General features: G+C 43.7%; 1 protein-coding gene across 2 annotated transcripts; it reads left to right on the top strand.

Moving 5' to 3' along the window:
* Nucleotides 1–244: 244 nt before the first annotated feature.
* On the top strand, nucleotides 245–92161 carry LOC147750646 (serine racemase-like). 2 transcript variants are annotated; one of them, XM_086967258.1, is made up of 7 exons: nucleotides 245–353; nucleotides 32463–32644; nucleotides 35257–35435; nucleotides 62380–62510; nucleotides 88571–88716; nucleotides 89351–89440; nucleotides 89557–92161. In XM_086967258.1, exons 1-7 carry the CDS (start codon nucleotides 349–351, stop codon nucleotides 89796–89798), a joined length of 975 nt encoding a protein of 324 aa, XP_086823384.1. In that variant the 5' UTR covers nucleotides 245–348; the 3' UTR covers nucleotides 89799–92161. The 2 variants fall into 2 exon arrangements, with proteins under 2 accessions (XP_086823384.1, XP_086823385.1); XM_086967259.1 differs by lacking the exon at nucleotides 245–353 and adding an exon at nucleotides 360–612.
* The last annotated feature ends 29735 nt before the right edge of the window (nucleotides 92162–121896 follow it).

The following is a 121896-nucleotide window of genomic DNA, read 5'->3' as shown; positions in this document are numbered from 1 at the left end:
TTGGCATTGTAAATGACAAAGCTATTCATTTCGCTATTTTCAAAACCAACACATAAATAACAAAATTGTCATTTACAATACCATTAGCTCAAACTTTCCTAATGCGAGACCTATTGCATTGCAAATGCTTGTTGGAAAAGAATCTCTTGCATGAACCGGGGACGCCATAACTCTGACAGTATCTAGAAAACTTGATATCTGTTCAGTGGACTTTCCCCGAGAGGTCAGAGAGCACGTAAGGGGGCGGAGTCTTGGCAGCGTGGGCGGGAAGATGCACTCTGCTGCAGGAAGAGAGGCTCCACTGAAGAACCGTGCAAAGCTTGTTCTAAAACCAACAGCAAAGCAAACATGCAGTAAGTCTGTTTTTAAAATGGCATAAACGGGTTCTGTTCCGTACAGAGCACGCGCTGTTCTCTTAGTTTATTGCCATGAAGAAGCTAGTCAGTTTGGACTGGTGCCCCCCCCTCACACCCCTGCTGTAATGAAGGTACCTCTGCTGTGTGCTCAGAGAGAGACCAGCGTTTGCAAACGCCCCACCTACAGATATTGCAGACCGCAGAAAAGGTTACCGTAATCAAGTGTATTTCATGTTCCTGCTTAAACCTATGGACTGTAAGAAGAAAATAACAAAATAATCATGATTGAAACAAATCTATATGTACTGCATTTTTATTTTTAAAAAAATACCGGCTCAAGAAAGTAAAATATTATAAATACTTGTTTGGAAGTGCTAAAAGACAACACGTTTTCATGGGATTGCTGCAGTTATATAGAACCGGAAAACTGTCTGATTTTAAAGAACCTGACTGAAGTCAAATTGAGAAAAGGCCTGACTTCTCAAGCAGTTAGTTTACCCAGTGACGAGCAGTCCATGTACCCACTCATGAAACGGTGCAAGTGTTCCGCAGTGAGATGAACGTCGTTTTTTGCACTATCACCAAAATAGCAGCTGGACAGGGTTCCACCCCAGTCAGATGATCCTGGTGGAAAATATTGTGCAAGAGTTGCAAATGGTTTCTAATGGATCCAGCATCCAAGGTGCGGTTGTGTGCCCGGGTCTCTGGTACATGGAACATTTTACTGGTTACATAAAAGCACCCCCTGAAATCAATGGGCATCATTAAACACCATCAGCAGCCGGGCTTAATCAGTTCTAAGATGCAGCAGAAAATCAAAAATCCAGCAGATGTCCAAAGCGCATATTAGGGGACTTCTTTCTTCAAGATCAATTCCCTTCGCTGAGCCTGCACTTTTTGAATCCACCCTTGATCTTGCCTCTGCCTGTCCCGTCTTTTTTTTCCCCGCCATCATCATCATCAACATCTCATGTGTCCTTATTCTACCTTTGTCGTATACTCAAGCATGGACACCATTTGGACATTCCAAAGCAACAGAATAGCCAGCAAGGGGCCCTGTTTCAAACTCTCACATATGCTGCATTACCCCAGGCTTTTCTCTGCTCCATATCTTGGCCCTGTAGTCACTCATCGCCTTGCTGGTCCCTTCTCCTGGCCATGGTTCCTGATGTGCTCAGCATACCCACACAGCCTCCACCTACATGCAGGAAAAGAACACTCTATATGATGACAATGTTCCCCTCCCATTTATTCACACTTCCTCCCATCAGTACATTGTCTTGGGCTCTCCCCTCACTATACTCCATTGTTTCTCAGACCTGTGTCTGTCTGCTGATAAATCTCTTGACTGATTTGTTGAGCACTAATCCCTATGGTAGAAGGAACCTCCCCCATTCACTGGTACCTGAAACTGCACGAGTCACACCTTGTTGCACACCTCTCCTTCCTCCTCACCATCTTCACCCAGCCCTGGGATATTCTTATGTTGGGCTCCGTCCTAGTTCCAGACTCACCAGCTCCCTGAATGCCCCACTGCCATTTGTCAAGGCCATCCCTGCTGCATCATCTCATTTGGCGGCCTTCACAGCCCATTGGTCCTACAAGCACGACCATGTCATACTTCACCTCATCCTGGCCCCCTACAGGAGCCTTCCTGTTCTTCCAGGAAGCAGGCACATTGGTCCCCTTTTCTAGTCCACACCTATTATGGCAGCACTATGCCACAAATGTCACCATGGCAGGTTGTTGCTGTTTCTAACTATGACTTTCCTTGACCTGTTAGTGTTCACCCCCACAGTACTGCTGCCATCGTCTCTGTGGTTTATCATCACCCCTCCACGTACGCTGCTCATAACTTCCACTTATCCCATTCAAACTGCCTGTTTTGGCCCTACAGATCTACTCCAGTTCCCCTCACTGGAACTTTACTGTGCACTTCCCTTCTCTGTCCCATACTGCACCTTTCAAGTCTGCTCCCATGCCTCACATTTCCTCCTTTTTGGCTACTCTGCACCTGACTCCTCCCTGGCTTCTCTTTCCCCTCTCACGTAGATGAGAAGCAGCATGCTACAGAGGTGATCAGCATCCCCACATGACGCCTCAATTTGGGCTAATGCTGCTGCTTTCACTGCCGCTGTAACCACTGCGCATTAATTCTTGCAAATTGCACACATTACACATGCATCTTGGTGTGGAGATGAAGGTGGATCTACCCTGGCACGTTCCGACCAATGAAAGCTCCCCATATAACCTCCTTGCCTGATCACTGTGGCCTAGTGGTAAAAGGGGAGCAGGCGAACTCCTTTCTCCTCTGAATACTAATAGATTTTTGGTTACTCTCAAATTTGTGACCATTCATTGATTATCGCCTCTCATTGTTTACTGCTATCGAAACGTTTTGCCAGACCCACTCTTTGATCACCCAATTTGTCATGACATACTATGGCCAGATATCCTGCATACAGCTTACGCCCTCATTACAGGTGATCCGAGTAATTGACTGGTATATCTCCAGCCCCAGAATTATTTATACTGGAAGCACTGGTAATAACCAGAGGCGGAGAAAATCAAGCCCATTAGGAGCTGGACCCCAAGGGCACACTGAGGAATGAGTACTTACGAGGGAATCAGTAATTCTCTTTTTTTTTGTGTAAATTATTTTTATTGCAGAAAAGACCAGCATGGTATGCGATTCCTCTGCCGTCCCAGATGCGGGAGAGGCAATATGCATAAAAAGCACTTCGTCACACAGCCGTTCAGCCCACACCCCGGAGGTTGGGCGGCGTTTGTAAGATGTATATTGAAGGCAAACCAATTTAGCCGGTGGGGATAGTCTATATCACAGTAAATATCTGCTTTTGTGGTTTGGGCTTGAATCCCATTGAACCCTCAACTTCCCCTCCCTCCCCCCTTCAACTTGTCAACTGTACAGCCACTTGATACACCTTGGGTTGTTTTCAAGAGTCGTTGTTCACGTACTTAGACCAATCTATCTACAACCATTCCCACTCCATCCCCTTCCTCCCCCCCCGCAACCGCTAATTTCAGCATTTCTGTTACCCCACGGGGTCTCATGTACAAGAGGTACCTCATTGTTGGGTGGCACAGTCAACACATGTCTTGGTACTTCACAGTTCACATTCCAGTCCTCCTTTTCCCTTCGACTCTCTCCCTCATTGCCCTCCCTCCAGACGGTGATACTGCCTCCACTTGGCCCACACCCTTCAGAACTTTTTGGGACATCCCCTCGCTTCATAGGTCACCCTCTCCGCTGCCATGTAAAGGTCTAGCCCCCGTCTCCATTCCTCAAGGGTCGGCGATTCTGCTGCTCCCCAATATTTTGCTATGTCTCGCTTGGCGACTACTAGCACTAGAACCAGAAAAATGAGCAGGGGTCGTGGCAGGTCCACTTCAGTGGTCAAGCCCAGTAGGGCTAGCTCAGGCTCCTGAGTGAGTTCTGCCCCCAAAACCTCCCCCAGCTCTGTAAAGATGTCTGTCCAGTAGTTTTGTATGGTTGTACATTGCCATAGGATGTGGTAGAAGTCCCCCTGCTGACTACCGCACCTTAAGCATGTGGAGTCTATTTTCCCCATCCTGAGCAGTCTCACTCTATCAAAATATGTCCTGTGTAGCACGTTTAACTGGATGAGGCGGAGCCTGGACTTGATCGCCACCTCCCGGGGGTGCATAAGGACCATCTCCCAGTCAATATCTTCCATCTCACCCACCTCTGCCTCCCACACTCCCCTCAGTCTCACTAGGTCGCCCAGCATATTATTAGTCAAGGTTTTATAGGTGAGGGAGACCGCTTTACCCAATATGTGTTCCTGGAGTAGTCTACCCTCTAGTGGCGCATACTCAGGTATGTCTGCGAGTTGTATCTTTTGTGCCCTCCAAACGTGTCTCAATTGCATGTATTTGAACAATTGTGAGTGGTGGAGCCCAAATTCCGTCTTGAGAGCCTGGAATGCCTTCAATTCCCCCCTATAGATCATGTCGCCAATGTGGGACATACCAATGCCGTCCCATCGTTGGAAGCCCCTGAGCTTACCAAGTTCCGGGAGCCACTGGCAGTGCCACAACGGTGTTTGTCTGGTGAGCTTTCCCTCCCAGCCCAAACGTTTGGTTGCTTGCCGCCATGCCTTTAATGTGATTGACGTCGCCGGTAGCAGCGATTTCCCAATCCTTCCACCATACAAATAATATAGAATGTTTCTGTTTGATAGCGTGTGTCTTTCAAGTATATATGTTGGGTGGTCCGCCGGGACATGGATCCAATCGTTTATGGGCGTCAGGTGTTCCGCCCAGTAGTAGGCCTCCAGATTCGGTAGAGATATGCCCCCACTGTATTGGTGTCGTTGGAGTGTCTGTAGGGCTATTCGCGGCTGCTTTCCCAGCCATAGGAAGGTACGAAGATCTGCATGTATCTTCCGTATCATATCGGTCGGGAGTGGGTAGTATTCATTCTGGAGTGCATAGAGGAACTTAGGCAGGGTGATCATTTTGTACATCGCTGCCTGGCCCAGGAGCGTGAGCGGTAACCGTTTCCATCTGTCCATGTCACGTACCGCGTCTCCCATGATTCTTTCAATATTTTTGGAGAAGGAAAGTTTCTCGTCCCGGGTGATATATATCCCCAAGTATAGAAAACCCGTGGAGGTCGTGATCAGGCGTTCTGGGACGTTTCCCCATTGCTCCCTCCCCTGCGGATCATATAGGACCGACTTGTGCCAATTGATGGTGTGGCCAGCCCGTGCACCAAAGCTGCCCAGTTCCCGAAATAATTCTGGCACTGTTATGTCGGGGTTGGTGATGTACAGGAGCACATCATCTGCGTAGAGTGATATCTTTTCCTGTATCGCCCCTGGGGTGTCTAGTGAAAAGCTGTGGATGTTTGGGTTCTGTCTGATGTTAATTGCCAAGATTTCGATGGTAAGTGTGAACAGTAGGGGGGATAGCGGCACCCCTGCCGTGTGCCCCGTGCGACCTTAAATTCGCGGGATAGTTTCCCGTTCACCCTCACTCGAGCTCTCGGGGCATGATATAGGAGCCGTATCCAGCCGCAGATTGCCGGACCGAAGCCAAACCGCTGGAGCACCGCCATAAGGAAGGGCCAGTGCACCGCTTCAAATGCTTTTTCTGCGTCAAGGGAGAGGAACCAGTGTGGTTCGCTCCTTCCCTTGACCGCCTGCAGCCAGTTGTGAGTGCGTCGAAGGTTTAGTTTTGTCGCTGGAATCAGTAATTCTAGGTCTCATGGGGATTCAGCTGCTTACAGCTGAAAGCCATGGATGAATTCAAACAGATCCACATTGTTCTTGCAGATGGCTGTCATATCAACCTACAGAAATACATTGACCTGCAATAATATCGAGGTCAAAATATTGACAACATAAATAGTATGAACCTACACTTTTGATTAAAATTACAAATGTTGATTCCAAAATATTGTGCAGCAAAAATATTTAAAGTTAAACATATCTACTACCAATATGAAGAGTATAATAAAATTGGCAGACACATGTACTAATCAAACTCTAATTGAACCAACATTAGGAAAAGAGCATACCTAAAGGAGGGGTCAGATTTATTGTTGTAACTTCAGTCCATCAAAAAGTTGGAAAAGTGACTATATCACCGGACAGGCAGATTTACTATTCTGTCTCCAGTCTAACAAACAATGGGGAATGAGCATCTATTTAGGGAGTCAGGTTTGCTATTATAACTAAAGTCAAACTAAAATAGAGATATTGCATATGTTAGTAAGGTTCAGATTTACTATTCTACCTGCAGTCCAAATAACATAGAAGAAAGTGCATATAGTTTGCAGGCTCTAATATACTACTCTAACTCCAGCGCTACAACCTTTGGGGGGCTAGTATATCATTGTAAGTGTACAGGCATATTTACTTTTCTAATTTAATGCAATCAATATTGAGATAATTGCATATAATTTGAAGTGGAGGGAGAACGCATAACTACTATTCTAACTTCAGGCCAACAGGCATTAGAATAAATGCATATGCTCCTCTAACTTCATCCTAACAACAATTGGTGTAAGTACATGTAATTGTGGGTTACTATTCTAACTTCAGTGCTACACACATTGAGGTAGATAGTTCATGGTGAGCATTATTAATATAATAATATTCAACCTCTACACACAATTGTGTATATGCTTATACTCCGTAGGGTGGGGGGTGGGGGTGATGGTGCAAATGTACTATTCTAACTCCAGTCCTCCAAACACTAAGGTAAATTGGGGAGGGGGTATGTTTACAAATCTGACTGCAGTCCTACAAACATTAGGGTAGTAGCCTGAAATTCTGTGGATTTCACACTTACCACTGTAACAGCAAAAAAACTTTGAGTTATGTTTATATATTTTTGGGCATCACAATTTTTGAAAACATGACATAGGCAAAACATTATTTTTATATTTATTTAAACATAACCTTTAAGCTATAAATTGATAGTTCAATCCTACACACTTTAAACATCTTAGTTTGAAAGAATATGAACATATAAATAATGTATTTAAAAATATGACATATTAATATTATCTAAATACATACAGCATTTAAAAAAAAATTATAATATGTATTACATAAAATAAATAGAATTATATAAAAAATATTGTCTTGGAAAATAACAATGAATACAATAATTAAATACTTAAAAAAATATTTATCGAATAATAGATTCAAATAAAACATCCAAATTCAAACATAGCAAAAAAATTAATGTTGTGAAACACTACCCATCCAATATTCAATTAAAAGTAACCTAGAAACACAAATAAAATTTACATAATTTAAAACAGTCTAACTTCAAAAAACAAAAGAGGAAACACTATACCAACACCTATATTAAATACCACAATATTTAAGTTCTTCGATATTTGAAACTTCAATCTTAATGTTGAAAAAAACTCAACATATCCTCAACATTTCTGTCTCTGATATTTTTGTACTAGTGATATTTTTATCCTCAATATTTAGTACTATTGATCTTTTGGAATTGATAGTCAGGACCTGCACCTTACTGATCTCATAATTCTGATGGTGTTGTTAACTCCTATTACCAGAACAATCAAAATTAAGTGGCCACATATTGAAGGCCTGAGTCAGAAAGACTTATTGAAGTTCCACAATCATTATAACCACTTAACTTGGCAATAGAAAGGTAAAGAAAACCTAGTGCTCTTTGACATATGGTATTCGAACCTTTTGAGTGCCTGGGGTTAAACACAATCATCTATTGCTAGCCTTTGGCGAATCGCAGAATCTGCACTTTTGAGATAATTAGACCGGATATGCAATTTTCCAATTACCAGGAAGGCAGTTATTGTTTTGCTTAACAAGTAACTATCCGGAAAATCACGTGGGGAAATTTAGAGGCCAATATAAAGCTGCAGTACATGAATGAGCAGTGCTTGATTTGTGCCAGGCCTGGGGACTGTGCGGTTGGTTAGTAATTGCCATAACATAGAGTTTGGTGGACTAAGTGAGCAAATGCAAATCAGTACAAATCCCTCATTACCTACGTCCCGACACAGACACAAACACTTGCAGACTTAACTATACTCCCCATGCGAAATTACAGCACCCTCCAATCGGTAAGCGCAATTCAGCGTACCCTAAGAACAATATTTTTCTTACTGCCGTTTTAATTATTTCACAACGGGATCTAGTGGTGTACTTCCGAGCACAGTGAGAACATTTGACAGATCTTGATAAACACACCTTTCCTCACATTTACTCAGGCTAGCCAACCGGTCGGGTTAGCCTTCCACTCTTTGGTTTGGTGCACTGTTCTGAGCTAAATCGACAATTTTTTATCATAGGGTTAGATTTTCCCTTCCTCATACTGCTTCAAACCTAAACTCCCATACCGGCTGTTATACAGCATTGGTTTCTATACTTACTCTCTGAAGGATTCTCTTCCCTCAGGTATACACTAACCATTTTCTTTCCTGTGCCTTTCCACCCCAAGCATTTTAGATAAATGTCACCTTTATCCTACACTTAATAATTGGTAACTTTTGGTTTTTAAATATGTATATATATATCTATATATCGAAGAAACACACGGATGGCGTGCTTCTGCCGCTTTTACAGCGGGCATTCGACAGGCTCGCCAAACCTTAAATATGTCAAGTTCCTGGCGCAATCTTCCTTTTTGAAACACCAGAGTCGAAGCCCAAGTAAAGTTTTAAAGTGCTATAGGTTTATTTGGCAGAAAAACAACCCCTACGCGTTTCGAGGTAAGCCTACCTCTTGCTCACGGGTGGAGTGCAAGTCAACGCGCCAAACTTTTAAAGTGAAAGGTACAGTGTTTACACAAACCACGTGATAGTAAACAATGAAGACATACTAGTCGTGCTACAATGTTGCAGCTACACCGCATTTAAATCAAACACATACTGATAAATGATGCATAATGTATCCAGCATTACAGTGTGGCAAGAAATTATATAAACAAAGTTATAAACAATGAATTTCTTGAAAATTGCAGTGTAGCTCATTTGAGACCGATCAATTGTGGGTCAGGAATGAAAAAGTTTCACATTGTGTTACAGAAATGAAAAGCGTTGAACCCACGTATGTTATAAAGTAATAGTTGTGATCAATATAGCACACAACATAGAGAAAGTCACACAATATTGAATCCATATTGCGCGTGTTTCCAATAGAAGATAATGCCCCAGTGGGCATACACCATCTGATGTGTAGAATACGTATTTGACAGTATCATCATTACGCCCCAGTGGGCAGGGGTCCAACATCTGCAAAAAGAGACAACAGTATATTTTTTTAGCACTTATGTCCCCAACATCAACATCTATTATACTGTGCATGTGCATATAAAATATTTGAACTCTGTTAAAAGTTAGCAGTGAACACCAAGGAGGCGGTGTCAGAATAAAAACAATTATTTAGTCAATGAAAGCACTATACACGGTTACAATCAAATCAATACCGGATTCAATCTCGAAGGTGGATTGCCAATTCTTCCCCGAGGTTGTGACCAACAGGTTGAATTGTGTTGTATTTGATTATATATCTGGACTCTAACTTTCTCAAATCCAGCCACCTATTGCCGCCTCTCTCCTTATTTTCAACACAGTCCAGTACCACAAAGTTTAACAGATTAGGATTCTGATTATGTTCTAGGGCAAAATGCCTGGCTACTGGGTACTGTTGGTTAAGATTTTTTATAGCCCTGAGGTGTTCCAGGACCCTGAGTTTGGCTTGTTTGGTGGTACACCCGATGTAGAATTTGTCACAGGGACATTGTAGTGCATAAATGGCATATTCGGTAGAGCAGCTGAGGTGTTTGGTGATTTTGTGTTCCTCCTGATCTAGCGAAAGTTTGATGGACTTGCAGTTCTTGCTAAATTTACATGCTTTACACCTTTTACAAGGAAAAAATCCTTGTATCGCATTATGTTTAAGGCGATCTTTGATAAGTGTAGTGCTTAACATGTCTTTAAGTGATTTAGCTTTTTTATATGTACAGGTTGGCTGTGCATCTATGAAAACCATGCATATCTGTATTAAAGACACACCAAGGCTACAAACAGCAACGTGGACTCATTTCTTTCTCTAAACACAGACTTTGTGATTTAATTTGTATATATATATTGCCTCTAATACCCCTTGAATGAATGTTTAACTTTGTGGTCAAGTGGCAGCTGGCCATCTGAGGTGGGCAATATTTTGGAACCTACATGACTTGACTGGGCAGTGCAATCCTCCAGAACCTGGCTGCCTTCATCTACGATTACCGGTTTATATATATTCTGGACCGAGGGTGAGATCCTAGACACAGCACTTCAGTTTTAGCACCTTTACATTGTAATTCCACTTAAATTCATCCAGTCAGCCACTTTAACCAAACCTTAAATTCAAGTCAAGTCAAGTCAAAGTAAGCTTTATTCGAAAACACATTGTGTACCATAAAAGCTGCATAAAACAATATCTCTAATTACAAATATTTTGTTAAAATACTTTAAATAAATTGCACAGCCCCTGGTCTAGTGTTGCGAGAAATATTTGAAGGTGGTGAGACTAAGGAGAGTTTTTGCTACAGTAGATAGTCCAATCTCAATATTCTAAGACATGGTGTATTTGAAATATTTGCAAGTGACAGTGGTCACCAGTTATTCTCTGGTGAAATCGTCCAAGATTTCAGAATAATGCATGTGCCAGCCCAGTACTCCGGTGGCAACCACGAAAAAACTGTCTAGTAATAGTGGCAATAGTTAAGTTCATTCTTCTAAAGGCACAATCCTTAGGGGAAGATGCATTTTGAGGCTTTACAGCTACCACACGGCACAACATGAAAGTCATGTATCTTCCTCTCAGCTTATGTCATCTGCCAGTGGTAGACGATGCAGAGAATGCAATATTTTTGTATGTTGATATTGTCGACATGAATATGGTGAAATATAACTATTACATTTTCGCATTGGTCTGTCAGTTACACATATGGAATTATCTGCGGATTCACCTTTGAGGGACAGAGGTAACAGATGACATAAGCTGAGAGGAAGATACATGACTTTCATGGGGAGACAGCCTTTACAACGAAACTATTACAACGCATGCCATTACATCGCATGTTGTTGCTACGCAAAAAGTGTGCAGCAGTGGGTAGAAGGTGTTGGATTTAACTCCAACACCTTCCCTACTGTTGCACACACTGGAGTTGGAATAGAAAATTAATCTATACCAACTTCCAGCGCCCCCGACAGAAAGTTGGAGTAAAAGTTTGCGTTGCAACGGCATGTGATGTAATGACATGCATTGTAAAGTCACCTATTCTCTACCACTACATCGTCAAGGTCTTAATATATATATATTTCATAATTACTACTTTACAAAAACTTTTAACTCCACGCCTGCATACCTAGACTTACCTTCCAATGTTATGGCTTAGTCAAATTAGTCAGTACAAGATTGTTGTAATGCGATACACTGCATGCAATATCGTAAGGATATACCAGTGTGTCAGAATCTATAAGCATCAATACGAAAAGTCACAAATGCATTTATAAGCATCCCTTTTGTCAGTAATCAAGCAAAGGCCTAGAGGCCCTTCTAGGCACATTATCACTTTTAAAAGGCATAGTAACATAACAGGATCAATGGAAGATACAGAGAATCAGTCAAAAGCATTAGTCTGGCTTAGTCTGCATGGTCAACCCTAATTCCCAAACATCAGCTTTCAATCTTCCAGTGCAGCAGACCCCACTAGCATCCTGACATTTCACATTATTCTGATTTAGACATTTACACAACTGGAGTCATAACAGTGCTTAGGCTCTAAAGGGCTTGAGTTAGAAGTGGCCTGTATTGTAAATTCTGCCCATTCCTGCCAGGTGTAAAAAAGATATTGGTGGGATGCCAGCTAGTGGAATTATGACCAACGTGTTTTAATATGATGCAGTGATACCACTGGTGGCAGTTCGGAAAGCCAGTGAACATTTAGGCAATGGTTGATTTTCATAATCTGCTAGGATTCTGCAACCCTTACCTGACCCTATAAGGTTATATAAAGCCACAAGATGATTGCAGTCTGTTGAGACACATGATGATGATGTGCTGACTCCATTTTTATAACTTATATCAAGGAGCTAGACCTCAAAGCACACCTGTTACCTCTAATGAGAAAGAATGTTACACTCATTCTGGTACTATAACCAAATCACAGTTGTGGAAAGATGGAAAGACATTGTAGCGGATTCACAACAGCAGTTGAATATGGAAGGTAGTACTACACAAGAACTCTTACATCCCTTTGTGAATCGGACCTAAGGCTTCCAACGTCCAGCTAGGAAAAGTGCAAACATGGCACAGTCCTTTCTGTTTGTACTAACTGTATATGAATATTCCCTAAATATTCCAATTTTGTTCCTATATACCAATTGTGTTCCTATTTTAGATGTTTGGGAGAGCATGCAAAGGACCATGTCCCACATGGAGCTCTGGTTTGCACGTCTGTTTTCAACTGCATGCCGCCTCTAACAGAACATACTGCATCATGAATTTTTGTTGACCACACCCAGACACACCCATATATCTTCCAATCGAATACAAGGACCACTAGAGTCCTTGTGTACATAAGTACACAACACTACATCTCGTTCTTTGTTAAATAAAAAATACAGACATATATATATATATATATATATATATATATATATATATATATATATATATATATATATATATATATATATATATATATATATATATATATAGCTAAAGAGTTGCCCCCTTGAAGCCATCACACACGGGGGAGTTTAGCACACAGCTGCCACAGGCGGTTGCAGGCACAGCGCTCCTGTCACGCTTCATCTTTTCATGCCAAACGCGTTTCGAGTAAAAAACCCTTGATCACTGGCAGGCAATTCAATAATAACAGTGCGTGGATTCAGCAGATCGTATTCAGGACACCATTTTATTTGAAATAGCACGCCCCGCCCATGTGGGCGTTACGAAGTAAACACCTCGGCTTTATGGTTAAGGTAGTCCAACGATGTTAGCCAGGCTTGGAGAGATATATATATATATATATATATATATATATATATATATATATATATATATATATATATATATATATATATATATATATATATATATATATATATATATATATATATATATATATATATATATATATATATATATATATATATATATATATATATATATATATATATATATATATATATATATATATATATATATATATATATATATATATATATATATATATATATATATATATATATATATATATATATATATATATTCATTCACACACAAGGTTGCCCATAAGAATGAAGCCGCTCAGCCAGAGATTCCACATAGGTGCTTTATTAGGGAAGAAAGCTGCAGTTTGCAAGTCAGGTCAGGGTCCTCCTTCATACACTTGCCCTACGTGTTTCGTGCTGCTTGAACACTTGTTCACGGGCTGTTCTTATAGGCAGTCCCAAACTCAATAGCTAGCACCTGTGTTTCTTTGCATTCGCCTCACAGGGCGTGGCAGCCCGAACTGCCTCCTGGTATATGTGGTGCTTAGCAGTGTTGCTCCAGTGAGTGACTCGTGGGGTGCCCCATAAAAGAAAAGAAAATCCCCAGTGGGTTGAAAAGCACAGTCCTGTACTTGAAACGGCGTTGTGACGCTTGCTTCAGCGCTTCTCCGGCCCTTAAACTGCTGTCGTTGTAAGCGCCAGCAAAAGATGCGCTTGCGCAGCGGGGCTCCATTCGAGATATATTCACACACAAGCTTGCCCATAAGAATGAAGCCGCTCAGCCAGAGATTCCACATAGGCGCTTCATTAGGGAAGAAAGCTGCAGTTTGCAAGTCAGGTCAGGGTCCTCCTTCATACACTTGCCCTACGCGTCTCGTGCTGCTTGAGCACTTGTTCACGGGCTGTTCTATATATATATATATATATATATATATATATATATATATATATATATATATGTATTATATATATATATATATATATATATATGTATTATATATATATATATATTATATATATATCCAAGCTCCTAGTTTGCCCAAAGCAATGAGAACGCACTCTAACTCCGTCACAGAGCACAGCTTTCATTCAGGTATGAAAAGCTTGGATATTTGGCGGCGTGCCCCGCTGCCGAGCACCACTACCCCGGGAAGCAGGGGGCCCTGGGGCCGATATCTATCGAGCTGCTACATGGGAAACACCGCCAAGGATTAAGGACAGCATTTACCTGCAGAGGCCCATCTGTGGGCTTTGAATGTTACCAGAAGTAAATTGGTGCACAGACTATTTCTGGACTTCAGCGCCCATAATGCCCCGCAGTTTCCCGACGGAGCAGCCCATCAGTAGGCGTGGAATTTGGCATCGATTAAATGGGGACTGAACCGGATATAGCACACACTGTGCTTGAGAGCCTCTGAGGAAGAAGGGGAGACCTTTGAAACGCGTCAGGCTATATCTCTACGACACAGCTGCGAATGGAATCTGCAGGCTAATTGCTTTTCATACCTGAATAAAAGCTGTGCTTTGTGACGGAGTTAGAGTGCATTCTCATTGCTTTGGGCAAACTAGGAGCTTGGATATATATATATATATATATATATATATATATATATATATATATATATATATATATATATTCCTAGCGCTTGGACGCCTCCGGCCAGCAATAGCAATTTGCGCTCTACAAATTCACATCCTATCCTATCATCCTATCATATATATATATATATATATATATATATATATATATATTTTATTAGAACAACAAAGTCAGTAAAGTACGCTCTTAGGGCACGAACAAGGCAGACACCGGTATATTTGTAGTGCTGTTTATTCCACAACGCGTTTCGCCGTGAAGACGGCTTGATCACGTGGAAAACATGTTTGAAAGACATTGGTTATATCTATTTGCATCATAGACATGAAAACAGGACTTGTCAACGTCACTCAGTAACAAAGTAAAAATTGATTTTAAACCATGTACTGATAACTGTAAATCAAGCGAAAAATAATGGAATACATGTAGACACACTGTGTGTATAAAATACCACAAAGCCAATACATTAAATCAGTAAATCAGTTGGAGTACCTAAAATGGTAAAACATTGCATACGATGGATGTAAAGATGGATGTAAAGATTGAGCCTCCGATTGAGACTCAGCCTGTTTAATTTAAAGTCCTTCCTACGCCGATCGTAAGGGGAACACTCTCCCCCACGCAGACCCAGTTCATTGTAGGGGCGGTGCGTTGCTTCCACGTCCCTGTAAAAGAACACGAGCAACGAACCCATTGGAGGGTTAAAATGTGCAAGAATGGAAAACTGCAGGTCCCACAACACATTGCGCAAGTAAATCAATTAAACACGGCACACCTGAGGCCAACTTGTAATTGTTTGATCTACCCTGCGGTCACAAGTACATAGGGAGTACGGTCAATGGGGTAAAAATGCGAATTCTAGAACACCAACGTGCCATAATGAACAAAGATGTTTCCTATCCGGTGGCCAAACATTTTGCCCAAGTCCATCAGAGTAATCGGGATTTACTCCAGTTCTTTGGTTTGGACCATGTACCGCTTAACCCTAGGGGAGGGGATAGGTTGACACGTCTTCGCAGACTTGAGTCGCGATACATTATAGACATGCAGACGAAACAGCCGGGTGGGCTAAACATCGGAGAAGAATTGGGAGTACACCTGGGGAAATGAATATCCAACTTTCACCAGGTGTATCATGATTATATCTATGGAATGTTATAAGCAGATTTGATGAAATAAGAACTGTATTTCTTGTAAATAGGTTAGCCTCATGCATGCTCGAATCAAGATGGCCTCAAAGATGAAATTGGAAATTTGAATTTTGAATTTATTCCATTTTTATGGATCTGTGCCTTTAACTTTCTCTGAAATTTTCCAGGCTCTTTTCTTAACTTCTTGTAATCCTCTTCAATTTCTTTCATTCTCATCTTCTTTTTAGAATCCTACAAATAAAAGAAGGTTTCCTTCTTGTTTCTATCTTCCTTTTCACCTTCACAGTATATCATTTTCTTTGCTATTATACTTTCCCTTTCTTCTTTCCCTTTGAATATGGTTTACCTTTGGATGGGATATATGAACCCGTATGTACTGAACCTTGGATTAGTTTGACGTAGATGTATAGTCCTGGGGTTGAGCCGATACACGGCTCAATTATTAAGTGTATTAGGTATATTGATCTAATATGACCTTTTCTCTTTATTGTGGGACTCTTGGGATGCATACCCATATTAGTCTTAAGTGAAATCATTATTCACTGAGTTGATTGATCAGGGGAAGATATTTGGAATGTAAATATGTAATTGTCAAAGTCAGTTGATGATAATGTGATTTGTTGCCTTGTGATTTGGCCGTTAGATCATATCGGTGACACGCCGATACACGGCGAGATTAGTTTAACTTTCACCGACTTGGGTTACAACTTTATGCTAATATAGCATTAGAATAACATCTTAACCCTGAGTGCAACTGTACGAGGATTAAAATGTACAGAAAGGTGTTCAAAATGTTTAGAATGTATTTAGTGTAAATATTTGAGAATACGGGGTCATAATGCCATGATATGCTGATACACAGCAAGATTGTTTTTGTTTTTATTCATTTAACACGATGAAAAGAGGCATTAGTACATCATGAGGGTTAAAACACACTGTAAATATGCCATTGTGTCTGATAATTGAACCCACTTAATAATGGCCGCCAGTATGTCAATATTTGCACGCTTGTCCTTTTTCCTTCTCACTTAACAGGAAGTGAAATGTATATATGGTGCCGGGTAGAATGGCACACACTAACACTGACGAAGGACTAGAGGTCCGAAACGCGTCTGTTTGTTTTGGTCAGAACGCCGTATTAAATTCTTTTGCAACATACCCCCGTGAGTGCGTTTTTCGTCTCTGGAGAATGGGTCGAATGGAGCTACAATATATATATATATATATATATATATATATATATATATATTGTTGAGTCCGATGTTACGCAGCACAGCGCAGCCACGCCACGCCATACAGCAAAAGTCGGAAAGATCAAGTAAAGCCACAGACTCCGTGCTCCTGTTGTTTAGTGCATTTATTCGTGGAGAATAAACAGCCCACCAGTCGCCATGACGCGTTTCGCCTCAGCCGAGGCTTGATCACATGTCATGAGAAGGAGGAAGGAGGTACTTTTAAATAGCAAAATTGAATCACATGACTGATAGAACATCCTGTTAGTCTTAAAGGGGCATACATCCAAAGGATAATACTGGGCGCAGTGCCCGAATTAGCATCCCCAAAGCGACTATACAACAAAAGCTCATTCCAAGATTCTACAGTTAATTGTAGTACCAGTCAATCAACATAGCTGGAGTTAGTTTGTAGCATGAGGCAATTCAAGAAATCTATATCATCATTACACGTAGAAAATTTCTTAAAAATAAATTCAATTTCAAGAAAAATATATCTCAGTTTGTGTATATAAATGTATAAAAATATATCTCTAATTTCATATATTTACATTTTGTGCAAAGACTGCGTAACTATTTACATCAGTTCTACTTATACACATTCAATTCACATGTTGCCTCTTTTGCTCCATGTCCACCATGTCAATTCATAATGGCCCTTCATCATTGCATTGGGATTTTTGACTGGTAATACACATTCTTATAAATGCAATTATAGCCATGAGCACAGTATAACATAGGATACCCAAGTGGGTGAATATTGCATACACTATCAGTCCAATATCATGAAAATGTAATACACTAAATACCTCCTCGTGGGTTGCTAAATGTAAAATGAAAATAAAGTGCTTGTGCAGAAATAATAATAAAAAGGTTATTCAATAACGTTTCATCAATTAAAACATGCAGGCTGCTGGAACAGAGCACATACAGTATAGATGTTATATCAGTATACTATCCAATCAAATGGGAAAAAAACTGTAAACCTTGTTATAAACAGGTATATAAGTCCTCTGTGCTGTTAAGCCCCCCAGGCTGTTTGCTGTTTAACTCAAGGATGTAGCGGGTTTCCAAAAGACGTAACTTACTGTCTCTGTCACCCCCCTCCTCAAAGGTAGGACTGAATCCACCAAATAATATTGCAGCTTTTCGGGGTTGCTATTATGACATTTCTCGAAATGTCGAGCTACTGGATAGGCTGGGTCTTTTCCTGATATAGCCCTCCAATGCTGAAGAATGCGTTTGTGTGCTGGGAGGCGGGTACTGCCCACATACTGCAGATTACAGGGGCAGACTAGTATATAGACCACAAACTCCGTCTTGCATCCCAGCTTTTGGCTTATCATGGAAGGGACTTGTGTAGTGGGTTTTGTTTATGGCGTGCTTACAGGCTTTACAGCTCTGACATTTTTTAAAACCCGTAATGCGTTCCCACCACTTCTTTGGAACGTCTAATGTGTTGTTAACAATGGCACTGCCTAAGGAAGGAGATTTTCTGAATGTGATCTCTGGTTGACTCTTTACTAGATCACCAATTATTTGGTCTCCTTGCACGAGATTCCAATTTCTAGAGAATATTTTGCGGATCTCAGCATGTTGTTGACTATAGGTAACTATAGCCCTGCACTGAATTTTTTCTGTTGGTAGAGTTTCAACAGTATTGCTAATTTCTGGACATTTCTGTAATAGATGTTCTCTTACTAATTTTGTGGTCTTTAAAATAGCATCATCTATCATTTTAGCACTGTACCCTCTCTCTAGAAAACGCTCTTTACATTGCAGCTGAGCTGTTTTGCACTCTTCATCATTACTGCAGATGCGTTTTATTCTTAGCATCTCCCCGTAGGGGATGCTATGAATAAGGTGACGAGGGTGACTGCTAGAGGCATGCAGTACCGTGTTCCCTGCGGTACCTTTCCTGTGTAACTTTGTTTCTATTCTTTTGTTGGCAACATATACTTCAACGTCCAGGAAATTGACTGAGACATCACTGATAGTTGAAGTAAACTGAAGATTTAAATCATTAACATTTAACTTGTTAACAAAATCAGTAGCACTGTCAATGGAACCTCTCCAGATAAAAAATAAATCGTCAATATATCTGAGATACAGAATAGCATGTTGTTCCATCAGGTGTCTGTGCTGTCCCATCAGGGTTTGCTCCTCCCACAGTCCCATGTGAAGGCACGCGAAACTGGGGGAGAAGCAAGACCCCATGGCCACCCCCCTGAGTTGCTGGTAGGTCTGGCCCCCGAACATGAAGAAATTTTGTTGTAAGCATATGTTGAGCATCCCCATTAACATCTTGTTGTGCTGTGCATTATGAATGGGGCGTTTGTCCAAAAAGAATTGGGTAGCTTTTAAGCCATCTACATGCCTGATGGATGTATAGAGTGAACAGATGTCCAGTGTCATTAACAGATAATCCTCATTCCAATCCTGTTGAGATAACTTACTCAGAAAATCGCTCGTGTCTCTGATGTATGAGTTCAGCCCCTTGACCCATTCTTGTAGAAAAAAGTCGATGTACCTGGACAGGTTTTCCGTCGCACTGTCAATTGCATATATTATGGGTCTCCCTGGAGGCATAAGAGGGTCCTTATGGATCTTGGGTAGGAGGTAGAATACCGGAATCATCGGGAATTCCTTTTTGAGGAACTTAAATTCTTCCATGGAGATCAAACCACAGCTGCGCCAACCCATTAATTTAGCATTGAGATCATTCCAAGCCATTCTGACGACTGTGATGTTGGTTTTGCGATAGCAGGCAGTGTCGCTGAGTTGTCTTTCAGCTTTGGCTACATAGTTGTCTCTTGCCCATAGGACAATATTGCCCCCCTTATCTGCTTGCTTCACGATTAAATTGTCCTCAGATTTCAATTTTTTCACCAATAGATTGTAGTTTTGGTTTTGGCGTGCAATGGCTTGGCTCTTTTTGTTTGTGTTGGTGTACAGGTTTTTGAGATCTTCCACCATAAGATCCTGATAAGTGTCCAGGTTGTCATGTGCCGAAATGGGGTTGAATGTAGATTTCGGCCTGAAAGGTGTTGTCACTTTCTCTCTGCTAGTGTTGGTGATGGCAGCCGTTGGCGGCATATCTGTATTTGATGCACTTTGCTCCGTTTGGAGTTCCCAAATTTCCTCAAGGGCGGAGGTGTCCCCAACTGTGAGTAAATTAGGACTCAATATCACAGTATTATCCTCTTTGTTAGGTTTTGGTCGCAAACTGTGAAATTTAGTCAATTTTAATTTCCTCACAAACCTATATATATCCATACGTGTGCCGGCGTAATCAAAAGTCTGTGGTGCACAGTAGGAAAGCCCCAGGCTCAGTATCTTTGTTTCTTTGGGGCTTAAGGTTATGCTTGTCAAATTAATTATTGAGGGGCTCCCTGTTGGTTTCTTCGTTTTTTGTTGGACCACTTCCGGTTTGTTCTTTTCTTGGTTGCTCCACCTTTCTTTGTGGCACTTTCGTCGCTCTGCTCTCTTTCTGTTTGCGCTTTTTCTGTTTGAGCAAATGCAACTCTCGGTCTTAGGGTATCCCTTCTGGCCTCGCACAGGCGACTCACTTCCTGTGCGGGTGTTAGTGCTGTAAACCCCACCGCTGCATTCCGTGATTCACCTTCAAGTTCACTCCCTTCAGTTGAACTTAAACTCACTGAGGAGGCTGAGCTCACATTGCCCTTCGAGTAGTTGGCACGTTTGTTGTTCCCCTGTGAGTTTTGAAAGTTGCCACTCTTTTCAAATTTTCGTGCAAACGTAAAGATGCGACCGTTAAGGTAATCCAACCGGTCCCTCTCGAATTTGAACGCTTTGCGTTTTTTTATGATGTCTTCCTCCTTTTGTAACCGGGATTCCATTTCTTCTCTTAACCTCTTCATATTCGCCTCGTCATCACCCAATTTCTCCAATTCCGCCTCCACTAAGACAATTTCGTCTTGGATTTTCATCCTATCACTTTCGGCATACTTGATTAGAATTTGCATCAATTTTGCCGAGGATTCCAAATTAGACGCTGCCCACTCCTCGAGCATACGTGGGTCCGGAGCTTCGTAACTATGGGCCAGGGTGATACGGAGACCACGAGGTACTCGACCGACCTCCAAGTACATTGATAGGGATTTGTTCTCCCACCATTTAGAGGTCTCTTTTTTCATTAGCTTCTCCAGCTTGCGGAACAAGTCGCGCGCCGTTGGATTTATCGCGCTGGCAGAATTTCCCATTGATGTTGATGCTGTTGCCCCCCCAGCCGGGGTGACAAACACAAGTTCCGCAGCCTGCTCCCTACTCCTTAACACGGCGGCTGACATGGTGATTTTAGGCTGGTAAACTACGCTACTAACAACAGACGTGTTCAGTCAATGTGGGAAGCTTCCCGACGACTGAAAACGTGCACACTCCCCACTGCGTTAATTTTCGCCACCGTACCTTAACCTGGATGTCAGAGTGTCCCCGTAATGTTCAGACACTGGACTCCTTCAGTCAAAGTTCGGCGTGTGCTTCCTTCGCAGGGGCTTCTCGCGGCTTCCTCCAACCAGAGTGTTGAGTCCGGTTCCGGGTCACGGAACCAATTACTTCCTGCCGCTTCTTGCCACTCGCCGAGGAGGGGCTTTACTCGGTGTCTCTGAAGTTGTAAGACACACAATATTTCGTTGAGTCCGATGCTACGCAGCACAGCGCAGCCACGCCACGCCACACAGCAAAAGTCGGAAAGATCAAGTAAAGCCACAGACTCCGTGCTCTTGTTGTTTAGTGCATTTATTCATGGAGAATAAACAGCCCACCAGTCGCCATGACGCGTTTCGCCTCAGCCGAGGCTTGATCACATGTCATGAGAAGGAGGAAGGAGGTACTTTTAAATAGCAAAATTGAATCACATGACTGATAGAACATCCTGTTATATATATATATATATATATATATATATATATATATATTTTATTAGAACAACAAAGTCAGTAAAGTACGCTCTCAGGGCACGAACAAGGCAGACACCGGTATATTTGTAGTGCTGTTTATTCCACAACGCGTTTCGCCGTGAAGACGGCTTGATCACGTGGAAAACATGTTTGAAAGACATTGGTTATATCTATTTGCATCATAGACATGAAAACAGGACTTGTCAACGTCACTCAGTAACAAAGTAAAAATTGATTTTAAACCATGTACTGATAACTGTAAATCAAGCGAAAAATAATGGAATACATGTAGACACACTGTGTGTATAAAATACCACAAAGCCAATACATTAAATCAGTAAATCAGTTGGAGTACCTAAAATGGTAAAACATTGCATACGATGGATGTAAAGATGGATGTAAAGATTGAGCCTCCGATTGAGACTCAGCCTGTTTAATTTAAAGTCCTTCCTACGCCGATCGTAAGGGGAACACTCTCCCCCACGCAGACCCAGTTCATTGTAGGGGCGGTGCGTTGCTTCCACGTCCCTGTAAAAGAACACGAGCAACGAACCCATTGGAGGGTTAAAATGTGCAAGAATGGAAAACTGCAGGTCCCACAACACATTGCGCAAGTAAATCAATTAAACACGGCACACCTGAGGCCAACTTGTAGTGCATTTGTGTGTAGAGGACAGTGCAGGCGCACGCAATGCAGGCTGCTCGTGTTGGTCTCGGAAGAAAGGGAAGGAATCCCTGAAACGCGTCAGACCAAGGGACAAAATTACGGATTGTGAAGCAGCCTGTTTCTGAAATAAAGGTTGTGACCTTACCTAACCACGGAGTGCGGCTTCATATCTGGGCGAACTTTTGGTAACATATACATATATATATATATATAATCTCTTCAATGAGGCGTCAAGGTGCTCGCACCAGTCTTTCATAGCGAGTTGTATGAGGGAGAGGAGGGAGACCTCATCTGGCATCTCAGGTGAAGAACCAGATGCTTGACTTGGGCACTCAATTGGAACATTTGTGAGGCCTGTAGGCATACAAACATCAAGGCAGTGCGACAAGTCTGTCGATATGGTCTATCCAGGCCGATGAGCAGTCAAAATGTGTCCTTTACTGGCCACAACTTTCAGTGGCTCAGTGTCAAACAGAGAATCAATTTTACAGATCCCTTTTTGCTTGAAAATGACCCAGTTTCCTTGTCAAAGACCATGTCCCAAGCGCATCAGTGCTTATCGGCATAAGCCTGCATCTTGCTCTTGTTAGAAGTGTCAGTGAAATTAACTTCGTCCAGGTCGATTGACCAGCTAGTGGTCCACTGTGAAAGCTTTGTTCCAAGGGCTCTCCCGAACAACAAGGTGTCAGGAATTCCTCCGGTTGTAGAATGGGAATTAGATCTGTAAGCACGGAAGATTGGACACAACGCTGAGTTGAGATCAATCCCTTCTAGTGCAGTGCGCTGAATCACTCTCTTTAAGGCACTCATAAATGGTTCGACCACGCCATTTCCTGGGGCCACAAAGGTATGCTTTTCTGATGCTTAATGTTCTAACGACCAAGAAAGTCCTTAAACTCTCTATTTAAGGGTGGGCAATTGTCAGAATTAAGAACACAAGGAACACCCCATGCTGCAAAAATATCATCCAGCCCTTCAGTAACTCTGTCATGGGTGGCTGACGATAAATCTTCCACTAGGAGAAAACGTCAGTACTCATCTATAACTACCATGAGATGATGTACCCATTACTGAAGGGCTCAAAGAAGTCAATCGCAAGTCTCACCATTGCCTGTTTAGGAAGGTCAGACATATTTAGTGAATACTGGGTCATCTTGGGCGAAAGGCAGTTACAGAGATGACATGCTTTCAGTTCCTTTTCAACTCGTTCTTCAAGGCACACAAACCACAGTCGATCCCAGAGGGCTCTCTTGGTAGCAGCAAAACCACATGTACTTAGTTCAATAAATTGTTGCCTCAGCCTCTCAGGTATGACAAATCACAATCCTCTCAGTACGATACCATCTTGCGTGATGGAAAGTTTTTCCTGACCATTCGTAAACTTTTGATAATCAACATCATCTGTGAGAGGTCGAGTATGCTTTCTTAATGACTGAATTACAGTAATGTCTTTGAGCGTGAGCATGTTTCAATCAGCACTGGTGGCTAGGGTGACCAACTGGCAATGGTGCAAATTCAAGACGGTGAGTGTAAAAATTCAGTACAAAGGGTCAAAATTCAGGACACAAATTCAGGACAGGAGGTCAAAATTCAGGACAAAACTTTAGGACAATAGGTACGTTTTACAGACACATCAGAGGTCGCGCAATAGTATATAAGTAAGCCCAGCCATTTCCAAACATATTCAACCATTTGCAAACCTATCCATCATGTATCCTTCCATCTATCATTTCACTCATCCATCCCTTCATCCATCCCCTCATCTATCCTTTCACTCATCCTCCATTATCCATCCATCCATCCACCCTTTCACCCTATCCATCTGTACACTTATCCATTCACTCTTCATCCCATCCATTCATTCACTCATCCATTCAGCCATTTACCCTTTCACCAATCCAGCCATCCTTTCACTTACTAATCCTTCCACCCATCCACTCTTTTAGTCATCCATCCATCCTCCCTTTCTCTCTCCATCGACCCTTTCACTTTGCCTTCCTTCCATCCATCCATCCACCCACCCATACATCCATCTACTCATCCACTCATGAATCCATCCATTGCCCCTATCACTCATCCATCTATCATTTCACTCCTTCACACATCTATTCATCCTTTTGTCCATCTACCCTCCCTTTCACTCACTCATCCATCCTTACACCCACCTTTTCACTCATATGTCCATTCATTCACCCTTGTACTTATCAATCCATCCATCATTTCACTCATCCACCTACCCCCATCATCCACTCACCCACCATCCACCCACCCACTCATCCATCCTTTCACCCACCCACCATCCAATCCACTGATCCATCCTTTCACCCACCCACCATCCACCCACCACTCATCCATCCATCCTTTCACCCACCCACTCATCATCCATCCATCCATCCATCCATCCTTTCACCCACCCACTCATCATCCATCCATCCTTTCACCCACCCACTTATCCATCCATCCATCCTTTCACCCACTCTCCATCCATCCATCCTTTCACCCACTCATCATCCATCCATCCATCCATCCATCGATCTGTCCTTCCCCTCATCATCCATCCATCCATCCCCTCATCATCCATCTATCCTTCCCCTCATCATCCATCCATCCTTTTCCCTCATCATCCATCCATCCTTTTCCCTCATCATCCATCCATCCTTCCCCTCATCATCCATCCATCCTTTTCCCTCATCATCCATCCATCCATCCTTCCCCTCATCATCCATCCTTCCCCTCAACATCCATCCATCCTTCCCCTCATCATCCATCCATTCCCTCATCATCCATCCATCCATCCTTTCACCCACCCCCTCATCATCCATCCATCCACCCTTCCCCTCATCATCCATCCTTTCATCCATCCATCCATCCTTCCCCTCATCATCCATCCATCCATCCTTTCCCGTCATCATCCATCCTTTCCCGTCATCCATCCATCCATCCTTCCCCTCATCCATCCTTCCTTTCATCCATCCTTCCCCTCACCCATCCATCCATCCCATCCATTTATCCTGCCCCTCATCCATCCATCCTTCCCCTCCATCCATCCATCCATCCTTCTCCTCATCCATCATCCTTCCCCTCACCCATCCATCCATCCCATCCATTCATCCTGCCCCTCATCCATCCATCCGTCCCCTCCATCCATCCATCATCCTTCCACTCATCCATCCTTCCTTTCATCCATCCTTCCCCTCCCAAGTGTGGCTCAGGGGTTAGAGGCGGCAGACCCGGAAGCTAAGATCGGCCCTGAACCAGGGCTCAATTCCCCGCCTCGGCGGGTCTTGGGCTCAAAAATTCCACGGACTTGATAATTCTCGCTCCGGTGCCTTCTCAACTCACGGGTTCACACTCTGCGACTCTGGGCAATAGCTTGCTTAATCTCCACAAGGGCCCCTTGCGGCGGGATGCCTGGCTTTCACCTTGTGGATACCCTGCCGGGGTTATCTCACAGGGGAATACCAGGACGGGTTCCCTAAGCAAGCGCCGGGAAACCCTTTGTGGGTAGCTGTGCGCTATATAAGCTCAAATACATTTACATTTACATCCATCCCATCCATTTATCCTGCCCCTCATCCATCCATCCTTCCCCTCTATCCATCATCCTTCCACTCATCCATCCTTCCTTTCATCCATCCTTCCCCTCACCCATCCATCCATCCCATCCATTTATCCTGCCCCTCATCCATCCTTCCCCTCCACCCATCATCCTTCCACTCATCCATCCTTCCTTTCATCCATTCTTCCCCTCACCCATCCATCCATCCCATCCATTTATCCTGCCCCTCATCCATCCTTCCCCTCCATCCATCCATCCATCCATCCTTCCCCTCATCCATGTATCCTTCCCCTCATCCATCCATCCTTCCCCTCCATCCAGCATCCTTCCCCTCATCCATCTTTCCCCTCATCAATTATCCAGCTACCCTTCCACCCATACATCCAGCTATTTACATTTTCTCTCCATCCTTCCCCTCACTCATCAATCCATCTATCCTCTCTCATTATCCATTTATTCAATCTTTCATTCATCCATTCACCCTTTCACTAATTCATCCAGCCATTCACACATCCCTTCACTTACTTACTCGCCCACCTTTCCATAATAATTTTGAGCTGAGCCCTTTTGAGAAGAGGCCCATCAAGAACTTCACCCTCGCTGCAGGGGCCGTTCCAGGACTGGGACAGAAGCCACCCAGGGCGGAGACAGGATCCACCACATGGGGGACAGGAGCCCTCACAGGCGGGGGTGGACTGGAGCCACAACATGGGGGACAGGAGCCATCACAGGCGGGGGGGGGGGGTGGACTGGAGCCACCACATGGGGGGACAGGAGCAGGAGTCATCACAGGAGAGGGAACGTGATCCACCAGGTTGGGCACAGGGGTGGGCATGCAGTATTCTAGTGTCATCTTGGGCTTCTCGCCCCCTCCTGCACAAGACAACGAGAAGACAGGCTCTCTGTCCAAAATGCCATCCCCCACTGTGATATACAGTACTTACAGGAGATACTCTAAGAGAACTGATTGAACTGATTGTCCTCCATACTTTGTTAATCAGTGTGGGTGCGATTGTGCCATTTCTTTATTGTATTATATTATGCATGTTTGAAGAACCGAGGTTTGCTTACAAATTAGTGACAGTAATTAAGCTCGGTGAAGAGAAGCAGGTGCTGGCCGAGTCTAGGATGTTTGGGGCCCTGGGTAGAAATGGAATGTGTGAGCTCCCTCTAAATAGCAGATACAAGACGCATTCAGGGCTGTTTGCATGTGAATGGATGCCCCCTGCTCCTGAACCTGCAGCCCCTCCCTCTGTCACCTTCAAGCACCTCTTAACAGCTCATCAAGGGCTGGGGGTGTGAGGGTTGCCATCCCGCTGTGCCTCTACAGTGCTGCTGGGGGTCTGACCTTTCATACAGCATCGGAGTCAAGAAGGGAGGTGGGGGCAAGCTGTGCCCGGTTAAAATTACGGACAAATGGCGTCCGTTAAAGAATCCTTCACGGACAACGGACAGACAGCCAAAATTACGGACTGTCCGTGAAATTTACGGACGGTTGGTCACCCTACTGGTGGCAGCACTGATTTGTTCAATAGATGAAACTGTAGGTGTGCTAGTCATCACTATTAAGCTAATGTACGCTTCTGCTGCCTTAGATGTTGTGCTGTGACATTGAAATGGCACTTGTAAAAAGTAGTATGCAGGGTTGATCATCCCTGGTTTATGCACAATGTTGTAGTCATACACCACCAGTCACAACTTCCACCTCTCAATGTTAGGAGGCATCTTGTTCTTCCGATTCGAAAAAACAGTGAGCAACCCCTGGTGGTTCGTGATAAAGGTAAAATACTTTCTAAACAGAAACACAGGGAAGTGTTCACAAGCACATACTACTGCTAAGCTTTACTTTTTGGGTTGAGAGTAACCATGTTCATTTTGAGATAGACTCCTACTAGCATAGGCCACAATGTATCTCTGTGCATCCAGCTGTCCCTTGTGTTGGGCAAGGATTTTGCCCAATCCCACCGGACTGGCAACTACTACAATCTCAGTATGTAGTTTAGGATCAAAATAAGCCACTTCAGTCACATTTTTGATGGTGTGCATCATTTTCTTGAAGCTTTGGTCACACTCAGAAAACCACTTAAATGAAACATACCTTGCTAAGTCTCTCAACAGGGCACTCATGGAGGAAAAATCCTGACTGTATCTGGAACAGAAACTGGCCATGCCTAAAAAGGATCACAGCCTGGACACAGCTTCTGGGGGACAAGTGGAGAACAATGCTCATACTTTTTCAGGGTCAGGAGTCATTCCTTTCTTAGAAATGACGTGTCTGTTTTTGTAGAACTCAAACTTCTGAATTCAGAGTAAGATCTGCATCAGCCAGCAGATTGCAGACTTGTGTGAGTGCATTGTCATATGCCTTTTGTGTAGCCCCAAATACCAGGATATCGTCACTGTATCATGTGTGACAGGTTGAATTACTCGACAAATCACAGTCTGAAAGATTTCTGCAGCTGATGACACACCAAAACTGAGTCTTTTATATCTGAACAAATCAATATGAGTTGAAAAACTAGTAATGCACCTACAGTTTTCTTCTAGCTCGAGTTGGTAGCATCCTTTGTTCAAATCAAGACGAGAAAAGACTTTGACACCATTCAGTTGTGTGCTCATGTCTGCGATATATGAACCTGGGTGTCCTTCTCTCTCGATTGCTTGTTTGCCTGGTGCATATCGACACAGATGCACACTGAACCACCACTGTCCTTTATTGGCACTGCTACAATGGGTGAGACCCATGGCGCAGGACCAGTCGAGCGTTCGATTATGTCATGCTTGAACAGTGCTTTCAGCTCCTTCTCAATGGCTTCCTACTAGTGTAAAGCAGTTTGATGGTTTCGCTGGCCAACAGGGTGCATGTCTTCATCGATGTGAAGCTGCACCTTCATTATTCTAAGTTTCCCAAGTCCATGAAACAGTGATTGTCTCACTATCTCAGAATGTGCACTTAAGTTGTAGTTAATAGAGATCAGTCCCATTTCAGCAGCAGTGCTGAAACTGAGGAAGCATGCACTCAACGGAGTACTTTGTAGGACATGAATTGGTACTTGTACTGTCGTTTTCTTATGTTGCACGGTCGCGACTAATGATCGTTGACTCTATAGTGTAGCAGAAGCTTCCCATGTGAACACCTTTGTTTTCGACGGTGTAAGACGTCATGTCAGGAGCAGTATGTTGTATTTTTCAGCTGACATGATGTTTAGCAAAGCATCACTGTCTATAATAAATGTTGTAGGGCACCCATTTACCTTGAGCATGATCTCAGGGCAATACCCAAATGGACTTCTTTGCCTCACATGGGAAATCCTTTTGGATTTGTGTTCTTCTCTGCATGCGGCTAATCCTATACGTGCACGCTGTTCGGTGACTGACATAATCATCACACAGCCATCTTCATTGCTATCACTGACTATTGATGTTGAGTAGTCTTTGGACGAAGACAGTGATCTACTTCATTTTGTTTCCATTTGCCTGAGTTGATGTTGCCGGGTGGCCTTGTGGGAGTGGCTAGAATATTTCTGGAAACTTTCTGGCGTACATTTTTTTTATCTCAGCTTCTTTCACTTGGCAAACTGTTACAAAATGGTTTTATTTTTTGCAGCCTTTGCACTTGTGTCCGGTGGCTAGGCATTTATCTCAAGTGGAAAGAAGATTCCACAGCGGAAACACAGCTTCTTCTTCTGAAACATCACCTTATAAGCTTCTTCTTTTGGTTTCTGACTACTGTTCATGCTCAATGCTGTTTCACTCTGGGTCATTCCTACCTCCATGTCAGCAGATTGTTTATCTGCACATCCTCCACTCTCACAGCCATGAGCACTTTCTCCAGACTGAGAAGACAGGCAGCAATCAATGACTCTAATAGGCATGGCTTTAAACCATTGAATTCACAACGCTTGCAATGCTTAATGAGGGTATCGAGTCTTTCTACAAACTCATCCATCATTTCACCAGGTTGCTGTCTCGCTTGGTTGAAAAGTACCTTTCATAATCGAAATTTGGCATTGGATTAAATCTGGCTTCTAACGTCTTCTTGACTTGACGGTATGATACGTCACCATCTTGTGATGCTTTCTTAATCACTTCTTTTATTCCATCACCTGCTAGGTTCTTTAAGTATTTGAGGATCTTTTTGTCATCTGCTTCTTCTAGCGTGTCTATGAAGTCATTGAACGTTTCAATCCAGGCAGTCTGTCTGGTGCCAATATTCCGCTTTTTGGCTGTTTTGAATGGAGACAGTGGTTTAAAAAAACACAGCAGTGTTTGGCACTTTCCACAGCCGTGATTTGAAAAACTTTAATTTCATGAGGACCTTTTGAGTTGTACTGAGTGCCTCTAGCAGCCTCTGTGGTCATTTCTGCAGGGACCAATGGCTTCATGAGAACAACCCCTGCGGAGACACTCTATTGTGGATGCTACTCGCTACATTAAAGATGCCGGCCCCTGGCCAAGGCCCAATTCAGGATTAGGTGAAGCTTTGCTTGTTTGTTCTTTTAAGTGCACTTGTATTCTGTGTACCTTGTTGTCTTCGCCTTTAGCACTTCTGCTTCGAATGAATGATGGCTCTGTGTTACTCTATGGTGCAGTATCTCTACTTTCAGCCTTGCTATTGAGTTTCTGGCAGGCCTTCCACTGTGCTCCTTTGCATGGTCTTCATCTCCTTCAAGGGCCTCGTAAGTGTCACCCTAGTGCTGCTTCTTTAGGCACACATGGCACTTACAAGCAGTTTGCTGGACTACAGCATACTCTCAGGCAGAAGAGTCTGGTATTTCAGGACAGGTATCTCCTATTTTGTCACCAGTTGTATTTATTTATTTTATTTTTACCATTTATAGAGCGCACTGCAACCCTGCGGGCATCCTGGCGCTAAGACAGCAAAAATATGGACCGGAATACTAGACAGATAAACTGGATGGGCGCCACTGATATCAAGTTAATGACTCAGGGAATAGACTTTAGGAAAGAGCCAGGTCTTTACTTTCCTGCGAAATGGCATTAGGTTCTGCGTGCTGCTAATTTCCTAGGGAAGGCTGTTCCAAAGGCGGGCAGCCGCCACACTAAAGGCTCTTCCCCCCATGGTTGCTCTCCTAGTCCTTGGTATCCTGACCAAATAGGCAGAAGCAGAGCGGAGGTTACGAGTGGGCACATACCATTGAAATGTGGCTTGGATCGGCTTTGGTTTTTGTCCATGAAGTGCTTTAAACGTTACACACAGGGATTTAAACAAAATCCTTTGCGCTACTGGGAGCCAGTGAAGCTCCGCTACGGCCTGTGTTGTCGAGGAGCGACGTGGGCGGCTCAGCACAAGGTTGGCTGCAGTTGTCTGGACACTCTGGAGTCTGGCAATCAGATAAACCGGGATTCCAGAAGCAGGGCATTACAATAATCGAAACGGCCTAAAATAATGCTCCTGACTACTGTAGTTCTTGCCTGAACAGGCAGCAAAGGTAACATTTTACGCAGTCCTCGAATAAGAGTAAAACAAGCTCCTACTACTTTTTAGACATGCAGGCATGAAAGCTTTCCAGTGAATCTGCTTGGTCACCGTCCAGGGACACAATGACCTGGGTGTCATCGGCATAGTTAATCACACTGATACTATACATTTTAATGATTCCCAGCAATGGTCGCAACTACACATTAAACAGAATGGGGCTCATGGAGGAACCCTGTGGAACTCCATATTCATTTTTTACAAACTGCGATTAGTAAGGAGGGAGCGCTACTGCTTGCCACCTGTCAGATTAGCGTACTCCTTAGCCAGGGAGAATGCAAAGGATCACGTCACACACTGAGCTTTGGTTTGCACACCTTTATTCAACTGTATGCAACTGTTAATTGAACATAGTGCATCATGAACTTTATTGACCTCACCTAGACACACCCAGATACCTCCCAATCGATTACGTAATGCTTGTAATTAGTCCACCAAGGACCACTAGAGCCCTCATGCACATAAGCACACGACACAACCGGGCCAATTCACAAACCACGTTAAGAGTATGTAAAAGAGTACTACAGAATTTTCTTAAAAGGCTTAATGTCAAACAGGTTCCTCTGGTTGTTATTCATTTTGATTAACATTTAGACACTGTAGTCTTCTTGTTGGTAAACAGGGACCTCAAATGGACTTGTGTTATTGCTTAGTGTGTGATGGGGATTAATGATTACGTGTAAAGTAGGAGACTGGGAAAAGAATTGAAACAGGAGTTAAAATATGAAAGTAGGTGTGGAGCAGTGTCTGAGTCAAAGTAGAGAAGCTCTTTGTATAGGAACCTGAGTTAGACGTTTCTTCATACATACACAATACCGCTTCAGTACACTCACTACAGAATTCTGTCTTCCGAAAAAGTTTGGATTGGAAGAAATTGAATATTAATTATACGTTCACGAGGCATGATTTCCAACATGTAAGCTTTTTTTGTTTCCAGAAGTTTTGCTTTCAATGATAAACCTCTAATTTCGAGAGAAATGTTGGAAGAGGGGAGGCAGCGAGTCCGAGAGAGCCCTTTGCAAATCATCAGAACTCCACTGATCAACATAGAAGAAACAACATTGGCTTTGGAAACAAAATGTAACTTGTTTTTAAAACTTGAAAACATGCAGAATACAGGTGAGGAAACTACTGGCTTCTGATGCCAACCAATGTCGACATGTATGATTTGTACATGCAGCAAACGATTATTGGGGTGCTCCCTTACGCTAGGCCTTGTCAGCTACTGAGGGAAGGTGTGAACCTTGAGTGAGCAAGTATAGCAATCGATCTACTCATTTTTGAAGGCTCCTCTTTCTTTGTCTAAGAGTTGTGGCACAGCCAAGACACTTTTTATACATGGCCTTGGTGCTTCAAGTGATTATTGGCCATTGCCTTCATCTATGCAAGGGTGGACCAGCTGGTTGCAATGACCGCCTTTCGGTCGACCTACTGCTGGTTTAAACATTTAGACTGCTGTCTTAGGGCTAGTTTCTTCCTCATGTCAGGTGTTCATGTGCCTTTTTATTAGTACTACTAAAGGCAAACGTGTTTCTGAAGTTCCTGATTTAAAGACCAGAAGATGTCAGCTTCCTCCTGCTTACAGATTTATGGAACTGTGCTACATGTAACTTTCTGTAGACCTCCACAGATGTTCCTGTCTCTTGTTGTTTTGAAAGGATTGTGAGTGGTGTTCCTTCATCTCAATCGTGGGTTGTAGCCAACCTGTCCACTGTTATAGCCATTTTCAAGAACTTTCTTAAGCCTGGCATACTGATCAGCCCCTGGACTTCAGTTTCCGGGGAATTAATTTAGCCATCCACCGCTGAAGAGAGGATGCCTCTCACATACTTATTCAAGGCAGACTTTACCCATGGAATTGTGCCAAAGTCATATCCTAAACCTGCTTGGCCAATATGTGCTCAACCCTGAGCGGCTCCTTTACACCACTTTCTTTTTTCAGCTTTTTGCTTCCCTACTTGAGATGGTCAAGTTCCTATTTGCCCTTTTGGTCCTGTCCATATTGCAGTTCTATGAATATAGGTACCTCAAGGCCTGACAACCATCCCTGTCGCTGGCTATCCTGTGACAAGCAAGCTCCACCTGATTTTTAATTTGGGTTATGCTCTGAACTTTAGGTGTTCAAATTAAAGTGTTATGACGATCCTGTGATTTCAGTCAAATGGCCTAAAAAAGATCATGTGGAATAGAGACAAGAAAATGAGAAACAAATGCAAGCCCACTGCCCTGCAGCAATGTACAAAACCAAAACTGTGTCTCACATCCATTCTTGCATCTTCCCACATTAAGTTAGTGATTTCTTCGCAATAGCTTCCTAACAGTCAAACCTACCTCCTTCATATATTTCTTCTCCCAATTCAGTAACCAGTGCTGTTTAAGAGGACTCAGTTACCTGATTTTTTTTAATTGGGTGAAGGGTACCCCCGCCCCTCAGAGGCAAAGCGTAAACCGGAGACCCAGTGAATCCCAAAAAGTTTTTTTCATCTTCCACCACCTTTTTGCAAATGTATTTGTACTTATCCCCTTGTTATTTTCCACCAATCCATAATATTATACACAGATATTTGGTGCACGAAAGCCCACTTGGTCAAAAGCATCAAATTAAACATGGAGCCGACTGCTTTGTTAAGTATGTTTTTTAAGCTTCTACGTTGATTTTAATAAGGGTAGCACTCTTGGGTTCTTATCAACAGTTTTAAAGATTTCCACACTGTGATTGTGTTCTACCTGTTACAGTTCCTCTGTCTGTCCATGTCTCCCAAAAGCAGCAATAATTCAATTTTTTCCTTCTAAATCGCGAAGCTGCCAAGTCTTCCCATTGCTTATATGTGATATATCATTTGTTTTAATGTATTTATGAGTGACATTCTACTGCTAAAAGTGTGGCACTTCCAGTAGCACTTCTTCACGAGTAAATCCAAGCAGTAGGGCTCAAGACAGTATGCGGCCACCTAACACTATTTAATAACCACCCTGGCCCGTGACCCTTAGGTGAGCATGCACCACGAGTCAAAGGTTCTTACTTTTCAGGTGTATAACTGACTCACACGTGCCAAGAGCCACCCAGTGGCTGTCTGCCAGGCTGAGCTATAGCTTCGTTAGATATGCTGGGACAGAGAGGCCAGGCCTGATCTGTCAAAACTGGTCTCGGGCAGTGCTTCAATAGTATATGCAGGTGCATTTCCACCCGCTAGGGCTCACTTTTAACATAGAGGTATTCTATGAGCAAATTAGTGAGGCCCAGGTTATCCACCAGAGCAACTAATCAACTCTACAAGACCCGAGCCTAGCTCATTATTGCCAGAAGCTGCTTTTTTAAAATAAATAACAATATCATATAGAGCTGCCTCTGTCGCTTCACTATACTGCTAGGAGCTAGAAAAGTATGGCTAAGCATTATAGTGTGTTAATAGGGACAGCAGTATTAAAATGCTTTAGTTTGACCCCTTATGCGCGATACTTGGCAGGTTGAAATTGCAAGATCCCTAGATATTCTAGGAGAGGATGATGTGTTTCTCAGCTATGCTATAATTCTGAAAATATATGGGCATATGTGTAAAATGCATTTGTGTGCTTACCTGAAACAAAAAGCATTGGCATGTGGGGAGCTTGCACAAATTGAAAAACGACAAAGAGCAAACAAAATTCACACTTCTCTCTATGTAGGTGCTGAATTATGCGTTATAGAAAGTATCAAGTGCATATTTACAGTGTTCTTTGTTTGTGGACAGGTTCCTTTAAAATCAGAGGCGTGGCAAGTCAGTTTGCCCGTGCACAGGAGGGACCATTTGTTACAATGTCTGCTGGAAACCATGGGATCTCCTTTGCTTATGCAGTAAACTGGTACGGTAAAAAAGGGAGAGTGTTAATGCCAAATACAGCCCCAGCGTCGAAAGCCAGCGTCATTTCTGTAAGATTTTCTTACCTTACACAAAATGTTGTGTTACTCAGTGTCTACCTGTTTCGAAAGAAAGTGTAAACCAATTAACAGAATTGTTGGTTATCTGTGAGTCAAACAGGCATTTGTGTGTTTACTTTTAAATCCAAGATGGCCTGTGCCCATGGAAACATAGTTTCAAAATAGCCACTTTTCTGTGGTTCAAAATAAATTCGCCTTTTAAATACATAAATCCAAAATAACTAATAATACTTATTACATCTTATCTTCTCCCCACTTATACATGAAGCGATTCTTAAACATCCCATTTTCTGAAATTCAATTTGATTGGTGCCATGCCCTGTGCAAAGATTTTTTTCCTGAACTTTAGTAGCATTTCATCATTCATCGTCCCTGACAATCAGGATACCCTTGCTGCTGCCTCTTATCAGGCAATTCATATATTATGCTGGTGGTACCCTATGCAGCCCCCTTGTGCCTCACAACCAGCACTATAATTTTAGGTTTTGAAAACTTTATTTACATAATTCTGTGGCCTTAATTACAGGTTGCACGGTACTGGGGTCGGAATAAAATTATGTGCATATTTACAGTTACTGACCAGTAAATGCACACCATTTGCGTGTGGGATTGATTTTTCTTATCCTAAATGTGTAAGTATTTCACTGTTCCATGGGAGTTTACCACAAACATTTGTCAGCTTCTGTGAGCAGGCGGTAAACGTATGCGAAGGACTGTTGGTGAGGGGGGCGGTAAGGTGGGGAGTAGGAGGAGTAGTAGAGGGAAGAGGAAGGTTTTTTTTTTTAATGAGGGAGAAGCATTGTATGCTCTCACATTACAAAACAAATGAAACTGCAGAAGTGATGAAAGCAGAACACTTAAAGAGAAGAAGCAGGCCAACAAAAAAAGAGTGCTCTCAAAGCTCCTTAAACAACCTGATGAGTAAGAGCACATGTAGCAGGGACAGTCCCCATGGGAGGATACAAAAGTCCAAAAGGAAGGACTACTAAGCGTATTCACCTAACACAAGTTAGCATTTCCAAAGGACAGAAAGAGGAACCAATTAAAATGATGGGTCTTGCTCCAAGCCCATATTCTAGATACATTATGTCTTGAAGAGACAGCTCATGCACGGCCTAGGCAAGACCTATAACATGAAGAATGAGGCTGTGATTTTTGCAGCCAATGAATCGGGTCAAGTTTTTCCACAAACCTAAAAAATCATAATCTGCCCGAGCGAAATTACCATATGTGTTAATTTCACTCCACCTAACATGTAATCAGGTTCTTTGTTTGTTAGGAACTGCATCACGTCCCACTTTGAGGATGCTTGGTGGGAGGGACAAATCACAAAGCCACTTTACACGTCTCACTGTTGGAGGCTTCTCCCCCAGGCATCATGGCTGCAGCAACAGAATCAAAAGAATCGATGGTTGCCCAGCTCGGTGAATTCAAGCCTGCCTTAAATCATGAGAAGTAAAGAAGCAACGCCAAAGAGAAGGGGAATAGCTGCATAGGCAGGAGCTGCCCCTAGTACTGTAGATCCCCGGCCATGGCATAGACAAAGAGTGGAGGATGAGGCAGCAAAAATACTGTTAAACTGGCGCAACAAACACCATTGTTTGTACCGAGGGCTCATGAGCCATCGGGGGCTGAGTACTAGGAGCCATGAGCCGAAAGCTGGTGAGATCAAATATCCTACCAGATGGGGTGTGGCATGACTCTGTTTTTATGGAAGTTTCCCTCAGGCCCCTTCACCTAGTTTCCATAAAGAGGCATCAACTCTCCTGCTACCGAGGAGAGTAATACGTTACTGCTCTCCAGGAAACTAGCGGGCATGGTTCAAGCTCCAGGTAAGCTAAGGATTGGAAAGGGGAGGTAGTAGCTGGGCTTGCTGCCGGGTAGAATGGACAGTGAATGGAAACTTTTGAAATGCCAGTTTCTGAATCATTAAGCACAAGAATGTGTGGGATGGGCAGCAACATCAGTGGGACATTAAGGTATTGACAGTTTTCTTTCTAACATCATTAAATATCGTCAAATAAGATACTAAATAAGCAGAGAGAATCAGTAAACCACAAATTTGATAAATAGATCGGCTAAGCATTCTGTTTGCTGACTATAAAGTATAAATGCCAAAAGTCAAACAAAACCTGCCTCTCTTAAGGAAAGGCCCTGGCCACTCACAGATAAGTAAGACTTAAAGACATCTCTGCTTTAGGAAAACCTCTGTGAGCATGTCTAAGAAAGCGAAGGCACTCTTCTTTGGGAGGCTGGAGGAGGATAACTTTGATATGGCTGAAATGTTATCTGCACTGGAGAGCAAGGATCCCCATGCTCTTTGCACTCCCTCAGCTCCTGGAGCCCAATATACTTACTTTATCAGCTCAAAAGAGCCCTTATAGTAAATGGTACCACCGAAATGGGTGATCAAACTTTTGAAGGAGACAGCGAGCCCTAAGAGAAAGCAACAGCAGAAGTGAAATCAGAAGAACAGACAGTAGAGGGCCGACCGCTGATCTAGCAAACGGTCTCATGACAGATTTGTCTGGCACGTCTCCCATCCTCCTCGAAGACCGAGACTGGGGCAGCCTGACCCAACTCCCTAATAAAGACCCTGGCTCTATAGGAGACTGGGGAACAATGTACCCCATTTGCTGTGCTAAGGGGAATAACACTGTACTGACCTCTATCCGAAATGTGTTACTGGATCAGCATCTCAAAGGAGTAAAAGCCAGAAAACCACTCATAAATAGAAAAACTGATAGTCTTGATCTGGATAAAGGCGAGAAAAGAAACACAACCAAACTACAGCAGAGCGATATAAGGCAGAATAGGTAGCTACCAAGCAGGATCTAGAAATTATATTTGAGGTAAGAAAGGGAAACTTATCTACCAAAGAGAATTGTAGAAAGTTGATTGAGGAGCCACCTTCGGCAGTTACTCAGGCATGGCTTATTACTATTTGAGGGGAGATACAGGAAATTACATCTGTCCAAACCTTTCTTGAGTCCTCCTAGAAAAATGGAAGAAATTGAAAAGAATATTGATTCCTACTCTTATCAACTTGATGAAGTCAGGGCATGTGCTCTATTTTGGAAGATACCCAGGGAGGGCTAGTATTGGAGAGTGACCTCCATATGAAAGAACTAACTAATATTAAGCTGAAAGTGGAGGATTAGAAAAACTATCCAAGGTGAGCTAATTTAGGATTTGTGGGCATATCAGAACAAAAGGAATCAGCAACTTCCCATGTAGAGCTAATGAAGGACCTTATTCACACTCAGAGAGGATTTAAAGGCGATCTGGCAGTAATGAGAGCAAACCGGGTGCTGTTCACAGAGTATTCAAATGCTTCAGGACCTCTCACAATACTAGTGAACTTTGAAGATACTAGGATTTGAGAGAGGATACTCTCCCAAGCAGTGAAACAGAAAAGCTTCAAATCTTCAGAACACAATAATTTCCAGGTTTTTCCACAAATGACGTTTAAGACATAAAAACGCCGGAGAGAGTTCTGGCTATTTATATCCTCTTTCTAGGCTGAAGGGATTCAAGTTATTTTATACAGCCGGCCAAACTCAAAGTTTTAATTAATGTACCTTTCAAGATTTTTCAAGAGATAGAGACTGCAAAGACAGTCCTACTGGACATTCAGCACAAATTAGGGCTGGTAGACTGATAGAGGCTTCAAAATTACACTTTAGAATGTCCTAGGTCAGCGAATCGTAATTCAGTTAGATGTAGATATCGAAGTAGGACTAAAAAGTGTCTGGGGCCAACAGATGAAGGGCCTCATTTATGAGGCTGTGCGTCACTTTTACACCGCCGGTGCGTCACTTTTTGTGACGCACCAGTGGCGTAAAAAATGCGCCATGTTGCGCCATATTTACAAAGTGACGCATCTAGGTAGATGCGTCACTTTGTAAACCCCTGCGCCACATTATACCTGCACCAGGTATAATGTATGCAAGGGGGCGTTTTGACGCAAGAAAGGGTCATGGAAGTGACGCAGTGAAATCTATAGGATTTCACTGCGCCACTTCTACGGACACAAATGCGTCAATTTCGCGTAAGACTGACACAGGCCCTTTCACATGGGGCTTGCCCCATGTGAAAGGGCACATTGCTGGAGTTGCGCCACTTTTGTGACACTCCAGCAATGCGTCACTTTTGCGCCATACAGATACGTCAGAAATACTGACGTATCTGTAACTCCTTGCGCCATGATGCGTCATACTGTAAATATGACGCATCATTGGTGTCGCAAGGAGGGCGCAGTGAAAAGTGATGCATCGATGTTTTCACGCAGCGATGCGTCACTTTTCATAAATGAGGCCCGAAGAGTTTCTAAAAAGCCTACCCTCTACATTGTTTCTACGTTTGTTATTTCTACCTCGTATTTCCATGGTTGGGTGCAGGCTCCCATTGCCTCAGCAGGGGGTTGGGAGACACGACTGTCAGGGCAATTGGCAGTCTGAGGCAGAAATGACAGATTCCTGGAGAGACAATTACATATTTTTTTAGAAGAGTTTGCTTTTGAAAAAGTTGTGGGCGGGGGGGATACACATACTCAAAGAATTACTCTCTTAAGCCTTTAATTTAAGTTTATCTCTATAAATGTGACTGTCTAGATAACAACTCAAAGAAGTGGAAGGCAATTTTTTTTTAGTTTAGAAAGCTTTATTGAGCAAGATAAACCAAGTAAAACATCATTACAGAATCACAATCAATAAAGGGAAAAGGCATTATATAATAAGAAAGTGAAATATAAAAGGAGCAAAAACCCCAAAGGGGGAATATAAACAATATACTAAGGGAAAGAGCATTTTTTGAAATTTTATGGAAATGGAACAGGAAAGAGAAAGGGGAAAAGGAAAGAAAAGGAAAAAGGAGTGAAAGAAAGGCGAGAAGAAAAGGGGAAAGAAAGTGGGAGGATAGAAAGAAGGGAGGAAAAGTAGAAAAAGGAGAAGAGGCATATTAGGGTAAGCGTCTGGAAAGAAAGTCAGTTAAGGGTAACCATAACAGATCTCTTTTGATTAAAAGGGGGGTAGTTGTAGCATATGCACGATCAAGTCTGTGATGATGACATAATAAATTCCACCAGGCAGTTGAAGAGATATTTGAAGTGTCTTTCCAGTTAGATGTGATAATCTGCAAAGAAATAGCTATAAACAAATCTATAAAGTTGCAAACATTGCGTGGAACACTCCAAATGGGAGAGGAACCACCTAGAACAATATATGAACAATATCAAATGTATGATTTGAGTTAAGAATTTCATTCAGCTTGCACCATATATGTTGCCAAAGGGAAGCTACCAAGGGACATTGAAATAACATATGAAACAAGGTGCCATCAGGGTGAGAGCAGGACCAACAATAACTAGACTCTAGGTCCTTGAACTTAAAAAGGTCATGTGGAGTAAAAAAAAGTCTATTATAAAAGAAAAAAGGGTCTGAGTGGTGCTAGCGGAACGAGAAACTGTGTGGATTTTAGACCAGATAGACTCCCAAATAGGAAAGGAACAATCTTGTGCTAGATCCTTTTCCCATGCAAGTTCAGATTTGGATTTGGGGCGATCAGGAATAGTTGGGAGAGGATCTTATAAATGGCAGCCGCTTTGAGTGGGGAAGTGAAAACTAAAGGAGTGGAGTCAGTTGGAACAACATCAGATAAGGTGGTATGAAATGAGGAGAGTGTAGTTAAAGCTATGGTGAGGTCAGAAAATTGAGAAGAATGAGCGTTTGAAATATGAGATGAGGTGCAAAGAGTGGGTAAATCCTGTACTGAACCATTGACAAGGAGATCGCCCAGATACATAATGCCCTTGTCAATCCATTCCTTCCAGAAGAGAGCCTTGTTATTAATCTTTAGGGAAGAATTATACCATAACGGGGTAAGGGAATGTAAGTGCGCCTGAGAAAATGTAGAGCGAAACAATGAAAGAGAAAGTGCCCTAGAGAGCTTGAAGATGGGAGAAAGAAAACGTTTAGGGGGCTGAGACAAATGAATAGCAGCAGAAAAAGGGAAAGGCGATAATTGGGCTTTCTCTAAGCACTCCAGGCAGTGGGAAAAAGGGGAGGCGAATCTGCGAGAAAAGGCCAGATTTGTTTGAAAGTGAAGGAAGAATGAAAGCGAACAATGTTGGGAAAATTTACACCACCTAGATGCTTTGGCTGTTGAAGGCGGGAGAGGGATAACCTGGGTTTACGGTTATTCCAAAGGAAACGAGTGAGAACACAATTAATCTGAGTGAAAAAATAAGCCGGAAGAGAAATAGGCAACATAGAAAGGTAAAAATTGATTATAGGGAGAAGCATCATTTTAGCAGTCGCCAAACGACCCCACCACAATAGCAATAAAGGGGACCATCTCTCTATTAGAGTACCAAGCTTGGAGATGATATCTTTAAGATTAATCTTAACAGAATCTTTAATGGACGAGGAATATAAAATACCTAAACATTTAATACTAATAGGGCTCCATGCAAAGCCGGAGCCATGAAACATATGAGGAAGACAGAACTTATTTAGGGGTAATACTTCAGATTTATCTATATTTAATTTATAACCGGAGACAGAAGAATATTCCGCGAGTAAAGAAAAGAGCGCTGGTAGAGAAGTAGCAGGATTGGACATATAAAGTAAAATATCATCAGCATAGGCTGTGAACTTGATGTCTAATGATTTATAAACAAAACCGGTATAAGAGGTAGAAAGACGAATCTTCTCAAGGAGGGGTTCTAATGCTAAAATGAAAAGAAGGGGAGACAAGGGACAGCCTTGTCGAGTGCCCCTGTGTGAAGGAAAATAAGACGACTGAGAACCATTGACCCAAATGGACCTGGAAGGGGAGGAATATAATAATTGTATGAGTTTAATGATATGAGGGCTAAATCCATGCCAACGAAGGGCCCCAAACATAAAGTCCCAATTAACCCTATCAAAAGCTTTCTCAGCATCAAGAGTGATAACTGCAAGAGGAGTTGTCATTTTAGAAGCAAGATGAATAATATTAAGGAGAGCTCTAGAGTTATCTGTGATTGATCTACCCTTAACAAAACCTGACTGGTACACATTAATGAGATCTGGGACAAAAGTAGATAGACAAGAAGCTTACATTTTGGCATAGATTTTACAATCAGTATTGATTAGGGAAATGGGTCGATTATTCTTATAGAGGGAAGGATTTTTATCTTTTTTGGGAAGTAAACATAGCATGGCCTGGGTAAAGGAGCCTTTAGATTCGCCAGCAGTAAGAAAAGAAGAGATCAAAGAGGAGAGGTGAGGTATCAAACAAGTCTTGAACTGAAAATAAAAACGGACAGTAAAACCATCAGGACTGGGAGATTTGTCTTTGGGTAAGAGAGTAATTGCTTGTAATATCTCTTTCTCTGAGATGGGAGCATCCAGAGAAGAGAGGTCAAGAGTAGAGGAAGAGGATTTGGGTATGTTGAGAAAAAAGGAACGAATTTGAGAAGGGGTCGGGGTAGATTCAGGTGTATATAAAGTAGAATAATATTGAACAAAGCAATTGAGGATCTTGTCATCAGTACAATGACGAATCCCAGCAGCATCTGAGATAACAGCTATTTTAGATTTTTTTTTAAATTTTAAGGTAATTGGCAAGCGACCTGCCCGCTTTATTGCGACCGCCATACATTTTGGAATTACATTTGAAAAGATGATTACAGGCAGAGTCACAAGAAAATTTATTGACTTGGAGTTTAGCTTTAATAAGAGAAGAAAGAGCCTCAGGGGAGTTAGACGTACAGAAAAGGTGTTCAAGGTCTTTGATTTGTTTAAGGATAAGAGACGATTTAGATAAGGCCAATTTCTTTTTACGCAAAACAAAATCAATAATGAAGCCCCTGGCCGAAGCCTTAAAAGCATCCCAACAAAGTGGAATTGAGAGGTGGAATCTAGATTAGTATGAAAAAAATTGTTCCATAAAAAGGGTGAATTGTTCAACAAACTGAGGGTCCAAAAGAAGAGAGATATTGAAGCGCCAACGGCCAGAGCTAGGAAGAGGGGAGGGTAAATCGATGCCTAGAATGACTGGGGCATGATCAGAAATCAGAATGGAGCCAATTTCAACATTTGTCATGAATTGAAACATGTGTTGGGTGAGAAAGATATAGTCAATGCGAGAATGTGAAGCATGAACAGGGGAAAAAAGGAAAATTCCAAGGTATCGGGGTGAGAGAGCCTCCAGGAATCAATTAAGCCTCTAGAGGAAATTGCACGATAAAAGGACTTTTGCATTTGGTTAGGAATATACCTGGTCTGGGATTTGCGGTCCAAAAAGGGGTCCATTAACTGGTTACATTCACCTCCAACAATTAACTAAACATTAGTGTGTGAGGAGAGGAACTTGGAGAAATCATTCAAAAAAACAGGATCAATACCATTTGGATCATAAACATTGCAAAAGAATAAATCAGCATCATTAACTTTGACATCTAAATACAACAATCTACAATTTGAATCAGAGATCTCATTTTTTAACTGAACAGACAGCGATTTATGAATCAAAAAGAGAACACCATTCTTATTATCAACTGACGGTGAACAGAAAACATCACCCACCCACTGTCTGCGTAAAGAGGAAATTTCTTTTTGTGATAGGTGGGTTTCTTGCAATAGAGCAACTTGGCATTTCAGTCTGGCTAAATGTGATAAAACCCGTTGTTTTTTAATCGGGTTACGAAGGCCTTTCACATTCCAAGAAATGACTCGAAGACCATTCATTTAAAAATAAAAAGGAGAGATAAGAATGAATAACATAATACCAGGAAGGACACAAAAACCCATTGCGCAATGTGAAGAGAGAAGAAAACAATAGAGAATGGAGACAATGAAGAATGAGCAAAAAAAAGATGCCTTGAAGAAAAGGAAAGAGAGAGGAGAAGAGACAGTAGAGGAGAAAAGAAGTGGGAGTGGGAGAACACGGCTCCCCTAAGAAAAAAAGAGAAGAGAAGGATGGCGGGAAACCAGAAGGGCTTCAGCCATACAGAATAGATAACGTGAAGAGCAATAGAGTGAGAGCGGGAGCAACAGGAAATGACGACCGCACAATAAAATAAGACGCCAGAGGCATGGTCTCAAGAACACTTAATAAGGAAATAAAAAAAGAAATAATACAATCAGAGAGGGAGACCAAACATGACGGAAAAAAAAACAAATGAAGGAAAACTTACCAAACATCTGAAGGGAGGGGCAGCAAACTGGAACGAATAAGACTAACAGTAGCACAGTACAGTGGGGGATGCGAACAAATGGAAACACTTGGAAAAGAGACCTGAAAAACAGGATGGGAGAACAAAAGCACATTATATTGAGGAACAAAAAGACCAAAAGTCATACATCAACAGGAAAAGACATTAAAACATTAAGAACTGCTATGTTCCATGGAATCTTCTTTGTGGGTATCAATGAATTTCCGAAGGTCCGCTGGGTCGTCGAAGCTAAAAGTTCTTTCTTTATAAGTAACCTTGAAAAAGCACGGATGTATGAGGCCATATCTTGCATTCATGGAACGAAGCGTGGGTCTCAGATGCAGAAACTTCTTGCGTCGAGCAGCGGTCAGTTTGGAAACATCCTGAGTGAAAAAAAGTTTGTGACCGGACCAAAGAAGCTGCTTATGTTGCTTAGCAGAGTGAAGGATGGTCATGAGGTCAGAGTAAAGGAGAAAATACGCAATGATACCCCTAGGTTTCGAAGAGTTGGAAGACGATTTAGGACCAAGACGATGCGCCCTCTGAATGTTCACATCAAGGTGTTTTGGCAGTCCAGTGATAGGCAGCAGTTGTGTTTTCAAAAATTGGATAATGTCGGACCCCTCCGAATTCTCTTGAACAGCATAAATGCGTAGGTTATTGCGCCTATTTCGATTTTCCAAATCCTCAGAGGTTTTCTTGAGAAATTCGACTTCCTTGGTAAGGCTAACAACCTTGGCAGCAACATCTTGAACATCACTAATCTGTTGTTCAACGTCTGGTACCCTCTTATCCAGATTGGACCATTTATCATCCAGTCGCTGAAGAGTGATAGTGGTGTCAGCCATAAAGGGGCGTATAAGGCGTAATTCCTCCATGATATCCTCAAGAGTGACAGGAAGTGGAGATTTAGTTGGTGAGGGAGGATCCTTTTTAAGGCGCTTACCAGGGGCAGCAGAGTCCTTGCGCGTATTAGAAGCTGAGTTAGATGCCTTTGGGTGCTCCATCTTGACAGATGTTGAGAGAAGCAATGGAAAACAAGAAAGGAGGCAACACGCAAAATATAAAGTTGAAGAAATGCCTCAAAAAGTCACAGCGTTGAAGCAGAAAGATTCGTAATGAGAGATATGAGGCTGAAAAAGGCAGGCACCAACAGCGAATAAAGTGCGCACAATGCTGAGTGAAAAGATAAACCTCAAAATTCAGCAACGCACATGAGAAGTGAAACTGAGGTAAAAAAAAAGGCAAATTCAGGAATACTCCATGTCACAGGCGCAGAAAAACCTCAAGGATCCATCAAAAGAGGCAAATCACAGAAAAAAGAAGTCCAATGGACCAAAGTCAGGCATGAAAGATCGAGTTTGATGAAAAAACGAGTCAAATGAAAAAACAAAATGGCGTCCGTAATGAGGAAGTCAGCTTATTCGCATTTTTCAGGAGAAAAAAAGCTGCGCAAATGAAGAGAAGCATACCCAAGCTGGGAGCAGCATTTCCGCCGCCGGAATCAGCCGTTGGCAGCCAAATTCGCTGCCTGGAAACGGGACCTTCGTGAGAGAAGCGCCGCAGAAATCGCGGAGCTCAGGGGGGAGCGGCCATCTTGTCCGCCGCGTCGCGTACCCTCATCAGTGGAAGGCAATTTTGAGTTGGGTTGATGAACAAAAACCTTTTATAGTGCTACTTCAGGAGGCTCATATTAGTAAGAACATAAGAAAGTTGCTTAAATGGGCCCCTTTCCAACTACTACAGCAGTCTTGTGCCTCGGTGGCTGTTAGAAAGGCGGCACACGTTTTGGCACAGTATACTTTAAACACCCTCAGATAAAGCTTGGAGATAGGCTATGGTGGAAACTTTAATAGAGCAGGTAGCTAATACTCGTGTCTCATTTTATGGCTTAATCTAGGATGATCCATGCCCTATTGAAGAATTACTACTTCAGTTAGCCCATTTTCTCCAAACAGTTTGAATTGTGGTGATTTCAATTTCATCCATTCTTTGAGTTAGATTTAAGCCACACAAAGAGTACTCAACATAAACTGGTCATTTGCATATTAAAAGAAGACTTGGCTTAAAACAGGCGCTGTGCTTTCTTAATCAGAAGAAGAAACAAAATACTTTCTTCTCGGCCCATTTTCGAGCTGCCTTTTGGATTGACTTCTTTCTCATGTATAAAAAAAGTCTTAAAATCTAGGCCGTACATCACACATGCTTAACTGTTATTCTGATCGTTTACTAAATTATTGATTTCAAGGGAAATATTTCTGGAAGAAATGGGGCACAGGTCTCAGGTATTTTATGAAGAAAACAAATACATCTTCTTGGTGAAGCTTTGGGAGGCTTATAAAATAACAATGAGAGGCAAGTTTACATCTTTTCAAAACATCCATAAATCGATCAAGTGTAACCAGATTTAGAATTTTACAGCAGCCCTCCAGCTAGCTGAGGCCAGACTACACTGATTAAATGGGATCCATTGATAACCTAAAGATCCACTATGTCACTTACCCTTTGGTGGTCAATAAATCGAGATATTACGGAACTGAGTAATGGTGAACAAATGTTATCCCACCTAGAAAACAGATAATTAAAACTATCATTTATTATTATTTTTGTAGTTGTTGCTTTGTTGTTGTTATTGATGTCATTGTTGTTATTGCTAATATTATCACTGTCATCATCCCACTTTCATTTTTCTTCTTGCTAGTGGTATTATATTGCAGAGACAAATATGTCTTTGCACAGTCAAGTTTTTGAATTATTGAGTGCTTTGGCACTTCTGACATGCATCAAGCACCAATCCCAAGATGGCCGCCCAGTGAGGAGTTCTGGCTGGGAGCTCCTGGTCAGTGTTTCCTGTTTTGGCCGTTAACCGCGGCGGAAATTCCGCTGCTGTTAAGCGGAGTGGGCGGGGCCGCGTCGCCAACGGATGTGCGCGGCACTACGGAGGTAGTGCTTGAGACAGCCGTTGGCCGACGAACACATGGAAGGGGTTAAACCCCTTTTTCCCCAGAACTTTCTACGGTATCTGGACAGCGGACACAGAGACGACTTTGGCCGATGCCCGGTGGAGATGCTTGGTTTGGCTATCGGGGAGTCTGGCCCGGGTCTCTCCCGAGGCCTTCTCCTACCCAGCCGGACATCGGGCATAGCTTAGCTCTCCATGCTGATACTCCTCTTTTCCACTCTACCGCCTCCCTCAGAGCTTTTCGCCCTCATGATGACTGACCAGCCTCGGCGCAGCTCAGCCTCCTTTGGAAGGCTCCGGATGGTGTCGGATTGCTCGGGGCCCGTCACCACTCTTTACGGGACTTCGTGACGACTTGGTCGATGTGGAGCCGCTTGGTTTGGCTATCGAGGAGTCTGGCCCGAGGTCTCCCGAGGCCGTCACCTACCCAGCTAAACATCGGGGAAAGTATTCTTCGTCCCTGCTGCTACTGCTGTTTATTCTCACTCTGCTCACTTCCTCTGAGTTAGTCGCCGCGAAAGACCGATGATGCCGCTATCCAACACTTTCCCTACTGTTACACTCACTGGAGTGGGAATAGTAATTTTTACCCCAACGCTATCCCGCGCTTTCCCTACTGTTGCACTCTCTGGAGTGGGAATAGTAATTTTTACCCCTATGTATCCAAATCTTGCCCTACTGTTGCACTCACTAGAGTGGGAATAGTAATTTTGACCCCTACGCTATCCAACGCTTTCCCTACTGTTGCACTCTCTGAAGTGGGAATAGTAATTTTTTCTCTGACGCTATCCAACGCTTTCCCTAATGTTGCAATATGTGAAGTAAGCGTATACATAAATGTATATGTATATGTTTAATTAATTTTAACATTATATGAATGTTATTATTTTTAAATATGGCTTAATATTTTTAACTATATTTCTTTTAATTATATGTATTATTTACTTAGTGTTACATTATTATTAAAACATTTAAAAAACAATATTTGTAACAACAATATTTTTGACGATATTTTTTTCTCAATATTTTTGTACTTACCTTTATGTAGATTGGACTTTGAAATTTCTGTGTCGATATTTTGTAGGTCGATTTTCTGTCTGTCGATATTTTGTCAGACATTCGAATGATGTATGCTGCTGTGTATCTTAATTCAGATGATGATAGTTAGGCTAGAACTGAAACTATTAGCACTCACTTCTAGAGTTGGCAGCTAAACTTAGAATTTATTATGTTAGAAAATATGTTTCTCTCTACACTATGCATTTATTTTTCCAAAAATGACTATGCACTAACAATGGATTATCCACCTAATGAAATTTGATAATGCACTTTCCTTGTGAAAGCACGGATTACGGATTTTAACTGAATGAAGTATGATCAGAAAACGGGAATATTGATGCTGCAATAGAACAGATGGCTATATAAATTATATGTATTAGGATTTGGGGGCAAAGGGGATGTTAATGCTATGGTGTATATTGTCACATAAATTACACACATCAGGATTTATAGAAGAGATTGAGATTTGTAAAGCATTTTATTCTTTTGAGTGGGGAAAATTCGGGTTACTGTGTATATTTGACCATATTTGGCTGCCTTCTTTTTTTTATTTTTTTATTTTTTTATTAGCGACACAGGAAACAAAAAATAAACAGACAAATCAAAGCAAGCAGCATAAGGAAAGAGACAATGAATAGAAAAAGGAATAGTTTCATCATATACAGTATTGACATTAACTCATTTGACATGTTCTGATTGTATCCAGGCAAATTAAATACAAATGTCGTTGCTGGCAAACAACAAAAAAAGACAAAACGTAACAGATAACTAAATGAAAAAAATAATAATAATAATTTTCACCTAAAATAGGAAGGACCCCCAAATCTTATCAAATTTGGCAAGAGATTTAGTGCCCCTGAGCCTGGCCAACGCTAGTTCCATACTATGAATTTCATTAAGTAGTAACCACCATTCCATAATATGTGGGGGGTTAGGGGAGATCCAGGCGCGTGCAATTATAAGTTTGGCACATGACACCGAAATGAGAGAGATCTTTGTAGAATACTCCTACCATTACTATCTAACAATACTTGAGCAGAATCTAAAGAAAATAAGACCGCTAGCTTCAATGACATTATGTTCTCAAATGATGCCCAAAATTCTGATAACTTTGGGCAAGTGTATAGCATGTGCACAAGATCTGCTGCAACTAACGCACATTTAGGACATTTAGTTCGTTCACTGTAAGTACTGTTAGAAGCCCATTTAGATATTCTTTCTGGAGTGTGGTAGAGCATACAGGTTGTTTTAAATTGCAACAATCTTAAACTTGACGAAGAGACCACATTGTTAATATTGCGTAAAGATGAGTTAATCATAGCCGGAGTTATATTAATCCCTAACACCCTACTCCACTTTTCTGCAAGAATACTGCAGTCTGTATTCTTGTAAGTATTGAAACACTTATAGCAGCCACTGATTAATGCCTTGTGTTTCTGCGAATAAAAGCAATCCCATATACTAGAATCAGTAATATTCTTTAATTTCATCTTACGAATAAAGAAATCATACATCTGCACGTACTTAAACCTCGTAGAGTCAGGAATGTTATAGAGTGTCCTAAGTGTTTCAAAGTTCATGAAACCTTGTGCGTCATACAGATCCCCAAGACTTTTTATTCCATGCGTCAACCATATATTAATGAATCCATCACTAAATATACCCGGTAGACCAGGATTTCCCCATAAAATCAATTTGGGATGGAAGAAGGTCAACTTAGAAAAAGCCTGAATATTACGCCAAATTTTAACTAAGACTCTAGCTATCTTAAAACGCACCCTTTTGTAGTAATTGGGATCGTTAATCCTGCACAAAAACATATTCACATCAGACTTAAATATAAATGTAAGATAATAAGGTCGATTATCTACATCCTCAGAATTGATTAAATGGCGTAAGCGTCCCACAAATGTTGCCCAAAAATATAACTTAAAATCTGGGAAGTTCAGCCCTCCTGAGTCGAAGGCCCCTTTTAAAAGAGTGATAGATCTACGAACTTTACGATACCCCCAAATAAAACTACTAAAGACCCCATCCAATTTTTTAAAGAAAGAATTACAGAATACCAAGGGGATAGAGTGAAAAAGATAAAGAAATTTAGGTAGAATTATCATACGGATCAAATTAATTCTACCAATAATATTTAAAGGGAGTTTATGCCACTCTTTTAAGAGGGGTATAGTGTTTTTAACTAACTCATCATAATTTATTTTAATTAAGTCCTTAATATTTGCAGATAGCTTTACCCCTAGATATGTTGCTGATTGACAGAATCCAACGAGGCCCCCTGGTATGTAATTCGCAATTATTTGTGTTTTGTTTAGATTTAATTTGTAGCCAGAGACGTCCCCGAATCTACTGGCTTCTACTGTAATGCCCTGCATCGCCATAACAATATCAGTTGAGAAAATGGCGATATCGTCAGCGTATGCTGTGAACTTCATTAAATGAGGACCAGATTTAAAAGGAGCAATGGCAGATTGTAATTGTAATGCATGCAGAAATGGTTCTATTGATAGTGCAAATAAAAGAGGTGATAGAGGGCACCCCTGACGAGTTCCTCGGGCTAGGGTGAAAGAGGTGGATAGTAGACCAGCATAACTGATTTTGGCCTCTGGGTTGTCATATAATGACTGTATCCAATTCAAAAAGTTTTCCTTAAAACCCAGGCCAATCATAACTCGCCACAAGTAATCCCACCCCACTCGGTCAAAAGCTTTTTCTGCATCAAGCATCAAGCATCAAGCATGATCATACCGAGTGGGGTGGATTCCTTTTCTGCAATGTCAAAGGCTGTCACGGCCATATTAATATGTGCTGTGGTATCCCTACCTATTACGAACCCGTGTTGATTTGGGCTGACTATTTTCGGTAAGATAGGTGCTAAGCGGTTTGCTAACACTTTTGCAAATATTTTAGCATCCGCATTAATTAGCGAGATGGGGCGGTAAGAACCGCACTCATCTGGTGATTTACCCTTTTTCAAAAAGAAAACCAATTTAACCTTATTCCAAGACCTCGGGGCTTCCTTACTTTCCCCAACGAATTTAATAACCTGATGAAGAAGAGGTGTAAGCTCATAGACACATAACTTGTATATTTCTAATGGAATCGCATCTTCTCCCGATGCTTTCCCAGATGGCAAAAGGGAGCTTGCCTCTTTAATTTCAGGTAAGCTAATAGAATCGGATAGTTGTTCCATCTCAGGAAGGTCAGGCTTTTCTAGAAGATTATCCAAATAGTTCTGGACAGCCGCTACTGTAGGGTAATTTTCTGGAGTATATAGTTTTTTGTAAAATGTAACAAAGTGTTCTAAAATTTGAGTTGGTTGGTCAATTATAGTATTATTAGGGCCCCTTAAATTTTTGATCAAAGTATTAGCTCGATCATCAGCTATTTTATAAGCTAATAGCTTACCAACTTTATCTCCGCTCTCATACTGTGTCACTTGAAATTTATGTAATTTTATTCTGCTCTTGTCCCAGAAGGTAGTTTTTAGGGCAGACTTCAGCCGTCCTAATTGTAATTCCAATTCTATTGTATTCGTGGAATGTCGACCCAAAGCCTCTGCCAGTAGTAATTCAACCGAGAGTATATTATTAACCAAGGCTTTGTTTTTTTTACGGCGTTCGGAGTTTTGGTGATATAGAAATTGTTGGGTAAAGCCCCGAATACTTGCTTTGCAAGAGTCCCATACCATAAGGCATGTCGTAGAATTAAGATTAAGCTTGATGAAGTCTACAATGTGTAACTTAAATTGTGAAATAAATAATGTGTTGGTAAATAAATGCCTGGGAAAAGAGAAAATACGGGGTGTTATATGGTTCTTTTCAGTGTTAAAAGTTAATAATATGGGGTTATGATCGGAGTTGATTCTAGGGCAGAGTTCGAAAATACTAGTGCTCAGTACCCTGTCAGATGCCCAAACCATATCAATACGTGAACAGAGCCGATGAGGGGGAGAGTAATATGTGTAGCCAGGCATAGTAGGAAAAATGAATCGCCAAACATCTTTAACATTGTGAATACGCCCTAGCTCTAAAATGGCTGCCCTGGTTCTCTGCATTCGATAAAGGGCGTTTCTCCTTGTAGTCCATTATGCAGTTGAAATCACCCAATATAATTAATTCGCCTACCCACTGCAACAGTTCTACATTCAACTCATCAAAAATGTAGGCATCATCAAAATTAGATCCATAAACTACACAAAAAACATATTTACTTTTTTCAATCAATAATTGAACAATGACCCACCTCCCTTTCTTATCGCATTTGCTCTTTCCAACTTTAGCCTTAAAACGTTCATCTTTTAGAATGGCAACCCCCCTTATTGATGCATTAAATGTCGAGCAAATTATTACCTCATACCCCAAGCGAGCCAACATTTTTCTGTCTGCATAGGCAACATGTGTCTCGGATAAAAAAACAAAGTTGGGCAAATACAAAGCTTTTTCTTCCTGAACCAAACATCTTTTCTTCTTACTATTCAAACCAGCAACGTTCCAAGCTAGACATTTAATTCGAGACATTTGAGATAAAAAATGATTGCATGTGTTCTGTCAATCCTATCAATCTGTAATATTATAATACCTGGTGCTTTTCTCTCCAGCTGCTCTGGTTTTTCATTTTCCTGTGAAGCTTTTTTCAAACAAACCCCCCTCCACCTACCCTCCCCACCCTTCATCCCCAGCACTCCTGCCCCCTCCCTCCTCAGGCGAGAGGGCAACCCCCCCCCCCCCCCGAAAACATCTTTCTGCCGCTGTAATGGCAGCTACCCCAAGAAGCAGCCTGTGGCTTCACCCACTCCTTGCCAAACCAGAAAGAAAAACAAAGTTTTACTTCGAATAGTATCTCTCTGAATTACGAGAATGAGGCTAATAAATCCTCGGCTTCCCTTACATCTGTGAAGAAATGAGTATGGCCTCCCTTAATAACTTTTAGCCTAGCCGGTTCCTGCAGATATGCTTGTCCCCCTAGGGCCTTAAATGGATCAATTAACTTGCGTAATTGCCATCTTCTGTCCATTGTGGCCTTACTAAGGTCCGATTTAATGAAAAAGGAAAGTTCTCCTACCGTGACTGGTAGATTAGGCCTTGCTTTTAAGGAAACGGCCTGCCTTAACAAATGGTTCCCGAAGTGGATTAGGAATGTGCGAGGGAATTTATTTTGTTTATTTCTCTGGGTTATTGGTAACCTATGGACTCTCTGCAACTGAGAGTCCCAATCCCAGTCCGCTGCCTTCTACTACAATCCGTTTCCTGTTATTGTGTACTCTCATTTTCTTTTTTTAGTATCATTTGGTAAACAACTTTGGGGCCGATTACGAAGATGGCGGTCCCACCGCTTTCGGAACCATGTTCTCCGCCCGCATATTACAATGGCAGGCCGATGGTTGGCGGTCGGAAAGACTGACCGCCTCACATCCAACGGGCTCTTTGATCCTGACGGTGTGGCAGAGGGGCTTATATTCCCTACAATGGCGGCAGTGCCTGCCAGGCACCGCGGTAGGCATTACAATGTTCCTTTCCGCCTGCCTTTCCTGCCTTTTCATGGTGGTTAACCCACCATGAAAAGGCAGGCAGAAACGGACTTTGGAGGGCCATAACGGGCCTCCTCTCCCACCTGGCCCTTAGCTGTGGGTTCCCCCTACATATCCCTGCACCATGAGGCAGGCACTGCAAGGTGCATAGCACAAAGTGCAGGGATATGGTAGGTGTCCAGCAGCACCTGCCGCAATGCAAAACATAGGCATTGCTACCGCCGTGGTGGCGGTCGTATCATAATGCCTCTGGCAGGACCACTGACAGCCTGTCGTGCGGTCCCGTTTAGGATAGGGTTTTGTCGGCCCGCCATCCTAATCAGCCCCTTTCTCTGGAAAATGTAAAATATAAATAAAAAAAGAAGTTGCTCCATCAGTTGTTAGTGCATAAGCGGGCCATCTTCAATCTTCACTTTGCCAGAATGGGAGGCTGTGCGCTTTCTTATCTGGCACTCCACCACTGGAATTCAATTCTGTAGAATCTCCGGTTAACATCCTGCTTTCCAAGTTTAAGAAGCTTTAAAAAAGATGGATGTTCAAATCCTCTTTATTTTTTTAGGATATCCAATTGTGCACTTTGTTGGTAATTAGTCTGGATCTGTGCAATCATACCCCATCAGTAGTGAGTTTAGTGCCCTATAGATATTTTCACACACCAGGAGCATTTCAGTCTCCTGATTTTTTTTTTTAGATGCCATGTATTCTTCGAATGCTGATGTCAGAGCATGCCCTGCAGTGCATGTGAGTGACCATTTTCTCTTCCTCTAGCTGTACCTCCCTGCTATCCCTTCTCTACCCAACCCCTTTCTCAAGTAACCTCAAACCACCCACCAACCCAACAGACACTTGCCTCTCCACCTTTCTCACATACTAAGTGCTGCTTGTTATTGGCGGCAGCTGTCTTAAAAAATGTTTTACCAGTACCAAATGACTGTCTGCATGTGCTAATGAGCATGCATCTGCAGTGGGCATTGTTGAATGAATTCACTTATATCTAAAAAATAACCCATTCAAAGTTGGCTGGTGTGGATGCAAGCGCATCTGCAGCAGGCATCTTTGTATGGCTTTTCTTATACTTTAAACAATTCCATTCACTGATGACAACCACAGATGCATGCACATCTGCGGTGGACATTTTTTTATGTATTTCTCTAAACCACTTGACTGCTTGTGTTTTCCCCTATGGTGTGGAGACTTTTTTTTAGATGTTTGAGGCAGTTTGCAGTTGAGCCTTCCTAAATGTTTTCCCCAATTAATGAAAACAGACCAAATGTGCGACCCTTTTTCCCACATCTCGGGGATTCCATAGGTATCCAGGATTTCCCTGGATTAAACCAACAAAATAGCCAAAATAAAGCAAAATTTTGTTTTTTGTTGGAAAAATAGGAAAAAAGTTCTGTGCAAGAAAGGGTACAAAGAACACCATGTTTTTTTTTTTACCACTGTTTAGGAGTTTTCTAATTAGCAAACCATTTTTCATAATTTTTGGCAGTTTCAACCGCCTTGCAGTTTGTGGTGGAACTAGGTGTGAAACGCATGGGAGAACCCGCCAAGCTATACATTTGTGCTTATATGGCTCCAAAAGAAAAATTAATTGAAATAAAAGCATAATGAAAATAAGGAGGGAAAAATAGCAATTGGTGACAATGTTTTCATCTGTAATTCTTTGCCCTGATAGCCAATTTTCAAAATTAACATACTGTTATGTCTGTCAGATATTCTGGTCGCAGGGCGATATACAGTTTGTTGATTGTTCAAAAACATGTTACCCAGAGCCAACAATTGAGCTGCAGTTTGCAATGATTTTCCATTTTCTACCAACCATGCAGCAATTCATATTGTAAAACATAATAAATGAAAAATGGGTATGAAAAACCATGTGTTTTTTAAATGTGTGCAAGATAATGAGTTTTGGGATAGTGGGTATTTGTACATCTCTGAATTTTGGGTTACACATACTCTCCTGTGATCTAGTAGCCAATTTTCTTAATAACAAATGTTAGAGTATTCTGTGCTCATCACACTTCTTCTGATAAAAGCACTACCCTGCTTGTGTGGTCAGCGTAGTTCTTACGGTACAAAAAGCCCCAAAATCCAATGAAGAGACATCAATATTTCCTGTCAAAAAATGGCCCGGTTTGGCGATGGGGGTAGCTGTAGCATTTGTGCCCAGGTTTGGCTGCTACCCACGAAAACCTACCCAAACCCAGACATTTGTAAAAGCTACACACCCCGGGGGATTCCAGGGTGGTGTGCTATACATGAATCCCATGACGTTTTCTTATACACAATGCCCTGCATACCTCAAACTTTCCTTAAAATTACACATGTTCCTCACATTTCTATGACGGTAACTTTTAGGACCTTTGAGGAACCACAACATTCCTAATACCTAGCGTCCCCAAAGGGCTTCTGAATCAATATAGTGAGAGCCAAAATGCAAGGTGGAGATGCCAACATTTCCTGTCACAAAATATCCTGTTTGGCCAAGGGGTTGCAGCGGCATTTTGACCCAGGCTTGGCTGTCACCCAGGGAAATGTACAAAGCCCAGCCATTTTTTAAAAATAGACCCCCAGGGGAGTCTAGCGGGTTGTGCTTTTCATAAATCCCACAACATTTTATTACTTACAATGCCCTGCAAACCTCAAACGTTGCCTAGAATTATACATTTACTTCAAATTTCAGTAATGGGAACTTCCTGAATCTACGGTGTTCCACACAATTTCTACCACCTATCATTTCCACACTTCTCCCAATAAAATAACGAACTCACTTATGTGGCTGAGCCTAGCACCTGTGACATGAAAGGTCCCAAAATGCAGCAGCTTAGGGACATCAGATTTTCTCAATCAAAATCCTCCCTTTTCTTGCGGTACGGCGAGCTGTGGATTTTGAGCCTGGGCTTGGCTGCTACCCCAGGAGACCTACCAAACCCAGTTAATTATGAAAAGTAGTCAGCCAGGGGAGTCCAGAGTGGTCTGGCTTGCTTGGATCCTCTTACCTTTTCTTACCCATAATGCCCTCCATACCTCAAACTTTGGCTACAAACATGCCTTTTCTTCATGTCCCTTTGAGAGGAATTTCCAGAATCTGCGGGGATTCACCTACCACTTAGTGTTCCCACTCTTCTACTGATAAAAACGGTACTCAAATGGGTAGCTCAACTTGGCTACTATGATTGGAACGGATCAAAGGGTGTACCATGCCAAGGCAATATTGTCTTCACATAGTCCCAGAATTGAAATGTTCCGGTTGCAGGCACTATGCCTGGTCACACAAATGGGGTACCGTTTTTATCAAGAGAAGTGTGGAAATACTAAGGGATAGGACTTTTAATGAACCCAGCAGCTCAAAGAACTTAAAATATAAGGAAATCGTGTGATTTTAGACGAAGTGTGAAGTTTGCAGGGTATTATGGGTAAGAAAACATTGTGGTATCAATGAAAGTCACAACACTCTAGACTCCCTGGGTGTTTAGTGTTTAAAACTGACTGGCTTTGCTATGTTTCCCTATATGCTGGCTGTCCCCCTCCCTGAATAATGCATCCATTCAGCATGCCAGGAGAGAGAAAATTGAGAATTATCCCCAATGCCAGAGCAATTTCAACCACATGTTCTAAGTATATTGCAACATATCTTCTCAGTAAGGTAGTGCAAGGCATTTATGTGCTCGATTTAGAGATGTAGAAAGCAAGAAGACTTGAATTCTGGTTGCAGTGATTCAGCCTCTATTGCGACTATAACGGGATGACCATCAAATAGGGACAACACCAGCCTACAACTATCTTGGGGTCTTGCTATCAGAGCGGCCACCCCAGTGATTCATATAAAACATCTAAGCTCAAAGACCAACCGAGTAATTTTCACACTGAGGCGGTTAAGCCAACGCCTGACAAGTCCAACAGCAGAGCCAATGCTGACATTCCTCAAGGCAAACATAATTCCAGCCATCATCTACTGCCACCTGGCTTTTCTAGAAGCTCTGGATCCATTTTGTAGTGGCAGCCCAGATAAATACCTCTAAGGCAGTGATGCAGATGCCCAGACAAGCAGGAATGCCAGGCTAAGTCTGGAACTTGGCCTTTGCATACCCAGTCTGGCATTACAGGGGGATTTAATTAAGTTCTACATCAGGGTCCTTAAAGCCTTGGACAACACCCACAAACATCAATTAGGATCGATCTTCAGGGAAGTGGACTCCCCTCGGCAGTTCAAGCTGAACCAAGCAATTGGGAACCTGAAGATCGAAGCAGAGAGTCTGCCCTTACTCGAGATTCCGCTATCTGCCTGAACAAATGCAGTGAAGCGGCAGGTCCAAGCCATTTTGTATGAAAAGGATTGGGCTTCACTCCGTTACTGGGTATACAACCTTTAGAACAAATCTTTTACCACGCACTACCATTACAACGCAGACATTACAACGCAAACCATTCCAACGCATTGCGCTGGGGGGCGCTCTAGGATAGGGAATACGTTTAATTTACTATCCAACACCTTCCCTAGTGTCCACGGGGACTGGAGTTGGAATAGTAAATTAAACTATTCACTATCCAGCACCCCAAAGCGCTATGCGTTGTAATGGTATGCGTTGTAAATACCGCGTTGTAATGGTATGCGTGGTAAAAGTATGCGTTGTAACGTCATACATCCCCGTTACTGCCTTAATACAATGGCACTGGATGCGTCCTATATCCCGGGGAAATCACAACAATACCTACGTTAGGCGCTCTCAGCCCAGGCATGCAGGAAAATTCTGTTCATTCGGTGCATTGCACTCAGGATCTTGGACTTCAACTTAACATGGGCCCAAATGGATGGAGCACCATTTTGTCGGTTCTGTTGTTATTATAAGGAATCCTGGTTACATCTACTATGCTGCCACCCCAAATTGGCCAGTGAGCATCATCGGCTGCTACGCCCCATTTTCAGGAACAAGGGCACAAGGACCAGCAAGGAGGCCTCAGACAGGTGCTTTTCTGAAATAAAAACCTGCATCCTTGCGAGAGTGGCGCAGTTCACACACCTAATTATTATTATTTTTATTATAAACATTATTTGTACATTTTCACTGTAAACTGAGCAGTCATATACAGACTCCTTCGAGACAATGTCCATTGACTTATTTATGCTACACAGTAGAGCCCCAAACACATAGCACCGCTGGATACACTTTTACATTTTTCATGGCATACAGCAGTCACAGCATCATACACAGTTAGAGAGGTACACGCACCCGTATCATCGCTGTCAGTCTCAGCAGTCTGACCACTTTCTGTTCCTATGGAGTTCAAAAATTCTCTACATAGGTCTCTCCGGGTTGCTATGTCCTCATCCAACCTTTCATCCCTGCGGCATGCTTTCATGTGTAGTTCCTCCACCAGGGACCACTCCCCTACATCTCTCAACCAATTTACAAGAGAGGGAGCCCACTCACCCATCCAGCAAATGACAACTCTCCGTTTAGCTAATACCAATGCTAGTTGCAACTGCTTGTTCGCCATTTCCTTCTTCTTGGGGTGTGGCGCCAGCCCTAGGAGGCACTGCTCAGGCTTAGCCTCCAACGCAATTCCCACCCTTCCACTGAGCCGTGCTACTACCTCAATCCAATACTGATGCACTTCCGGGCATTCCCAAACCAAATACATGAACCCAGCATGGGCTCCATTACATCTAGGATAGTCATGCGGACGGGTGGCATCAATACGAAGGAGCATCGCCGGGGTCATGTACATCTGCTGCAAGAAGTGCAGCAACTTTAGCCGGGCATTAGACGACACCTTACGTGTTAGTATACATACTCTGACCCACTCCCTCTCCTTTAACGGTGTCTGCAAATCTTCATTCCAAGCCTCCCATGCCCTATGCGCCAAAGACCCTGAGTCCGCCCTCAAGCCTTATACAATAAAGACACCAAAGTATGCCCTCCTCCACACGTTAACAAAATATCCAAGGTCTCGGTGGTCTTGGGCATACCCGGGTGCGTGGGTCATGTCATCTTGGCCACTCCCATTAGACCAGCATATTGTAGGTATTGCCCCTGTCCCAGGTTGAACCCTTCACATGATTGCTCAAATGTAAGATAGGTGTCATTTATATATAGATCAGCCAGCACCCTGCAGCCACACTTGGCCCACACATGCCTGGAAAGACATAGTTTCCGCCATCCTGCGCACAGGGACCAACTGCCAAACTGACAGCTCCGGGTGGAAGGAAGCCCACACCAACCAGCACTCGTTCCACAACGGTTTGCCATATATAGGCTGTTTGTCTCATAATATATGGCAACTCCACACTCACCCCCGCACCCTCCATCAAGAGCCTAGGGAGATCCTATGACTGCGTTCACACACCTAATTAGATTGGCACTCGCAGCCCTGCCACAGTCACCAGAACCCGCGGCATGCTATAAACTCAACCAGAAAAATAGCTTGGGCTCCCTGCAGTAAGAGTTCAAAACCAAACGGATGGATTCTGGCAACAAAGAGCCACTAACGAGAGCCGTAGCTCGGCCCAGCAGCTGAAAAGTTCACACCTTCAAAATTCTAGCCAAGGCCTCATAACAGCAACGAGGTGCTAGGAAGCAATACTTTATTCCTGACTTCCGGCACTTCAATACTCCATGGGCTGTGCCGAAGGCTGCAAACCAGAGCAGAGCGTCCTTATATCCAATGGCAACCATAAGTGATTTATTCTCAGGTCCCCCGCGTTTAACTATAAGAGCTTTTAACTCATAGATTTTTAACAGGTTTTTATGAAATGCTGCGCAGCACAAAAAATGCCTGCTCACTTGAAAGGAAGGAATTATTAACAAAATGTGAAATTGCACGCATAGCGAGAATTACCCTGTTAAGAGACTCAAGGATTCAAGAGGGTGTGGACGGGGCCGAGGGGTGCCAATTTTTAAGATCATTTTACTGTAAAGATTTTAAATAATTGAACGGGTAATAAATCTACTTAATTACTTACTACTGAAGTTTGTAGTCACTGTTCTTACAGCACCAAAAAAGCAGTAGAACTGTGGAAACAAACAAATGACATAAATCATGTTCTTATAAATATACACAATGTGCATGTTTTAAACCTAGTGTGAACTTTACCTCCTGTAAGGAAATGCCTCTTTTTACATGGTCACCCCAAAGTTTTGAACTGATGCTGCTTGTAAGTCCCTAGTATATGGTACCAGGGGTACCAGGGCCTGTAAGTTAAGTTGTCCATCAGGGCTGCAGAACTTGCTGTTTCCTGAGTGTGGAAAGAAAAGCCGCACCGACTGCTGAATTGTAACTGCCGCTCCTTGGGCTGGCAAAGGTCAGTGGAGGAGGAATGGGTAGTCGGGTAGTTTTTCGGGCTCAGGGGTTGAACGGGTAGTCAGGGTAGTTTTTAGCTGTGAGGGTCGGGGTAGGTCTCAGGGCAGTGGAAGGGGTTGGTGTAGTTTAAGGGACAATGAAGGGGTGGGGGGTCGGGGTTGTGTTTGTAAAGGGGCAGGGTTTTAGGGACAGCGCTGGGTGTGGGGCCCTTCAGGGTAGTGGCGACCTTAGCCAAGCATACCCGTTTACCATTCATGCCTATACCACAAAATTGCATGATAAAGGAATGCGTGATTAAGATGCATTTGTGGTTCGGGCTGTGTGATAGCAGCATGAGTGGTTTAACCATGCGTGCCTCTATCATACAACCGACAGACAGTCCTAGATTTAAGATTATTAGTTTGTCTTTGGGACCGCTGCAAAGCGTTTAAGGCAAAAAAGCTGGTGATGGGTGATAAGCTATTAATTATTAATTGGTGTTTATTTTTAATTAAGAAATACAATTTAGGTTACTTGAGTTATTATGCTTTCTGGTTTGTGCAAGAGGTATGTTTCACTGACTGTTCAGTGCAACTTGGAGCTTATGGTCTTGAAGTTACAAGACCTTTAATTGGACTAGGTTCTTGTAGTATCTAACATACACTTAAAAAAATTCATAGGCTGTTTTGCCAACAAATTCCTTGACTCAGTTTATGTGATTTCCATGAACAAAAATTAATTTTTTAAACAGTAAATTTCAAATCGAATTTTTCTTTCTTTTTTAAGTCTTTCCTGTATGATCTCAATTTTTTGAGCTTGGTAATATATAGGTAAAAATCCAAGTGGTGAATGTTGAACGTAACCTCAACAGTGATATATGTTATTGTTGTAGAGTTATGGTGTGGATGTAGAAATGCTGCCTTCCGAATGTGTGAAAGTAGAACTGGATCGATACATCAAAGAACACAATATGACATATTTGCATTCCTTCGATGATCTAGACTCGATTGCCGGTTATGGAAGGTAAGTGGATGTTACCCCCACAGAGGCAAACATTTCTTAGAAATGATTCATGTTTAGCAGCTTCTTTATAAGCCATGGTCAATTTATGTACAGATTGATGATGCCCTTTTCTACATATTACTTTATTACATCCATAAGTTTCACGGGAGGGTGTAGATGAGCTGATTAGACAGCACCAACGTCGTATAGTAGTGGTGTGAGATTGCGTATTTAGCAAAGCTCACATTCACAAAAACCTTCTTCGTGATGTAGGAATTAGTATTCGATCTTCAAGATGGCCAATCGTAGATTAGTAGGGAAAATGATTTTTTAAATGTCATTTTCTGAATTTACTCAAAGAGCCTTCACGCTGCACTTCAAGAGGTAGTGAATTCCAGAATTTGCCTGCAGGCAAAGAAGAGGATCTGTCTCACTCTTGGAGATGGCTAGACGAAAACAGTGTTGAGAAGAGAGCGCTTTGCTAGGCTTATACCAAGAGAATTTACTAGCCAAGAAGTCAGGAACTTTTTATTAGGCAACGCTATGGAAAATCACCTTTGCCTGAAATATCACCCTGCTGCAAATTGGAAGCCAATGTAGTTGCCTCTATAAATGGTCATGTATAAACACTAAATTAACGAGATGGACAGCTGCATTTTGCACCAACTGTGATTGGTGAATATGTTTATCTGGAACGAACAGATACATAGAATTACCATGGTCCAGTCTATACCATGATACAAGGGGGATCTTATCGCCCAGTCCTTCGACTCACATAAACACTGCCGCTTCACATGCCATTTCTTCTTTTTATTGCATTTACCAAGTATGACTAATTAATACTTTTATTTTTTAAAGGATTATGGCCGTAATTCAGAGTTTGGTGGGTAGGGTACTCCATTAACACTTTGGTCGATGTAGGAGGCATTTAGGAATGCAGACATTTTGCGAATGCATTGAAAGTTCTCCACATGAAAAAGTGCTGTATGCTTGCTTTAGAAATTTCTGAGTTTGTGAATCATCATTAGGGCACATGTGCAAGTTATGACTTTCTACATGATTAGATTATTTATTTATATTTTTTATACTTTGTTTTATTGATAATCCATGAGTACACTGAAAGGCACATATGTTACGAAAAAAGAAAGAAACAGAGCCAGAAAATCAAAACATCATAGCAGAGAATAATACATCAAACCATTGTATCAATAGAATTAAAAACATAGGGCTGATAAATATACACACAGAGCACCAAATCTTAAAAAAAAAACATTCTAAGAAGAAAACAGCATAACCTAGACAGCACCTTTATGCCTCCATATAGGCCACGACTGAACCCCAAATCTGACGACCTAATTTCATTTTTCCATCTACCTTTCAAAGCATAGGGGAAACATCCTTTACAACGAAACTTTTACCACGTAGTGCTGTTACAACGCAAGTATTACAACAAAAACCTTTGTAACGCATTACACTGGGGGGGGCTCTAGGATAGGGAATAGTTTTAATTTACTATCCAACACCTTCCCTGGTGTCCACGGGGACTGGAGTTGGAATAGTAAATTAAACTATTCACTATCCAGCCCCCCCAAGTATAATGCGTTGTAAATGTTTGCGTTGTAATACTTGCGTTGTAACAGCATGCGTGGTAAAAGCATGCGTTGTAACGTCATACATCCAAAGCAAAGAGGCTATATTCCATATTAAATATCTTGCCCTCCATGACTCAAAAGAAGGCTTGTCCTTTTGCAGCCACATTGATGCAATATATAGTCTAGCTACAGCTGTGGCAAGAAAGACCAGATATAGAAATTTACAGGATAATTTATCCGCTCCTGATCCCATCTCCACCCCCAGCAAGACCTGAGTGGCAGACAATCGTACAGGCCCACCCAGAATCTCAGCGAAACATTTCTCCATATGTCCAAACAACGTACTTAAGTGCCCGCACATGTAGAAGACATGGACCACATCAGCTGCATCAGTCCCACAGCGAAAGCACTTTCCGTCATTGACTCCTCTCCACTTAGATATTTTGGCTGGTGTATAATATAAATTAAAAACTGTCTTATAATGTTGGGCGTAGAGATTTGCAGACATAAACAATCGCCCTGCCAAGTCTATAGAAGTCTCCACCTGTATACCCTGACACCCAAATCGATTATTCCATTTGCGATTTTGGTCTTCCAGATCATTGTCAAAAGTGCCCAGCATTAAAGTATAAAGTGTGCCAATCCGTGCATCTTTCCTCACCGCCTCAATAAGGGGATTAGCTTGGATTTTCCATCCGGCTTTCAGCAAATAATCACACATTTGTAAATATTTACAAAAATCAGCCCGGGACAAATGAAATTGATCCCTTAGCTGCTCAAAGGACTTCAGTCCCTCATCATCAAATAGATCTCCAACAATGCGCACCCCTTTAGCCCGCCAATTGTCTACCACCCGGTCCCAAAATACCGATGGGAGAAGGGTGGTTGCCGTAAACGGATTGTACCAAGATACCCTTTCCACCTCATACTTCTTTTTAACCACTGTCCATACTTTATAAGCCGCACTAAGAACTTTAAACCTAGTTTGCTTGTAATTGCTCCAGTCCACATTAATAAACAATCAATTTTTTGCATCGCTGCCCAGCAGCATTTGACAAATAGAGGGAGATTCAGCCATAGCGGTTGGTGCTGCCTCAGTTAACAGTATATTCGTATGCTGCAGCATACAAACGTAGTATAACGTAAAATCTGGGACGGCCCAGCCCCTTTGCTCCCGCGGCAGAATCATATACTGCATAGCTCTGCGTGCTTTGCCCTAAGCCCACAAAAATCTGGCGCATACAGATTGTAATAAAGCAAGATTGATTCGCGAAATCTCCAAAGGAACCGATCTAAAAAAAATATAGTATTTTCTGCAAAATCAACATCTTAAGAACTTTACATCTTCCAACCATGGACAGATGTAAACACTCACATCGGTCCAATTGTTTGCGAACTCCCGCCACCAGCCGCCCACAATTAGACTCAACATTTGCACTCAGGCAGACCCGAATCCTAATCCCTAAATAAACCACCTCCTGCAAGACCCTTTGATCTGCAAATGCCCCTATATTGGCACAAGAATTTGTGTCTTAGATGAATTCAGTTTATAGCCAGACACCGCCCCATACTGTGCCGCCAATTGTTCTATTTCTGGCATAGCAGTTGCTGGGTTAGTTGTTACTACGCAACGTCATCTGCGTATGCAAAGGCACGGTATTGATCTTGCTGCACCATTACTGATTCAATCATGGAGCTGGTTCCTAACATTTTTTAAAACGGGTCTATATACAAGGAGAACAATAATGGGGAACAGGGACATCCCTGTCTTGTCCCACGTGTAATTGACACAAGCTTAGACTCAAGACCCATTATACAAATTCTAGCGACTGGCTGGCGGTATAGCGTTTGCAAAGCAGATAAAAACTGTTGCCTGAACTCACGGCGCGGCATCACCGCCCACAAAATTCCCCATGTAACGCAATCAAAAGCCTTCTCGCCGTCTGTTAGAACTGGCTATTTCTGGTAGGCTAAGGCTGAGGCCAAAGCCAGGCAGAAACCACCATTCTAGCCAGGGCAAGGAAGTCACACTCCAAGATAACCCCTGCTCACCCCCTTGGTAGCTTGGCACAAGCAGTAAGGCTTAACTCGGAGGCAATGTGTAAAGTATTTGCGCCAGCACACAACAGCAACAACATACTAGGCACACCACAAAAAAGACTCCACACAAGGTTATTATAAAATAACTTTTGTATTGTAAAAACACATCAGATAAAATCACACATGTACATTGTGCCACAAGACAGGGCCACATGGGCCACTGTCATAATCAGCACTTAGTAGAAATGAAATACTGTCAGAAATTAGAATAAAAGAATATAAAATCACTGTAGCACAAAGTAACAGTTATAAAATACATCCAGTAACTACTGGGAACAGGTACCAGGCCTCACTAGGTCCACCTGTACTAAAAGAACAACCACCTAAGTATCACACAGCGTTTAGGGGTCTAGGAAAGAACACATTACCCATGATGCATAAATATACATTCAGAGGAGTAGTAAAGAGAAACACATGATGCCTAAAACATTCAGAGGTGTAAGGACAACCACCTAAGTATCACACAGCGTTTAGGGGTCTACGAAAGAACACATTACCCATGATGCATAGAAAACACATTCAGAGGTGCAATATCCATACAATTGCGCAAAACTCACATAAGCCACTACCTGTGGCAGTCCCTAGGCCAACTGGCCTTGTTGGGGCTCAGACGCCCTGTGTCCAAATGTCAGGGCGCACTGCCAAGCAGCGCCAGTCCAAGCACAAGCCTAAACGTAGCAGGTGCCCACTACTTGCTGGGCACCAGTGAACATCCCAAAACCTAAACGGTGCAGCTGCCCACTAATTGCTGGGCAGCTGGGGAACTTCAAAACTGCGCCAGGGCCCTCACTGACCCTTAGGCGCAAACTGCCCCACTGCTGGAGCCACACAGGCTCTGAACTGCGCACTTGGAGCCACACAGGCTCTTAAACAATTACAGGGCCCTGGAGCCCTCGAGGCTCTTAACAAATCCCTCGCAGGCAGGAGGGGGCGGGCACCGGCAATGTGCCCCGATGCCCCCTCTTAACTAAAATGGCCCCCAAGAGCCTCTCATGGCTCTAAATAACTACGGGCCCCCTAGAGCCTCCGTGGCTCTAAACACAAAGTTGGCCCTGGAGCCTCGCTGGGCTCGTAAATCAAAATACCCCTTCAGAGCCTCTCTGGGCTCTACTTCAACGTTGGGGCGACCCACTGCCAACCGGGGCCGCCTTGCTGCGCCAACTATGCCTCCCCTAGACAGAGGGCAGGACACGGGCCATCGGGAGAGCCTACGGGCTCTACAACATGCAATGCCCCCGAGCCCTCGTGGGGCTTTAAACCATAAATATGCCGCCTTGAGCCTCACGGGCTCACATCCACTCGGGCCCTGCACTGAAGGGGAGGGGCGGGCACCGGCAATGTGCCCCGGCTGCCCCCTCCCCTTTGAAGGCACTCACCGTGCTTCCTCAGGCAGCGAGGGGCTCCTCTGGGCAGCGCGGGGCTCTCCTTCCTCCAACGGGGCCCCGTCTGCGCCTTCCGCCGCCTCAGCTCTTCTTCCCGGGGCTCCCTCCAGATCACGGGAGCCCCGGGCAGCCATCACTCCTCTTCGCCTCCTCTCATCGGACGGGCACCCAATCAGTGCTCGGTGGCCGGCGGGACTTCCTTTTTCAAACCGGAAGTCTCGCCCGGAGTCAGGCGCGATGCCGCCTGACTTCCTGTTTTCGGCCCGGCCGCGGCGGTGATTCCAAGTGGCAAAACGAGGGGTGGGCACCCTCGAAATCCAAAATAAAAGTAGAAACGGGGTGAGTACCCGTTAGGCAATGAAATAAATGGGGTGGCACCCATCTATAAAAATAATTAAATAAAGGTGCCGGGTGGGCACTGGCACTCGCACATAAAGCGCTAAAGGCCAATCCACAGCGCTCCTAGCGCTATAACAGCAACCAAAGCGCTCCCAGGCGCTTTAGGCTATAAGAAGCCCTGGCAAAAGCAAGACAAAGTTATCTGAAAGGAAATGCAGCTTCTCCATGCTGCAAAGGTCCCAGAGATTCCCAGGGGGCAAAGCCAAGTCCCCCCCATCAGCCCAAGCAAGGCAGAGGGGTCCCCCAAGAGTCCAGGAAAGTCCATCAGGTGTCCAGGGGCTGGGCAGCGCCCGCCCCTGGTAGACTCAAGTCAGAAACAAGAACAAATTGGAAGGGGACACAGCCCCTTCTTATACACAGAAAAGGCTTTGAAGTCTTTGTGTAGGCAGTGTGAGAACCAGCTAGAACTGGTTATAGGGAAGTCCTGTCAGTATTAGGGACAGAGGTGACCGTCGCCCAGCGGGGGGTGGAGCCAGCATTGTGGTTTGGCAGGCACAACCCTTCACTATCAGGTGCCATCTCCTCCCACTTCCCTGGCAGCAGATGCTGCCTTTCATCCATGGGCTGACTCAGACAACCTCCTGGGCTCTCCAGCCCCTGTCACCCTCAAACCAGACAGTCAGTCCACAAGCAGGCCCAGGCACTCCTGACCCAGGCTCACCAGCCAATCACACGCCAGACACAAATTACACAAATATGCCAACTTCTAAAAGTGGCACTTCTAGACTAGACACACTCATGACGCATATACCATTACACAGCATTCAATCTCACGAGTTCGCACATATCAAACTCGCCCCTGCACTCCCCACACATCAGGAACTACCATGGGCATACATATTCCCCATTCATTCCTATGGGAGGGCAGGTCACTCACCACACATACACAGAGAGCTCAAGCACTTTACGCTGTACCACAGTGAAAAAGTGCGCAGAGGCCTAAAATCACCCCCACCAGGTTCCAGAAACAGGCTAGGAAAAAGCAAAAAAGTCTAGGGGTGAACCTGCCTAAAGGGCCGGGTCCAACACAACCCCCTTCCAGCCAAAACGCAGGGTAGACCAATCACTCCACTGATGGGCTTCCTTGCTTTGGGCGACAAAACACGGACACGGACCTGTACAGCAGGGACACCTTCCGGTTCCACGCCACTCTGAACCCACCTGGTTACCTCCAAACAATAACTCTCTGACACAACTAGGATACCCCACTGGTACTCCCTAGTCATCCACGGCCAAGACCAGGCCATAGGCCATCCAAATCACAGGTCCTAACCAATCCACAGAGTGGGGGGCATTAACCCCTGGCACACAATAGCCATTCTCCACTCTTCCTCAGTGTAGCTACAACTACCACTGATCCTTCAACCTAAGGACCACACCCTCAGGCTGACCAAAGGTCACGGGCAAGAATGGCCCACCCTACCTCTACTTCTGGGTTTCCGCACCCTCACATAGAAGCACTCACCAGAACATAATTCTCCTACCAGATCAGGACCTCACTCCATCACTGGTCTACCACCTGGAAACTATTTCACTTCTGAGGTACAAAGCACACAGCACAGTTCCTCTTCAAGCAGGTGGGGGGACACAGCACACAGCAAAGTCCCCTTTCCTCTACCTTAGTGGAAACAACAAACTGCAGGTGGGCCCCAGATCACACAGCAAGGGCATCCCCCTCAGTCTCTTCAGCTGATCCACTTTGGCAGAGATTCCTCTTGACCTAGAAGTTTCCTAATCTCCTAACCTAAGATCTAAACCCTCAGGCTGCACCGGATTCAGAAGTAAGGACACCGTCCCTCTGCACCCCCTTCCAGTTCCATGACTACAGGCCCAGTATGTCTCAGGCTAGACAGAGCACACGCCAGCGGCGTATCAGCGACACACTCTCCTCCAGTACTCCCTATCACAGGGTAATTCTCAGTATGTCCCAGGCTAGACAGAGCACACGCCAGCGGCGTATCAGTGATACACTTTCCTTCAGTACTCCTTCCAGGTCAGGCCAACACCCCAACCTGGCTTTCCCCCCTCCTCGGGGAACGACCTCCAGAGGCCCCACAAATGGTCAAGCACTCTAGACGGTCAAATGCTCAGCGAGCCAGGACTTCTGCACCCTCCACTTAGGAGCGGTACTGCCCAACACCAGGATCGCCGGAGTTCTGGTTACAGACACCCCCGTCCTCTAGACACAGGAAGATCCTCCTCAAATGACCTGTAAGTACAGCGTAGGCCCCTGACCTGGCGCTCCCTTAGAGAACCCTCCAGGCCCTCAGGCAGGGTTTCGGGCCAACGTAGGACACACCGTCCCACACTCACTCCGCCTCCACTGAGACCGGACGTGAGCCCCTACACCCTACCCTTTCTACTGGGATCTAGCTGGGCTACACAGTAACCTCTTCTCCTACACAGGATCATCAGATACTCAAGCCACTCCTTTTGGAACCACTCCCTAATGCCTCTGCAAGACATCTAGCACACTGCCAGACATCCACCTTCTTGTCCAGTGCCTCTGCAGGACCTCCTGCACACCACCAGAGGTACACCTCACGTGCAAGCTCCTTAAACAAAACTCACACCAACTCCTCCAGTTCAAGACACCACTCATCCACATACTCCCCCTCCAGACTGGTGAGACAGTTCCTTACTGCCTCTGACTCACAACCTGTACCCCTCTTACTGAGCACCAGGCACCATACTCTGGGAACTGGGAATGGAACTTCACACGCACTGGACACATTTAAGCTGCCACCACTGGATCCTACCATACTGGGGAATCCAGACACACACACTACACTCAGGCGATAACCACCCTCCTGAGCTAGTCATTTCTCCTCCACACTCCCTCTCTTCCATCTACCCACACAGGAACAGGAATTGGGATTGGGCACTGGACCCAGCAAGGGATTCCTAATCTATGGGAACCTCCCCCTCTACTGGCGTCCTGCCCTGTCACTTTCTCTCATCTGCCACTAAACATAAAGCGCAGAAACACATTTGAAAATGACTCTCTTTGAGGAAAAAAATAAAAAACAATAATCCCAAACATGTGACTATCTGAAAAAAAATTGCAGAGTTTTGTAATGTAGCCAGCTGTCGCTGTGGCACTGCGCAAACACAAGTCCAAATCCGCACCGCTGACCAACAATGTTAGAACTGGCTATTTCTGGTAGGCTAAGGCTGACGCCAAAGCCAGGCAGAAACCACCATTCTAGCCAGGGCAAGGAAGTCACACACCAAGATAACCCCTGCTCACCCCCTTGGTAGCTTGGCACAAGCAGTAAGGCTAAACTCGGAGGCAATGTGTAAAGTATTTGCGCCAGCACACAACAGCAACAACATACTAGGCACACCACAAAAGAGACTCCACACAAGGTTATTATAAAATAACTTTTGTATTGTAAAAACACATCAGATAAAATCACACATGTACATTGTGCCAACTGGCACGGGCAATATTCACAAGGGATTATTCACAAGACAGGGCCACATGGGCCACTGTCATAATCAGCACTTAGTAGAAATGAAATACTGTCAGAAATTAGAACAAAAGAATATAAAATCACTGTAGCACAAAGTAACAGTTATAAAATACATCCAGTAACTACTGGGAACAGGTACCAGGACCTCACTAGGTCCACCTGTACTAAAAGAACAACCACCTAAGTATCACACAGCGTTTAGGGGTCTAGGAAAGAACACATTACCCATGATGCATAAATATACATTCAGAGGAGTAGTAAAGAGAAACACATGATGCCTAAAACATTCAGAGGTGTAAGGACAACCACCTAAGTATCACACAGCGTTTAGGGGTCTAAGAAAGAACACATTACCATGATGCATAGAAAACACATTCAGAGGTGCAATATCCATACAATTGCGCAAAACTCACATAAGCCACTACCTGTGGCAGTCCCTAGGCCAACTGGCCTTGTTGGGGCTCAGACGCCCTGTGTCCAAATGTCAGGGGGCACTGCCAAGCAGCGCCAGTCCAAGCACAAGCCTAAACGTAGCAGGTGCCCACTACTTGCTGGGCACCTGTGAACATCCCAAAACCTAAACGGTGCAGCTGCCCACTAATTGCTGGGCAGCTGGGGAACTTCAAAACTGCGCCAGGGCCCTCACTGGCCCTTAGGCGCAAACTGCCCCACTGCTGGAGCCACACAGGCTCTGAACTGCGCACTTGGAGCCACACAGGCTCTTAAACAATTATAGGCCCCTGGAGCCCTCGAGGCTCTTAACAAATCCCTCGTAGGCAGGATGGGGCGGGCCCCGGCAATGTGCCCCGATGCCCCCTCTTAACTAAAATGGCCCCCAAGAGCCTCTCTGGGCTCTACTTCAATGTTGGGGTGACCCACTGCCAACTGGGGCCGCCCTGCTGCACCAACTATGCCCCCCTAGACAGAGGGCAGGACACAGGCGCCATCGGGAGAGCCTAAGGGCTCTACAACACGCAATGCCCCCGAGCCCTCGTGGGGCTTTAAACCATAAATATGCCTCCTTGAGCCTCACAGGCTCACATCCACTCGGGCCCTGCACTGGAGGGAAGGGGCGGGCACCGGCAATGTGCCCCGGCTGCCCCCTCCCCTTTGAAGGCACTCACCGTGCTTCCTCAGGCAGCGAGGGGGTCCTCTGGGCAGCGCGGGGCTCTCCTTCCTCCAACAGGGGCCCGCCTGCGCCTTCCGCCACCTCAGCTCTTCTTCCCGGGGCTCCCTTCAGATCACGGGAGCCCCGGGCAGCCATCACTCCTCTTCGCCTCCTCTCATCGGACGGGCACCCAATCAGTGCTCGGCGGCCGGCGGGACTTCCTTTTTCAAACCGGAAGTCCCGCCCGGAGTCAGGCGCGATGCCGCCTGACTTCCTGTTTTCGGCCCGGCCGCGGCGGTGATTCAAAGTGGCAAAACGAGGGGTGGGCACCCTCGAAATCCAAAATAAAAGTAGAAACGGGGTGAGCACCCGTTAGGCAATGAAATAAATGGGGTGGCACCCATCTATCAAAATAATTAAATAAAGGTGCCGGGTGGGCACCAGCACTCGCACATAAAGCGCTAAAGGCCAATCCACAGCGCTCCTAGCGCTATAACAGCAACCAAAGCGCTTCCAGGCGCTTTAGGCTATAAGAAGCCCTGGCAAAAGCAAGACAAAGTTATCTGAAAGGAAATGCAGCTTCTCCATGCTGCAAAGGTCCCAGAGATTCCCAGGGGGCAAAGCCAAGTCCCCCCCATCAGCCCAAGCAAGGCAGAGGGGTCCCCCAAGAGTCCAGGAAAGTCCATCAGGTGTCCAGGGGCTGGGCAGCGCCCGCCCCTGGTAGATTCAAGTCAGAAACAAGAACAAATTGGAAGGGGACACAGCCCCTTCTTATACACAGAAAAGTCTTTGAAGTCTTTGTGTAGGCAGTGTGAGAACCAGCTAGAACTGGTTATAGGGAAGTCCTGTCAGTATCAGGACAGAGGTGACTGTCGCCCAGCGGGGGGTGGAGCCATCATTGTGGTTTGGCAGGCACAGCCCTTCACTATCAGGTGCCATCTCCTCCCACTTCCCTAGCAGCTGATGCTGCCTTTCATCCATGGGCTGACTCAGACAACCTCCTGGGCTCTCCAGCCCCTGTCACCCTCAAACCAGACAGTCAATCCACAAGCAGGCCCAGGCACTCCTGACCCAGGCTCACCAGCCAATCACACGCCAGACACAAATTACACAAATATGCCAACTTCTAAAAGTGGCACTTCTATACTAGACACACTCATGCCGCATATACCATTACGCAGCATTCAATCTCACGAGTTCGCACATATCAAACTCGCCCCTGCACTCCCCACACATCAGGAACTACCATGGGCATACATATTCCCCATTCATTCCTATGGGAGGGCAGGTCACTCACCACACATACACAGAGAGCTCAAGCACTTTACGCTGTACCACAGTGAAAAAGTGCGCAGAGGCCTAAAATCACCACCACCAGGTTCCAGAAACAGGCTAGGAAAAAGCAAAAAAGTCTAGGGGTGAACCTGCCTAAAGGGCCGGGTCCAACAGCGTCTAATAAAATAAGACTAAACGCATCCCCTCTACAATTGGCATTATCCAAGAATGTTATTACTCTATTAACATGATTAGTTTTTGGTGTGGGCAAGAATAGAAGGTGTACCCCGGCTCGTCCCCCCTCAGGGTAGCCCAAGCATCAGCCAAGCCGTGCGCTTCTACGAGAGATTGAAGCGCCTTGAATACTTTTGGCTTTCTCCCGCTATACCTATAGCTCACATCCCATACAAATTTAGGGGCCAGGTGAATAGATCTCCACACACTATCCCTGGAGTTGGCAATAAAGCCAATTCGATATTAAGCAACTCTAAAACTAATGCCTCATGAAGATTTTAGCCATATATAGAACATATCGTAAATTTCAACGTCCCACTGACACATTCAGCTATGGCCCATCTCCCATGTTTGTCCGTCAATGTTCTACTTGTACTAGCAATATGTTTTTTCGCTAGAATTGCAACACCCCTTGATGTAATAGCTTGTTCAGTGCTAGTCAATACCATATACCCCAACTCCAATAGTAGTTTTCTCTTGGCCCATGCTATGTGTGTTTCCTGTAGACATATCAAATCACACTGAAGCATCTGCCGCTCACTCGCCACCCGCTGTCTTTTATTAAGGTGATTTAAGCCCCTAACATTCAGAGAACCTAGTTGAATACCTTTATCGGCCATCTGTATCACCTGTACATTTAACCCTATAACACATGTGCCAAAGACCCCTTTTTATCACACATCGCAAGATAGTGTCCTCATGGATTATTTTCCCCCTCCAGCCCCATACCAACCCCCACCCCACCTACACCCCCTCCCCAACCACTACCCTCCCCCCTCCACCCAAAACGGGGCTTAAGGACCATGTCCTCAGTGATGGGGAGCGTTTGTGAACCGCAGCCCCCACCCGTGCACCACCCATCTCAATCAGGTTCGTCCTTTATGGTAAACACCCTTTCGGTTACCAGTGTGCTAGATTGTTATTCACAAGATAATAGTTACGACAATTACAAAATTTTATATTCACTAAGACTGAAACTCACATCATGTCTTATACAACACAAACTGAATAGTGCACACCACTTTGTATCCTAATATTATTAACATATCAGTAATATACAGAAAGGGGAAAACAGAAAAAGAAGTACTAGCAAAACGAAGAAAAACAAGCAACATATGCATATTGACTGCCCATTATCTTCAGGAAATCTTGTGCGGCAATCTCTGATGTAAAATACTGGATTAGATTAATTATACTTATACATAAAAGAGGCCTCACACTACCTTTACACAAGCCTTAATATTTAACGTTTTTCTATTTCTACTTTCTTGCACCTTTTCTTACACAAATACAGTTATTTGAGTAAAACCGTGGGAGTGGAGATCATGTTTCCTTACATTACATTTTAGTACCATAAGACACAAAGAACCTAAATTCTGATATTAAAACCAAAGCAATCCTTAAATCTCAGTGACCTTTGAAATGAATAAAGATGTAATTAAAGTATAAAATTCAGCTTATGAAACGAGCAACAGAATCATATATTTTACAAAAAACGCAGACAATTCACATTCTCTGTGTGTTTTCAATGCAGGAGGTTTTGTAAGTAGAATTTGAAGTTGCTTAGCTCTTAATTAGTGTAAATAGAATTTTCAATCCCCTTTCAAAATGTGTTAATCTGCCTATAATTGCTTAGATTCAACTAAGTCAGTACAATAGTGTGTCCCTTTAGACACTGGGCCTGAATGCGAACGAAAGTCTGAAAATGACAAGTGGTGATCTCCTTCTTTGCCTGGAGAATTTTTTTTTTTACTTTCTGGACTACACAAATATTCACAAAAGTGCACCTAGGACAGTGTGCCAATAATCGGTTTACTCGGGAGTCCCTTTTTGAACACTTGGAAGGCATAATACAGGTGAATTTTTTGTAAACTTATATTTACCAGCAAATATACATTTGTGAATGGGGCCCATGTGTCTCTTAAAAAAGTAGGAAATTGTTAAATAGTAATGATAAACTTCTAAAAATATTTCCCATATGCCAAAACAACATATGTTCAGTCCCAATGGTATATCCTGAAATCTTAGGTAAATTATCTTTGCACGTGGGAAGCCTCATAGCTGCTCCTTTTTTCTGCAAGAAGTTTTAATATATTTTAAGCAATTTAATAGAATTTAAAAACACCACTTATTCTGGATTCTATTTTATTCACAATCTTACAATGAAAAGGTATACAAAATTGTCATTTCTACCAAACTTTAAAGCGTGATTCAGATTTGAACACAAGGCGAGTGAAACTTGAAGTAAAAACTTTACTGGGTTCAGAGAGTATAACATTTCCAATATTGCCCAACATTTTCTTTTGCTAAGGCTTCTTTTGTGACTATGAATGTGAAGGAGAAATGTTGCTTTGAGGGACGTGGCAGAAAGCTGATCTCCATTTGGATACACTGCTTCTAATGTACTCTCACCAAAACCCTGAAAGTTAAGTTTTAGTCAATGGATGCAACTGTAGCCTTACTGGCTTACTTAGGGATTGAGCCAAACACTGTTCATACCACAATCCTAAAGATCTTTTGTTGTTAGTGGCCTTTTGCATTACCTATGTGGCTTTTTAAAGTTTAACAAGATCTTGTTCTTGAAAGAGTTCCTTTAGTCTGTATCAGCCCATGAAGGCATAGACCCCTACTCATGTGTTTGACTGCTCTAACACAAGGTTTGTGTCCTCAACCCTATACAGTCAAGATGGGCCGACGACAGTACATGCCCCACCTGCTTTAGGTGAACTCAAGCAAATGTTGTGACACGGGGTCTTTGTCTTTAGGCATAAGAGGGTGAGGTGAGTTCTGAGAGATCAATAGAGATTCCAACACAGAACAGACAGAAGGTTTGAAGATTCACATGGTTCAGCCATAGACAGGATGCTTATGTATCCGGTGGTAAACTGCATTAAAGTTATGAGGAAAAGACAGAGGCAGGTTGTTTGAAGCAAAATTAAAATAGTTTCCAGAAATGTTCTTCAGGATTGGTATCATACATAAATTCAAACACTTTGAATATCATCCTATGAGGAACCATCTTTGCAGCCAAAATACATATTTGCCATGTGGAATGTTGTGATCTTACTCAACCTACAAAACTGTTATATTTCTTGAACCAAAGTAAGTATATAAAGCAATCACTAAGATTATCGTTTGCCTACTCTTTTCTAACTACACCTCTTCCGGGAGGCAGTTGAGTCAAATGTGTATCCATAATTAATAATCATTATTGACAAATAAGTTACTTTCTTCGCTGACAATCTGAATTTTACATATTTCTTAAAACAGGCGTAAACAATACTCTTAAAGTAATGCCTGTACTGTATATATAATATTACTAAGACAACTACTACTGCTACTTCTATTAGTAATTATAATTATGTGTACAAATACATCTATTCATTCAAACCGTTTTTTTTGTTGCTACATAGTTTATGCCAGCAACAACAAAAACATACCCAGATAGGGGCTTCAGATCAGGTTCCTTCACCCATTTGTTTATTTGGGCCAGCAGCCATTGCTTGTTGAAACTCTTATTTACATTTTGGATCAGGCCGGATGAGTTGCTCAGTTTTAACAATAGCTCCCGACTAATAAGTGTGTTGGTCCATCTGCCTAAACACTGCTTCGCACCACAGTGCATGAACGGTTATTAAAGGTCGACCTCGAAGCTGGGGAACCGGGTTAGGGTCTCGGCAACGACGCTCAACTTCCTGTGATTCTGGGCAAATCACTTAATGGCCCCGTGCCTAACAAAAACAAGCATTTACAATGCAATGGTCTCGGCATTGTTAAAGTTAGAGCTATTGGCATTGCTCATGACATTATTTTTATTTATGTTTTTGTTTTTAAAACATATAAATAAATGGCATTGTCATTTACAATGCCAATAGCTTAATCTCTCGCAAATGCGAGACCTATTGCCTTTGCACCCACACACAGAGCCACACACACAAAGCCACCCACACACACATACAGAGCCACCCACACAGAGCCACCCACACAGAGTCATACACATAGAGCCACCCACACACACACAGAGCCACCTACACACCCACACAGAGCCACCTACAAAAAAAGCTACCCACATAGAGCCACACACACACACAGACAAAGCCACACACACAGAGCCACACACAGACACACAGAGCAACACACACAGACACACAGAGCCACACACACACAGACACACAGAGCCACACACACACAGACACACAGAGCCACACCCACAGACACACAGAGCCACAGACACACAGAGCCACACACACAGACACACAGAGCCACACACACAGACACACAGAGCCACAGACACACAGACACAGAGCCCAACACATACACAGAGCGCAACACACACACAGAGCCCAACATACACATAGAGGCCAACACAAACACAAATAGCGCAACACCCACACACAGATCCTAACACACAGAGCCCAACACACACAGCCCAACACACACACAGACATCCCTCAGTCTAGGTCAGCCAAACGCCCATCTCTGCCCAGTAACGCCCCAGGGAACAGAGGCAAGAAAAAAACGATGACAAGCAGGGAATGATCAGAAGCAGGGAACAGAGGCAAGAAAAAAACGATCAGAAAGCAGGGAACAGAGGCAAGAAAAAAACGAGCAGAAGCAGGGAACAGAGGCAAGAAAATCGAGAACAAGCATGGAACAGAGGCAAGAAAATCGAGCAAAAGCAGGGAACAGAGGCCACAGAGCCACAAACACAGAGCCACACACACAGAGCCCCACATACACACAGAACCCCCCCACACACAGAGCCCCCCCACACACAGAGCCCCCCCACACACACACAGAGGCCCCCTGACACACACACACAGCCCCACACACAGAGCCCCCCCACACACACACACAGAGCCCCCCACATACACAGAGCCCCACACACACACAGAGCCCCACACACACACAAAGCCCAACATACACACACAGAACCAAACACACACAGACATCCCTCAGTCTAGGTCAGCCACACGCCCATCTCTACCCAGTAACGCCCCAGGGAACAGAGGCAAGAAAAAAACGATGACAAGCAGGGAACGATCAGAAGCAGGGAACCGCAGCAGGGAACAGAGGCAAGAAAAAAATACAGCAGCAGGGAATGGAGGCAAGAAAAAAAAACAGCAGCAGGGAACAGAGGCAAGAAAAAAACGATTAGCAGCAGGGAACAGAGGCAAGAAAAAAAGTTTTCTATAAGGAATATTTGGGTAATTATCAGTAATGGCTGCAACCCTTCTCTCCTATCTATACGTATAAATTGAATCATCAATGGGATGAATTAAAGCGTTTTCTTATTTGTATATCAAGTTGCCATTAATCCACAGGTCAGACCTCTCCCGAGATGTCCAATACTGAATTTTAATCATTGCACTTTACCTGCATGTAAAGTGGCGTCATTTTCCATGCGACACATTTAGCTAACCATTATTTAACACTTACTCAATTCTGGAACATGTAGTTTCACTATTAACAATGTAAGCACAAGCCACATTAGAGTTCCAATGAAGCACTGTTGGCTAAAAGCAGGACTGAGTGAATTTATCTTGCATGGCAAGGGTTCACTTGGCTCTGTTCGTCTGACACCTTCCTAAGCACTTCAGTGAGCTGCATACCCGAGACAAAATGGACAGCTCTGTGAGTTGATGCCCTCTCGCTACAATCTCTCGAATTTTAGAGCAATCTCTAGCTCACAGATTATATTCATGGCAGAACAAATTTGTCACTTCTTTTCGACAGCAAAGACGTGCTCACCGGCCGCGGGCAGCTCCATTGCTGCGGAGCCCGTTACCCGGCTGGAGTCGCTCGGGCCAAGGAATGTCGCCGCCGCAGTCCTCCTACGCGTGCCGGGGGCAACGCCTCGTGCAGTGTCTCTTGGCTCGCGCCCCCTCGGAGGCTGAGAGGGAAGGGGGAGGCAAGAGCGGGACACAGGAGGGCTGCGGGCAGAGGGGGGGGGAGGCGAGCGGAGTCGAGCAGCGGCAGAAAGAGCCGAAGTACAGCAGGGGAAGACTGGGGGCCACCATGTTTCTCCGAGGTCCTCTGGCACTTGACCGTTTACAGCAACCTACTTTGTAGAACCAGTTGAAAGACGTATTTTTACCATCTGCCTTTCTGGTCTACGACCACATGCTGATGCCACCCGATTTCATCTAGCGCCTAGAGCTGTCCTCTATTCCACTAGGTGCTTCAGAAGGCTATCTATACAACTGGATGGAAGGCAGCGTGGCCCTTCGACTCAGACTCGTTATGGAAGATCAGTTTGACCGTTCACCTCCATGCATTAAGTACGAGGGGCTTGCAGGGCGCGCCGTTTGTCTTCATATAGCATAGGAAAATGTTTGCACAACCAGGATTGGGTAACGTCTGGGCTCGGGTGACCGGCCGCACCGGCTGCGCTCGTGGTTTGGATCATCGCAGTGGGAGGGACCACCGTGGTGTGCATGTGCCTCCACAGTGGGCCTGGATAGGCTGCAGGGAGCTGCGGGCATGTACCGCACAAGCTAGTCACTGGAGCCGTGGTCTTTAGGAGCTATGTACAAAGGACGCTTTTAACCTGCGACTGACACTTCTGCAAATGAGTGAGTTTAAGCAGTTTTTGAACGTTTCTAAATGTTGCAAGTGCGTGAAATGAGCGCCGTACCTAAACGGCACTCTAAAGTTCTCTTCTGATTAATTTGTGGCTGTTCACCAGGGATGTGGCCAGTTACGGGCGACGTGCCGTTTTAGAAAGAGAAGAAAGACAGTAACTAGAGAAGGATTTAGCGGCCCTCTTCGATTGGGATACTATTGTCTTTAAAGCTTAAATGCTGGTGCCATTTTGTATACTAGGGTCATATGTGCAGTGAAGATGGGCCTTAATTATTCCGATTTTCCCTATCCGTGAGTTGTAGGTGGGTGACCCAGATTTTGGTGTCTTACATACCACATCTGGTGTCCGTGTCACTGAATGTAGCCGCTATGGTGGATTCATGCTTCAGGCTTCAGGCAAGAGAATCGCGAGCACGAGTTATTCCTTTAAACAACTGAATGGGTGCCAGTTCATTTTATTAGGACACAGTTATAGTGGCCTGCAAATACACCCAGTGGACCTTGCAAATCGCTGGGTCCGAGCAGGCAACCGGGAGAAAGGATCCGAGGGGGTGGAAACACCACCATGTTTTACCGAGGCGAAGTAGAAATGCCTCGGAGAAACGCACGGTCATTTTGGGATTTGGGGGCGTGGTTTTGTTTCTCTCCTCTTCCCATTGCCTGGAATGTAAAATTCCAGCCAATGGGAAGAGGAGAAAATAACCTAAAAAAACACGCCCCTCAATCCCAAAAACACGGGGCTTAAACAGACAGACGCCCCTCCCCTCCAATGGCTGGCCACCATTTAGGAAGCCAGCCAATGGAGAAGAGGAGCGGGTTCAAGCCCTCACTGAAAAACATAAGATCTCGCCGGCGAGACTGCGCAAGCGCAGCCTACGCAGGCCGAGACCTAATGAGTGTGTCCTTCTGTAACAAAACTGGTGCTCATGTAAAGCACTCTGATACCTGATGCCTCGGGTCTAGTTTATGCTATATAAAACTCTGAAAAAAAATTAAAACAGCGTGCTTGCAGTGGAGGTGCATTTGTGTTTTTAAAAGTATGTCCGCACTTGTTTTAGTACTGTACCAACAGAGATTTTGCACTAAATGTGTTCTGCTCCTAAACGTAATATGTGCGCATAAAAGTGTTTTCGCATTCCTGCTGATGTTGCACCAAAAGTGATTTCGTACAGTAATGTGATTTTGTATTTAAAAATATTTTTTTTCATAAATCTGATACCACGGTGGCGCCTAATCTGCACCAACAGTAATATCATGACTTTAAGTAATTTTGCACATACATGGAATTTGTGTGCCTAAATCATTTTTGGGCTACATCCCTAAGCTGACGTAGCATGCTGAGTAATTTTTTATTCTCAATATATTGTCAACCAACTGTGAGAGACACATTTAAAATCTAAAATGACATTTTACTAATGCATATTCTCTTAATACTGAGTGATTTTGCATCTAAATGTGACCCCTCGCTCTACCCAGTGAGCCTAACTGTGTTTGTACTTAAATGGGAAAATTGGGGCACATGCATCAATCAATTTGCTATTGCAAACAGTAAGAAAGGGCCTTTTGCTATGCATGAAGGTTTTTGGATTCCCAATTTAGGTAATCGCAATATGTTGCGATTACCTAAATTGCAAATGCAAATAGGAAATCACAATTTGCGATTACCTAATGCTTTGCTAATGCAATGCAAGAAGCCTTTCCTAAATGCGAACTGTGCATTTAGGAAACGTTAATTAACATCAATTTGAAGTTGATGTTAACCAGGTGCATACTTTGTCAATTTCACAAAAATGCATTTTTCAAAGTGCCATGTGCACATTTTTTGTTAGGGACGCCTCAGGGGGACCTTGCCTCTGCATTACCTAATTTGCGATTGCCAATTAGGTAATCGCAATTTAGGCAATGCAAGACCATTCTCACCTATGGGCCTTGAGGTCCAAAGGAAAGAATGGAGTAAAAAATGCAAATAGAGATTCCCTAATTGCGTTTGCGATTCTTAAGGTATTACAATTAGGGAATCACTATTTGTTCTCTGTTTTCACACTTTGGCTAGCTGATGTTGCATAAAGGGTCCTTTTGTACCTAAATTAGTTTTTGCTCTAAATAGTAATTTCTTTCCTAACCTTGTTTCCATACACCTGTGATTTTGCTCCTAAATATGGTGTGACAGTTGATGTACTTTGCCTGTCTTTCCACTTCTGTTTTTTTTTTGCACCTACGTAGACATAAATGTGATGTGTGCTTTTAAATGTTTTTACCATCATTTTGATGTTGCACCTGGGGTGATTTTCCAGTCAAATCTGAGGTCTTATTGATACTACGATTTACATGTAATGGGACTTAGTTTTGCCGCAAGTTTGGGGAGCTTGGGAAAACAAGCATTTGCAATGCAACAGGTCTACAAGAGTTTAAGCTATTGTCATTGTAAAAGACACTGCCTTTTATTTATGTTTTTAAAAACGAAAAAACATAAATAAAAGGTATTGTCATTTACAATGCCAATAGCTCAAACTCACGTAAATGCGAGACCTATTGCATTGCAAATGCTTGCTCACTATTGCAAGGCTGAAAGCTGCACACAGTTACATTATCTATACCTTATGTCCACTGTAATAGCACCGAGTACATGAGGTGTCTGTGGAAAGAGCTGTGTGGCGATGGGAGGCAGCTGCCTCATTAACTGTGTGATTAAGGTGGGCAAAGAGTTCTGATCTACCCTTATCCGCGAGCTGAAATTGTCCCAGGACCAGGAGCCTCTAACCAGTGAATAGCATTTGCGGGGGAGGGCTTGCGCGAACCACACACATATGCACTCCTTCCTGTGCCTCACGCCCTATCGTGTGGAATCGGCATGGAGGGGGGTTTTGAGGCAGCGCCTGCTGCCCTGAAAAGACCAGGATCCTCGTGTGTGTGCGAAATACAAGCCTAAAAAAAGCAGGGTGCAGGACGCTATTATTAAAGCGTCCCACGTTGCAAACATAAATATATATATTTTTGTTGTTGTTAAATTAACCAGCATTACCTGCATTTTAAAAATAAGACGTGCTGGCACCATTATTGATGTGCCGCGTTGTAAGAAAATAAAAACATACAATGTTAACACAAACAGCATGTCGTGCATGCTTCTGCAGCTAAACAAAGAACCCATTAATTAAGTAAAAAGTCCTCACCAACTGATGATAAAAGGTGCTAAGTACCAACACAAGTAAAAGGTCCAGTTCTCATGGGAGGTAACAAATGCAGACATGGCGGTACCATGGAGGGACTAACATGCCTATTTACGAATCAGAAGCCGGCATTTATGAAGGACAATGACACAAGCCAATTCGATATATGAGCGGAGAGTGGGCGGGGCTTCAAAGCCATACTCCACTACTGCATGCCTTGCAACAGCAATACCACTGCCCAGGCTCGACCTAAAAATGGGCACAGACATAGGAAGCACAGAAATAGGCAAATTGAGACATGGCACAAATAGGCTGCACACGTTTATGGATGCCTGTGTTGCTATGTTTTGGCATAGTAAAGCCAGACATATCGGCTTTGCCAATGTTTGTTTAACCTTATTTAGAAACAAATGAAGTTTGCCAGCACTGCGAGACCCAAAGACAAAAATACATTTATTTTTGATAGTTCTGAAAACAAAACATGAAATCAGTTATTAAATACAACAAGCATTTGAAATGCACTGAGTTCCCCATTACCTAAAGTATGAGCTATTTGTGTTGCATTATTATTTGCAATGCTAATACCTCAAACTATCAGTAATGCGAAACCTATTGCATTGCAAATGCTTGTTTCTTTTGCAGTTTGTCCATAAGGATGGTGGTATACTTCTCTATTTCTTGCTGATTGAAGAGCATTCCAACCTATATTAAATAAAGCTTGCTGCTTACTGTTACTTGCACTATCCTTTAAATATGTCTTTATTTTGAATTGTGAAACCACATGCATGCAACGATAAAAAGTGAAGCTGTATGTCCCGCATATCTATGTGCTGTTCTTGTTGCTAAAACTCTAGCACAGGCTGAAGGTAGTACACATGATGGGGCCACCTGGCAGCTATTCAGGATAACTCACTGACCTTGTCAAAAAGTATTAATGTTATACATGCCGACGTCATCAATGTTTCACTACTACCATATATAATAATATATATGGAAATATTGTACATTTTTTGCATCTAATTTTTTTCTGGATTAAACTACTTAAGTGAAATATTTCTATTTTTATTGTTTAGAATGGGAAACATCATCCTACCGTTCACCATAATGCAACACATGCGTCACTCCCCCTCAATCAGCACATGTCACTGTGTGTGGGAAGGGAGAGGTTTTGAAAGTGGCAAGCTGTCTTTTGGTACTGTCTTGGGAAACCAGCCCCCTCGGTATTTCTAGTTGTTAGCAAAGACCACTACATTAACATATCAGGGATGCTGTGTCTGTTTTAAGGCCATTTCTATCCAGCTACGCTACAAATAAATAGGGTCACTACTTACATCATTGCTGCTTTAGTCAACCGGTAATAAAGTATCACACTGCATAGAAATGTCATATATAACCTCAGAAAGACCTGGAAATGTCACACATAAACAAACTGAAAACTTGGCAGCTATACTAATCTAAGGTCGATGCATTTCAGTGAGGCATGAGAGTCGCTGGGGCTTGTGGGGGCACTTGCATTTTACATTACGCCACTGCAAGGCATGAAGCAACAGCAACATGATGGTTCTCTGGTGCAACTCCCCAGCCTGCAAGGAGACGGCAAACCGTTTTCTTTCACCACAAAACATGATTAATTACACAAGCCAATGGGTTGTGAAAAGAATTTAAATTAAATGTGAACAAAAAATGTGGCTTCGTTGGAGGCATCCACAGTGAATAAGAACAGATGTGGAGCGCACACAGAAGATTCTGATAGTCTATCGGGATTTAAACATTTGAAGACCGCTCCCTGCTTGAGCCAAGGAGCTTGTTGATGAACCAGCGGATCGAGGTCGTGGAGAAAAGGCAACCGGACAGAAAACAGAGAAGACAAAAAGAAAATAGCGGAGCACGTAGCCGAGCAACTGAAAAAATGTATTATAAAACAAGCACTAGACACCGAACCTGACCCCGTCGCAACCAGCAGCTGCAAGCAGATGCCTTCTTCCGGTTCCGAGGGGGGGGCGGGGCATTGTTGAACAAGCGAGGCCACGCGGGCGCGAAAGTGAAAGGGACCATGCTACAGAACAGATGGCACCCTGCGTGCCCCTGCTCACTCCCGCAAGTTGCAGGCCGCCACACACACTTGTGAAGGTCTGGAGTGATTGTAAGAGGCCCTCTACTAGAGCAACGCCTGCACGCTGCGCTAGGCGAGACCTAAAAATTTAATTTATTCTGATAGTGACACAGAATGTTTTGCTCAACCTCAATACTTGTGGCAAATGTTTTAAATTAGTTTAAAACAGACGCAATACAATTTATATGGATAAAGTGAAAATAACATAGCCTACTGAGTTTATAACCCTGATGATTGGAAAATCAACCTACTTTTCTTCAGTGATTCATTTCCCACCAAACTTTAGATTTCACTATGAGGTACAAGGAAAACTGATAGCCCCTTTCTAGGGCTTTCCAGACAGATGTCAAAGATCTTCTGTGCATGAGTACCCTCCAGTGAATAGAACTTGGAGAGTCATACTTGCAGTATACAAATCCTTTCAGCGGCATGGAACATCTCTGTCCTGTTTATTTTTGTGGATTAACCTCTTTTACCAACAGCAGCCACAAATTTAATCAAGCACAGTATATAACTCACATCTGCAATTAAAATCTACCCTCTCTTCTCATACAAACGTAATCTCCGTAGCCAAAACCACCTATAACAAATAAATGATTATGCTGAATCTGAAAAGCCATCAAGGCCATCAGGCTTTACCTGAGTTTGATCCCAAAATGCACTTATCTGGCAATTGCAATGCCAGCAATCAGTTATTCACCCAAACTAGGCAAGATCTAGAACCACCTCAATAGCTCAAATCACTTTAGTGCTACATCTTCCATCCCTCTATGCTATACCCTGATGTGGACACCTTTGAATTGCATCCTATTAAACTTACCATCCTTAGATTCAATACAAAAGGGAACAACATTCTCCCTTACAACATCATTAAACATCTCGCCAGAGAAGCACTCACACCAATCAACATACCGAATGCATTCTCATGTAAGACATCTTTTCCATTGCAATCAAAACAGAAAACCTCTCCCTGCTCCTGAAAAGAGCAGCCCTTAATCATGAATAACCTGACAGCTGACAATCTTTCACAAACCTTCCATTCTTTGAAAACGTAATTAATTGGACACTCGGTATTCAACCAAAGACTTAGGGCCTCATTACGATGGCATTGGGACTGCCACCACCGTCAGTGGCGGTCCCATCCCCATCAGACCCTGTAGGACCACCCGCCACCTTATGATGGCTGGTGGATAGAGGGCGGGCGAAGAGACTCGCTGTCACGCATCCAATGGGCGCAGGGAGCACATCAGACAGTTAGAGGGACTGCAATCTTTACAACAGTGGTGGTGCCTGCTCAGACACCACCGTAGGGATCACAATGTCCCTTTCCACCGGCTCCATATGACGGTACCGTCCGTCACACCTTTATCATGTTTGAGTTTTTTCAACAACCAAATCCCAAAACAGAATTTTGTTTTTCACAAAAAACGAATAGTCTTCTTACTATGAGAGTTCCTTCATAATGTGGATGTAATTTAAACATTTTTACTGTACCTTACCGCCACGTTTTTCAGGACAGTCAGGGAGAGTAAAAACTGGCCATTTGAAGCCCCATTCTAATTTGGGCAGGCGGTCGAATGGCTAAGTCTCCAAAAGCCCTTATTCCATTGGGCCATTTTACACGTTTGCCAGTGATGGAGACAGAGTAGCTGACATACATATATCTGGTAGGAGGACCTTTAGTATGGTGGAGATGATCCTCTGGCACTGTTGTGATGAAGGGCCCTCTCTGACAACCTCTAAATCAGCCCCTATGGTGGCCACGGAATATTTGCCATTGTTGACATACTTAAGGTCCGCACATCTGTAAATCAGGCAGGCAGCTGTACAGTTTGAGAGAGAACAAACCCTCTCTGCCAAACTCTAATCGGGCCCTTTTTCATTCCAGATAGAATGTTAGACTTCCGTCATCATCGAGTTAGTGCAGCAACTATATTGCTGTTTTTGTGCTGCTTTGGATCTATACAGACACCACATCTGCTAAATATAATTTGCATGCAAAATACTACTTTATCCTCACGGAACATTGTGTATGGGGCATCTGCAGGTGAAACAGGGGGCTATCCCACCCTCCAAGCTTAATCTTCTATGTTAAAAACTTGCCAGGTGATCTGTGCACAGGATCAAAGGATTCTCCAATAAAACAGGTAAAACATTGACATCTGATTTTATTTTTTTTATTTATTTATTGAACAGTTTTCTATGGCGCGAACAAGACTCTTGGGTATCAGAGCGCTTAACAAAACAAGAAATATATTGGAGACACGTCTAATATAATATACGATATGACAGTAGAGAAATTAGTTGGTTTTACTTCCTCCAAGGCTAGATGAAAGGAAGATAGAGTAGGCTCAAAATAAATAGAAGTACTGTACGAGGTTAAAAAATGAATATACAATGTTCTGAAGTAGGTTAGGTATTAATTATATTATATATGACCCACCCCTGTGCTGAATGTGTTCACTTTTCGTACGGCTGCCACTGCTATCATCATAGGAGTATTGCTTATTTTGCCTGTAAACCCTCTAGCCCCGCTTTAATACAATAAATAAAATAAATATCACTTGTCGAACATGAAGAATAAATCCTGCATTGTACACTTCATAAAGTAGCTTACTAATGTACCTTAACTGTTGGTTTTCTCATTCAGTTTAGCGTTTGAAGTATTGGAGGAGGTTCCAAACCCAGATGTGATGGTTGTTTGCTGCGGTGGAGGTGGATTGCTTTCTGGTGTAGCGTCTGTTGTCAAACTTTCATCCCCTTCAACAAAAGTGTATGGTGTGGAGCCAGAAGGAGGTAATTTGCTTCCGCTTATAATCAGGCAACTACTGGACCAGGCCAAGGCCACTTTAAAATCAACGAAGCAACAGTGTAGTGACATTTATGAGGATGCTGCTTTCTCCATGAGTATGGCAAGGGCCAATAGGTTGCTAGTAGTGCCTGATTTGGCCACGAAGCCAGTCTGATTAAATGGCAACCGCTGAGTTTTTAATGCCCAGGACGTCAGATCTTCCAACAGGAGGCTGGCGTAGTATTTGGAGTCTACATCCAGGAGTGCTATCATCCTATAGTTTTTAGGCTCAGCTCTTCTGCCTCCTTTAAAAATAGAGTGAATTATAGCTCCTTTCCATGATTTTGGTATGTTATAAGTGTATCAGCAGTGCAAAAATAAGGGTGCCAGATGTTCAGTCCAAAGCATGGGATCGGCTATGAACAGTGCCTGCGGAAGCCCGTTGGAACCTGGAGCCCCATCCAACTGGGCGTTACTGATACAGCGAGCAATATTCTGTCTCATGTATGTATGAGTGGTTGCGTGGATTGTATGGGCCCAATCGCATTGCAGAGAGTTTTAAACTTGCATTCTTCACAATCAAGCTTATTTATTTGGGCACAACAAAAACCCTGAATTGTACCATTTTTGTTTCGACAGCGTGCACCATGTATAGAAGTTTTATTGATGGGAAACCTGCATCAATGGATGCAAAAAGCATTGCAGCAGGATTAGCCCCACCATTTGCAGGTAAGATTGGTTGCATCACCCAGACCACTGGGATAACACCTATTCAACACCAACCCTGAAATTGCACTGCTGTCACAGTATCTGTTGTTATAACTTTTTCCTATGTTTTTTCCTAGGCACCATCGCTTTTGGCATCTGCAAAGAACTTGTAGAGAAGGTGATTCTGGTCTCCGATGAGGACATAGTAGAGGCGATGTCTGTTCTGTACCGTGCAGGGTTGGTTGTCGAGCCATCTGGGTCAGCAGCATTTGCTGCAGTTTTAAAAAATAAAATTCCTGACATTAGTGAGAAAACAGTGGTAGTTGTGATATCGGGGGGCAATATTTCACCAGAAGAACTCAGTAATATTTTTATATAAATTATTATATTTTACCCATTTATTCATCCAAAATGTGTTAATTCATTAAATAGTTATGGACGCTTCTGAGAGATTGTATGATTTGATATACGGACGGTACAAAAGGGGGTGGTGATGGACGGAGCATCTGAATCAATCAAACACTCACACCCAGTCAAAAGATCTGGGTTTAATCCATCACCGTTCTTTAGCCCACTCTGCCACCCCAGTTCAGACATGGCCATATGCAAATCAGTCTGACCCTGTGCCTCATGGGAACAGTACAGCCCAAACTGCCAAGCCATGTCTTCCCTGGACCGGAAACAAGCTTCCGAGGACCGGTTTCTGGCATTCCAGCCGTCTTCAGCCCGGCTTGCTTGAATCCAGTGGCAAAGTGAGCAAGGGACTCACGTCTGAGCATACCCTGCCACACTTATGGCGGCCTAAAGCGGTACAAAAGGGGGTGGTGATGGACGGAGCATCTGAATCAATCAAACACTCACACCCAGTCAAAAGATCTGGGTTTAATCCATCACCGTTCTTTAGCCCACTCTGCCACCCCAGTTCAGACTTGGCCATATGCAAATCAGTCTGACCCTGTGCCTCATGGGAACAGTCCAGCCCGAACTGCCAAGCCATGTCTTCCCTGGACCGGAAACAAGCTTCCGAGGACCGGTTTCTGGCATTCCAGCCGTCTTCAGCCCGACTTGCTTGAATCCAGTGGCAAAGTGAGCAAGGGACTCACGTCTGAGCATACCCTGCCACACTTATGGCGGCTAAAAGCGGTACAAAAGGGGGTGGAGATGGACGGAGCATCTGAATCAATCAAACACTCACACCCAGTCAAAAGATCTGGGTTTAATCCATCACTGTTCTTTAGCCCACTCTGCCACCCCAGTTCAGACATGGCCATATGCAAATCAGTCTGACCCTGTGCCTCATGAGAACAGTCCAGCCCGAACTGCCAAGCCATGTCTTCCCTGGACCGGAAACAAGCTTCCGGCACACTATACATCTACAGCATTTTACAGCCAGAACTATTGGGTTTGACAATAATAGGGTGAAAGTGCCAAAAATGCTTTGGTTTCACTGTTAAGGCACATAAGCACTGTGAAATCTCTTTTGAGTAGAATTGATGTTTTACACTGTTACCTAGATTCCCCAAACATTATCTCTTCTCTTAGTATAATCATTGAATATAGTTTGCGTTAGAAGAACGTTGCACATAATTCTTTTTACTTTCCATTTACCTCGTTTTTTTTAGCATTCTCTTTTATATGTCATTCTATCTCGTCACTCATGTCAGACCAGTTATCTGAGGCATGTGTGACTCCAGGGCAGTTACGCAGTCATTGTAACAAGTATTGTCATTGTCCTTTAAAACAACGAAATGGGGTAATGCTGCGAACTCACTGAAGCATTAAGTGCCTCATGTTTAACTACAGGAGGTAGCAAGGTCGAACAGCTAAGGCTTATTCTTAGAATGCTCAATTTAGGAAGCACGTATATCGTTCTAAAAACTAGAATGTTCCTTCTCTGTAGGAAAGTATACAATACCTATTTACATTGAGGTAATATGCTTCGTTACTTCGGGAGTCTTGTGAGACATTTGCTGTCTTTGAATGATCTCCCAGGTGTCTTGCATGTGCTGCTTGTGCTGGCAGCAGCTGCTTTCATTTCCCTTGCAGTTTTTTTTGCTGTTGCAATCCAATGAACGAAGTAGTAAGTTCAATGGCGGTGACAGAGGTACACTCGTCTCCTTGGTCTGGTCTCGCCGTACTAAGGTGGCAGCAGAGAGGCACTGGTGTCAGCTGGAGGCTCAAGAACCCTGAAGCCATGCTGTATCCTCACAGATGGACCCCGGCATAGAAATGATTTAGGACACAGTCTTATCTTTGGCATTGCAGTCGCGTGCAACCTCCCTGAGGGTGGTGCACAAGGTTGCTTGGGCATGGTTAAGCTTTTGGTGCACTCATTTTATATCTGCACTTAGAGAAGCAGGCAGAGGCCTTTGAAGGATGCCACACACCCTGGTCAGCTTGCAGCTCTTTAATTGGGTCTTCTCAGTTCAGTTCATTTTAAGAATACTTTTTTCGGTTTGCTAAAACCATAAAAGCGACAAGAATACATTACACAAGAGAGAATAAATACATGCCATCCAATGAAAAATAATATCAATGCATCTATAAAATTAAAATAACAGTAATGATCACCTTCTCTCCAGTTACAGTAAATCATCATCCACTCCCCAGTGATAACAAAGTAAACTGAAACACTATGTGTGGCAGCTACAGTTAGAACAAATGCACGTCACTACCTTAACATACTTTTTATTTATATAATAAATTCTAAATCGTGAAACCGAAAAAACAGTGAATCCTAATAAAGACATATATATATATATATATATATATATATATATATATATATATATATATATATATATATATATATATATATATATATATATATACGCTCCACAGTCAATAAGACGAAACCAGCACTCGCAGTAGGTTAAACCTTCTCAGGGTTTATTGCACAAAAAGAAATTTGAACAGACACGTTTCAGCACTTGCCTTCGTCAGTGTCAGCTGGCGACGGCGAGGCGGAAGTTAATAAAGACAATAATACTCAAAATAAAAAGCGGACTGAAGTCCAAATCATAAGCGCCATCTTACAATGGTAAAATTAAATCAAATCAAATCACATCAATGCAATTAAAGCAATACGGATTACTGTTGGAAAGAATACATATGATGTTGAACATTACAATACATTTAGTAAGTAATTGTGTATTTCGTCTTCCGCCCTGGATGGGCAATCATATCAAGACTATTGATTTCATATCTATGAAACAATGTTCATCGAACCAACGTTCTCCAAATTGCGCTTAAATTCATTATATCCTGTGGTAATGAGTTTAGGAAAACCAAAGGTTATCAGAACCCATAACAACAATGAAGCCCTTGATGGGAAAACAGTGAAAATTAAATTAATCATAATTCATTCTTAATCCACTGTAGTTTCTAAATACGGGTATATTCATCTAAAATTGTCTAAGAGAATACATTAACCCATTACCAACCTGGTTTCTTCAATACATTTAAAAAATATATATATTCAGGCATTGACACAGCTCCCCAATTCTCTTTTGTATCATAAGTTACAGATGTGATATCAACTCTTCCCCCTCATTTAGACCTCCTGGAGATTTTGTTTGGAGTTCTATAATGTACCTCGACTCCAATCGTCTTAGCATCCGCTTGTAATCTCCACCTCTCACATCCTGTGGGATACAGTCTAAGCTAAAGAAGCTAAGCAAGGTTCTGTCGCTATTGTGATGGGTGGCGAAATGTCGGGCCATCGGGTAGTTCTCATCCTTATTAGCGATGGCCCGCTGGTGTTCTAATATTCTCAACTTGACCGCTTTCATAGTGCTCCCTATGTAACGGAGTCTGCAGGGACACTTGAGGCAGTACACTACAAATGTGGTGGAACAAGTTATACATTTGGGGATCCTAATCTTAACATTCTTATGTGGTACCTGATATGAGAGCACCCTCTGACTAGTACTGCAGGCCTTGCATTTCCCACATGGGTATGACTCATGCATGGAGTGCAGTTCTCCTTTAGATCTTTCTTAGGACAGGTGACTTTGAACCAACCTGTCCTTCAATGACCTAGTCTTCCTGAACGTCTAATAAATCACTTAAGCCGACAATTACTTTTTAAGAATACATGGTGAAACAATGTGCTCCTGAATCTATCACCACTGAGCTGTCTGTCCCAAACCTTTAAGCATCTTCGGGTCTCTATTTTGCTAAAGGATCCAGGCAACTTTTTTGAACCATGCGTTTGATTAAAGGGCAAGAAGAAATCTAGAGCGAGGCAAAACCCTTGGTTGGGTCATCAGCGCGACAGAAATGGAGGAGACAATACCCTTAGGACTTAAGAATTATTGATTTGAGACCTATGCAAGTCTTTTAAGGAGCAGATCATGGCAGCCAAGAAGAAATACTAGTCAAAGTACCCACCCTTGTAAAGGAGTACTATGGAGTAATTGCTCACCTGGGTTTATCCAAAACAGCAGCTGGGTGACAGCAGAAGTTGCTCTTCATTCATTCATGGGTCATGGTCTCCCACTGATGTCTAATGGCTGGTTGGAGAGGTACCTCTTGTATTGCTATCTTTATGGCTGGAAAGCGGCACCGGGAATGATTAAATTGTAGAAAACAAGTCCCACGGTCCCAAAATCTATTTTAGGAGATAACCACCGTCACAGCGGTACAGAGCTGTCAAAACTGTATTGCTTTTCTGTGCAATGTCAACTGTGTTTCAATCAGTGTTCACTTTTATCTGCTTTCTCCATCAATAAAACCTTTTACATGCACTTCTGAAGCATTCTCTGTCATGTAATAACTCTGATGTATTGATTGAGGTGAAAAATGTATCATATTCTTTAAACTTAATAAAGTTTAGATAAATGTTTAGATGTTTTTGGAGGGTGACCTCATCCTTTGTTGTGTTTAGACTTTTTATAGGCAGGAAATTACAAGGGTCAAAACATAGGTACAAATGGTGGTCATGTTGGCCAAATCTTTATTGGCTTGCCAGGCTAACATACATGTGCAAAAAAGGTAAGGAAAGTCAGCATGGGCGCACATTGCGGTTGAGCATCCTGGTTTCAGTCAAAAAACATCTGATATAAAACATATTTCTCGAAACTGTAAGTGTATTAAGGACCATTGCATGCCATGAACGTCAAAATGTTATAATTCTTGAAACTGAGCCAGAGGTAGGATTTTTTCTTCTTTTGGGGATGGGGCGGTAGAGAAGAGATCGAAGTAACGAAGAAGAGTGATTCATCTGAATACAGACAGCTTTTTAAAGCATTTGATTCTCAATTGATTAGAATTAAGACAACTCTTTAGGCAGAGAATTTGAAATATTGGCAAACAGGTAGGTGAAAGAGCAACCTCCTACCCAAATGGCAGGAAGAAGCAGGGCACAAATTGCATGTAGGCTGGTAAACAGAAATAAGCTTTTGAATAAGGATGGGATTTTTACCCTTGATGACTGGAAGCAGAAGCAGGGAATCTTAAAACTCACCCTTTTTCAGTAGGGATTCATCCATGGAAGCAGACAAGGCATGGAGCAGAACAAAAGGAAGGCACCAATCAAGGCCCAAACACCTTGTAGGTAGACATGTTGCAGCAAGAACAAGATTAGGCTGATCTTGCCAAATATAGGTTGATCATTTACTCCAGTTTAAAACTCACATGTGATACCGTGAGCAAAACACGAGGGTGGCAAGGAAGTGTGTTGAAGATAGTTTGCAATTGAGAACTGATAAGATCTCCAAGTCTGGTGTCTCTGAAATCACAATTTTAAGTTGCAACCTATGGTGAAGTCGAAATTTAAATTGCAATTCTGAAAATGACACTTTTTGAAAGTTGCCGTTTTCTTCCTTTCGCCATTTGTCTCAAATCACTTGTTGTCTGGGCTGGGTGACAGCTGAGCTTTGTGTATTCCATCTAGAAAGCAGCACACAGTGGGAGCTTAGATGTGACATAATGGGACTTCCTGGGTGGATGGGATGGAGGAGCTGGGCACATCCTCACACTTACACCTGAATGGGCTGGGCCCTGTCCCCACACAAAGGACTGCATACCCCCTTGTAGTCAGTCTGGAGGCTGGGCAGGAATGGAGAACCTCTGTGCACTTCAAATACCCTTCTCTGAAGTCTCCACCAGTTCAAAGGCACCACTAGGTGTAAGAATTGGACCACAGACCCTACCACCTTAGTGCACTTCTGGACCTGAAGATACCCTGCCAAAAAGAAGGACTGCTGTGCTGCTGAAGGGGTGCTGCTCAGCTGGACTGCTGCTCGGTAAGAACTGCTTTCTTGCTATGCTTACCTGCTGCTTTCTTTGCCTCGGGAGGAAGATTGGGAAACATCCTTTACGACGCAACTTTCACCACACAGTACCTTTACAACGCAGGTTTAACAACGAAAGTCATTACAACGAATTGCGCTGGGGGGCGCTGCAGGATAGGGAATAGTTTAATTTACTATCCAAAACCTTCCCTACTATCCACAGGGACTGGAGTTGGAATAGTAAATTAAACTATTCCACTATCCAGCGCCCCCCCAACGCATGTTGTTGTAACGACTTGCATTGTAAAGGCATGCGTAGTAAAAGCATGTGTTATGATGACATACATCCGGAAGATTGAACCTGCATCCGTTGCTCCTAGACCCCATAGTGACTCCAATGGCTAGCTGGTTGGCCTCCTGTTCTGAAGTCTCAGGGACACCCATAGTGCTCCTACACCTGGACCATTGGAAGTGGGCCTAAGGTGTTTGCTTCATCAGAACCCACGTATCTTCTGCTGCGAGAGCAGATTCGATGCATTGCTGCTGTTGCAGGAGAAGACCCGGCACATTGCTTTCAGAACCAGCACATCTTCTGCTGCAGGAACAGAACTGATGTATCGCCTTTGGAACCAGCACATCATCCTCAGAAACGATGCATCGCCACTTCAGTTTTACCCTGCATCTTTGTTGACACAACCATGATTAAGGAACTTTCATTCTGCGGGCCTCAGTTTCTCCATGTATACAGCTTGTGCTCCATCGCAATTGGCCTAAACCTTTCACTTTGTCCTGGTCTGGCACGACCAGATATTCCAGGTAAGTGCTTATTGCTTTTAATCGCTAATTCACAGTTTGTTCTTCATAAATTCATGTCTCATATTCTACTTATTGGATTTTGTGTTATTTTGGTCTCGTTTTATTTATCAAATTATGTTTTTTTCTAACATGGTGTGTAGTTTTGTGTGTGTGGTGTTTTCAATGTTTTACTGTTTGAAGTGTTGCACAAATACTTTAAACACTGCCTCTTAAGTTAAGCCTGATCAGAAAGTGAGCACAGGTTACTTTAGGGTGTGTTTGTGACTTACCCTAATTCGGATTGTGGTTACTGCTTTACTAGGGCTTCTAACCCAGTCAACCAGGAACCCAATTTCTAACACACCACAGTATTCATTCTCTGCAACCTATTACTGTTTTGATTTATTAACATAACCACTGAGTAATAGGTGAAGAATAATGTCCACCTGTGTACCACTGGTGAAACCCTGGTCCTATGGTCAGCCAGTTCTGCACACAGAATAAGGCTGTATGTAGCTATTGTTGGCTATCCACTGATTTGGGCACCACGCCTATCTTCTATTCTGTGGCAAGCCCACTACCTAACAAATAGATTACAACCCATCATACATGGCCTTGAGCTGCGTAGAGCATGGGTTGATCTTAAGACTAGGTCCTACAGCCAAACAACTCTGCACTCATCCCTGTATTGGTGCACATAGAGCGTTGGGCACATGGCCTGGCCACAGGGCATAACTTGCTACTCACCCTTGCTTTGCATGGCAAATGGCCTCACAGGTGGATTGCCCACCTGTGAGGCAATCCACCAGTTTTAGGTGAAGGACCTGCCTCATGGCCGCGAACTGTGGCCAACCCCATTTGTCCACAGTCAAAGGATGGGGCAGTCTGGGTTACATTCATAGAAGATGAATGTAGAATATCATTGAAAACCCCAAACATTTACTGAAAAAATTCAGAAGAGGGATCTTGAGGTTATTTCTGCTCATAACATGTTAATGTGTTTATAAAAATGTTGTAGTTTCCTTAACCCCTTACGTGACAAGGCTTCTCTAAGTGACAGTGAGCCCTATCGTGATGTTAGGGACAGTTTGTGATCAGACCTTAACAACGTTTTTTTGCAGAAGTTATCCAAGTCTGATATGTATCCTTTTGTCCTCTTATTATGGATTCTAAAAGTACATATGCTTATGGATATCCCAAGAGGGAACTGAGAAAATAGCAAAATTGCCCGAGGTAACCCAGGGAAAACTACCACCCCCAGACATGTCTGAAAACTAGACACCCAGGGAAGTTCAAGTTGGTGTAACTTACCTGGAACCTACTATATTTCCTTACCCAGAATGGAATACAGATATCAAATTTTGACGATCGTCTCATATTTCCTCATGTTTGTGTGAAAGAAAATTCCTAAATCTGTAGAGAACTACAACATTTCTACCACAGATAGTTCTCACACTTTTTGCTATAAAAACAGTTCCCCACTTGTGCGGGTTGGTCTATAGCCTGCAGCAGGAAGTGCTCCAAAATACAATGTAGCAACATCAAGATTCTTCCTTTGAAATTTGCTCTACCGTGTAATGCAGATAGCTGCAGATTTGTGACTGGGTGACAGCTGAATGACTATTGGGTCTTTTTGTGTGGCGGTATGGCTGGATGCCAGGATTTGCCAGCTCTCGTCCCATTTTGTAAAGAAATTATGTTCGCCAGGCATCCAGCTAGCTTTCAGCTCCAGAGAGTGCAATGTATGCATTCATTTTCTATTTTACACCCCACCCCAGTTGTAAAAGGCTATTGGGCTTTAGTTGTTGAGGTTAGAGGACTGACAATGGCTCCAGTGCTCCCACCCCATTTTTTTTTAATAATGATATAAAGTTCCTTGAGTCTAGTGGACTTTATGCCCCGCCTTCCCCTCAGATGGACAGATCACCCAATCTGCTCCATGGGGGGGCAAAAAGACTGTTGAGGTATTTCGCTGTGGAAGTCCACCACGTGCAGGGAAGGACCAGCCTCATCCCATTCTTTTTTTAAATACATTTTCTGTCATCTAGTGGACTGTCTGCCCCCTGGTGTGGAAGATCGGGGATGAACCCCCTACCACTTTTCCAAGGTCAGAAAGGCTGACTTTGGCGGGCGCCGGCCCTTCAAGTTACCTTTACTGGCTAGAGAGTGTATCCTTGCTCCCGAGATCACCTTTTTGGAAAGGGGATGTAGTGACCCAGAGTCACAGTCAGCAGTCTAGTGCTTTGTATGCCCTACACTAAACACCCAACCACCACTGATGTCACTGGTCAGGTGACACAGCTTAAATAAAAGTGGCCAAGCGCACGTGCTCGGGTCAGTTGTACCTTGTAGCTGATGGTGTCTGTGTCAGTCCTTTACAGCATGAGGGCCCAGGGCCCCCAACCTTACATTGGCGACGAGGAGGGCGGACGCTAGCCACGCATGCCGCAGATCAAAGAAAAACCCAAGAAAGAAGAAGGGAAGTGCCCATGTGCAGGACACCCCTTCGGGAAATCGAGCCGGCCGCCGAGAGGCCCGTGGGGCGTGTGTCGAGCCCCAGGCCTGGAGAAGAATGAGAAGGTAACCGGGAGCTCACCCCGCACCTCTCAAGCCTGCTGTATGCCGCCTGCCGTGGCGGTGCCCCGAAGCAAACGCGGACCGGCCAGAGCCCACCTGTACCGGCCGCCACTAACCCCGTTACGAGGAAGACCATCGCAATGCCCGCCCGCGTGGTCGAAAAGGCCCGTCGGCCGAAGGTGAGCCCGGATGCATGTGCAAACCAAAAGCGGAGCCCACCCGCTATGAACCACGAACATTTACGGTGCCCCCAGCAGTGCGAGCGACGCCAGCGATTGGCCTTTGATAACACAGGACTCACGGAGCCCACCCGCGGCCTGCCTGCAGCGTCCCCCGCCGCGTGTGTGAGGTGCAGCGGCGAGGGAATAAACTGTACATGGAAGCAGGACCAGCGGAGCCCACCCGCGGCCTGCCTGCAGCTGCTTCTGACCCCTGCCGTGCAGCGTGTGACTAAAGCTGCCGCGGCGGTGGGGTAAGTAAGCTCGGACGCTGCGAGAGGCGGGAAGGGCCGCGCGAGCCTGAAGCGACCCCTCCTTGTGACTACAGAGCAAGCGGTGCCCACCCGCGATTGCACCGAATACCGCCACCGTGATGTTATGAGAGGTAAACAAGGAGCACGGCTGCCGTAGCGCACAGCCCCTGTTGAAGTGACAAAGCGGAGCCTACCCGCACTCACCAAAAGGCCCCTCGCACCACCAAGCATAGCGACGGCCAACGCGTGTGCCCGGCACAACCACAACACTAAGTGAACAACTAAAGCGGAGCCCACCTGCTGAAGAATCTCGAGCCCCGGTGTCTAGGTTGCCCCTCCCCTTTTGCCAGAGATCCGACAGAGGAGGAGAAGGTGAAGACAGCGTCTGGCCCGCGGGTGACGGGAATGGCACCGGCACCCTCCTGCACAGCCCGCAAAGTTGACACACTGCAGAGCACCCCCGCATCCGCTGCACAGCCCGAGAGAGGAGCCCCCCTCCCAAATAAACACTAAGGCACTTTAAACCCTCGCATGGCCTGAGGTAACGTGGTGAATTCAAAAGACTCACCGCAGTTTGGGGTAAATATTGCAGAGGGGTGGGCGTCGAGCCCGCCCAGGGGCAGTGAATATTGGACCCCCCAGGAGCCCAGGGACAAGCCTGGATAGGCCCATTACACGGCATCAGTTCGGAACGTGCACCACTGCCACCTAGTGGCGAAATCGCAGCACTGCACCCGCTGCACAAAATACATCGCACACAGTGTCTGCACCCTGTGATGTCCCCAACACGAGACTCTGCCTCTAACAATAGACAGGGTCACAAGGGAAGCACCTTAACCAAGCCTGATTACCAGCAGTCACCCAGGACTGTAGCTATGCACAGTGTCAAGTGGCACCAGCATTCTGCCATAGAAGCAAGTAGCTGCTTGACAAATGAGGAAAGTACAGCACACTGATGTGGAAACCAAACTGGCGCAGGGACGCCGCCACGTCCAAGGAAGCATACAAGCCATCACCCAGCCTAGTAAGATAAAAGGCAACGGCGTAGGGACGCGCCAGAAGAACAGGAACATGCCAGGGGACAGCGCAGCAATGCGCCAGGAATCAGGAGCGCCAGAGTGACGCTGCACAGCGACACGCCAACGCCACAGAACAGCACTGCGCAGGAACGCGCAAGGAGTGAAGGAAGTCCACACCTCAGGACCGAACAGCACTGCGCTGGAACGCGCAAGGAGTGAAGGAACTCCACACCTCAGGACCGAACAGCACTGCGCAGGAATGCGCACGGAGTGAAGGAACTCCATGCCACCACGACTGAGTGACGCAGGGAACGCATCCTCGGAGACCTGTCAGTAGGTCACAGCGAAGATGACTTGCCAGAAAGTCACCGCCAAGCGCGGACCAGTCGGATGGTCGCCCGAAAAGAAAGGAAGAAGATGACCAGTCAGATGGTCGCCCGGAAAGAAAAGGAGAAGATGACCAGTCAGATGGTCGCACGGAAAGAAAAGGAGAAGATGACCAGTCAGATGGTCGCCCGGAAAGAAAAGGAGAAGATGACCAGTCAGATGGTCGCCTGGAAAGAAAAGGAGAAGATGACCAGTCAGATGGTCGCCTGGAAAGAAAAGGAGAAGATGACCAGTCAGATGGTTGCCCAGAAAGAAAAGGAGAAGATGACCAGTCAGATGGTCGCCCAGAAAGAAAAGGAGAAGACGACCAGTCAGATGGTCGCCCGGAAAGAAAAGGAGATGACTTGCCAGAAGGTCACGACTGCGAAGACATGCCAGAAGGTCAAAGCTAAAGTAACTGAATATTCTGACATGAAGGCCGACGTGAAGTTCAAGAAGAGGTCCATGGACGGGACCCAGAAGAGGTCTGATAACACCAACCTGAAGTAAAGGAGGAGCGGCAGGAAGAAAGGTGCGATGCCTGGTTTTGGTCATCGGAAGAAGAGAAGGCGTGTCCTAAGGGTAGGACGCAACCAGGGAGACACGTGTGGAGTGCACGCCACACGGAGATGGCCTGGGTGGTTGATGAAAAGAAAAAGGACCGACCACGTCGTGAAAGGAAAGGAGGAGAAGAAGGGAAGCGAGGGCCACGGTGCCACTAGAAGACCACAAGAAGAGAAGAGATGTGACCAGCCAACTCACACAAACATCAGGAGAAGATGGCGACATGCACCAGAACACCGGAGTGCAGTGGAGAATAAGGCCTGGCAGGAACACCGGCGGCACAAGTCAAAGATATCCACCTACAAGCCATCCATCCATGTGGCAATCGCAGAAGAGGGCAAGTTTGGACTGTTGACAACAATCTACCTATGGGATTGAGCGGAAGATTGGATGGCGAGAGCGCTCACACATCCGGCTGAGGAACTGACCACTCCACACCAACCCGTGGCAGCCCAAGAAGCAAAGGCCTCAAGGGACTCTGGTGGCAGCAAGTCCCGCAAGAGAGACAGATCCACAACGGTGCGTCTGCAAGACCCACTGAGAGGAAAGCTTCGCGTGCAAGAAAAGAGTCAACAGTATAACCTTCAGGTGGAACTAGGACACAACGGTGAAGATTGTGGAGCGCCCCGCTCATGGCCCGAAGGCTATGGTGGAGCAACATGACCGAAAACACCAGTCCAGTGGAAACCTGGCAAAGAGGTCCTCCGGGACATCTCGTGAGAGACGAATAACGGCGAGAGCGGCATCCTAGTGAGAGGGATGTATGCACCTACTCCTTTCATCTGCCCAGAAATACTTTGAAGCCTGCCCCGAGAAATCACCAAGGACCAGGACTGAAGAGGAGAACCGAGAAGACAAACAATACTCAGATCACGTCACCTTCTATCTAGCTACCAACTGTCACCAGTGGTGTGAAGCAAAGACAAGACAAAGAACAACGTCCAGGCGGCACAGACAGAAGATAGGACCCGCTGAACAACTGCAAACCATGCCACGGTGACTCATGAGTCCTGGATGCAGTAACTACACCATCTGCGACCTGCAATCAACCAAAGAGACTCACTTTAAATTATAGAATCCAGTGTTATATTGTATGTACATTTTCTTTCCCACAGGTTGAACTTTGTCGTGGGGTTTGGGAACTGCACTTTTTCTCCCACAGGTTGGACTTTCGTTTGTTTTCATTTCCCCCCAAGTTTGGGAGGGATGTACTGTAGTGACCCAGAGTCACAGTCAGCAGTCTAGTGTTTTGTATGCCCTACACTAAACACCCACCCACCACTGATGTCACTGGTAAGGTGACACAGCTTAAATAAAAGTGGCCGAGCGCACGTGCTCGGGCCAGTTGTACCTTGTAGCTGATGGTGTCTGTGTCAGTCCTTTACAGCATGAGGGCCCAGGGCCCCCAACATTATAGGGAACATTCCCCTTTTTCTAGCTGTATTGACTAGTCGTAATGGGGTACCTTGGGGCAGAGTTATGCAGTCGAACAGTGATCACAGTAAAAGCAGCAGGACCTTAAAAAAATCTCTGGCTGTGAGAGAAGTTCTTATATCATTGCTCGGGTTTCATTTAAAAAAAAAAGAAATATCTCTGGTAAAAGCAAAAGAGTGGTTTACTCTATTTACGTGGAGGTCAAGATGTTGCTATCCTCTGCAATGGGGACGTAATGTGGACTGTATATGTCTCGTCCCATGCACTTAAATAACTAAAAAAAACACATTTAAATTTAAGTTACCGTTACAAAATGTATAAAAATGTAAAACAGAAATTGATGGTTAATTCCGTAAACCACATTATCAGCCCCTCAACAGGAAAAATATTTCTCATTCACTGCTCACAACCTCAAACATAATATGACAGATGATATTACATTTGGCACAGATGACATCTTTGGTTACTAGGGGTGGGTTAAATATTTGGGCATACTCAGGGTTGCTTCGCTGATCCATGGGGACAAAAAAAACAACATAACTGCTTTTAGGAGCACTGTGAGGGATCAGGCAGTATATTTGCATGAAGGAGAATAGATTGCTCAGAACTCTGGCAGTGCTATTGCAAGCTACCACACTAGCATTGATGCCTGTGTGCTGCATCTGCCGAAGGGTTCTCTTGGCACTTTGGCTGCTTACAGTGCTGGGTGGTACAGGAATCCCTCATTCTGTGCAATCATCACTACAGGTAACGAGGACTTATTGTGCTGCAGGGTATTCTGCCTGTTTCTTTTGGTGGATGCAAAATCAGCAGAAACAGGTAAACATTGCCCAAAGATTCACATCTACTTATTGTGGACTGAACAAGTGGATTTTGCCCACCCTTATTGTTGACATTACATGTCACTTTTCTATTGACGTTAGGGTGGCATGCCTATGGAACAGGCTCCCTTGTTTGCAAATGTGTTATTTAATGGTTTGGATTATGTATTTGAAGGTCATGAGCAGTCTCCATTCCAAAATGATACTTTTAGGGAGACAAGATGTGTGCCAGGGATAATTCACTGTAAAAGATAACAAATAGATCTCGTGTATTCTAAAATGTGTCACAGAATGTCATAAACATTAAGGCAGCAGCAGCTTTTGTGCAAACAATATACATTTGAAGTTCACACAACCATTAATATTCTGTGTGATTAATTTTTCTAACAACCATGGATAATCGTATGGGTTTGCCCGCTAAACTACTCTCCTACTGAAGAGAGCAGAAGTTTATTTTAGTATCCTGCATATTACATTGTAAGGTGTTTTACCAGCCCTGCTCTGCCAGTGCCTGTGCTCTGTCTCATTAGAATGTTGGAGTCTACATTTATCTTCTAAAAGAGTGGACACCAGGTACATTTCTAAGTAGACTGATTTCTAGTTAATGGCAGTATTATACATAAATCAGTCACTCATATTAAATGACTTTCAACACCTGTCTCTGAGCCGGCCTGCAAGTTGACTCAAGCTTGTAAAGATTTTTTTATTTGCATTATACAAGTAAGATGGTAATTATACTTGTATTGCTATCTCAGGTGGACATTTTAACAATAACATGAGTCAAAAGCATTCAAAGATTTCCACCCATGTATGGATATATATGGGCATCCATCTTTGAATAATTTTTAAACACTCTGAGATTGTTTACTCTTAAGAGAAGTTTGACACATTGAAAGAATGCCATACTGGAACGGTAATTGACAATAAAGTATCGAAAATACAGATGTGCGTGCATTGATAGACTGATTGAAATTATTGTTGTTGTTTTATGGCAAAAACACACCAACATGGTCGTCAGTATGTCCATATGCTTGTTCATGCATGTGACTGCACAGGCAGCCAACATGCAATCATTTTATATATCATACTTATATAATATTATAGTTATATAAAGAAACTCAACAATGGCCGGTTATGCTTGTGCATGCATGTGCAAGTAAACTATAAGAAATTGGGTTATTAGTTGAGGGAGGTAAGTGCCCATCCCAAGGAATAATCACACTTCATGTCGGGGTGAACCCTCAAAGTCATTAAATTAACCTGAGCTCAACCTCCTGGTAGCCATGGCCCACATCAAACAGGCTCGACTTAGAGTAATGTGTAAAGTATGTATGCAGTACTAACTCAGTAATAAAGCAGAAGTGCAAAACAAAAATCCCAAAGCAAATTACAAAATAGTGTAAAAAATTATGCCAAAATAGCAAAAAATCTAATTAGGATAACTGGTGATATGGGAGCACAAAGAGCCAGTGATAGTCTATGTTCGCATAAGAACAGGGCCTAGAGGCAATTTAAAGTGAACTATGATGCAGTGTGGATCGGAAACACCAACCAGGTTTGTACTGAGCAAGAGGTTTTACCATTTGACTTTGTCTTTCAAGTCCTACTCCAGCAGCGAGTACACTTCTGAAGCCCCCTGGGACCCTAGGAGAGGCACTTAGAGACTCAGTGGGTGTCAGGAAGAAGCCAACAGCAGGGTCCAGTCCAGGTCCAGCTTTACAGTGTGTTATATATAAAACCCCAGCACACCTAAGTAGGTTTGAACACTCCAGCAGGATTTGGCACTGTAATGTCAAAATGAGGCTGGCTGTGATTGGACCCTTCCTGGCTTGGGGGGATAAGGAAGGGGACAGTCCTGGTTGTTAGCTACATCTGCTTGTAAGAAAGTAGACCTCTTTAAAGTTAATCAAGTTTCTCGGCCCAGCCCACAGGCCACCTTGTCAAGGACACAACAGCACCTGCCCTCACCCATGGCTTTTGTCTCAACTCTGGGAGCAAGTTTATACCTCATCAATGAAGCTATTCAAATGCTAATTATTGGATGACAAGAGAACAAAATGCAGATTAGCCTCCAGGAACTTTAGGCAGGGAAAAGGTAACTTTCTAAAAGTTCTCTTTCCTTGAAATGTAATAAGAATACAACCTCATAACTGAATTGGATTTTTAATAACAATTAAAATAGATACAGTAATATTATTTAATATTCCATCCCAGTGTTTTCCTATATGAAACAGCCATCCTTGCCGGAGTGAATATAGCTTTCGGTACCTTTTCACTGTAAGGACATTAAACATTTACTTGTCCTACATTTAAATACGATGCACCCTACCTTATGGACCAGAAGGCCTACTTAGGGTAGGCCTGTAGTCACGTTTACACTGTCAGCCTAGTGGACGGCAAATGTGTGCTGCTTTCCACTTGCGACATTTAAGTTGCAAGTTGTGTGTACTCTATGTATCATATACTAGGGACGTCTATAAGTCATATGCCAATTAGGAGCACGCCAATTTTACTGTGTTCAAAGAAGGAGCAAAATATCTTTGTCTCTGGGTGTCAGGGTTAAAGTGCACAGAGTTGTACAGCCAGCAAAAATGTAGGGTCCAGCAAAAAAGTGAAAAATATATGTATATTAGTGTATTACAGGCTGTATATTACAGGCTGTGTGATGAGGTAGAATAGGTAGAGCATAAGCGGCTGGGAATTCGATAATAATATGTCTTTGAGATCTATCATACATTATTGCCCTAAAGTAAGCTGCTGAGGGCTATACCTGATGTTAAGGGCTCTGCACCTGAGCTATAATGAGAGTGGGGGGTCTTTAACAACTGTAATAGCCTGAGGCAGAAGGGGTATAGGCTATTAGGACATTCCACCCACTGAGTAGAAAATGTTCTAAATTAAAGAGTGTAAAACACAAAGACAAACATTAGAATGTTGAAGCAGATGGCATGTACCAGCCATTATTAGCCCAGGCCCCAGGGCCATTTCATTGCCTTCATTAGAGCTCTCAATATTACAGTGTTCAAATTTCCAATAATGTTCAAATGTATCTAATGTATAGACTCTATATATCCAGTCTTAGTGTTATGTTTATCTTACCTCATGGATCACCTTCTGCTCACTAATTACTAACCTATCCATTTGCTGTAACAAGTTCACTTTCATACGCATTTGCCACAGAAGGTTCCCTTTGGGATAACAATGTGAGGCCCCCGACTGATCATTTATGTGGAGAAGTGTGGCTCACTGGTTAGAAGCGGCAGACCCTGAAGCAGAGGTCGGCCCGGGACCAGGGTTCAATTCCCGACGCGGCAGGGTCTTGGGTCAATGTCCGCGGACTCGATAATTCTCGCCTAGGTGCCTACGCTAACCATGGGTCCCACTCTGCAACTCTGGGCAATAGCTTGCTTAATCTCCACAACGGCCCTAGCAGCGCCGGGGATGCCTGGCTTCACCTTGGTGGTGCCCTCTCACAGGGAAAGCCAGGACGGGTTCCCCAGCGGTATACAGCGCCAGGACGCCACGTAACGAGGTAACAGTGCGCTTTACAAGTATACATACATTACATTACATTATCAGTTGTTGACTTCCCATGATTAACACCGTTCAATAAGGCAAGACTTATTACTCTTATATTTCACACACATTTCGCTGGGTACCAAACTGAGGTCTTAATCAAAATTTCTCTTAGAGTGTCTCTCATCAACGCTTTAATTTTTTTAATCATCTGAGATCAGCAAATATTAGAACAAACACTTTTTGTATTGACGACTATGCTGATAAACTATTCAAGTGTGATTTCCACCGGAACATTTAGTTTTTTGAAAAACTCTTTTCATTTGAAAGAAGAAGTCACATGTCAGCAGTTATTACAACAACGTAGCATTATGATATGTTAGCATACACACAGCTGTAGGTGGAGAGGGTAGGTCGAGAGGAAGCACACAGGGCAGCCAAACTCCATATACATAGGAGCAAAGCCCTATGTGACGACCACCGGGTACTGTTGAAGCCTGGATACTTGAAACGTTTAGGCAGATCCAGGTTATTACAGGTACATCCACAAACTAGAGATTTACCCTTCTTTGGCTTAAATGGATGGCCATTCGTTTTTAAAGTGTAGATAGTTTCTGTCTTTCCCAGTCCTGAAGAATCACGAGTAAATTAACAACACGAGAAACATGTTGACCTTCACTTCTTATTAAGGGACACACTAATAGGAGACATTATACCCTGATGAGTGCCGTGTTCACTGTTTTTAATTAGAGCAGGAGACCCCCAGAATAAAATATCTACGCTAGGAACTCCCAGCCTTATCTTAACTCACGTACACATCTACACATTTCTGGCCCCACACCCGCACATCACCATACAGTTGTTGGATAAAAGATCTCCGACAAAGTGCCCCTTTTTAGGTGAGCCCGTTGGGTATTGCACCGCCGACCCAACAAGGAGCAGCCCATATGATGAAGCATGACACCTGAGAGGGTGTGTGAGGGCATTAAAATCCAACAAACGGATTCCCAACTGTAGACCGCACAAGGTTCAAGTGGGTTCCAGCCTTTTGTTTGACTCCAGAAACTCTCTCCTTCTCACTCCCCCCCTTTGAGGAACAGCATAACACCACTTCTTTCATATCTTTCGAAGCAGTCATTGAAACAAGGTTCTTATATAATATCGTACATCCCCCCTCCTGGGATCCATCCGCCACCAAACGGGTGTCGTCTGGGCCCTGCGGGAACGCCAGCAGAACATTTGTTAATCACTAAAGTATCCGTGCTTCACTTGGACATTTAGCCAAAATGTTCATGACATTAGTTTTACTGTGTCAGTATATCACACAAAAAAGTGTTGGGGGTTTACATACCATATTCCAGAAGGTCAAACAGCTACACTGGGAATGATGTTTATTCTCCATTTATGGAATGAGCGCCAAGCATTGTGATTGCACCATCAAGCACTCTTTTCCTGAATAACCCCAAAATTTAGACTCCAGTCAATTTGCATTTTGGAAGTCTTATTTTATTCAGTTGTTATTCATTCTGTTTTATCCAGCATTTGTTTCTTCATTTGCTGACATTGTCAGGGCTGGGAATTATACAGTACATGATTAGTACTTTTAATACAAAAAGCAGCACCTGTGTAGTCGACCAACCTTGTGAAGAGTGGTACTATTAGAAACTTGAGGAAGCTGTTGAAAGCACATAAAACCATAAACAACAGGAGGGAACCCCTACCGCTCTAAACTTTTCTCTCCATACCTGATGGTATCAGAAGGAGTGATACCAAAGGGGATGATGGACGGAGTGCTTGAGCAAATCAAACACTCACCCCCAGTCAACTGATCTGGGTTTAAACCATCATCATTCTTTAGCGCACTTTATCATCCCAGTTCAGACATGGCCATATGCAAATCAGTCTGACCCTGTTCCTCATGGAAACTGGAGTCAAGGTATCCTGGCTGATGACAGCTAATAGCCAGAAACTGGTCCTAGGATGCTTGATTCCGGTCCAGGGAAGACATGGCTTGGCTGTTCGGGCTGGACTGTTCCCATGAAGCACAGGGTCAAGGCTGATTTGCATATGGCCATGTCTGAACTGGGGTGGTGTGGTGAGCAAAATAATGATGGATTTCAACCAGATCTGTGACTGGGGGTGAATGTTTTGGCAAAGTGCAACATTCCGTCCATCATCTTGTGTGTTTTGCTATTCGCCCTATGTGGGAAGGGTATGCCCAGACGTTGGTCCCGTGTTCTCTACGCCACTGGAGTCAAGCTATCCTGGCTGATGACGGCTGATAGCCAGAAACCGGTCCTAGAATGCTTGATTCTAGTCCAGGGAAGACATGGCTTGGCGGTTCGGGCTGGACTGTTCCAATGAGGGACAGGGTCTAGGCTGATTTGCATATGGCCATGTCTGAACTTGGGTGGCGTGGTGAGCAAAATAACAATGGATTAAACCCAGATCTGTGACTGGGGGGGAATGTTTTGCCAATGTGAAACATTTCGTCCATCATCTTGTGTGTTTTGCTCTTCGCCCTATGTGGGAAGGGTATGCCCAGACGTGGGTCCCGTGCTCACTATGCCACTGGAGTCAAGCTATCCTGGCTGATGACGGCTGATAGCCAGAAACCGGTCCTAGGATGCTTGATTCCGGTCCAGGGAAGACATGGCTTGGCAGTTCGGGCTGGACTGTTCCCAGGAGGCACAGGGTCAATGCTAATTTGCATATGGCCATGTCTGAACTGGGGTGGCGTGGTGAGCAAAATAACAATGGATTAAACCCAGACCTGTGACTGGTGGTGAATGTTTTGCTAATGTGCAACATTCTGTCCATCATCTTGTATGTTTTGCTGTTCGCCCTATGTGGGAAGGGTATGCCCAGACGTGGGTCCCGTGCTCATTACGCCACTGGAGTCAAGCTAATTTGGCTGATAGCCAGAAACCGATCCTAGGATGCTTGATTCCGGTCCAGGGAAGACCTGGCTTGGCAGTTCAGACTGGACTGTTCCCATGAGACACATAGTCTAGGCTGATTTGCATATGGCCATGTCTAAACCGGGGTGGCGTGGTGAGCATAATAATGATGGATTAAACTCAGATTTGTGACTGGGGGTGAATGTTTTGCCAATGTGCAACATTCCGTCCATCATCTTGTGTGTTTTGCTGTTCGCCCGATGTGGGAAAGGTATGCCCAGACGTGGGTCCCGTGCTCACTCCGCCACTGGAGTCAAGCTATCCTGGCTGATGACGGCTGATAGCCAGAAACCGGTCCTAGGATGCTTGATTCCGGTCCAGGGAAGACATGGCTTGGCAGTTCGGGCTGGACTGTTCCCATGAGGCACAGGGTCAAGGCTGATTTGCATATAGCCATGTCTGAACTGGGGTGGCGTGGTGAGCAAAATAACAATGGATTAAACCCAGATCTGTGACTGGGGGTGAATGTTTTGCAAATGTGCAACATTCCGTCCATCATCTTGTGTGTTTTGGAATCAGAAGGAGTCTCACCCACTGGGATTCCAAGTGGCATGCTTCATCATAGAGTCCTTGTCCAGTTACCTAGTGTATCTGGAGGAGCTCAACCTTGGTAGCCAAGGGAGCTCGTAGTTTATTGTGTGAGATCCTAGATTTAAAATATTCTAGGTTATCCAGAGGGTTAATTGTTTTTTCAAAGGGCACCCTGACAGCGTTAAAAACAGGTGGGGCTGCACAAAGATAATTGGTATCCTCTTTATCCCTGGGTCCAAGAGGCCTTTGATGTAAGTTTGCCTTTAAGGTCCACCTGCCTCCTTACCCTCATGGTGCTCTAAATAAGACACCAATAAAGAAATATGAGAATAGAGACCAAATGGGTCAGTAGTATGGCATGTATGAGTATGGTGCATGGAAGTTTCAGAATTTAACGCAAACAACAGGATACTAATGGGATCCTTGTGAGGTCTTGACGAAAACCAACCAGCCTGGTGAGCATTGGTGTGATGGCTAAAACTAGTTGGCGCTCAGAAGAACTCGGCACCTGCACAAGGCGGTCTAGCGGAGAATCCAAACATTGAATGTGAAGGAAGTGCACGCTCAGCAGATTGCTTTGCTGTTGCCATGAAATAAATGGCCAAAAAATCATCAATATTTGCCCAGAAATTGGACACATGAAGTGAAGTACCAAAATATTGTACAAAACAACATGACATAGCCTCAGATTCGGCAACAAATGATGAACAGAATGCTGAATAAATCAAACATTCAAGCAAGCCTGGCTGATGTGGGTTGATACCCCGGAACAGGTCCTGCGATGCTTGTTTCTGGTCCGGGGAGGAACTGGCTTGGCAGTTCGGGCTGGTCTGTTCCCATGGGGAGCAGGGTCAAAACTGATTTGCATATGGCTAGATCGAAACTGGAACGGCATGGCGAGCAAACAAACTATGGATTTAACCCAGAGTTGTGACTGGGGGTCAATGTTTGATTTGTTCAGAATTCGGTCCATCATCTGTCCTTTTTGCATTTGTTGCCCTAAGTAGGAAGAGTATGCCCAGACATGGGTCTTGTGCTAGCTATGCCACCGGATTCAAGCTAGCCTGGCTGATGAGAGGTGATACCCCGAAACCTGTCCTGGTAAGCTTGTTTCCCTTAAGGGAGGACCTGGCTTGGTAGTTCGGGCTGGACTGTTCCCATGGGGAGTAGGGTCAAGACTGATTTGTATATGGCTGGGTCAAAAGTGGAATGGCATGGCAAGCAAAACAAAATGATGGATTTAACCCAGATCTGTGATTGGGAATGAATGTTTGATTTGTTCAGCATTCTGTCCATCATCTGTTCTTTTTGCATTTGTCGCCCTAAGTGGGAAGGGTATGTCCAGCTGCCTGGCTTATGAAGGGTTATAACCCTAAACCGGTCCTGGGAAGCTTGTTTCAGATCCAGGGAGGAGCTGGCTTGCCAGTTCGGGCTGGACTGTTCCCATGGAGAGCAGGGTAACGGCTGATCTGCATACGGCTGGGTCTAAACTGGAACAATATGGCAAGCAAAAAAAATATGGATTTAACCAGGATATGTGACTGGGGGAGAATGTTTGATTTGTCCAGCATTTCGTCCATCATCTGTTCATTTTGGATTTGTTGCCCTAAGTGGGAAAGGTATGGCCAAGACTAATTTGCATACAGCTGAGTCCAAAGTGGAGTGGCATGGTGAGAAAAAAGAACTATGGATTTAACCCAGATCTTTTGACTGGGGGTGGGAGGGGGTTTTTGAAAATTTTCAGCACCCCTTGCAAACATTTTTTTTCCTTAAATATATTTTTATTGGGAATAGGTCATAATTTCATAATACTGACATACAATTATTGAACGGTCTGACATGATCAATAGAATACATATGTGCAAAAGACCAAAAACATATTTACAATATTGCACATTCCCGATCCACAGATATGTAAAACATTAATTTCGTAAAACCATGTTGTCATATCCCTCAGATATATGTGCCAGGACAAATTCCTTAGCGTTTTAGTACACCAACTTTTAGCCCAGATTTTCCCACAATTTTGCAAACTTCCTGTATGACCCTGATCTAAGAGCATATTTTCTTTCACATTCCCTAACTGTAGGAGAGTAGGGTCTTGCTGAGAGAGAGGGGTCCCAGTAAACCACAGAAAATTATTTATATCAAGAAAAGTCAATTATGAAGACAAAAAGGTCATTCTGCTAACATTGTTTTTATTTACAATGTAGCTAAGCCACTTATTAAGGCAACCATTATAGACAAAACATTTACAATATTTAGTACAGTGCCCTGGAAACGGGGAAGGGTAGGTGTGAAGTGAGTGTTGGAAGGGGTAAGTGACATAAAACCAAAGCCAAAAAGGCTACAATCAATCAAGGATTATTGTACTAATTCAAATTACCAAGGAACAAAGTTCAATATTGATACTACAAAATACCATGCTTCATAAATGTGTTTAATAACGTAATTGTGGGAATGAAGCTGAAGAACATAGAAAAACAGTCGACGTTTCGACCCCTAGTGTGAAGGCAGGCTGAAATTGATCCCTTGCATTGGGGTCTTCATCAGGACAAAAGACAGGGACACAGACCTATTTAGTACAAAAAGGGTATAATACTATTAGGAACAAATCCACAATATAGCGATTGAAAATTAAAATTCAGCACATCAAAGTTGGAAATAACAAGACATACCAGGGATGCTTGTTATCGAGGGCGTAGAGGGAACTGGTACTCCCACAGAGCACGATAGGTAGGGCCAAGGCTGGAGGACCACGCTCTGGTGTCAGATACGACTGGAGATTAGTAGGGGAGTCATTCTATATAGGAGGAAACGATGAAGAAACTAAGCTTGCACCAAGCGACATGCATATTAGCCACATGTAGTAGAGTGGATAAACTTACAGTAGACTCCACTGTGATTAGGAGTGGATGCAGTAGCGTCAGTGACGTTGACGACTAAGTAATTCGGAAGAAGTCGCAAGATAGTATCAAATGGAATCTCTAGAAAAAGAAGGGATTAGTCACTGGTAGTACCACATAGCAGGAGAGCCTGTGAGAACCAATCTAGCTTATTGGTAACAGATGAACAAGCTAACACGATCCCCTGAGACGCGTTCCAACATACCCATGGATAGATCCCGGCTTCTGGCATAAGACAAGGACGGTGGTCTCCGGATAATTAATATGGAGACAGTATAGGCAGTGTGGGGATCAATGAATCAATAAATGGAGGACTCTGGGAAAGGAAAGTGGAGAGATCATCACTAAATGTTTCGTTATAGGAGGGCCACTAAAAGGAATAAAAATGCAAGGTGGATCGGGCATACCGTGAAAAGTTGCAGGATGGAAACACCAAGCCTGATTGGGGTCTCCTAGCTGAAAATTCGAGACGGCATCTGTCAGTTACAAAAAGATATAGAAGTCTCCATTAGAAAGGTAACCGGACGTGAAGGGCCCACATTGGATCACAAGAGGTACGGTGGAGGTGTACCTGCATTGGTAGGAGTTAATCCATGTATCACCAAACGCTGCGTAGCGGAGTTCGTAACGGAATCGGACTCACGATTACAAGCTTGTGTTCCGATCACGTGATATGGATCGTGTCAGACATAGAAGAGGGCGGACTGTGTGATGGATTGGGATGCTTATTGGAGCGGCCATGATGGAATAACTCGTACTATCACAACACGAGCTGAAAACCAATTAGGACATCACAATGTTGGTGCGTATAAGAATCAAAAAGAATAAATATATACACGAATAAACGCAAATGAATTGTTCCGCCAGTGGCTGCATGGCATAGTGCATACCGGAGTCGGCCCAGAGTATGCGAATCACATGAAATGGGCAACATGTGTAGCGGATTGGGATACTTGTTGGGGAGGCCATTGTGGAATGGCTAGTATCAATACAGGCAGAGATCACAATGTTGATGCATGTGAGAAAAAGTCGCAAAAGGGGAGCATACCATGATCTGCACAGTGGACATGACAATTCAGTAAAGTTAATGGACCATAAACATGTAGTTATCACCATAATGATTACCTATTAACCTTGTATGTACCAGCACCAAAGTGTGACGTACCTGTCACATGACGGTGTAGGCCAACCAGGCGCGGTGATAGAATAAACAACGTGCAATTATCAAACATAGAATGCTGTATTACATACAATCTGGAATTACAACTGTTAGCCAATATGGATCCTACAAGAAGGGCGTACCTGTCACAAGACAGTAAAAGCCAAACAGACGCGGTGATAGAATAGACAATATGCAATCATTAAACATAGATTGCTGTGTTACATACAATCTGGAAATACAGCTGTTAGCCAATATGAACCTTTCTAGAAGGGCGTACCTGTCACAAGACGGTAAAGGCCCATCAAACATTTCTACAGATATTGCCTTAGGTTATAACCCACTATCGCTTGATAGTTTCAAATTAGCACTAAATCTGGATAGATCATATATGGACCTCCCTATCGGAGTAGCGCTAGCTGGGAAAAGGAACTATCATATTCGTTGAGGCCATTACTAATGGAATTAAAATGGAACATCCATTTGAGCTCCCTTACATTTAGAATCTCAGCAATGTTTCCACCTCTGGGGCCAAGTGTAACCTGTTCTAAGATGACCCACTTGAGACTTTCTGGGGAGTGAGTTGCAGACTTGAAATGTTGCACAAGTGGTGCACCCTGAGCTTCACAACGAATCTTACTCATATGCTGAAGAATGCAGACTTTGGCTTTTTGTTGGGTCTGTCCGACATAAATCAAGTCACATGGACACAAAATAGCGTATATGATGTTGGTAGAATTACAGTTGGTGTGAGATCTCATAGATGTTTTGATATGTAGATACTCAAACTCCTTAGTCTGTATGGTACTGTCACAAGCCTTACAGTGCCCACAGCGGAAGTGACCCACAATTGGTGGTAAATTCCACATTGACGACAGAGTAGGATCTTGAGGACTACGTAGGAAGGAACGAACAACAGAGTCACGCACACTCTTGCCCTTCTTGAATGCATGAAGGGGAGGGTCTGTCTGATGTATATCGTCGGCCACTAGTGCCCAGTGATGATTGATGATACGTTTTATATCATTGCTCTTTGTGGAGAAGGTCGTTACGCATACAATGCGATTGTTAAGAATGTCGGATTTAATCCTGGGGACAAGCAGTCTTCCCTGGGATTAAACCAGGCGCGTTTTCTGGCCTGACGAACAAGTCTTTTGGGATAACCACGTTCTAAAAGGCGAGTTGGCAAATCTTCAGATTGAGCCATACAATGATCTTTCAACGAGCAATTCCTTCGGATCAGAAGAAATTGCCCGAATGGTAGGTTATCCCGGAGGGCCCGGGGATGGTGGCTTGTATATTGTAACAATGAGTTACATTCAGCGGGTTTGCGATATAAAGTAGTTTTCAATGAACCACCATCATCAAAGATAGTAATATCCCAAAAATCTATTTTCTGTTGATCAGAGTGTGTGGTAAATTGAAGATGGGGAGACTGTTCGTTCAGCCAGTTGTGGAAAGATGTTAGTAAATCAGGAGGGCCGTTCCATACAAAGAGAATATCGTCGATATATCTCATCCAGAGACCCAAATGGTCTCTGAATGGATTAAGATGGTGTAGCACAACATTTTCTTCGAAAGTCGCCATGTAGATAATGGCCACATCCGGGGCAAATGGAGCCCCCATAGCGACCCCCTTGGTCTGCAGAAAAAATTGATCCCTGAAAACAAACAAAAGATTTTGGTCATGCCAATCCTCAAAAGAGCTATGATGAACTCTGTGGGGACTGCCATAGGGGCAGGACGTTGGTTCAAAGCTCTGGTCATCACCGCCAATGCTACATCCTGTGGGATGTAAGTATAAAGTGAGACCACATCGCACGTTACCAAAATTTGTTTGTTGGCATCAAAGGGAAGGTCTTCTACATTGCCGATGGTGTGCATTGTGTCCCTTAGATAAGTGCATGTGGTCTTGGCAATCGGTTTGAGAAAATGATCAACATACCTACCCAATGGATGTATGACGTTACTTCGCATACTTTTCCTCCGCATACCGTTACAACGCGACTTTTACAACGCATACCATTACAACGCATAGCGCTTTGAGGTGCTGGATAGTGGTAAGTATAATTTACTATTCTAACTCCAGTCCCCGTGGACCCTAGGGAAGGTGTTGGATAGTAAATTATACTTATTCCCCATCCTAGAGCGCCCCCCAGCGCAATGCGTTGTAATGGTATGCGGAGTAAAAGTCGCGTTGTAATGGTAGTGCGGAGTAAAAGATGCGTTGTAACGGGTGTATACCCTACCCAATGGCTCCAGCATGGACTCACACCCCGAGACAATGGGTCTACCAGGGGGGTCAGACATGCTCTTGTGAATTTTGGGTAGCGTATATATGGTGGGAAGTCTGGGGTTCTTTTGATTAGGATAATTAAATTCGTGTTCAGAGAGAAAGCCAAGTTCCAACCCTTCCTTTGTTATTTCCAGAATTTCCAATGCCAAAGATGCAGATGGATCTAAGCGGAGTCGCTGGTAACTGACTCCGTCATTAAGCTGGCGGAGAATTTCACTTTCATATTTGCCCACATCTTGGATGACAATGGCCCCGCCTTTGTCGGCGGGTTTGATGACCACTTTGCTGTTTGACGCAAGGGATTGTAGAGCCAATTTTTCAGACCTACTGGTGTTAAATTTGACAAATGCCCTTTTGTCTAAAGTCTGACAGACATCCCTCCATACTACTTCCTCGTAGGCCAGAATTTTGTGGGACATAGCATACGCCGGTGGAAAAAAAGAGGATGGTACCCTAAGCCCTATTTGGGATTGTTGTTGTGACAGAGTAGTGTTCCTAAAGAAATACTTAAGGCTAATCTTCCGGAAGAATTTACACAGTTCAGTTTTGACCGAGAAATTGTCAGGTAGATTCGTAGGAACATAAGATAATCCCTTAGTAAGTACTTTTTGTTCATCATCAGTCAAGGTGTAGGAGGATATATTCACCACTGGGTTGGTAAGGGCGGTTGACTTTACCACCGGTAGGTCTTGCGGCGTGTTGTCCGTTCCCCGTGCTGTTCTGATTGGAATTGTACCTGCTTGGTTGGTTGGCCTTGGCCCGTACCCCATGATTGCGTGTTCTGGGTTTGACCACGTGTTTGGCCTCTGGGCCAGTTGTTGCCTCTGCCCCGAGGTGGTGGCCAAGACCCGGGGCCTTGAGCTAAAAAAGGACTGATTTGTTGTGGATAATACCCAAAGTCCTGAAATGAGTAAGTGTTGTTTGGACCGGGATATATGTGGCTAGGGCCTGGTTGGTCCTGCTCTCCCTCTGAACTATAGGAAGAGTCAGAAAAAGTAGAGTAGTTCCGTCGACCACGGAATGAGCCACGTCCTCTATATGTAAATCTGCCTTGATTATCCTGACGATAATAATCGTCCTGAAGGTACGGATACGTCTTTTTCTTATCGTACAACCGCAGATCGCGTGCCAATTTTTCACGTTTTTTGTTTTGGGTGGTCCATTCAAAATCTTTAAGAGAAGTATCCAAATTAGTGAGAGTTTCCTTGGCAGAAGGAAAACTAGCATGAGCAGATATCTCAGCCTTTAATTGGTCAATCTCAGTTGTAATTATTTTGATCTGTTCAGCCACCGTCTCCACGCCCAACACCATCCAATGGCGCGAACAGTTATTGGAGACGAGGCTGAAACCTTCTCTAAATTTGGGAACTTCAGTGAAGATCACGGGTTCGATCTTAATTTGGAGACCAATGGGGATAATATTCTCTTTCAAATATTTAGTTAGTAAGTGGCCGTGCCACCGGGTTCTTATCAATTTCTTTTGGAGACGCTCTAAACGAGAGGTCTTATCTTTTAAAGTGAAATCAATGTTGGGTACATCAGATGAAAGAAAGTTATTTTCAGGGTTGGCCAATAGTTGGTCAATATATGCTTCGGAGTAGGAGAGAAGCTCACTCTCCACCATGATGTGCTATGCTGGACAAAAATGAAAAAAAATCAAGGAAAGGAAAAAACCTCGCAGGACGTACCTGCTCGGAGTGGGTTGCAAAAAGGGGGGTTCACCCAATATCGTCTCTGGGACCTGGGTATGTATATTGCTGAGAGAGAGGGGTCTCAGTAAACCACAGAAAATTATTTATATCAAGAAAAGTCTATTATGAAGACAAAAAGGTCATTCTGCTAACATTGTTTTTATTTACAATGTAGCTAAGCCACCTATTAAGGCAACCATTATAGACAAAACATTTACAATATTTAGTACAGTGCCCTGGAAACGGGGAAGGGGAGGTGTGAAGTGAGTGTTGTAAGGGGTAAGTGACATAAAACCAAAGCCAAAAAGGCTACAATCAATCAAGGATTATTGTACTAATTCAAATTACCAAGGAACAAAGTTCAATATTGATACTACAAAATACCATGCTTCATTAATGTGTTTAATAACGTAATTGTGGGAATGAAGCTGAAGAACATAGAAAAACAGTCGACGTTTCGACCCCTAGTGTGAAGGCAGGCTGAAATTGATCTCTTGCATTGGGGTTTTCATCAGGACAAAAGACAGGGACACAGACCTATTTCGTACAAAAAGGGTATAAAACCATTAGGAACAAATCCACAATATAGCGATTGAAAATTAAAATTCAGCACATCAAAGTTGGAAATAACAAGACATACCAGGGATGCTTGTTATCGAGGGCGGAGAGGGAACTGTTACTCCCACAGAGCACGATAGGTAGGGCCAAGGCTGGAGGACCACGCTCTGGTGTCAGATACGACTGGAGATTAGTAGGGGAGTTATTCTATATAGGAGGAAACGATGAAGAAACTAAGCTTGCACCAAGCGACATGCATATTAGCCACATGTAGTGAGTGGATAAACTTACAGTAGGCTCCACTGTGATTAGGAGTGGATGCAGTAGCGTCAGTGATGTCGACGACTAAGTAATTCGGAAGAAGTCGCAAGATAGTATCAAATGGAATCTCTAGAAAAAGAAGGGATTAGTCATTGGTAGTACCACATAGCAGGAGAGCCTATGAGAACCAATCTAGCTTATTGGTAACAGATAAACAAGCTAACACGATCCCCTGAGACACGTTCCAACATACCTATTGATAGATCCCGGCTTCTGGCATAAGACAAGGACGGTGGTCTCCGGATAATTAATATGGAGACAGTATAGGCAGTGTGGGGATCAATGAGTCAGTAAATGGAGGACTCTGGGAAAGGAAAGTGGAGAGATCATCACTAAATGTTTCGTTATAGGAGGGCCACTAAAAGGAATAAAAATGCAAGGTGGATCGGGCATACCGTGAAAAGTTGCAGGATGGAAACACCGAGCCTGATTGGGGTCTCCTAGCTGAAAATTTGAGACGGCATCTGTCAGTTACAAAAAGATATAGAAGTCTCCATTAGAAAGGTAACCGGACGTGAAGGGCCCAAATTGGATCACAAGAGGTACGGTGGAAGTGTACCTGCATTGGTAGGAGTTAATCCATGTATCACCAAACGCTGCGTAGCGGAGTTCGCAACGGAATCGGACTCACGATTACAAACTTGAGTTCCGATCACGTGATATGGATCGTGTCAGACATAGAAGAGGGCGGACTGTGTGATGGATTGGGATGCTTATTGGAGCGGCCATGATGGAATAACTCGTACTATAATAAAACGAGCTGAAAACCAATTAGGACATCACAGTGTTGGTGCGTATAAGAATCAAAAAGAATAAATATATACACGAATAAACGCAAATGAATTGTTCCGCCAGTGGCTGCATGGCATAGTGCATACCGGAGTCGGCCCAGAGTATGCGAATCACATGAGATGGGCAACATGTGTAGCGGATTGGGATACTTGTTGGGGAGGCCATTGTGGAATGGCTAGTATCAATACAGGCAGAGATCACAATGTTGATGCATGTGCAAAAAAGTCGCAAAAGGGGAGCATACCATGATCTGCACAGTGGACATGACAATTCAGTAAAGTTAATGGACCATAAACATGTAGTTATCACCATAATGATTACCTATTAACCTTGTATATACCAGCACCAAAGTGTGACGTACCTGTCACATGACGGTGTAGGCCAACCAGGCGCGGTGATAGAATAAACAACGTGCAATCATCAAACATAGAATGCTGTATTACCTACAATCTGGAATTACAACTGTTAGCCAATATGGATCCTACAAGAAGGGCGTACCTGTCACAAGACGGTAAAAGCCAAACAGACGCGGTGAGAGTAGGGTCTGCTATCCTATGGTCACCCCAATTTTTGCTTTTTGCTTCACTGGTTTTTGACTTACTGAGGTTGTGGGCCTGCTAATCAGACCCCCAGCCTGCTGTTCTCTCTCTAAATTCACATACATGTACTATAGGTACATAACCCAATTGGAAAATGGACTCCTTGTCAGCCCCTGTACCATGCACTATAGGTGCTCAGGGCATAGGTGCCACCAAGGCCTACCAGGGGCTGAAGCATAGCTTTTGCCACCCCTGGCTGGTTCTTAAATTGACACAACTGGCTGATCACTCAGCTGGGGCAAGTGGGTGTAATCACCCCTTGCTTAGATATAGTATACCTATATCTAAACCTATATCTGGACACATATAAACCTGTGAGCCACTTCTATGGAAGAGAAACAGTGTAATCCCTATGCACTCAGTGTTCAAAGTTTATCTAAAAGTTCAACAAGATAGTGGTGGCGCGTGAACGTCACACGTAGTCTGACCGTGCCTTATATCAACAAGATAGTGGTGGGGATAGAATCAACGATCCTCAAGTTTACGCGCTCAGTTATACATGAAACAGTTGTGCTTCTTCACAGATTTTTCTTTAATTATATGTTTTTTACAACCAATTCTTCATTCATTGGTACATCCGATTATTTCATACTCGTTTCTTTGCGAACATAATGTACTCCTTATGTCGCCATTTTAACAGTTAACTTGCATTTGTAATCACCCAATGCATTTCGGGTCATAAACCTCGACCCTTCGTCAGGGGTCTGTGGACAAGGGATAAGACAGGACCAACCAACATTCCACCCAGATTCTTTGAAGAAACACCTACCTACGTCGCAATTCATCAGGTTGAAACGGATCACATCTCGTGACACTGATTTACAGATTGCCCTGAATGACCAAGCGATGAGATATCAAGAAAGA

Source organism: Lissotriton vulgaris, chromosome 1_1 (genome assembly GCF_964263255.1).
Source record: "Lissotriton vulgaris chromosome 1_1, aLisVul1.2, whole genome shotgun sequence".
Lineage (NCBI taxonomy): Eukaryota > Metazoa > Chordata > Amphibia > Caudata > Salamandridae > Lissotriton > Lissotriton vulgaris.
The sequence above is the reverse complement of the archived record's forward strand: the minus strand, read 5'-3'. Positions and strand labels throughout refer to the sequence as shown.

Bases quoted from the DNA above. Each gene is read 5' to 3' on its own strand.
- LOC147750646 (XM_086967258.1), top strand. The intron at 32,645-35,256 runs GTGAGGAAACTA...GTTTGTGGACAG, and splicing joins TGAAAACATGCAGAATACAG to GTTCCTTTAAAATCAGAGGC. The intron at 62,511-88,570 runs GTAAGTGGATGT...TTTCTCATTCAG, and splicing joins TCGATTGCCGGTTATGGAAG to TTTAGCGTTTGAAGTATTGG.